The 144,179-nt window shown below is 37.6% G+C and overlaps 1 protein-coding gene across 1 annotated transcript; it reads right to left on the bottom strand.

Moving 5' to 3' along the window:
- Window positions 1-29,658: 29,658 nt before the first annotated feature.
- On the bottom strand, window positions 29,659-101,866 carry LOC143557729 (uncharacterized). Its single transcript, XM_077046734.1, has 7 exons — window positions 101,658-101,866; window positions 61,789-61,975; window positions 61,538-61,680; window positions 60,611-60,929; window positions 31,733-31,873; window positions 29,944-31,220; window positions 29,659-29,853 (listed from the first exon to the last, which is right to left on the bottom strand). Exons 1-7 carry the CDS (start codon window positions 101,864-101,866, stop codon window positions 29,676-29,678), a joined length of 2,454 nt encoding a protein of 817 aa, XP_076902849.1. The 3' UTR covers window positions 29,659-29,675.
- Window positions 101,867-144,179: the final 42,313 nt, after the last annotated feature.

The raw sequence follows: 144,179 nt of genomic DNA, 5'->3' as shown, positions 1-144,179 counted from the left end.
ATGATGATGATGATTATCCAAGAATTTCCAAATATTGCTTCTCTGTTGACACTCATGGATTAATATGTGCTATGAGGGATCTTGGAGAAAAAGTAAGATGGCTTCGGAAAAATGAGAAATCAACATTCTTCAAGGACAAGTCTAAATGGTGTGCATTCCATGAAGACTTTGGACACATGATAGATGATTGTATCGGCCCGAGAAGAGAAATTGGGTATCTTCTGAGCAAGGGTCACTTCAAGGAGCTTATGGGAAGAAAGAAATCTAAGATCCAGGATCCTGAAGAGATTCCACAAAAAGCAGCTCCACCACCACCTGGCGCACAGACCATCAAGTTTATCTCCGGGGGTTCAGACATTTGTGGAACCTCATTTTCCTCAGTGAAGCAGCACGCCAAGGAAACCAAGTTGGAGAATGGTGAAAGACCCATCCGGACAACAACGTTAACTGATCAAAGGGTTATACCTTTGATGAAGAGGATCACTTGCACCTTCAGGATCCTCATCATGAAGGTTTAATCATTACTTTATTTATTGCTAATCACTACGTTCGCAGGATCCTCGTTGATGGTGGGAGTTCAGTGAACATAATTGTAACACCCCGGCTAAAGCGGAAACGCCTGAGTGTGACGTAAAAATTGCTCAAAACACGTGTGAAACTATTAGGTGACAATATTATCATTAATTCATTCAAAGGCATCAAGTACACAAGTTTATCAAATGAACAAACACAAAGAAGAATGAACAAAACAAATGTCTTCTTGTTTATTATTTAAATAACCTAACTTATAGTATATTCGTCATTTTATCTTCTAATGAACGTACCTGTAACATATATATAAAATAAAGTCAGCTAAGTGAATAGTTGGTGAGTTCACAGAGTTGAAAATATTATATAAAAACCATACAATTCCATGAAAACTTGTGAAAATCACATAAGGGTTCTTTACACTAGAAACAATGGTCCATGAGTGTAAAGAATAAATGAAGGTCTTTTCCAGTTGGGATTGTGCACCAACGTACTCAGATCGGAGTCCCTTTTCCACTAGAAACAATGGTCCATGAGTGCAAAGGGGGGCGTATGATCATACTTATCGAAGAAATCCATGCACATAATAATTGAGTAAGTAACAAGTAAACACACAAGTCCATGATGCGAATTTTAGTTTGTAAACAATAAATAAAATAAATTGAATTTTTTATAGGATATATATGCTACCCCAAAATAGTTAAAAAAGGGTAAAAAAGGGTTGTCAGAAACTCACCTTGATGCTGAAGACAAACTTGAAATAAAACTGAAAGTACATAAATGAAATCGAAGCAATTGAACGTCCCGAACTAGAATTAAAAGCATAAAAATTAATATTAACTGATGACTTATAAAAAGTAGATATTCATACAAGCACTATAAGTATTTTCTATGCGATTCCTAGAATCCTTAGTATTCAAACAATCCCACGAATTATTAAAAGTTTGACTTTCCGTTGACTTTGACCAAAAGGTCCAAGTTGTTGACCGTTGACTAAAATATTCATCGTTGACCAAAATATTGATCGTTGACCCTAAATGTTGACTTACGACCCGTTGGTGACTTTTGACCAATTATCTAGACTTAAAATAATCATAAGATATTCATAGTCGCAACCTAATAATCGATCATGTAATTTTGCAGTTAATCATTTTTTTCATGCAACCCTATGACTAAGTCACACTTTTACCGATTTCATTTCTCATAAGTAAGACAAATGACTTAGTCAAATAGTTCTAAGTTGACCCATAAAGTCAAAATTTAATTTACCACAATCAATCTATTACAAATTACAATTATTTTCACTAACCAATATGTTGATCATCCTTAACAAGTTTTCAATCATCAAAACTGATTTTTCCAACCAACCAAAACTTGTGATTAAATTACCAAATAATTCACACATATTCTTTCCAGTATTATGTATAACATATATTTTTCTTATAATTTTCCAATTCACACACATATACAAAATATTCACACTCTACAACAACCTAATTTCAGTCTCTATTTTAACACATCAGTACACAAATATTTGCCAAAAATTCTATATTTGTCCAATTGATGCAAGACCAATTGGATTAGATTCCTACTTCAATGTATAACATTCTATAAGTGGAATAACACCCATATCTATTTTCAATCTCAAGTTATACAATTTACAACACAGCTCAATAAATTTCTCTTTCAATCAGGATTGCAACCCGATTTTGTAAATTAATAAAAACTAGTCAAATAAAGTCTAAAAATTATGATTCTTGACTTTTTGAAAACTAGTTTCAATTTAATTAATCATAGTATCACAAATCAATCAGAAACACCAAAATCTGTCAACAAGAAGATTCAAACCAAAAGTCACAAAAATCATGATTCGTATATCCTTATGATCTTTAATCATCAAAGTGTTGGAATCGGTCTGCCCAAGACACATATTAGAGTTGATGTGGCTAGTACGTTATGATTCAAGTCGGGTCATACCCAATAACAAACTAGACAAACACCATGATATTTATTTAAGATATGATCTAACAAATAAATATCAACACTTACAATATTTGGAAATTGGATTTCTAAATATTTGCACTTGTGTAATAAATAAATTTTATGGATAATTTATGTTATGAGAGATTTTGCATTTTGCATATACGATGTTATTTAAGTGGGTTAAATAACAATATGCAAAACTTACTGCATTTTGCATTTTGCATATACGATGTTATTTAAGTGGGTTAAATAACAATATGCAAAACTTACTGCATTTTGCATTTTGCATATACGATGTTATTTAAATGGGTTGAATAACAATGTGCAAAACCTACCGCTTTCGCACTTTGCATATACGAAGTTATTTAAGTTGGTTAAGTAACAATATGCAATGCATACTGGATTTGCATGTTATGTTATGTTATAACTTAAATAAATAAAATAGATTACTTGAGTTTGAATTTGGTGGGAATCTTTGGCTGCACACTTTCCCCCCTTCTCTCTCCTCACTTAAAAGTTTTTATTTATTTCAAGACATTCAATAATGGTGTTTGGTTGAATTAAATAGTGCATTGGTAACTCACAACAAAAAGGAATCTCTCTCTTACATACACAAGTTGCAAGTAAACCTTTCTTTTTTCTCTCTCTGGATTTTGGCCAAGGAAAGAAATATCAAGGAAGAGTTTTTCAAGTGTAAATCCTAGCAAAATCAAGGTGTTTCTTGGAAGCTTGAAGGGTATACAATCTTGATGTTCTTCTATCTTGGAGACTCGCCCTTCATATCATCATCTCCTTCTTTTTCTTGGACTCTTGAAGGTAGTATACTATGAACACCCTATGGTTGTTTATATTGGTAAGCATGCAAATTCGTATATGGATCCGTGGCTTGGGTTTTGCATATAAAATCGGTTTTATATATTCATCAAATTAACAAGATTTAAAACTTATTTTTCCGCTGCGTTTTTCATATAAATGGGTTTATATGACTTTGGTAATCTTGTTAAAACCCAACAATGGCATCAAGAGCCGCTTATACGGATACATGCTTCAATAGATCTAAAAACTTTTCAGGTTTTATGGTGTGGTTCACCATATGGCCGATAGTTTTGGGGCTTTTGGTTACCCCTTGATTTTTCAAGATTATACTTTACATGCATGTGGTAATCTTGAAGAATTAAGTCATTTGGATGATTGATTATTTTGTTTGGACAAAAACCCAAAGTTTTCGGTTTGCTTAACCTTGGCTGAAAAACTTAAAGGGTTAAAAGGGGAACCATTTTGGATTTACACAGTTTGCATATTCGGATATGCATTTGCATGTTCATAACCTAGCCATGACCTTGTGTTTGTTGTGTGTTTGTGTTGTGATTTATTCAATTATTCAATATGGTTGTAATATTCATTTATTTGGGTTTGTAATCTATTTATTCATTTCATATTGGTTTGTAATAATAAGTAGATTAGTTGTATTTCTTTTACTAGAAGAAAATGTATTAGGATATATTTTTGTAAAAGAAGATGCAACAAACTTACGGTTTTGGTTTTGGGCCTTAATGGACCTCATAGTCCAAGATGGGATTTTAGCCCAATGGCCAAAACCCAAACATGGAGGCCCAAGAAAGCTAGGAGCTGAAGTTGGAGCCCGAAAGGAAGCTCAAATAAAGTGGAAGAGTCACAACACAAGGTGGACACTTGAAGGAATTGGATGTGGGGTAAAGTGAGAGTTCACCGACACATGACTTGTGTCATTCTCGTGCCTTAGGTGAGACCTTTTGGCACACTTGTTTCGGTCAACAAGTGTAGCCAAATTTAGGTGGCTATGGTTATGAACTTGTGGTTGTTTTATTTATGCATGTTTGGTTGTTTTATGTTTTGCATATGGATTGTTAACTTAAAATCAACAACTTGCATAAAATTGGTTCCTTAGAAATCATTAGGTAATAAAATTGGTTTTATTAAAGGTTAATGGTTTCACAATAAAATGGGTTTTATTAAAGGAACTTTGAAAATTGGTTTTTCAAACAAAGTACCATGCATTTGAATGCATGCAAATGCAGGTATGCAAATTGTTTTCCAATCTAGAATTTAGAAAACTATCCCTTTTAAAAACAAGTTGAACACCATCCTTTTATACGACACTTAAGTCACTTGTAGACTTGATGTGGGGTAAGGGTCACCTAACCACATTTAAGAAAACTTGTGATCTTGAGGTGGTTTTACAATACTTGTGGGATGAGGGTCACCTAACCACTTGTATGTGTAAACTCACGCGTGCGTGTAAGTAGGACGACTTGATTTGGAAACCATGGTTATAGGGTCACTGAAACATGGCGTACAAAGGTGTTGATGGGATTAAACATGCCAACTAAACATATGATGTTTAACCGATCCCATAAAACTAGAAGTTGCAAAGGGTTGCAATTGTCAAACGTTGACTACCTTGTTAATTTGAATAGTGGGATAGAGGTCACCTAACTACTATTTGAATGAAACGTTGGATTCTAGGTTTTAATCATTAATTGTCTTTGAGACATTAATGGGTATTAACGATTAAAATTTAATGATATCGAAAATACTTAAATTGAGCTTTGTTAAATTAAGTAGATGGCCGCAATCTACAATCCACCTAACGCAATTATTCCACCCGTGCATAACCTATCACTAAGATCCATACTCGATAAGGATCGTCTTAACTATAACAATTTTATGGATTGGTATCGAAATTTGAGAATTGTTCTCAAACAAGAAAAGAAGCTAAAGGTTAGCTTAGACGACCCGTGCTTTGGTTGTGGTGAGATAGGACATTGGAAAAGGGATTGTCCAACCTATCTCAAAGAGTTAAAAGAAAAGAGGGATGCGGGGCAAACCTCGGGTACAACTTTCATGATCCATATTGATCTTAATGTTATTTCTTCTAACACATGGGTATTGGATACCGGATGTGGAACTCATATTTGCAATTTGTTGCAAGAGTTCAAATGAAATAAACATTTCAAGAAAGGAGATACAAGTCTCTTCATGGGCAACAGAGCAAAGGTTGTTGTCGAAGCCCAAGGAGACTATGTTTTGAAGCTCCCAAATGGTTTGGAAGTTATTTTGAAAAACATTTTGTATGCTCCTAGTTTGACTAGGAACATTATCTCCGTTTCTCTTTTAAGACAATATGGTTATGATTTAAAGTTTGTGGACAATGGTATTTGTGCTTTCATGAATAATGTCTTTTATTTTAAAGCGATGCCGTCTAATGGCATTTATGAATTAGTTCATGATAACACATCCATTGATAACTCGTTATACCAGTCTAGCACCAAAAGACTCAAATTGGATTTGAGTAAGACTTTTCTTTGGCATTGTCGCCTTGGTCACATAAACAAGGATCACATTCATACACTTCAAAAGAATGGTCTTTTGGAATCAAATGATGATTCATTTGATAAGTGTGAATCTTGTTTATTGGGAAAGATGACCAAGGAGCCCTTTAATGGAACTAATGAAAGGGCGAAAGACCTATTAGGTATCATACATTCGGATGTATGTGGTCCTTTTAAGACAATGACAAGGAATGGTGAAAGATACTTCATTACCTTTACCGACGATTATAGTCTCTATGGGTATGTGTTCTTGTTAAGACACAAAGATGAAGCCATTGAAATGTTCAAAGTCTTCCAAAATGAAGTACAAAATCAACTTAACAAAACAATCAAAGTACTACGATCCGATAGAGGAGGTGAGTACCTCAATGATGCATTTCTAGAACATCTTAGGAGTTGTGGGATTGTCTCACAACTTACTCCACCTGGAACACCACAACATAATGGTGTGTCTGAAAGGAGGAATCAAACTTTATTGGTTATGGTTCGATCCATGATGGCTAGAAGCACATTACCTCTATCATTTTGGGGTTTCGCACTGATCTCTGCTACCCGTATTTTAAATATGGCACCAAACAAGAAAGTGGATAGGACACCTTTTGAAATATGGCATGGAAAGGTTCCATCATTATCATATTTAAAGGTATGGGGTTGTGGGGCTTATGTTAAGATCTACACCCTAGAAAAACTTGAAAGCCGTTCCACTAAGTGTATCTTTGTAGGATATCCCGAAGATTCGATGGGATATTACTTCTACAATCCAAATGAGCATAAAGTGTTTATAGCTTGCAAGGCTAAGTTCTTGGAAAGAAGGTTCCTTATGGAAGGAACTGATAGAACTATGGAACTTAAGGAGGATCGAGAACCACAAGCCGATACACGTTTTGTTGACACTAGCAATCAACAAGAGGTTGTTGATGATGATCAAATGGTTGATCAAAACACACAAAACGTTCGCAAGTCTGGTAGAATTAGCACCCCACCTGAAAGATATGGATTTTTTATGGATGGATGCTACGTGGTAGATTCGAATGAACCCACCACATACCGAGACGCAATGTCCCAATCTGATTGTGATAAATGGCTGGAAGCCATGAACGTTGAGATGCAATCCATGCATGATAACCAAGTATGGGACTTGGTTATACCACCTATAAATTCCAAACTGGTTGGAAGTTTGTGGGTTTTCAAGAAGAAAACTGATATGCATGGAAACTTGGATACTTATAAAGCTATATTTATAGCAAAAGGTTTCACTCAAACTCAAGGGGTTGATTATGATGAAACCTTCTCGCCCGTGGCGATGATAAAGTCTATTAGGATATTGTTTGCCATAGCCGCATATTTCGACTATGAGATATGGCAAATGGATGTCAAAACTGCTTTTCTAAATGGACACCTTGAGGAAGATGTCTATATGGTTCAGCCTGAAGGTTTTGTCGATCCACAACATCCTAATAAAGTATGCAAGTTAAAGAAGTCAATCTATGGATTGAAACAAGCATCTAGAAGTTGGAATCACTGTTTTGATGATGAAGTTAAGAAATTTGGATTCATCAAAAATGCCGATGAGGCTTGTGTGTATAAGAAAGCTAGTGGGAGCATCATTAATTTCCTAGTACTATACGTCGATGACATACTATTATTTGGAAATGACATTCCAACCTTGGAAGGTGTAAAATCCTGGCTTGGAAGTTGTTTTTCCATCAAGGATCTTGGTGAGGCCGCCTATATTCTGGGAGTAAGAATCTATAGGGATAGATCAAGGCAGTTGATTGGTTTGAATCAAAGTGCATACATTGACAAAATCTTGAAAAGGTTCAAGATAGACAACTCTAAGAAAGGTTTCGTACCTATTCAAAGAGGAACAATATTGAGTGCTTCTCAATGTCCAAGCTCAAAGGATGAGCAAGACAAAATGAATGGAATCCCATATGCATCTACTATAGGATCCATTATGTATGCCATGATTTGCACCAGACCGGATGTACAAAAGGCCTTGTACACGTAATGGATCTTGCAGTACTATTTCTGCATCTCCCTGACCAAATCCACCCACATTAGGATTATTTGTCAACGGTTGATCCAATTTGATAGATTCGCCTTCTGAAACAAGAAGTTCTGGCCCCGGAGGGATAATATCAACCACTTGACGTCCATCCGATGCATCCCCTCATGCGCTTTGAACATGACAAGTAGATACCAACAAAATCCGGGAACCAGCCATTGGATGGCGGTTAAGAGCATATTGAAATACCTTAGGAGGACTAAGGATATGTTTCTGATATATGACTATGGTGAGGAGGAACTCGTTGTAAAGGGTTACACGGATGCGAGTTTCCAAACTGATCGAGATGATTCTCGATCACAATCGGGATATGTCTTCGTTCTAAATGGTGGTGCTGTCTCTTGGAAGAGCGCAAAGCAAGATGTGGTATCATTTTCCACCACTGAATCTGAATACATCGCCGCCTCATTGGCAGCTCAAGAAGCTGCATGGATCAGAAAGTTCGTGGCTGATCTACGGGTAGTCCGTACCATTCAGGACCCTCTAGAAATCTTTTGTGACAACGAAGGTGCGATTGCTTAAATCAAGGAACCCCATGCACATCAAAAGACTAGGCACATTGAGCGGAGATTCAACTACATAAGGGATGAAGTTGAAAAGGGAAAGATATGTATTCGCAAAGTTCACACTGATCAAAACATTGCGGATCCACTCACGAAGCTCCTTGAAAGGCCGAAGCATGAGGGTCATACTTGCACCTTAGGACTTTGATATTATAGTGATTGGATTTGATCTATTTTGTATTTGGATATCGGAACAATTGTTATTCTAACTCATTCATATGATTATGGTTAATGATTATGCTTTTGAGTTATTTTCCATTTTAGCATGTTTAAATCCGTGAATAAGTTAATTATTCTAAATGTCCATAGTCGATCACATTTGTGGGAACAAATGTGAAGGTAAGACTATTATGAACTTGGATTGGTAGATATTCATAAGGTATGAATATAGCAAGGGTTTGCTGCCAAGGTTCATAGATATTTATGGGATAAATATTGGACTGACCCGCCCTTAATTTTACTGCATGGAATTCTTGTGATTTGTGATCATAAGTAAACTTGAGTAAAGGAGAACATCATAGTATCCTCCGACCTGAGATACATATTGGGTCTTGATATTCATCGACTATTATGCTTTAAATTAGTTCTTCGCTGCTCTGAAACATGTCAGTACATAAGGCTGAGCTCAAGTGTAGTACAAGGTGATTGTGAGAGACGTATGTAATCAATAGGGGATTTGTCCCTCTTATTCGTTTAGAGTGAGATGTCTAAGGCCTGCTAAGTTAAATCAACAAAGAATGATCATTCCGTGTCTTTGGATTTGACATGACATCTGTGGCAAAAGGATAAATGATAGATTCACCTAAATCATTTCAAGTCAGGGACTTGAAGGGGATGATGTTATTGAATGGCACTTCGTCATGCGTATTAGGGATAGTAAACCGTTGTTAGACGGTATTTGCTATTTGCATCAATATTCTATGTATCTTATGCAAGTGGGAGATTGTTGTAATCGGTCTGCCCAAGATACATATTAGAGTTGATGTGGCTAGTACGTTATGATCCAAGTCGGGTCATACCCAATAACAAGCTAGATAATCACCATGATATTTATTTAAGATATGATCTAACAAATAAATATCAACACTTACAATATTTGGAAATTGGATTTCTAAATATTTGCACTTGTGTACTAAATAAATTATATGGATAATTTATGTTATGAGAGATTTTGCATTTTTCATATATGATGTTATTTAAGTGGGTTAAATAACAATATGCAAAACTTACTGCATTTTGCATTTTGCATATACGATGTTATTTAAGTGGGTTAAATAACAATATGCAAAACTTACTGCATTTTGCATTTTGCATATACGATGTTATTTAAATGGGTTGAATAACAATATGCAAAACCTACCGCTTTCGCACTTTGCATATACGAAGTTATTTAAGTGGGTTAAATAACAATATGCAATGCATACTGGATTTGCATGTTATGTTATGTTATAACTTAAATAAATAAAATAAATTACTTGAGTTTGAATTTGGTGGGAATCTTTGGCTGCACACTTTTTCCCCTTCTCTCTCTACACTTAATGTTTTATTTATTTCAAGACATGCAATAGTGGTGGTTGGTTGAATTAAATAGTGCATTGGTAACTCACAACAAAAAGGACTCTCTCTCTTACATACACAAGTTGCAAGTAAACCTTTCTTTTTTCTCTCTCTGGATTTCGGCCAAGGAAAGAAATATCAAGGAAGAGTTTTTCAAGTGTAAATCCTAGCAAAATCAAGGTGTTTGTGGGAAACTTGAAGGGTATACAAGCTTGAGGTTCTTCTATCTTGGAGACTCTCCCTTCATATCATCATCTTATTCTTTTTCTTGGACTCTTGAAGGTAGTATACTATGAACACCCTATGGTTGTTTATATTGGTAAGCATGCAAATTCGTATATGGATCCGTGGCTTGGGTTTTGCATATAAAATCGGTTTTATATAATCATCAAATTAACAAGATTTAAAACTTATTTTTCCGCTGCGTTTTTCATATAAATGAGTTTATATGACTTTGGTAATCTTGTTAAAACCCAACACAAGGAACCATTTTCTATAACCAAATCTCATGTATTTCTTTATTTTACTTATTTATAAAATAATATTTATGTACAAAAAGTTTCCGTATTTTCTTTTATGACAAAACATACAATTTTTTTTAAAACCATCAACTTGATCATCTTTTTATTTGTTATGATTACATGTGTTTGGATACTCAATTCCACAATCCCAAATCAAAGAAACATAAACAAAATGTATATTAACCATGCTTACTTACTTGCTTGATCAATTCTATATCACTATTTGTTCCAAGAATCAGCCAACTTGATTATGATATTTTGAGAGTGTTTTAGAAAAATAAAATATATGTGTGTGTGATGTGATATGGACGGCCAAAAGAAATAAAAATAAAAGTTATAACCTTAATTGTTATTTACTCATCATTAACACAATCATTAAGACATAATTAATTTTATTAAACTTTAGGTTATGTGAGTTTTTATTACATGTGACATGTTACATTCTATTATAAACATTTTCTAGTAACCGTATGTTGTGTACTAGTCTTTTTGTTACTTGTCATGTAATATATCATAGGTTATGTTATTTTAATTATTCACTCCTCCTACAACATATAAGTATACAACAACTATTCAGTAGCATGTAACACAATTTCACCCACCACATATAATACATGTAACATATCATGTGTGTCAAATTTATTATAACCTATCATATATTATAACATGTGTGACAAGTTTATTATTCTAGTTATCAATAACTAGTTACTGTCACTTAGGTCACCAACGACACCACTGACTCAATGTATGCATACATGTCACTATATGCATGGGAGTTCATTAATTTAGTTAACAGAACTAACTGGGTTTACTTACACAGTCAACAAGATTTAACTGAAAATGCCGGGTGTCACATCGGGGATTAGAAATGTTGAATGTATATTTTATTATGGAGTTGGATATTATAATATGTTTTTATATATATATTTATAAATAAAAACCAAAAATTTAAAACGGGTCGGATTTTTGGGATTGAAAAGTAACGAATGTTACAATAATTCAGGCCGATGTACTCAAGAAAATGAACAACCCCGAATCAGAAATCACACCAAGATCATTTTTCCTTGTTGGTTTTAGCCGAGAAACCAAATACACATTAGGGGACATCAAGCTACCTATTTATATTGAGGGAGTAAATTCTTTTCAAAAATTTTGTGTTATAGATAACTTGTCGTGTTGCAATGTGATTTTTGGCAGGCCCCCAATACATGAGATGAAATCAGTAGCTTCCACCTATCATCAATGTATCAAACTCCCAACCCCATGGGGAGTAGTGAAGATAGACAGTGACCAAGAGGAGGCAAGGAACTACTATACATCCTCTGTGAAGCCTGCTACGAAGCAAACCATCGCATAGAAATCAATGCACTATTCAAGAGAGGTTCTGGAGGCCCGGGAAAAATAATTAAAAGAAGTATCCTTGGACCCCGAGGATCCAGATGTAAAGGTATATATATGATCTAATATCCTCAGAAACATTGAAGAGGATTTGGTATCCTTCTTCAAACAAAGGAAGTCCACCTTTGCCTTCAAACACACTGATATGACAGGTATATCTATGAATATTATTACACATAATTTAGGGATAGGTACTTCTATCAGGCCTATCCGCCAGAAACGGAGGAAATTTGCGCCTGAAAGAAATATCAGTATCCAGAAAGAAGTTGAAAAACTTCTCAAAGCAAGTATGATACGAGAGATAAAGTATCCATGATGGTTTGCCAATGTAGTGGTAGTTTCTAATAAAAACAAAAAGTGGAGGGTATGTGTCGATTTCACCGATTTAAACAAGGCATGTTCCAAGGATCCTTTCCCCTTACCACATATCGACTCTATGGTGGATGCCACAGCAGGACATGAAATGCTCACTTTTATGGATGCTTCCTCTGGATACCAACAAATTCAGATGAAACCATCTGATCAAGAGGATACAAAATTCATGACTCCTCTCGGCATATATTGTTATATTGCTATGCCATTCGGACTAAGAAATGCAGGGGCAACATACCAAAGATTAGTCAACATGATATTCAAGGATCAACTAGGAAAGACCATGGAAGTTTACATAGATGACATGGTAGTGAAGTCAAAGAAAGCTGAGGATCATCTCAAAGATCTCGAGGAAGCATTCAACATCCTGGATCAGTACAATATGAAGCTGAACACGTCAAAATACCATTTTGGTGTCTAGGCTGGAAAGTTCCTAGGATATATGGTGACTAAGAGGGGAATAGAAGCAATCCCATAACAGATTGAATCCATCATCAATTTGAGGTCTCCTGTTAATGCTAAAGATGTCCAAAGACTGACAGGAAGGATACCTGACCTCAACAGATTCATTTCCAGATCCTTAGAGAAGAGAAAAGACTTCTATGATATCTTAAGGAAGAATAAAAGGTTTGAATGGACTCAAAGGCATGAGGATGCACTGAAGGCTCCTAAGGATTATATATCCTCAGTGCCTGCCTTGATGAAGCCAATAGATGGTGATCCATTGTCCCTATTGTTAGTGCACATAAATTTGACACTGTGGATACGTTATCCTGACATATGTCTGGATCAATTATCCTTAGCATGTATTCCAGATCGTATCAGGATCAAGGATCCTCAGTACTTATTACTAATTAACGGTTGTTCTCATGTGCAGTCTTATATTTAGCAGGTATAACGGTTAAAAGACTCAGTCTATCCACTAACTTGCAGTCAAGAACATATTGACGTGTCTGGATCAATTATCCTTCTGAAGAGTTTCAGAGTTATGTCAGGATCATGGATCCTCGGTATTTGGTGCTATTAACGGTTGTTTCTTATATGAAGACTGATGTTTGAATATCAACAATGGTTCCTAGACCTAGTCTACCACTTAATTCGTTACTAAACGGCTATTAGCACGTGGTCAAAGTACACGATGATGAAGAGTGGAAGACTAACGGATTTATAGGATATAGTTGTTAGTTAGTTACTTAATATTTTCTTTATATAACTGAGTTATGATAACCATTAGGCATACACACGCTCACATTTACACTCGTATTATAGCTGCTAGCTCATCAGAAAACACACACATAGCTTTCATTGTATCTGTTGATCAATAACTCCAACCCTTGTAATCACCTTTTACTATTAATAAACTTGACGGTGATAGTTTTCACCGTCCGGGGGTTTTTTGTGCCGGAGATTACTATAATCACGTCCATCCGACCAAAGATTACCTTGTTAATCCTTGAACGAAGAAATTCGACCAAAGATTACCTCGTTAGTTTTTGACCGAAGTAAAGATTATCGTAATTAAGGGTTTTTTCCCTCGTGATCAAATCCTTGTGTTCATCAAGACCTCATTTATACAATCATTATTGTCGTGTTAGCACTATACCTCACTTGACAGATTTGGATACATTATCCTTAGTCGATTTTTTTCCAAAACATTTTGGCACCCACCGTGGGGCAATTGGTGCTATAATCCATATTACTCCTATCAAATTTCGATTTTTTCATACCCATATCACTTCCAATGGCCTCTCAATCTGCCTCTGCTTCATCAACTACGTCGGCTACGGTCCTTTCTCACCAAGGACCTTACCACCACTTCCTCCGCCAATTACGGGAACACAACGGCCTGCTGCTGCTGGAAGCAAGACGCAACTACCAGTCTTCCAGAGCTCAAAGACCGCTGCAGCTGCGCCGGTGGTTAATACTAACAGTGATGTTTCATTAATGTTTGCGCAAGTTAAAGCATATATGGAGCAACAGAACAAGACCAACCAGAGGATCCTTCATGAGATAGAAGATCTCAAGAAGACTAAGAGGCCAACGGAGGATCACACCCCCCTGATACCCAGGATGCTGGATTTCACCAGTCCAGGATCCATGGCTCAGTTTACTCTATGATCATCTATCCTTCAATAAGGATCCATGGGTCAACAGACTCAAGGATCCTCACTGTTTCAGCCAGGATCATCTATCCTTCAACAAGGGTCCATGGGTCAGCACACTCAAGGATCCTCATACTTCTAGCAAGGATCATCTATCCATCAACCGGGATCCATGGGTCAACTAGCTCAAGGATCCTCAACTTTCCCACAAGGATCATCCATCCTTCAACCAGGATCCTTTGGACTGTATCACCAAGAATCCTATAATTCCCAACCTCAAGGATCCTTCTTTCAGAATCAAGGATCCTCAGGAGTCCAACATCAACGATCTTCAGAAGTCCATGAAGGAGATATAATCCCCATGCAGACCATCGCCTCTGGAGGACCAACTCCTATCGTAGATTCTTCTCATCCCAGCTACTCATCCGGGATCCCTACCTTCACCTAACAAAGAGGTAACTCGTATGATCTTATATCCTTTAACGCTAACCATGGTCCCGTGTAGGATGCAGGTATCAACCAAGCTATGGTCAAGGAGCTGCAGAAGCTCAAGGATATGATATCTAGTGTTCCCGGGGTGATACGGCCTATTCCCGAGATACCCGAGGGAAGTCACAAGTTATCCAGATTTGCTCCACCTATCTGTGATGCTGAAATCCCGAAGCGATTCCAAATCCCCAACATGAAGACTTACGACGGAACCACTGATCCTGAAGAACATGTGGCACAATACAGAGAGAAGATGGAAATCAACCCTATCCCGGAGAGACTCAAGGAAGCCTGCTTGTGCAAAGGCTTCGGATCCACACTCACAGGATCAACATTAAAATGGCTGCTAAGTCTTCCCATTTTCAGTTACTTCTTTTTCACATTTAGTTAACTTGTTCAACAACCAATTTTCCTGTAGTAGGAAATTCGAGAAGTTAACTAGTGATTTATACCGAGTTATCCAACCTAGTGATGAATCCTTTAGGGATTTTGTTACGAGGTTCGGCAGGGAAGCTTTAGAAATCCCTAATCTTGACATGGCTACTGCTGTTGAGGCCTTCAAGATGGGAGTTCAGAGGGGCTCCCCCTTTTATGATGATCTTGTGATGACTCCTTGCAGGTCTTTAGATGAAGTAAGGAACAAGGCGCTCAGGTTTATACGGTTGGAAGATGACAAGAGGATCCAGGATCTTCTGGGGAATCAAACAAAACATGAATCCCCTGATAAGAACAAAGGATCCTCATACAGGAACAACCACTCAAAGCCATATAACAAGTTCAACAACCAGAACGTACGAGCAGTAGAAGAAGGAGAGGATGATGAAGATTATCCATGCATCTCCGAGTACTGTTTCTCTATAGATACCCATGGTTTAATTTGTGCCATGAAGGATCTAGGAGAGAAAGCAAGGTGGCCACGAAAGAACGAGAAGTCAACCACCTTCAAAGACAAGTCTAAGTGGTGCGCTTTCCACGAAGATTTTGGCCACACAACGGATGAGTGCATTGGCTTAAGGAGGGAGATCGGATACCTCCTGAGGAAGGTCCATTTCAAAGAGATTTTGGGAAGAAAGAAATCCAAGATCCAGGATCCTGAAGATCTTCCACAAAAATCAACGCCACCACCACTAGACGCTCATGTGATCAACTTTGTCTCCAGAGACTACGAAATGTTTCAAGATTCGTGTGCCATTGAAGAAAAGCCCACAAAAGAATTCGAGTTGGACGATGAAAGAAGACCTCTTATCCCCATTACTCGAGTGACTGATCGGAGTCTTCTTCGACTCAAAGATCCAGAATCCTCAGAAGGATGAGCTGGATGTCCGAATGGTGAATTTCATCTCAGGAGGTTCAAACATTTGTGGAACTTCCTTCTCTGCAGCAAAAAGACTTGCCAAAGAAGTCAAGATGGATAACGGAGACCAACCGATAGTATCCACTACCTTAACAATAGACAAAAGGATCTTCTTCGACGAGGAAGACAAACTAAACATCCAGGATCCTCATCATGACGGTTTGATCATTACTTTATTTATCGTCAACCATTATGTACGCAGGATCCTAGTAGACTGAGGGAGCTCAGTCAACATTATCCAGCATGATGTCCTCAAAAAGATGAACATACCGGACTCAGAGATCACTCCTAGAACATCAGTGCTAGTCGGTTTCAGTGGTGAAACCAAGAAGACATTGTGGGACATCAACCTCCCAATTTATATCGAAGGGTTAAATTCATACCAGAAATTTTGTGTTATTGATAACCTTTCTTGTTGCAGTGTTATTTTAGGTAGGCCCTGGCTGCATGGAATGAAGGCAGTAGCCTTAACGCATCACCAATGCATCAAACTGCCTACCCCTTGGGGAGTTGTGAAGATAGTTGGTGACCATGCGGAGGCCAAGAACTATTATTCTTCATCAATGAAGCCAACAGCCAAACAAACTATAGCATAGCAACTACAACAACATCCTAGGGACATGCTGGAAGCTCAGGAGAAAGACCTTAAAGAAGTATCATTGGACCCTGAGGATCCAGAGATAAAGGTGTTCCTAGGATCCAGTATCCACAACAAAATTGAGGAGGATTTAGTATCCTTCTTGGGATAAAGAAATCCTACCTTCGCCTTCAAGCACTCAGACATGACAGGTATTTCAAAAGAGGTAACCAATCACAAACTAGGCCTTGATTTATCTGTTAAACCCGTCCATCAGAAGCGAAGAAAATTCGCTCCTGAGAGGAACACGATCATACAAGAAGAAGTTGACAAACTTATTAAGGCCGGTATGATCAGAGAGGTTCAGTATCCTCGATGGCTAGCTAATGTGGTCGTTGTTTCAAAGAAGAATGGAAAGTGGAGGGTGTGTGTCGATTTTACCGATTTAAACAAGGCATGCCCCAAGGATCCTTTCCCATTACCACATATAGATTCCATGGTGGATGCAACGGCAGGACATGAAATGCTTACCTTTATGGATACTTCCTCTGGATTCTAACAAATTCAGATGGAACCTTCTGATCAAGAGGATACAACATTCATGACTCCTACCGGCATATACTGTTATACTGCTATGCCGTTTGGACTAAAAAAATGCAGGGGCAACATACCAAAGACTAGTCAACATGATGTTCAAGAATCAGTTAGGTAAGACTAGGGAGGTCTACATAGATGATATGGTGGTGAATTCAAAGAGAGATGAGGATCACCTCAGAGATCTTGAAGAAGCATTCAATATCCATGACCAGTATAACATGAAATTGAATCCGGCAAAATGCCACTTTGGTGTTAAGGCTGGAAAATTTCTGGGATATATGGTGACTAAAAGAGGAATTGAAGCAAGCCCCGAGCAGATTGAAGCCATCCTCAATTTAAAGTCTCCTGCAAACGCAAAAGATGTCCAAAGGCTCACAGGAAGAATAGCCGCTCTCAACAGGTTCATATCAAAATCCTCCGAAAAGTGCAAGGACTTCTATGATATCCTTAGGAAGAATAAGAAGTTTGAGTGGACGGAAAAGCATGAGGCTGCGCTTAAGGCCTTGAAGGATTACTTATCATCGGCTCCAGCTTTAATGAAGCCTGTGGATGGAGAATCCTTGTATCTGTATTTAGCTGTCTCGGGAAATGCAGTGAGTGCCGTCTTAGTAAAGGATCATGAAGGTGAACAACATCTCGTTTACTATGTAAGTTAAAGTCTTCTAGATGCAGAAGCCAGGTATTCTCATTTAGAAAAGTTAATTCTTGCACTAATTATGGCTTCTACTAAATTGAGACATTATTTTGAAACTCACCCCATTATTTTGAGAACTAATTATCCTGTAAAGAATGTTCTTAGAAAACCAGAGTTATCAGGTAGAATGGCCAAGTGGGCTGTGAAATTAAGTGCATATGATATCTAATACGAGCCTAGAACAACAATCAAGTCTCAAGCACTGGCGGACTTTGTGGCTGATTTCACTAGTGACCTACAGAAAGAAGCTGACTTGGAGGTCCAACAACTAGAGAAGACCAAGGATCCTTGGATACTCTTCACTGACGGCGCTTCTAATGTAAGAGGAACAGGATTGGGGATCCTACTGAAATCGCCACAGGGGGACACATTACCCCAGTCTATAGCCTGTGAGTTTCAAGCAACAAACAATGAAGCAGAATACGAGGCTTTGATAGCAGGTTTGCAATTAGCTAAATGCATGAGAATCAGGTATCTTCAAGTATATATAGATTCATTGTTGATTTGTAACCACTTTAATGGCTCATATGCTGTTAAAGGAGAAAAACTAATCAAATATCTAGACGTTGTGAAGGAACTAGCAAAATCCTTCGAACTTTTTAGTATTGTGCAGGTACCAAGAGAAGAAAATGCCGGGGCAGATGCTTTGGCAAATCTAGCCTCATCTCTGAAAATTCGAGAAAATACGAAGATTCCAGTCATTCATGTTCTCTCACCAGCAATAGGAGAACAAGAAGTTGGAGAGATAACGAATGACAAAGAAATTGTACTCTGGGATCCATTATCCTCAAATAACCGAGAATCATGGATCCTTCCGCTCAAGAAGTACATTCAAAGAGGAGAGATTCCAACTACAGAGAATCCTAAATCCTTCAAACTCAAGGTATCACAATACATTTTATTAGATGATATGCTATACAGAAAATCTCTTGCAGGTCCATACTTGAGGTGCATCGAGGATTCTGAAATCCAAGAAGTACTTAAAGACTTTCACGAAGGAGATTGCGACAACCACACAGGAGGAAGGGCATTATTCTCCAGGATACTTAGAACTGGGTATTCTGGCCAACAATGAAGAAGGATGCAGTTGAGTACTCGAAGAAGTGTGATGCCTGCCAAAGGCATGCAAATATCCTTCATCAACCAGCAGAACCAATGTATCCTATATCCTCTTCATGGCCTTTCATGAAATGGGGAATGGATATTGTTGGGAAGCTACCAAAGGCACCAGGTGGAAAGGTTTTTATGCTTGCCATGACGGACTACTTCTCTAAATGGATTGAAGCAGAAGCACAAGTCCTAGAAAGGGAAGTTATATCTTTTATTAAAAGGAATATTATAACTAGATTTGGCATTCCTTCTAAGATTATATGTGATAATGGTTCCCAATTTATTGGGAAAAGAACAACTAACTTTTGTGACAGCTGGGGCATAAAGATGATTACTTCAACACCATTGCATCCTCAAGCTAATGGTCAAGCGGACTCTAGCAACAAAATCATCATCAACAATCTAAAGAAGAAGCTTGGATCCAAGAAGGGAAAGTGGGCTGAGGAGCTACCTTATGTTCTTTGGGCCGACAGGACAACACCCAAAAATGAAACAGGCCAAACACCCTTCTCATTGGTATTTGGACCAGAAGCCGTTATCCCAACATAAATGGTGGTTCCTATAGCAAGAACGAGCATCCGTGATCCTGAAGCCAATGAAGAAATTCTTCTTGAAGACTTGGATACTGTTGAAGAACTCAGAGACCTGGCCAAGATCAGAATGGCAGCTTATCAACAACGGGTAGCTGGGTCATACAACGAAAGTATAAGGATCAGGAGATTTCAAGAAGGAGATTTAGTTTTGAGGAAAGCCTTCCAAAATACGACCAATCCGGCTGATGGGAAGTTAGCACCCAAATGGGAAGGTCCTTATCTAATCGAGTCGGAAGCAGGAAAGGGGGCATATCATTTGCTCACTATGGAAGGAAACAGGTTACCAAGAGCATGGAATGCTATCCACCTCAAGAAGTACTTTTTCTGATCAGGATCAAGTATCTTGTGAGGATCTATTATCCTTAGAGGATCAAGGATCCCCAAAACTAGTAATACCTATCTGATTACTTATTCTTTTCAATTTCCTATTATTAATTTCAGGATAATATATTCTTAACAATTTGTTTCTTCCAAGTTTTAAGTATCAATGCAGGATATTAATAAGATGTGTAATAACCAAGAGGTTGGCCACCTCTCCTTTACATTCAAGGTACTTTACTATTTCCCTTGGCCTAGCCCACGATTGGATATGATCCCCGATGGTCATATCCCCTAAGGTTTAAAGGTTTTCACCTTTCTTATGAATTAGAGTTTCTACACTCTTGCCTGTAGCGCACGCTATCCAACGTGTAGTCCGGGGCAGCGGGACGAGTACACGTTTAGTGGCTGATAATTTCGTTGTCTTCGGCTATATGGAGGATCCTACGATTTATGGTAGACGTACCATACCACCGGTTTATAACTTTTTCACGTTATCTCAAGACAAATGTTTCTAACATTTTCATGTAAGCTAAGGTTTTGGCGTTTTCACGTCACTCACGTTTGGGCTAAATCCCGGTTTGGGCGAGTCCCCAGTTGACATCCGTATCCTTGGGCCAGTCCCCAGTTTGGGCTTGTCCCCAGTTAAACACCAGTTTGGGCTTGTCCCCATTTCACGGGCTTGTCCCCAGTTGCACGGGCTTGTCCCCAGTTTATTATTTGGGCTTGTCCCCAGCTTAACGGGTTTAACCCCAATTAATCTTATAAGCTCTTTGCAACAGATGTTCTAAGTTCAATAACAATATTCAAGACTTAAGGATTCAAAATCCTTAGCTTGTTTCTACAAGGATCACCGAAGGTTCTGTACTTATGGTAACTTAGGTCTACTTAAACCTTATGGTATGATTTCTATTTGCCCATTTACATTTGTTTAACTAAGATCCTTATAAATTTTTATGTTTTAAGATTTAACATCTTTGAATTATTTTTATAAGGATATTATATCGTAAAAGTTTTATAATTGCTTTTTCTTAAGGATATTCTATCCTAAGATTTTTACTCAAGATTATTTCTTAAAACAATCAATAAAGCGAAGACTATATCAAACAAATCTTCAAAATAATAAATAACAAGCAAATAGTCAAAAGTTTTAGATTATTATTAAACATAAGTCACAAGGACTTATCCAAAATTCTTAACCCGGATTTCACCATTCAAAAGATGAACCATTCACCCGAGTTAAACAGGTGTTATTAGCTGTTCATGATTTGCAGGGAGACTAAGAGGAGTTGGATATACAGCCGGAAGTGAAGTTCCCGAGGAAACTCCATTGAAATATGACAATTATATCCAACTTGTTAAATCTCATATGTTTTTGCAGGAAGTTTGAATTCAAAGGCAAAATGACAGCTGTGATCTTATCACAACCGCCATTTTGGGGGCAATTGTTAGTGCACAGAAATTTGACACTATGGATACGTTATCCTGACATATGTCTGGATCAGTTATCCTTAGCATGTATTCCAGATCGTATCAGGATCAAGGATCCTTAGTACTTATTACTAATTAACGGTTGTTCTCATGTGTAGTTTTATATTTAGCAGGTATAACAGTTAGAAGACTCAGTCTATCCACTAACTTGCAGTCAAGAAGATATTGATGTGTCTGGATAAATTATCCTTCTGAAGAGTTTCAGAGTTATGTCAGGATCATGGATCTTCGGTATTTGGTGCTATTAACGGTTGTTTCTAATATGAAGACTGATGTTTGAATATCAACAATGGTTCCTAGACCTAGTCCACCACTTAATTCGTTACTAAACGGCTATTAGCACGTGGTCAAAGCACACGATGATGAAGAGTGGAAGACTAGCGGATTTATAGGATATAGTTGTTAGTTAGTTACTTAATATTTTCTTTATATAACTGAGTTATGATCAACATTAGGCATACACACGCTCACATTTACACTCGTATTATAGCCGCTAGCTCATCAGAAAACACACACATAGCTTTCATTGTATCTGTTGATCAATAACTCCTACCCTTGTAATCACCTTTTACTATTAAAAAACTTGACGGTGATAGTTTTCACCATTCGAGGGTTTTTTGTGCCGGAGATTACTATAATCACGTACCATCCGACCAAAGATTACCTTGTTAATCCTTGACTAAAGCAATTCGACCAAAGATTACCTCATTAGTTTTTGACCGAAGTAAAGATTATCGTAATTAAGGGTTTTTTCCCTCGTGATCAAATCATTGTGTTCATCAAGACCTCATTTATACAATCATTATTGTCGTGTTAGCACTATACCGCACTTGACAGATTTGGATACATTATCCTTAGTCGATTTTTATCCAAAACACCTATACTTAGCCGTTTCAGGTAATGCAGTCAGTGCTATTCTAGCCAAGGATCATGAAGGTCAATAGCACCTGGTATATTATGTAAGTAAAAGCCTCTTAGACGTAGAGTTAAGGTATTCTCACCTTGAAAAATAAATTCTTGCTTTGGTTATGGCCTCAACCAAGATGAGACACTATTTTCAAACACATACTATTATTTAATGACTTAACTATCCTGTTAAGAATGTGCTTAGAAAGCTAGAGTTGTCAGGAAGGATGGCCAAGTGGGCTATGAAGTTGAATGCATATTATATTTAGTACGCCTACAATAGTCGTTAAGTCACCAGCGCTTGCAGACTTTGTGGCTGATTTCAGTAGTGACATGCAAAAGGAAGCTGATCTAGAAGTCCAACAATTAGAAGAAACCAAGGATCCTTGGATGCTCTTCACAGATGGAGCATCCAATGTAAGAGGAACAAGATCAGACATATTACTGAAATCGCTACAAAGGGACATGATACCCCAGTCCATTGCATGTGCATTTCAAGCCACCAACAATGAGGCAGAATAGGAAGCCCTTATCGCAGGTTTACTTTTAGCCAAACAAATGAGGATCATGTATATTCAAGTTTGTATAGATTGTTTACTTATAACTAACCACTTTAACAGTTCTTATACTGTGAAAAGTGATAATATGATCAAGTATTTAGAAATTGTGAAGGAATTAGCGAAATCCTTTGAGTTGTTTAGTATCATGCAGGCACCGAGAGAAGAAAATGCTGGGGCAGATGCCTTTGAAAACTTAGCATCATCCTTGAAGATCCCGGATGATGTAAAGATACCCATCATTCACATATTGTCTCCGGCAATTGGAGAACAGGAAGCTATGGAGGTGAAAAAGGATAGCGTAGAAGAGCTTAAGGGTCATCCATCCTCTATGAAAGTAGGATCTTGGATCATTCCAATCAAGAAATTCCTTCAAGACAGAGAAATCCCTACAGGGGAAAATCCTAAAGCTTTCAGAATAAAGGTATCACAATTCAATATTTTACAAAATACTTTATATAGAAAGTCTCTTGCAGGTCCCTACTTGAGATGCATCGAGGATCTTGAAATACAAGAGGTGCTACAAGACTTCCATGAAGGTGATTTGAGCAATCATACAGGGGGAAGAGCATTATTCTCCAGGATACTTAGGACTGGGTACTTCTGGCCACAATGAAGAAGGATGCAATGGAATACTCAAAGAAGTGTGATGCTTGCCAAAGGCATGGAAACATTCTTCACCAGCCAGCAGAACCTATGTATCCTATATCCTCTTCATGGCCTTTCATAAAATGGGGAATAGATATTGTAGGCATGCTACCAAAGGCACCAGGTGGAAAGGTATTTATGCTTGCCATGACAGACTACTTCTCTAAATGGATTGAGGCAGAAGCATTCGTGCAAGTCCGAGAAAGGGAAGTTATATCCTTCATTAATAGAAACATTATAACTAGATTTGGTATCCCATCTGAAATTATTTGTGATAATGGATCCTAGTTTATTGGGAAAAGAACTACTAGCTTTTGTGATAGTTGGGGCATCAAAATGATCACTTCTACATCAGTTGATCCTCAAGCCAATGGTCAAGCAGAGTGAAGCAACAAGATTATCATTAACAACTTGAAGAAAAAGTTATGATCCAAGAAAGGCAAGTGGGCTGAGGAACTCCCTTATGTTCTTTAGGCTGATAGAACAACACCCAAGAATGAAACATGTCAAACACCCTTCTTATTGGTGTTCGGAGCAGAAGCTATGATTCCTATAGAGATGGTGGTTCCTACTGCTAGAATAAGCATCTGTGATCCTCAGGCCAACAATGAAAGTCTTATCCAGGATCTAGATATTGTCGATGAGCTCAGAGAACTAGCGAAGATCAGAATGTCAGCATACCAACAAAGGATAGTTGGGGCATACAATAAGAATATCAGGATTCGAAGATTTCAAGAAGGAGATTTGATCCTGAGGAAGGCTTTCCAAAATACAACTAATCCCACGGATGGAAAGCTTGCACCTAAGTAGGAAGGGCCCTACCTGATTGAATCAGAAGAAGGAAATGGGGCATATCATCTACTTACCATGGAAGGTGATAGACTACTAAGAGTATGGAATTCTATCCATCTTAAGAAATACTTCTTTTAGTCAGGATCAAGGATCCTAGTCAGGATCAAGGATCCTAAAGTCGGTAAAACGTTATTTTATCATTTATTCATTCCCGATTTATATTACTAACTAAAGGATAATATATTCTTAACATTTATCTTCCAAGCTTTAAGTGACAATGCAGATTTCAATAAGAGATTCAATGGTTAAGAAGTTGGCCACCTCTCCTCCATGTTTAAGGTACATCAATATCTTCTTGGTCTAATACCACGATTAAGGTGTAATACTCGATGATCACACCTTTTAAGGTTTAAAGGTTTCCACCTTTCTCACGAATTAGAGTTTCTACACTCTCGCATGTAGCGCACGCTATCCAAAGTATAGTTCGGGGCAATGGGACCAGTACATGCTTAGGGGATGACAATGTCATTGCTTTAGGCTATATGGAGGATCCTACGAATTAATGGTAGACGTACCATACACAAGGTTTTGGCATTTTCACGTCATTCACGTTTGGGCTAAATCCCGGTTTGGGTGAGTCCCCAGTTTAACATCCGTATATATGGGTTTGTTCCTAGTTTGGGCTTGTCCCCAGTTTATTTGGACTTGTCCCCAGTTTGTTGGGCTTGTCCCCAGTTTGTTGGGTTTAATCCCAGTTATTATGATAAGCTATTTGCAGTAGGTATCCTAAGTCTAACTACAAGGATCATGGAAGCATTCACATTTGTTGTAACTTAGGTCTAATCAGACCTTATGGTATGATCTTTACTTATCAATTCACATTTATTCGGATTAAATCTTTATAAATTCATATATGTAAGGATCCAGGATCCTTAATTTGTTTTTACAAGGATAAGTTACCCTTGAAACTTTTCTTAAAACATCCTTAAAACTTTTCTTAAAACTTAATATGAATCTAAACTGTCACAACTATCCTTTCATAACAATAAAACAGTAAGAAAATAGTCAAAAGATTTAAGTTATTATTATTAAAAGACCACCCGGGCTTACCAAAATTCTTAACCCGGATTTCACCATACAAAAGATGGACCATCCACCCGGGTGTTACTAACAGTTTCAAAGTGTAGGAAAGATAAAGGAAAGGGGCATCAAAGGCTTCATCCCTAAAAAAAAGGATCCATCCACCTTTTCTACCCCTCATATTTATCTTAAGTATCACAAATCCTTTACCGTAGTTAACCATTGTCTTAATACAAACAATCAAATATCCATCAAAACACAAACAAATAATAAAAGTGGGCTTGGGTCTTGTCTTCTTAATCCTTCATTGCCCACTTTAGCTGCCTCCTTCTCAGTCGCTGCATCCTTCCCCGCTTCAGCCATCTCAGCCTTTTGACCACCAGCCGCAGTATTCGTGCTTTCACCGGCTTCATCTTTGCCATCACATAACACTGCCAGAGCCTGCTTCCATTTTGCCAAATCCCACGCCGACTTGTCAAAGGAAGGATCATTAGCCTTGATCACAATCTTGATCCTGTCTTGAAGAATAGACTTGGCGGCCTAGATTTTTGATTAGTTGGTAGCCCATGTCACCTCCTCTTGCAGCTGAGCTTCAATTGAGGATGCGTGTTCCTCAGCTTGCTTCTTCTCCATGGTCAGCTTGGAGATAGTCTTGTCCTTAGCAGCAGCCATAGACCTCATTCCAAACAAAGTCTCTTCATACTCCTTGACCATCTTATCATAGTTTCTCTTTGCAGAATCCATGGCCTGTACATTATAGCTAAATAAGTTCAAAAGGATTTTAGATCCACTACAACAAATAAAGAGGATAAAGGATCCTTACAGTGGTTATAAGATACTTTCTAGCCTCAAACGGGTCTTCTGGCCCGGCGGTCTTCTTTCTCTTAGAGGCACCAGACTTGGCGCGAGTTGTTACCGATCGCGGCTCATGGACTGGTGTGGTCTTTGGGGTCTCTTTCTTCACAATAAAACAGTCAATGTCTTCTAGAGAGAACTGAGAAGCGGATTTACCATATTTTTGAGCACGTACAAAGCACAACATAAAGATAAGTCTTCTCTTATTTTCAATTAATATCAAATAATGCTATTTAAATTCTTACTTGACATGTTGCTGATTGATTCTGAAATCAATTCTTGAAAGGCTTCAGTGAACTTGGCTTGAAAGATCCTAACCTCAGGATCCAGCGAAAGGACTTCTTTACTCTCTCTTTTACTCTAGGAAGCTCAGCCAGCAAAGCAAAGTTATCAACTGGAAAACAAAAATAAGATAGTTAGATATAGAATATGTTATTCTTTCCGCGTTAACTAAGGATCCGGGATCCTACCCTTTTCGATCCATCTTTTGGGCAGATCAGACCCACCGGGGATAGAATCCTTTTTTACGAAGAAGAACTGATTTTTCCAAAAAGCACCATTTTAGGTGGCTTTGGAAATGGGAGTTGGTTGATGTGGCTTTGATTTCAAGACAAATTGAATAGAGCCATGGGTGACCAAGGTATAGAGATATGACAGCTCCGATAACCCAAATTCGATACCCCCTTCTTCAACTATTCTCTCAATGGTATGTAGAACTCTCCAAAGAATCGGCATTGCTTGATTGAAGCTAATGCCGGTTAAGGTAAAAATGCTTTGGGTAAAAGATGGAAAGGGATAAGAATAGCCGATTAAATAGGGTTATGCCGAAAAACAAACCCAAGTTTTGGAAACACGATCGCTTCGGACACTGGAGTCAAACGGTCGAAAACTTGTGTCGGCCAGGAATAATGAGCGAAGGTTATTGATCTAAGGGTCAGTAAATTTACAAATTTCCGATGAGGGGTTGGAAAGAAAACCTTGGGGCCGAAGGTCACTAGAGACCGATTGTTCGGAGGAAGACGAGACGTAAATCACAGACATAATAAAAAGAAAATGAAAAGAAATGAGAGGAAAGGATACGTGTTTGTCTCTGAAAATGTGATTATAAATGAATAATGGTGATCGCATATATAGGCGGGAGGCATTAAATCAGGATGGATGATAATTACATCTTACTTATCACATCTAATCTTATTATTTTGCAGGAAATTTGAATATCAAAATGACAGCTGTTATCCACTTACAATCGCCATTTTGGGGGCAATTGTTAGGGCACATATTTTTGTGTTGAGGATATGTTATCCTTATATGGCTTATGGATAATTTATCCTTAAGATATGATCTAGGTCGCTCAGGTTAATGGTATTGTATTTAACAGGTATAACGGCTAAGAGACCAAGTCAGCCCACTAATTCGCTGTCCTAGGTATCTAGCACATGGTAAAAATGGATGCAACGTTCTAGTGGAAGAGTGGCGGATTTTTAGGACGTTTTGTTAGCTTCAATTCTATATATATTAAGCTATATCGGTTTAGGCCAAACACACCACTTGCACTCTCTAGTTCGCGGAGATTATTCTAGCTACACTACTTACACTTAGCAATTATCGTATTCACCGATCTTTAGCTCCACCATTGTAACACTTGTTTTCTATTAATAAAGAGGTGATAGACGATTTGTCATCACCTGGGGTTTTTCCGCCGGCGATCCTTTCATGATCAAGGGCTTTTCCTCGTAACAAATCTCTATGTTCTTGTCCATTTTTGCTACATATTCATCGTTGTTATACAAGCACTATACGTCACTTAAAAAATTTGGTTACATTATCCTTAGTCCGATTTTTGACCAAAACAGATATATATTAGTTTTGGAGGGTAAAAATTGTGAGGATTAACCACAAACCGATACGTGTCTACAGTTATTTTACTTTATAAGAATATGTAGTATGTGTTTGATTTGGATTTGAAGTCTTACTTTGTTCCTATTTAATGTTTGGATGTTTTCATTATGAATAAGAAAGAATTATTATTTTGGGTCATTTTTTCTCTTCTTTTCTTGGATTTTTGGGAGATTAACGGTTTTCTTGAATAAACCGTATCAATTGATACTTTCATTGACAAAGATTTAAAAATGGGAAAAGATAAACAATAAGGTAACCTAATTACAATACAATAAGAAAAGTAAATAAAAGATAAACTTAACTAATATATTAAAGTTAAATAATATTTGATCATATCACTTGATATTTGATCACACTCGCATATGATTTAAGAATCACACTGATTTTCTGTTTCAAAATGTCACATTGATTTTTTCTTGAAATATTCGTTTCAGGGTATGCTGATACTCTCTTAAAGAAAATTTTTATGTAAATAAGTATTGATTTTTATCAAACTTGATTATTAATAAGTGAGACATGTATGATGATGTATCAACTACATATATAATTTTATGTTTATAAATGTTACTTGTTGATTACCAACTAGTAATTGTATCAATATATATATATATATATATATATATATATATATATATATATATATATATATATATATATAATAACAGTTTTGAAAGAAAAAAACATGGGAATGCTTCACAAAATGCACTATAGTGTGAAAATGTCTTTTACATTCCATAATTAAAGATTCACTCAACACTAATTCAAATTACTCAAGTGTGTCTCTTTATGTTTCAGTTTTGACATGTTATTTTAAAATCTTTTCAACGTAAGTTTAAAAGATTTTCGCCTTTAAACTATACTCGCAAAGATCCACGTGAAAGTAAACTCATACGTAGATAGCAGAGAAATCAATTTGAGATCTCGATACATATTATTATTAGGATAGTGTTTGGTATGCAGGAATGCGAGAGAGAATGGAATGAGTTTTTTTGGTCAAAAATTACACAAGGATAATCAAGTAACCAAACTCTCTCGCATAATCACCAACACACGTTTTGCCGTCCAAAACCAACATGTGATATCAATAATCACCAACACACATTCTGCCGTCCAAAACCAACATGTACAACTGACCCTAAGCCGAAGTATATATAACCTTTGACAACTTCGCCTAACATACTAGGCGAAGTTGTCTAACTTCGCTATCCCCCAAGTTTGCTTATTACAACCAGCGAACTTATACATATCACTATTAAAAAAAAAACAAACAATCTAAAACGATTACAGACACATGCAAAACACAAGATATTGAACTACTGACATCATGCACCAATAGACTCCCCCTTGGCAGTAGCTTCATATCTCTATCTTCTTTCTCGTGCCTAGTAATCCCAAAAATCTCGTGCCACTCGTCTTCAAGCATGAACTCCCTGCCTTATACAGACAGAGACCACCTTTTGGTACTTCTTTGCTTCATCCTTCCACACAGGAATATAGAATATATTCTTATCGTTCAGTACCTGCAAGTCAGCTTGAGAAAATTAACCAAGTGCATGGGATCATACACTCTCAGAATCTCCTGCTCGTCCTCATCTTCCATAACGGCTTCAGCAGTCTGGCAGTCGACATACCACCACTTGAGATTCTTTAACACATTTTTAGGCATCATTTTCATTGGCACCTCTTTCAAACACCGAATTGGTTTATACTTCATCACCAACCAAGGCTTGCCATCAGCTCGCGTTCCCCTTTCCTTATCTTCAACTAACTTCCCTTTCTGAGGCTTTAGCAACTCAAACTTCTTCTCTTTTACACTCTCTTTCCACACGATCTTCCCAATTATTCTTGCCATATTGTCACCACTCCTATTAATCAATCCCAATTTAGCTAAGTCTTTCACCTCACACTCAGGCAAGGTGTTCAGTGATCTCAAAGCCTTTTTAAAGTACTGAATCCCATCATAACGCTTAATCACAAACAACTTTAACTGCTTATCATACAGCCAGCAAATAATACCTTTCTTCGACTCAGCATACCCCTTGATGTTGTAACTCTTTTTGAACATTGTCGGCACTGCGGGCTTCTTTGTCTTGAAGAACCACTGAGCACAGCCTTCCTTCCATCTCGGCTGTTCTTCCCATTCAGACTCATCTGACACATCCACATCTTGACTCACATTCACCCTGTCAACATCTGGAATATCATGTTCTACACTATCATCCACAATCTCACCTTCTTCTATCTCACTATCAATCACAATCTGTTCTCCTATCTTTTCAATCTCATCAATAGTTAACACATCATCTGTTAAATCATCATCATCACCCAACACTTCCTCATCATCAACAACAACGACATTCTCACCACCTGATCCACCTGATGTACCAGTTGACTCCCCCTGAGATGTGGAAGTCCCAAGAGTTTGTTCAGTTCTTGGCAACTCACCACCTGCACCTTTCGATGCATTGGGATCATCGTCTCTATCTTGTCTCTTCTTGGTTCTCAACTCGTCGCCCTTGCAGCTCGGCTCCCCCTGAGATGCTAAGAACTCTTTAAGGGCATCAAATAATTTACCGTGTTCAACAAGAAGGGACGACTGTAACTGATTCTCTGCCACAAGTCTCTGGATGGCATGAGTTTGGATGAGATTAATTCTTGACTGTTCAGCAACCACCCGTTCAAGAGCAGCTATCCTCTCAGAATCGGACAAAGAAGCATCAAAATCAAAACGCATGTGTGAGATGTCTTGAGCATAAGGTGGAGGAATTCCCAAACTAACTGGAATATCAGAAGTAGTCTGAAAAGTAACCGCGGGTGGTATTGAAATAGGCAACCCCGCAGTAGCAACCAACGTTGACTCAACAAATCTTGCAATAACCTCCGATGGAGTGACAGTAGGAGGTGGCAAGGAGACTATCTCCGGTGCTATAAATTGAAACATGGTCGGAGGAACACCAAAGGATGACGATGTGGTCACCACGGGAACACTTGAGGTAATCGGTACTGTTACAGTCATAGAAGCAGGAACCATAGTCATACCGGAAACGAGGGTGGAGAAAAACGAACAACCCTCGAACTTTCACCAACTCTTGAACTTTCACCAGCCCGTGCCTTCTTTGACCTTCGTACCAAACGATACAAATCCTCCTCATAATCGGATTCGCTGTCATCCGAATCTTTCTTTCTCTTGCCATGTATTCTTTCTTTTCTGGCAAGAATCTGTTGTGCTTCTACGATATCGTCAGTGGAGGAGTCAGAATCGGTTCTCTCAGAATCCGCCACCGATGTAGCGACCATGGACACATTTACCCCAGACACCTCAGCTACAGAGGCTTGAATTTCAGCAGCTGGATCAACCCGGTCCATGTCAAAGAAACCTTGCCTTCCAAAGGAAACTTCAAGATCAACTTGTTGCTCCGGATCGACAACAGGATCAGTAGGCGGTGCTTGCTGTACCACAGGTGGTGTTTGAACCACAGGAGGTGGTTGAGAAACATTAGCCTGTTGCGGTGCCGGGTCACGAAATTCATCTCCTGGAGGAGCAACATAAGAAGGATTCACCAAATAACCAAACAATGCAGTGTGCCGCGGACGAAGTTATGGTTTGCTACGAGCACTTGATGACTTACATTGCGCAAAATTCTCTTACTCATACTTTCAACATAACGGATAGGACGTCGTTGAGGCAGAGTAGGAGCTACGTGATTCAGAATCATTTGTAGGAATCTCGGTTACATCAAAAATCTTTCCCTAGCGACCGCGAGTCTCTGACGATCAATCTCATAAAACACCATCTGACTAAAGCTATAGGGCTTGTTGTAAGTTAGGGCAGTCATTGCAGATTGCATCGTTGCCCCCATACAGTCTGTACCAGCTTTACGACCAGACATGCACACTATCATCACATGCATCAGAAACCGCCATTGATCTAATAAAAATCCCTTTCTCCGTTGAGTGTCACCTAACGGACCCGAATAACCCCTACGCAGAAACGCACAATCTCTGAATGTAGCCGGAAAGTCTGTTGGATCATTTGTAGTTTCAACCCCGAACTGTAAAGCGACCTTTATCTGATCAGCTGAGAACTGTACCACCTGATTGTTCACTGTAGCGCGCATAACCGGAGGATCAACTCTACAGTCATATTCAACCGTTCGCCAAAAGTCTTCGATATTTGGTAGCGAAATGGGAAGAGTAGTCGTGATGGCGTGAAAAATACGTGTGCGAATGAGAAATGAAATGATCTCATGATAGTCGTCTATACCACTAGCATCCAGATCCAAAGTGATATACATGTTGTGACCCGGAAAGAACTGTCGGTTGTTGTAACCACCTTCGTCATCACTAGCACCACCAGCACCTGCCACAGCAGCCATATCTGCACAACAAACGGTCTAAGTTAGAACATTGACGTAGCAGATCATAACTTCGCCTATTACCATGAGCGAAGTTATTATATCTTTTATGTTTAACTTCGTAGAAACCCAACTTCGCCTGAGTAAACAGATCAGAACACTTAGGTAATATTTTCATGTGTAGGCGAAGTTAGTCATATGGCGAAGTTGAGTACAACTTCGCCTAAACCCTAACTTCGCCTCGTAATCGGCGTATCATGGTGACCCATTTGTGGTTTAGTTTTGCCGATTTGAGGATGAAAACATGAAAGAGTTTATTCGATTGATATCCACAGGACCACATTTGTTACTAAGCACTGTAAAAACAAATTGTTAAACGAGGGTTTAGTGGGTTGCAGCAAGCGAGACCACAAAACGAATCATCGTGACACCGATTATCACCATATAGAACGAATTACGGGTCTCTTGGATCCTGCGAACCTTAATCACGGACAAGAAACAGATTTGAATGAGGGTTGATTAGAATTTATGTCGATTGTATAAGTTCGCCGAGGGTTATGGGTTGAAAATAGTTTGACAAGTTTGACCACCGAATCCCCTCTTATAGTTAGAAGCAACCCCATAGGCGAAGTTGTGTTAACTTCGCCCAAAATTAACTTCGCCTTTTTCAACCAATTAGTCAACTTCGCCTATTAGCTCACCAATTAACTTTGCCTATATTAATTTACAAACAGAACCTTATAAAATTGATCAAAATGCAACACACTTTTAAAATTCTCCGTTAAAGATTTAAACTTTACGATCAAAGAACCAAGTAACCATGTTATATAAATGTAAAACATAAAACGAAATACATGACAGAAAAATTAGTAATAGAATAAACGGGATCAAATTTAGTCTTAACGAGCCAACATGTTTTAGAAAAGATCCGAACAGGAATCATACTGATTAAGTGGCTGTCACTCAGATCCATGTTCAGCGGTATTATGACATAAAGAAGCAGGTTGTAAGCAGGTATAAAACTTAGTATGGTTTTCATCGCTTATGTGATACGGATTAGGTTCAATTAAGCTCAAACTTTAGATGGATATCACATGAGAGATTGTGATGCCTTCTATCTATTCTCAAAGCGTATTTGGCTTTCCCCAAGTCACCCCGAGTTGACTTCGACCCGTAGTGTCTGATTAGTCAATGTGCACACACCTATCTTTAGAGTCTTCTTCCCATTCATTCTCATGCTTGAAATATTCTTTCTTGCCTCTTTCTTGATATTTGAAACAACATAAGCTTCAGAAGGCTTAACAATATACACGTTTTTTTTAAATAAAGACATTAATAGAACTTCAAATTGTAGACAACTGCAAGTCCCAAATCTGGATCACTGCAGGTACTTGACACTCTCTTCGCGGGAATCAGAACACTCACGGGCTCGTGTATGACTGGGTAATGACTTTTCTGTCTATCATTCGGAAAGATGTTATGGAGACATGCACAACTCAGAATGATTCTCCACATTAAATCGAGGAGATTTAGTTTGTATCACTTCTACTTTTACGCACCATAGAAAGCTACAACAACATACAATGATTGTTCTAGAGTCTTTTAGGCCTAATAATTTCACCAGTTAAGCACACAGAATCAGTTTTTCTATCACTTTCCAAGGTTGGATCAATTTTCTTTTAAACATCGTATTGAAACTTCTTACGAAGTTATAGACTTGAAAAATTATATCATCTCCCTAAAAAAATTTAAATCCTATCGCCCCGATCAAGTCAAAGTCTTCAGGTAAACGGCTATCCTGAAGATCCAATGGATCCACTGGACCGACCACATACGAGTATGTGTCCGTATAACTAGGTATGAACGACTATTTTTCAGCGAAAGAATAAAAACCCATCATAAACCGCCCCGGTCACTTGCAGTTATCTGGTTAATGGTTATCCTCATAATCTACAAGTAGAAGTAAGGACCAAACATATCCGAAGATATGTCCTTCAAACTTAAGCAACAGACATAATTTTAAGCGATAGTGATGGTTTTTTTTATAGAAAACAAGGTTACTCGGGATTGATCATCCCATTAAGCTCAATAAGATTTTGAAAACGGGATCGGTCAAACGCTTTAGTAAAAAGATCGGAAAAATTATCCAAGGAATCAACCTTTTCAAGCACAATTAATTTCTTCTCAGCACAATCCCGTATAAAATGATGATGAATGTCAATATGTTTAGTTTTGCTGTGTTTAACGGGATTGTTAGTTACTGAGATTGCAGCAGTGTTATCAATGTAAATAGGAGTTTGAGTGAAATTCAGACCATAGTCGCGCAATTGCTGTTGTATCCATAAAACCTGGGAGCAGCAGTTTGATGCTGCCATGTACTCTGCTTCGCAAGTGGAAATGGCTACTGAGGTTTGCTTCTTGCACTGCCACAACACCAATCTTCCTCCGAGAAACTGACATCCACCGGTTGTTAACTTCCTGTTCTGATTGCAACCTCCATAGTCAGAATCTGTGTAAGCTACCAAATCCAGTTCTCCCCCTTTCGTGTACCACAATCCCAACTTAGGTTTGCCTTTGAGATACCGCACGATTCTCTTCACTCCCTTCATGTGAGATTCCTTCAGGCTTGCCTGAAAACGAGCACAAAGACAAACTGCAAACATAATGTCAGGTCTAGATGCGGTTAGATACATTAAGGAACCTATCATTGCTCAATATTGAGTGGGATCCACATCTTCATCACTGTCAGAATCGGCACCCAGTTTGTGGTTGACGCAGATTGGAGTGTCAAATGGGGTACTATCATCCATCTTGAAGCGTTTGAGCACATCATGGACAAATTTCGTTTGATGAATAAACATGCCATCCTTCTTTTGATCTACCTGCAATCCCAAAAAGAAAGTTAATTCGCCCATGGCGCTCATCTCAAACCTCTTCTTCATGACCACTTCAAATTCCTGACACATAGCGACTTTTGATGCAGCAAAAATGATGTCGTCCACATAAACCTGAATGAGAAGAAACTCTCTCCCTTTTCTCCTGACAAACAGCGTACTATCAATCTTTCCTCTTTCAAACCCATTTTCTAGCAAGTAGTCTGATAGTGTTGCGTATCAGGCACGAGGAGCCTGATGTAACCCATATAAAGCTTTACTCAGTTTGTACACATGATCAGGAAAATCTGGGTCAGGGAAACCCGGAGGTTGTTCAACATACACCACCTCATCGACTTTACCATTAAGAAAGGCACTTTTCGCATCTAACTGGAACACTTTCATCTCTTTGTCTGCAGCAAATGCCAGAAATAATCGAATTGCCTCCAATCTTGCCACAGGAGCAAACACTTCGTTGTAATCGACTCCTTCCTGCTGATTAAACCCTTTCACAACCAATCTTGCCTTGTTGCGTATGATTATCCATTTCTCATCTCTCTTACATTTATAAACCCACTTAGTACCTATAGCATTCACGTCCTGTGGTTTTTCAACTAATTTCCATACTTCCATCTTCTCAAACTATGCTAGATCTTCCTGCATGGCTTCGACCCACGAGCTATCCTTTAGAGCCATTTGATAATTCTTTGGTTCACTCTGGCTGATGAAGCAGGTGTACAAGCATTCATTTATAATACCCGTGTCTTTAATACTTGCGTAAACACATGTGTGTTCATTCAAACTTCTTGTTCGAACACCGTCAGAGGATTACCTATCACGTTCTCCAAAAGGGTGATTTTTGTGAATTCCAGTAGTCTGAACCGGACCGACTTCCAGATTGTTTTCTAAATTTGAAGAGAGTTCATCAGTGTGTGATTGACGTTGAGTGTGAAATGGATTGTAGAATTCTTCTTCAGTAGAGACATCAGGAGTATCAACAGCACTTGACGAGGTTGGTTGACTTTCATCGTATTGCGGACGTTGCACAATATTTTCCTCCTCGTCATACAGAATCTGTGAAGCAATTTTCTCATCAACTTCTGCAAAATCCAAGTAAGGCACATTAAAAGATTTGAATAGTTTATCATAGTCGAAAGCATCAGCAGGTCCCATGCTAGGCCTTGGTGATTTGCAACTCGTAATGTCAGTGTTACAGACCACCTCAACCTTTCTGTTCGATAAATTAAAGACTCTTTTGTTGGGGGTCTCAACAACATATCCGACTAAAATACCTTCGTCGGCTTTCTCACCAAATTTAGAGTTAGTCTTTAATATCGAACATGGGGACCCGAAAGGTTCGAGACCATTCAAGTTTGGCTTTCTACCATGCATAAGTTCATAACAAGTTTTATTTAATCTTTTAACAGTTAAAACACGATTAAGGATATAACAGGCTGTGGCAACAACCTCAGCCCATAACACCACGGGAAGTTTAGCATCTGCCGGCATGGTTCTGGCTCCTTCGATTAGCTTCTATTCTTCCTCTCAGCTACTCCATTTTGTTGCGGAGTATACGGGGCGCTGTACTGATGTTCTATCTCTTTCTGTAAGCAGAACATCTCCATCTGATAGTTCTTGAACTTTGTACCATTATCACTCCTGATGTACTTAACCTTTCTCCCAACAATATTTTCAACCTTGGTCATCAAGTTAATTACCAACTGAACTGTCTCATCTTTTGCCTTCAGAAAATATACCCAAGAGTATCGAGAGTAATCATCGGTTACAACCAAGCAGTATGACGTTCCACCTAGACTCTTTACATTCACAGGACCAAAGAGATCCATGTGAAGTAGGTCTAGGGTGCTGACAATTGAGTTAACCTTCTTGGAGTGATGAGGCTTTTTGTGTTGCTTTCCTTTCTTGCACGACAAGCATTGATCTTCAAAGTCAAAATTCTTCAAGGGAACCCCAAGTACCAGCCCATTCTTGACAATGTAATTCATTTTGCGAAGATGTATATGTCCCATTCTTCGATGCCACAACTCTGACTCAAACTCAGTTGCCTTTGACAGAAGACATGACTCTTCTGTTGTCATCTCAGTTGACCTCATATCCATTACATACGTGTTCTTTTCTCTTGAAGCTCTCATCACAACCCAGGCCTCTGGTATCTTGAAACCAGGATAAAGAACGATTGCCTCATTTTTAGTAAAATGCACCGTGTATTCTTTGTCACAAATCTGAGATACACTCAACAAGTTATGCTTCAACTCTTCCACAAAATTCACCTTCTCTAAGTTTATTCTTCCCTTCGTCACAGTTCCAATACCACTGATTCTTCCTCCACTCTCTCCAGCGAAACTAACCCTTCCTCCTTGAACAGATTTCCAGTCACGTAACAATTTCTTGTTACCAGTCATGTGCCGGGAACAACCACTGTCAACAACCCACATATTGTTTACAGCCCTGTTTGACTGTTCCTGCACAATTAATGAAATAGATTAAAATCTGGGGACCCAAGACCTACTGGTCTTGGGTCGATTAAATCTGTTGTCCGGCATCCAGTACTTTGGTTGCCCAAAGTCAGTTTAAGGATGGTTTCTGTAAGTTCTGAACGGAAACCTTCTAGAGGATTGGCTTTTAGGCCATCCAAACCTTCGTGAATTAACTGAATTATAATTGTTGGTTTGGTAGTTTACTGGGAAAAAACAAGACTGATTTCTTTGAAATCTTGGATTAGTCCAATGACTGAAATTTGGTGTGTTCACATTCTTACCAGCATCATAATTAGTATTCGTTTTACTCTCAGTTTTCGGAGGCCTCATACCTCTAAATTTTCTCTGTTTTAGAGGACAATCAGCAACAAGGTGTCCTACTTTATTGCATCTGAAATAACTTCTGTTTTGAACTTTCGTCTCAACAGTTGTTGCAGATTTCGAGGTTGCGTTACTACCTGTTTGTCTAACATACGGTGGGATGAACGGATTTAGGGAAGATTTCTTTTCATCAGGCTTATATTCCTCCCCACGTTTTAGTAACACAACCTCTTCTTTTATCTCACCCAATTCGGATGACTTGTCCGAATTTGATGAGACAGAGCTAGGGACAGAAATCGCAACATTAGAACTTGACTTACTCATTTTGCTCTTATTAACTTCAGTTTCTTTAGTAGAAACTTTGATTGGAACTGTATGACTAATCTCAACATTCGCAGATTGCTGATCATTAGGATCATAAGTATAGTTATTGTTGTATGGTGGTGGAACTTCAGAGAATCCAATTCCCCCTTTGTTAACCGGGGGGGAACGTTGAACACTGATTATGTGATCTAACATATTAGAAGAATTTCTAAATTGTTCAATTTTTCTATTCAGTTCCACCACTTTTACCTGGTAATCAGTTATCTGTTTATCTCTTTCAACAATTAGTTTGGTCTTTTCTTCTAAAACTTCATAACTGAGATCAATTACATGTATTTTTTCAGCTAGAGTGGCTTTAAGACTTCTGATATCCTTTTCACTTGTTTTTATTTTTACCGAGTAACTGTTTTCTCTAGTTTTAGTATAGTGATGATCTTCTTTTAAGGTTTTAAATTGTGTGTCCAAACTAACAAACTGATCAGTTACTGTTTTCAATTGTTCAGGTTTTCACATTGTTCACAATGAAGTTCGAAACTTACCTCAGAGAGCTGATCGTTCACTTCTGCCATGTATGCTTGATCTTCTCCCGTCTCCCTCTCACTTCCTCCAGTTTCAATGTTTACCAGATTTGCCTGTTCGAACATCTCCTCAACTTTTATATTCCAGTTGTATCGACCGTTCTGTTGAGATACCATAGCCTTATTTTCACTACCACCCCCATTCTGTTGTGCAGGCCTGGTCTGACTTCGTTCGACTCTCTCATTTTGTACATTCCTTAGCAAAGTGACCATTTTGTTGACAGTTGTAACATCGAACTTTTAATTTATCAAACCCTGGTCTTTCTCCAACGAACTTTTCTACCCGTTTTCTTCATGAATCTCTTTACCCTTTTTATTATCATAGCCATCTGCCACTGCAGGTCCATCTCAATCATCAGCATCGATCTGATCATAGTCTTCATCCAAAGTTGCAGGGTCGACTATTTTACCTTTGATGTAGTTCTCATAAGATGCAATAAAGGATGCATAGAGAGCAAACTGCTGTTCAGCTGATTTAACACTCATGGGCATCTGTGAGTAGTTGTGGCTTGAGGTTTTGAAGGATTACTACCTCCAGCTACGAGACATACCTCACCATCCATATTGAGAATCACGTGACCATCTTGAGTTGAGTTTGATCCTCCCTTTGAGTAGTAGCAGTGGATTCTGATTTTGAACTTGTGCTTGGAGTGACTTTCGCACCATACATTCCCGGATCCTGAACCTGATCAGTTGGTGTCTCCTTCCGAACCATGTTAAGTTCAAAATTTCGTAACTTATTGACCACTGTTTCCAAATCAATCTTGGCAAAGTCTTTATCTTCTCTCATCAGAACAGTGTATATTTCCCATTTCGGTGGGAGAGCATCAAGAAGTTTCTCTACTACCTCTTCTTCTTTGTATTCAATGGAGTAATTATTTAGTTCGGTCTTCAATGATAATATCGTGTGATAATATCATCAAGTGATTCGTTTTTCAGATACTTGAATATGGAGAATTGAGTCTTTAGCAGCTTTGTCTTGGAGGTACGTATCCCAACATTACCTTCATATCTATTTTCTAGCGCTTCCCATAGTTCTCTAGTAGTTTTGTATTTTTTGAAAGTATGGAGAATATCTTGTGGAAGTGCCATTGTTATAGCTGCATGTGCTTTACTCTCTGCCACATACATTTTCTTTTCATCCTCTTCCATCTTACTGTACTTTTTAATCTGTTCATGACCTTCAAACAAGGACGTTGGTGGAATGTAATCGTCTTGAATGCAAACCCACATCTTAGAGTCTTGATACTTCACATACTGTTCAAAACGATCTTTCCATGAAACGAACTCAGTACCCTTAAGCAGTTTTGGAGCTTTAGTTACTAAACCTGCTTCAACCTCCATCTTTACCAGTTCTGTGATGTTTATTGAAGTCATAGTTGAAAGAAACAAGACTCAAAATTACAAAATAAAAATATACTTTTTGTGAACAGTGAGCAGATAGCGAAGTTGTTACAACTTCGCTTGAAGCTTAACTTCGCTGAACACTCAACCTCGCTGCTTCCTATCTTCACCTCTTATTAACTTCGCTTCACGGTAACTTCGCTTAAACCCTATAAGTTCGCTTAAACCCTACGTAAGTTGACGGCAACTTCTCTTGATGAACACGAGGTTCTGCAGGTTTTAGTTGGGTGTATTGCGAGGTATGCGAAGGTGTTTTGGGGTATACTTGATGGTGGAAGATGGGCAAGACACAAAAACTAGGTATTTCAACGTAAACTCGTTCCGCGAATAGTCGAACGGAACGATCTTAACACCCGTGTGATAATCCCAAACCACACAATCACGAGCAAATGCTCTTATACCAATTGTAGGTTCCCTGCCGGATCTACACAGGAGTATCTCGTAACACGAGGGTGCGGAATCCCCACGTAATACGATACGAGTGTAAGATAAGCAATACGTTGAATCGGTAAAGTATGACACACGGAACAATACTAATAAACTCGATTATATTGCAAAGCTTCAACACGTGATATCAATAATCACCAACACACGTTCTACCGTCCAAAACCAACATGTACAACTGACCCTAAGCCGAAGTATATATAACCTTTGACAACTTCGCCTAACATACTAGGCGAAGTTGTCTAACTTCGCTATCCCCCAAGTTCGCTTAATACAACAAGCAAACTTATACATATCACTATTCAAAACAAAACAAACAATCTAAAACGATTACAGACACATGCAAAACACAAGATATTGAACCACTGACATCATGCACCAACAGAATCAGTGGTGGACAATGCTACCACATCTTGTTTTGAGCTCTTCCAAGAGACTGCCCCACCATTCAGAACTAAAACATATCCCGATTGTGATCGAGAATCATCTCGATCAGTTTGTAAACTCACATCCGTGTAACCCTTTACGAGTTCCTCCTTACCAGAGCCATATATTAGAAACATCTCCTTAGTACTTCTAAGGTATTTCAATATACTTTTAACCACCATCCAATGGCTACTTCCCGGATTTTATTGATTTCTATTTGTCATGCTCAAAGCGCATAACACATCCGGTCTAGGACATATCATAGCATACATGATGAATCCTATAGCCGAAGCATATGGGATTCCTTTTATTTTCTCTTGCTCATCCTTTGAGCTAGGACATTGAGATGCGCTCAATATCGTTCCTCTTTGAATAGGTGCTAAACCTTTCTTAGAGTTCTCCATCTTAGACCTTTTCAAGATTTTATCGATGTATGCACTTTGGTTTAAACCTATCAACCGCCTTCATCTATCCCTATAGATCTTTATTTCAAAAATATAGGCGGCTTCGCCAAGATCTTTGATGGAAAAACAACTCCCAAACCAGGCTTTTACACATTCTATGGTTGGAATGTCATTTCCAAACAATAGTATGTCATCAACATACAATACTAAGAAACTAATGATGCTCCCACTAGCTTTCTTATACACACAAGCCTCATCAGCATTTTTGATGAATCCAAATCTCTTGACCTCTTCATCAAAACGGTGATTCCAACTCCTAGATGCTTGTTTAAATCCATAGATTGATTTCTTTAACTTGCATACTTTATTAGGATGTTGTGGATCAACAAAACCTTCGAGCTGAACCATATAGACATCTTCTTCAAGATGCCCATTTAGGAAGGCAATTTTGACATCCATTTGACAAATCTCATAGTCATAATACGTGGCTATGGAAAATAATATCCTAATTGACTTTAGCATTACCACATGCGAAAAGGTCTCATCATAATGAACCCCTTGAGTTTAAGTAAAACCTTTTGCTACAAGTCTTGCTTTATAAGTATCCAAGTTTCCATGCATGTCAATTTTCTTCTTGACAACCCACTTACTTCCAACTGGTTTGGAGTTAAGAAGTGGTACAACCAAATCCCAAACTTGGTTGTCATGCATGGATTGTATCTCAACGTTCATAGCTTCAAGCCATTTTTCACAATCGGTTTGTGATATTGCATCATGGTATGTGGTGGGTTCATTCGAATCTACCACATAACATTCATCCATGAAAAATCCATATCTTTCGGGTGGATTACTAATTCTACCAGATTTTCAAATGTTTTATGTGTCTTGATCAACCATTTGATCATTCTCAACAACTTATTGTTGAGTGCTAGTATCAACCAAACGTGTATCGGTTTGTGGTTCTCGATCCACCTTGAGTTCCACCATTCTACTAGTTCCTTCCATAAGGAACTTAGTTTCCAAGAACTCGGCCTTTCGAGCAATTAACACCTTTTACTCGGTTGGGTTGTAGAAATAATATCCCATAGAGTCTTTGGGATATCCTACAAAGATACACTTAGTGGTTCGGCTTTCAAGTTTGTTTTGGGTGTTGTGTTTGACATAAGCCTCACAACCCCAAACCTTTAAATATGATAATAATGGAACCCTTCCATGCCTTATTTCAAAAGGTGTCTTATCCACTTTCTTGGTTGGTGCCATATTTAGGATACAGGCCGCGAAGAGCAATGTGAAACCCCAAAATGATAGAGGCAATGTGCTTCTAGCCATCATAGATCGAATCATATCCAATAGAGTTTGATTCCTCCTTTCGAACACACCATTATGTTGTGGTAATCTGGGTGGAGTGAGTTGTGAGATGATTCCATAACTCCTAAGATTATCTTGAAAAGCATAACTAGGTATTCACCTCATCTATTCGAACGAAATACTTTGATGGTTTTATTGAGTTGATTTTCTACTTCATTTTGGAAGACTTTGAACATTTCAAAAGCTTCATCTTTGTGTATTAACAAGTACACATACCCATAACGACTATAATCATCGATAAAGGTAACGAAGTATCTTTCACCATTCATTGTCATTGCCTTAAAAGGACCACATACATCCGAATGTATGATACCTAATAAGTCTTTTTCCCTTTCGTTAGTTCCACTAAAGGGTTCCTTGGTCATCTTTCCTTGTAAATAGAATTCACACTAATCAAATGAATCATCGTTTGATACCAAAAGACCATTCTTTTGAAGTGTATGTATGCGATCCTTGTTTATGTCACTAAGGCGGCAATGCCAAAGATAAGTCTTACTCAAATCCACTTTGAGTTTCTTGGTGCTTAATTGGTACAACGTGTTATCATGAACTAATTCATAAATGCCATTAAACGACACTGCTTTAAAATAAAAGACATCACTCATGAAAACACAAATACCGTTGTCTACAAACTTCAAATCATAACAATATTGTCTTAAACGAGAAGCGGAGATAATGTTCCTAGTCAAACTAGGAGCATACAAAATGATTTTCAAAACAACTTTAAAACCATTTGAAAGCTTCAAAATGTAGTCTCCTTGGGCTTCGACATCAACTTTTTCTCCATTGACCATGAAGAGACTTGTATCTCCTTTCTTGAAATGTATATTTCCTTTGAACTCTTGCAACAAATTGCAAATATGAGTTCCACATCCGGTATCCAATACCCATGTGTTAGAATAAATAACATTAAGATCAATATGGATCATGAAAGTTGTACCCGAGGTTTGCCCTGCATCCCTCTTGTCTTTCAACTCTTTGAGATAGGTTGGACAATCCCTTTTCCAGTGTCCTATCTCAGTACCACAATCAAAGCACGGGTCGTCTAAGCTAGCCTTTAGCTTCTTTTCCTTTGGTTTGGTGGTTTCGCTTTAGCCTTCCCTTTTAACCTACCCTTGATGTTTCCCTTACCTTTGGCAACCTTTGCCCTAGGTTCCGGGTGATGCCTCTTCATTGATTGCATTTCTTTCATATGACATGCATGAAGAGCCTGAACCCTTTCGGAGCCTTCCACCCTAGCTTGAGTAAGTAATATATCCTTTAGTTGGGTTATCATGTCATATGCCCCATGATTTTCAAAATCCTTTTGAATTTCGGGAATCATAGTTCTAGAGAAAATAAGGTCTTTAGGGAAAGGTTAGGAATAGTTAGCATATCAGAGAAAATAAAAGAAGGGAGATTGAGATGGTTTGGGCATGTGAAGAGGAGACCAACAACAACGCCAGTTAGAGTAGTGGAAACCTTCATTGTGGAAGGAAAGAGGAGTAGAGTCAGGCCTAAATTGACTTGGGATGAGAGAATTAGACATAACTTGACAGAGTTGCACCTCTCTGAGGACATGGTCCAGGGTAGAGATTCGTGGAGACGTAGGATTAAGGTTAGCGACTTTCTAGGGGAAGGTACCTAGTTAGCTTAGCTTTGAATTTAGGGTCTAGTTTGGCTAGATTGACTCCTTGTTGTTTATGTATATTTTTTTGTTTGATGCTGTCTTTTGATTATTATGCCCAAATCTTATTGGTTACAGATTCCTTGCTATTTTGGTAGTTTGCTATTCTATGTATTGCTAAGTGTCTTTGCTTGTAGGATGTATGTTTACTCTGTTTACCTGTATGTAGATTTATGAGCCGGGGGTCTCTCTGGAAGCAGCCTCTCTATTCTCACGGATAGAGGAAAGACTTGCCCACATCCCACCCTCCCCTGACCCTACCGATAGCGTGCTATGCGGTGGGATATACAGGGGTTGATTGATTGATTGATATAGTTCCCAACATGAGGCAAGAAACTTGCACCGAATCCTTGGTGTATTTCAACCAATCATTATAGGCATTCAAGTCGTCAACGTTTGGTTCATAGGGAATAGGATCGTCCAATATGTAGGATTTCTTTTATTGTTTGAGAACAATTCTCAAATTTCGATACCAATCCATAAAATTGTTATAGTTAAGACGATCCTTATCAAGTTTAGCTCTTAGTGATAGGTTATGCTCGAGTGGGATAATTACGTTAGGTGGATTATTGATTGCGGCCATCTACATAATTTAACAAAGCTCAATTTTAGTATTTTCGATATCATTTAATAATTTTAATCATTAATACCCTTTATGTCTCCAAGACAATTAATGATTGAAATCTAGTTACCAACATTACATTCACATAGTAGTTAGGTGACCTTTATCCTACTATTGATTTAACAAGGTAGTTAACGTTTGATGATTGCAACCCTTTGCAACTTCTAGTTTTATGGGATCGGTTAAACATCATATGTTTAGTTGACATGTTTAATCCCATCAAAACCTTTGTACGCCATGCTTCGGTGACCCTATTCACATGGTTTCCAAATCAAGTCGTCCTACTTACACATGTGTGAATTTTCACATACAAGTGGTTAGGTGACCTTTATCTCACAAATATGGCAAACCCACCTCAAACTCACAAGTTTCCTCCAATGTGGTTAGGTGAACTTTATCCCACATCGAGTTCCCAAGTGATTCGAGTGTTGTATAAAAGGATGGTGTTAAACTTGTTTTAAAAGGGATTTAAGTTTTCTAAATTCTAGATTGGAAAACTATTTATGTACCTTCCATTTGCATCCATTCAAATGTATGGTACTTTGTTTGAAAACCAATTTTCAAAATTCCTTTTAATAAAACCCATTTTATTGTGAAATCATTAACCTTTAAAAAAACCAATTTTATTACCTAATGAATTCTAAGGAACCAATTTTATGCAAGTTGTTGATATTAAGTTTGTTAATTATCCTTATCCAAATAAGATACAACTAAATATAAATCAACCATGCAAGCATAAATAAACAACCACAAGTTCATAACCATAGCCACGTAATCTTGGCCACACTTGTTGACCGAAACAAGTGTGCCAAAAGTCTCTCCTAAGGGACAAAGTGAACAAAGACATGTGTCGGTGAACTCCCACTTGATCCCGCATCCAAATGCCTCGAGTGACCACTTTGTGTTGTGACCTCTCCACTTTATTTGGGCTTCCTTTTGGGCCCAACTTCAGCTCCTTACTTCCATGGGCCTCCAAGTTTGGGCTTTGGTCATTGGGCTAGAATCCCATCTTGGACTATGAGGTCCATTAAGGCCCAAAACCAAAACCCTAACTTTGTATGCATCTTCTTTTACAAAAAATATATCTTAATACATTTTTCTTTAGCAAAAGAAATACAACTAATCTACTTATTATTAAAAACCAATATGAATAAATAAATAGATTACTAACCCAAATAAATGAGTATTACAACCATATAGAATAATCAAATGAATAATAACACAAACATTCATCCAAACACAAGGCCATGGTAATGAACATCCAATACACATCCAAATATACAAGTATTCCAAGTCTAAACGGGTCCCCTTTTTAACCTCAAACTTTCGGCAAAGGATAAGAAAACCAAAAGTTTCGGGTTTTGTCCAACCAAAACAACCAATCATCCAAATGACTTACTTCTTCAAGATTATCACATGCATGTAAAGTATAATCTTGAAAACCCAAGGGGTAACCAAAAACCTAAAAAATTTCGGCCATATGGTGAACCACACCATAAAACCCGAAAAAGTTTTAGACCTATTGAAGCATGTAACCGTATAAGCGGCTCTTGATTCCATTGTTGGGTTTTAACAAGATTATCAAAGTCATATAAACCCATTTATATGAAAAACGCAGCGGATTAATTAGTTTTAAATCTTCTTATTTAGATTAATATAAAACCGATTTTTTATATATAAACCCAAGCCCCGGATCCATATACGAAATTACATGCTTACCAATATAAGCAACCATATGGTGTTTACGTAATATACCTTCAAGACTCCAAAAAATGAAGGATATGATGATTTGAATGGCTAGTCTTTAAGGAGAGAAGAGCCTCAAGATTGTGTACCCCCAAGCATCCAACAAACACCCTCTCTTGCTAGGATTTGATAACACTTGCACAAGAAAACTCTTCCTTGTGTTCTTCTTCTTCTTTGGCCGAAATCCAAGAGAGAGAGAGAGAGAGGAGAGTTTTTAATATTGCATGTAATCTTAGTGGTTATGTTTTTGTTGTGTTCCAAGAAAATATAAAGAGGGATAATTTCAAAACAAATGGGTGGGAAGTTTCCCCCATAAATGGCTGGCCCTACCAGCCCATTTATTATATTTTCTAGTAATACACTAATACTCCATGTACTAGTCACATGACTAATATTCCATGTACTAGTCGCTGGTCTATTATAACTTTGTGACATATAACACTTTTAACATGTCATAAGTTTCATGCAATATATCATAACCGTTATCATATACATACTCCCCCGTCCCATTATAAGTGTCCATGTTTGAAAAACACAAAGTTTAAGGTGGATTGAATGATTACTTTTTTTCTTACCAAATGACAATAATTCCCTTGAAAAGTGGGTCCAAAAATATTGTTTATTAACGTTAGTTGTGTGTGTTTAAGAGTAAACTTGGAAATTGGATAATAAATTTTGAAAGTGGACACTTGTAATGGGTCAAATAAAAAAGGAAATGTGGACACTTATAGTGGGACGGAGGGAGTATTATTTAACCAACTTAAATAATATCATAAGATAATCTCTCTAAATAAATTATCCATGTAATTCATTGATTCCTCAAGTGCAAATATTTAGAAACCCATTTTCTAAATATCATAAGTGTTAGTATTTATTTGTTAGATCATATCTAAGATAAATATCATGGTGTTTGTCTAGCTTGTTATTGGGTATGACCCAACTTGGATCATAACGCACTAGCCACATCAATTATAATATGTATCTTGGGCAGACCGAGTCCAACAATATGATCCTGGGCAGGATCCACGATACCTATCTGTTAGTACTTGGTTTTCCATGTCGGTCTCTGTTTAACGTATTTTGGCATTAGAATAATGTATATGGGTATTTTGGTAAATATTGTAAAGTTATATTCGCTAATGTAAGCCCATTCGTTAGAATGGCTAATAATGAATGAGCTCAGCGTGTTAACCGTCCTCATTCGTTAGGGGATGTTAACGAATGAGGGTAACGGATGTGGTCAATCGTTATGTTAATGAATGATGCTTAATGTATTGATAGCAAATGAGGCTCATTTGTTAGGGAGTGTCTAACGAATGAGCTCATCGTCTATATATACCCTGTAAGTTTTATTCTAATTAAGAATGCTGATTATTATCCAATTCCATCTTGTTACTCTGCAAACATATCTGAAAGAGTAACGTTCTAATGACGTGTAGGATCGATATGGTGATGTAAACAATATCTACTCTTCTAAGTTAAGTGCGGAATCCATAACGAAGTGAAATTACACAAGTATCCTTTTAATCTTCTTATATTAATATCACAGTCTGAGTACAAACAACTTTGACAAAATCTTAGTACAAGTACTATTGATCACTAACTACTATAGTAATAAGCACATAAGTCTAACTATTTATAGACTTTGAAAACATATGCAGTAGATATGACTTATCCGACGCATAACATATACGCCGTATAAGCACATATGTGTTGCATATTAATTAAGCGGTATAAAACATTACAAAATACATTCCGACTGTTTCTAATACATACAAGACCCTAGCGATAGACATTTATGCTCTAACAAAGTCCCCCTTGGATATTCCTAGGTCTTGATTCTTCAAAAACTTCAAATTTTATCTACTCTTTGAATATTATCTAAATGACTTCGATATCTTTCTAAGCCTTTGTTGCCCTTAGCCACCTAAATATCCAGTCTGTTGACTTTGATCAGGCTTTGGAGAACCATCACCAATTTCCGATGTAGTCTTGACATTACCCCAGCCACCTGAAGATTCAGTCTGTTGATGACCTTGTTCAGATTTTATATAAATATGGTGATTAAAAATATTCAAAGGATCACCATCATTGTATCCTATTGGATTCATGATTCTTTTGACAAATTGCATTATAGGCTCAATCATACAATCATCAGGAGATTAATCAAGACATGGTCTTGATTGTATACTTTTCATCCTTTCCTTTTAAATCCTTGAATTGTCATAAGCTTTGCTAACATCCTCGTCTTTTTTCTAAATCATCCTCATCCACCTCACAAATATTCATCATCTACGCACAAACTAATATTTACACAATAAGCATCTGTTGACTAAACCACGCACTCATATACAAACATATTTTATTAATCTGCTCATTTTTTACTTTTATTTAACTAAGTCAAACCTAATAATATTCAAATCTCAATTTGAGTCACTGTTTTACATGAAATAATTATAGATTAATAATTTTAATCCACTTATTAGGACTTTTGAAAAATCAATATGAATAAGATTAGACACAGTTTGATTAACCTAAAAACCACAACACACTCTACTGTTATACAACCTCAGATGAAGTATCAACACAAACTAATATGTAGATTAATCAGCAACATACCTTTTAATCGATTTTAAGATGCAACAATCAACCTTTAATCTTGATTTAGTAACATATTCTAACAAGTTGATAGCACCGAGAACAAGAAAATATGTAAATTGATTATACTAAAAAGATAAGACTCATATTTAAAGTCCACCTGCTCATTACTACTGTTAGTTTATCGAGGCATGTGTAACAATAATCACATTGATATATGTGATAACTTCCAGTTCTTCGTATAAGTTTCCAACGTATAAGACATATATACAACATATAAGTCAATTATGACTTATTCGGCGCATTCCACATGAACCATTTAAAAAAATCAATTTGGATTAAAAACGAGTTTTAATCATGATCAAAATCCAACATTATGTACTACAAATGCCGATTAAACTATTTTGTTTCCCATTTGACTTTTAAACCGATTTGACCAACAACGACATGTTAGGGTCTTCTGAAATAAGGAAATCAAACTGAGTTCAACGATTCACAAAATTAACCCTAGTATAACAACTTATTAGACTCATCAATATCATAAAAAAGTGTAAACATTAAAAACCCCTTGATTTGACAGAGAATTCAGTTAAATGGATATCTGTCAATTCCATCAAGTCATTGTTCGTTATTCAAATCAAAAAATCAGTACAAAATTATACCTTGAATAGTTAACTCAGTGAGTAAATCACCAGGCAAACTCAATTTTGACCTAATAATGCCTCATATTATGAAAATCAAACGAGAGAAGTTTGCACCTTCTAAGACACAAATTGAACGGATATGACTTATCCGACGTATAAGACGAGTCTTTATTGAATCAGATATCCGCTGCATAAATAATCATATAGTATAGTGTATAAGCTTTATGCATATGCGTTGTATATGTAAAAACATATCCGACGTATATTTTAAAACATATATGGTGCTAAAAAAACAAACATTCACATCCATGTGTCTAACTAAGTCCAAATTAATGACCATAGTTAAACATGAATAACTTAAATTAAGCCTACTTTTATGAAAATAACTATTGTTTAACAAGTCCAATTTAATGACCTTGTATAAACAACTATCATTTTAGCCTTTTGAAACATATAAATTTGAGAAACAAAAGCTCAGTTCACCATTTAAAGTCTTTTAAACCAACAGATAGTGTCCCAAACATCAAGAGTCGAAATAACTCAGAAATGTAAAATTTTTTTGGTTTAAAGAAAAAAAGTAAATTATAATAAAATATTTACATCAAAAAACTTCATGCTATTTACAAACTTTCAAGCTAAAAACAAACTTGTACAAAAACACATATTTTTGTGAGTTTGAGCAGGGAATCATATTGACCAAATTTCCCTTCCATCATAGTTTTATATTTTGGCTATATTATGACTGGTGTTAAGTTAGTAATTGGTATTGTGTCCACTTAAACCTTACAACAAAGTTTCCAGAAATTTTTGTGATATGATTAAATGTTCAATTAAGCACAAAATCTGAGGAAACTATTTTCCTCTAATCTTGATTCAGACTTAGTTTGACTTGAATTAGACCTTAGAAATCCCCACTACAAGACATATCCCCGTTATCAAACAATACCCCAAGTTTCCTTTACCGCGAATGAGTATGCACAATTTCATCTGTATGGCTTTGCAGACATTATGTCTCTTGTGGTCCGTTTCTTAATGGTAATAAGACGCGAGCAAGAGTACAATTAATGACTAACAACATGATTTGACAAGTCATTAGTGAATTAGTACAATAAAGTATTTAGGTGATCAAGTTTAATCACTTATATGGCAGTAAAACTGCGGGTTCTCCTTTTGAGAAAATTAATATTCACATTTGTGAATACCCATGATAAACCCCATAAAGACCCAATGAAGTCAAGAAACCCGAAGCATCACATCAATACAGGATTTAAGGTCATAAGACCATACATCATTGAAGTGTTAACCATTAAGAAGCTTTAAAAACATTTATTTTGTTTTTGGTGATAAAACTGACTCACGGCTTAAGTATGTCATGTTATTACATTTCCGCCTTCATTACCAAGACTCTTACTATACACTAACACCCCTTTCAATTTGGAAATTTAGGTTTATATCACATACTTTTTCTTTTCCGTTTAAGGCCTACCAATGCACTAATACAATTAAGCACACAACGTTTTAAGATTACTTTTTACTGGACTTGGGACCAAATGATCAATGTACTATCATCTTCCCCATATGCTTCTAAAACTAATTTTTTAGAATCATTTTTCAATGTTTTTGGCTTTTTTTAAAATTTATGTTGTTTTTGGATTTTCTAACTCAAACTTTCTCACCCTAAAATCAAAAACATATATTTGGATTTTGTGTGAAATAAATTATGTACAAAGACAAATTTGACTCTGATGATGGTTTACACGAGATCCGAATCCATAATCTCGGGATCACTCTCATTCCCACCACCCATTTTGTTAATACCATTAAGCTTTAGTAAATATTAAAACTGATTTTTTATCAAAAGCTTTAGTAAAAAGATAAGCTTTTGTTCATCAGTGTGAATCTTGTAAACGGTTATCAACTTCTTCTCATAACAGTCACGGATGAAGTGATACCGTATTTCAGTATGTTTAGTTTTAGAGTGATTTATCGGATTTTTAGTTATGGAAGTAGCAACATTATTGTATACAAATATAGGTGTAGTAAAAAAATTCAAACCATAAATGTGCATCTGATGTTGGATCCAAAGAACCCGTGAACAACAACTCGAAGCAGCTACATACTCAACTACACAGGTTGACAGCGACATAATGGTTAGTTTCTTACATTGCCACTTGACTAACCTCCTGCTGAAAATTTGTCATCCAACAGTTGTAGATTTGGCGTTCGGCTTATAACTTTCAAAGTCTGAATCCAAATAAGCCCTCAGTATAAATTCATCATATTTATGATACCAAAGACCGTCCCCTGGACATCCCTTTATATACCTAAGTATCCACTTAACAATCATCATGTGAGAGACTTTTGGATTGGATTGATATCTGGCACATATGCAAGTAGTATACATGATGTCAGGCCTTAGCGGTAAGTTACATGAGTGAACCAATCCTGGATCGGTAGAACGTTTGATCAACCTTCTCCCCGGTGGGATCAGGACCAATCCCATGGTTCAATGGAAACAGATTAATGATTTTCGGTGAATCAACCATGTTAAACTTTGCTAGGATGTCACTGACATACTTTGTTTGGTGATTAAAGATACCATCTGGTGACTGATCCACCTAAAGCCCTAGAAAGATTTCATCTCCCCCATTGCACTCATCTCGAATTTCTTTTTCGTGAAAACTTCAAACTCTTTGCACAGACCATCATTAGTTGACCCAAATATTATATCATCCAAATATACTTGAACAATCAACAAATGTCTAGCCACTTCTTTGGTGAAAAGTGTACAATCGATAGTTCCTCTAATAAACCCATTATCCAACATATGTTGGGATAAAGTTTCATATTAAGCTCATGGGGCTTGATGTAATCTGTTTAAGGCTTTATCAAGAAGATACATGATGTGCTAGAAGTAGACATATAATTATTAACTAGATTAGGCTAATATAGACACTAAGTAATAATTCTAGACTCTTAAAACTCGACTAAACTACTGCCCGTCAAGTGAATCGATCGACTCTAGTATAGCCAGGTAATTCCGAATATTGGACCCACGAGACTCTTTAATTGCGTAAATGAACTAATTAGACTTACCTGACCGGCACGAATATTTATTTTTTATTTATTAAAGGGGGTTTTAAATTAATTAAATATTGAACTAATAAATTAACTAATTAAAAAAACAAGTAATAAAACACAAGACAAATAACTTGACTGATTCAGATTATAAAGAAAACCACTTAGGCTTGAATCCCCTAAGTTTTACCAGTTAATTGGAAAATACTTGTTATGAAACTGGGATCGTAAAATAGACACTCAAAAGAAAACCCGAACAAGACCCCGACCCTTCTCAAGAAGACACCTATGGTGTCTAATAAGTTTTAAGACACACCAGTCTATATATTAAACTTTCTTACGGTTATTTAATTAATTATGAACGAGTACCTTTATAACGAAAGAACCTTACAACGCGGAATTGGAGGTAATTAATAAATTCAATTGACTAGCTAGACAACGTTAATTGATCAAACCTAGACGGACTCCTACGAAGAACAAAATTTGGAAATCTTAATCAACAAAAATCTAACAATAACCTATCAACAAAAATCTAACATTTGTTAATTTTTTTATTTAGTATTCGTATTTGTATTTGTATTCGTTAAACCGACCCGTTGTGTTGTTTCAATAAATTATTATTTTTCGTTTATCATTTAATATTATTTTCAACAATTATAGTTAATTCTCATTCATTGTTTATCTGTTTAGTTCAAATAACGAATCTCCGAGCTATAAAAGTCTATAAAATAATCAAAGTTTAAATCTATCGGGTATAAAATTTAAACTATCTAAAGATATTAAAAATAGAACAAGTTTTAATCAACTATGTATAATTATAAAGTTAAAGGGTTAAAGATTAATAAATTTTAAAAACAATATATAAACTGATTCAAAGATGAGGGGCTTAAAGTGTAACTTTGAAAATTAAAATATAATATAATATTAATTAAAAAACCCTACAGCCCCCCCCCCCCCTTCTCTCCCCGTCATTTTTCCGGTACACCAGCCGACGACGGTGGGTAAAACTCTTGCGACATTAAAAAGTCTCCAAAACGCAAGTTTTAATCCAATTTTAATGTTATAAACCTGTTGCACCATAACCTTAATGCTTAATCAAGACCCATTATGCATAGTAACTGTAACATCCCGTTTTCTGGTTTTGGTTAATAAACGAAAGTATGAGTTATTATGAGTCGGGCTAGTGTTGGGTTAAATGGAATTGGGTTATGGACTTGGGTTATGAAGTAAAGAGGAAAAGACCATGGGCTTAAGCCCATGATCTAAAATTATATAAGTCATTAATACCCATTTAATTTCATTTCACACATACTCCATACACCTCCAAAACACACACTTAAGCTCTCTCTCTAATCTCTCTCTAGCCGAAATCACCAAGGAAAACCGATCCCGATCCAAGGTAATGATATTATGATATTGTATGAACTTAAACCCGTTAGATATAGTCACGAAACGATGAGCCGACACCGTTAAACCGTTTAAGTCACGAGATCTGGGTGGAATCGGGTATAAACCGAACCTAAGATGAGCCTAGGGGTCACCCTGGCTCAGATCTGGATCAAACGGGACGAAAACCGTGAAAACCGGCGAATCCGCGGTTTTCCGACGGCGGCGCTGGAAAAAGGGAATACGAGGTAAGAATGTCATGGAATGTTCTGACATTCCCTGACCTAACCCTAGTTCTCTAAGGGGTAACTAACGAATTAGAAGTAATTCGCTAGCTGATTCGTCTAAGGGAATAACGAACTAGCTTCAGTTCGTTAAGGGAAAGGATAGCGAATTACCCTTGATTCGCTACAGTTAAAAGATAACGAATTGAAAGGTCCAATTTGTTACATAGACTGGTTCGCTATGGACTGATTCGTTAAGGGTCCAGTTCGTTAGAGGGTTCAATTCGTTACAAGAACCAGTTCGTCATGACAAGTCAATTCGTTAAGGATAAGTAACGAACTAGAAGTTTAACAGAATTGCAGAATAGTCCCTGGACTTAAAGAAGAATGATTTAATTACAAAGAAGCCCTTGAACTTTTAAGTAGCAAGTTAATTAACGATTCAAAATGTTAATGGAAAATGTGATAAGGCAGTTAATATAAATAAAAATTTTCCAAGCTGACCTGGCAGCTCGACCCCACCCAGGGGCTCTGCCCCTTGGACCTGCTAGGGGCTGCCGCCCCTAGACCCCGCTGCCAGGGGCACTGCCCCGGACCCCCGTTCGTTGAGGGTTATAGTTAGACTAGAAACGCGAGATGAGTAGTGATAGTTAATTGATGCATGTAATTATTATACAGTTAGCCGTGCCCAACTGAAGAAAGGAATAACTATTAACGGTGAACGTAACCGACTTCAGGTGAGTTTCTAGCCCCACTTCCTTGTTATTTTTCGGGGCTGTGTGCATACTCGATGTGATAGTTAATACACTTAGCTTAAGTGGTAAGTGTATGCCTTGGATAATTTATGATTGATGATTGCTTGACGGTGCGTGAACGATCTTCGGATATTGCATGTACCGTTAGGTGGTAGTTAATGATATGACTGATATGTATGATGTATGAATGGTACGTGAACGTTCTTCGGAGATTGCACGTATTGTCAAGGGAAGTAAGTAAGAACAGGTATGGTACAGTTGCACGAAATAAAGGGACCAGACCCTAATAATATATGTGAGGATAGGACCAGACCCTAATAATGTCTGTGATGGTAGGGACCAGACCCTAATAATATATGTGATGTCGGGGACCAGACCCTTTATAATATCTGTGATGTTGGGGACCAGACCCTTTATAATATCTATGAGGTTATAGGGCGAAAGGCTCTTTAAATAGGATGGATAGTTATGTATGAAAAGTAAGTATGAATAATGTACACCCCTTCGGGCATGTGTGCAAGTATGTGAACAGACTATATGTTGCATGATTAACTAGAACTCACTCAGCGTAGCTGACTTTTAGTATGCACGCAGGTGAGTAGAATGAGGCAACTTGCTAGAGGGGAAGCACATGGCATGGAATTTAAGACACTGGCATCTCAATGAAGTGTTATATCATGATAATTAAAAGACAATGTTTCATGTTTAAATAATTTGAATGCTCATTAAGACAAGGATTAATGATTATGTAATGCTATGGTTTGAATGTTTTAATATTCCGCGAATGTTTTTATTAACTCTGATATTATGAACTGTGTTTATGAGTAAATCCAACACCAAATGTAGGGCACCGGTAACGGGGCCTTACAATAACACACTACAACGTTCGGATTCATCCCTAAACCGCCGGATAATAATTGAAATATCTATAACACGAATTAAACACCCAACGGATCAATTGAGACTATAAATAGCTCCCTAATCTTCTTCTAAACATGCTACAGACATAAAATCACACAAACAAACTCGTTATTATCACCAATATGTTCTTATAAACTCCGTTCCGGCCAACTCGTCATTCACCCACTTTCTGGCATCATTAGAGGTAATTGATAGATGGATTCTCATTGTTTTGACCCGTCTAATAAAACCCCTAACCTAAATCAATCAAACATGTAATGGTTTTGGAGAATTGAAACCCTAGGATTAGAGTGAAAAAGATGAAGATTGGGTTTCTGTTTATAATTAATTGTTTTGCTTCTTTAATACTAAAAGCTATTTGGTCCAGTGGTTGGGTATGCTTTGGGTGGTCATGGAGACCCGGGTTCGAACCCGGGTCACATCAGACCCATTTTGTATATTTTTAAAAGCATTTTTATTAATTATAATAAATCATATATATTTATATATTTATAAATCATTTCAAAATCAATAAAATTATTTTTATGGTTAAATAAAAGTTGTTTTAAATTCCGTTAGCAATTTTGTTCAAGGGCCAACTTTTACAAACCCGGCAACACTCGTTAAAACCCGTAGAATAATTATATAAATAATATATATAATAACGATGTAATTTAATAAATCCTAAAATAAACCAAAAAACGCTTATACTAAAAATAACACATACCGACAATGATAAATTCCGTAAACATGATTCAAATATAATATTAATTTTATAAGTAATATTATAATAATAATTCATGAAAACCCGTTAACCTAAATATTAATACACTTAAAAATGTGTAACAAAATACTTATAAATAAAAACGTACGAACTATAAAACCGACATTTTATTTCATCAAATTAGTTAGTAATTCTCTTGTTCTTATTATTTTTTTAGCTCGTGAGATTCGTGGTTTGGTTTCATATAACGCGCTTTCCGTTTCATTTTCAAGTTTGTCATCCCAATTCAAAGGTGAGTTTCTCACACCCCCTTTTTAACGCTTTTACACATTTTGGGGGTAGCATATATATCCTATCAACAATTCAATTTCTTTTATTTATTATTTACAAACTACAATTTGTTACATGGACTTGTGTGTTTACTTGTTACTTGCTACAATATTACTTGCATGGACTTCTTCGATAAGTGTGATCATACGCCCCCCTTTGCACTCAGTACCATTGTTTCTAGTGGAAAAGGGACTCCAAGCTGCTGGATCCCGTAGGTGTATCAATCCAGTAACAATAACAATAACAGATCTCAGATCTGTGCGTAGTCGATTAATACTTTAACTATAGATCTAGCTCATAATTACGTATGATTAAGTGTTGTATATATTTATATATTATTAGTATATGTATATCAGTAATTGTATTGTATAATATTAAGGATGAAGATCGAGAGAGGATTTGGACAGGGATTCGTTAATTAATTTCTCAAAACTTAAATTAAGCGTGAACAGTGTTCACTATAAATAGAAGATAGGTCTAGTTCGCTAACATCCCCTAGCGAACCAAACGTTACTTCGTTACATACATTAATAAGACGAAACACCCTCTGATTCGTTAACATCCCCTAACGAATCAGAGGAGACTTAACTTAAGGTCTAGTTCGCTAAACATCCTTAGCGAACTAGCCTAATACCTTAACGAACTATAATACATAATAATTGTTTATTACATTAAACAAACGAAAAATACGTTAACGACAATTACAAAGACTCAAGACGCAAAACCGTGCACTAACAACACCCCCTCGTCTTGAGCTCTTTGTCTTTAAGTTACTTGAAGCGCTTGGACAGCCAGTCTCTGCAACTATGAATTCCATTTTCATATCAAACGCGTACAACACGTTGGAATTGCATAGCCAGGTCGTAGTCTTCATTGCGCTCGATCAGAATCTGTTTCCTGCGTAGCACGTCATTGTCTGTTTCAGATAAATTAACCAACCACATCGGGTCGATTATCTTGATAAGCTCAGTCTTTTGTCCTTTACCAAGTACAATGACGGCCTCGCCCATACGATTGTCATAGTACCAGCAATTGAATGAGAGATGCACTTGTTGGGGCATCGTCTTCACTGGCACTCGTTTCATCGTGTTCGGCGGCTTTACTTTAAAAACAAGTTTCTTCCAGCCAGTCTTTGGATCAACCTCGTCAATGCGTTTACGTTTCGGGACCTGGGGCTTGAAGAACTTGAACCCATGATTAACTTCGAACAACAAGTGTTGATGAAACCACTCAGCTGTCCGGATGCCACCACGATTGATAAATGGATGCCTCACGAGGGTACGAACATCCCAACGCGGTAGTGTAAGAACATCCATTATCTTCTCGTAGTACTGAACTCCTTTTTCCCATTTAACTATACATACCTTAAGCTCGGAATCGTATAGCCATGAGACGATATCACCATGAACCTTGGATACAGTCTTGCAGGTAGTTACTTGATTTTCTTTAACCCATGCAGCTGCTATATCTTTCCATTCTTGATCAACAAATCTATACGCCTTGATAATCTTACCCGTAGCTTTAAATCTGAACCATTTAGCAATATCCTCATCAGTTGGGTTCACAATTGAGTCAAAACGAGTATCCACAACTTTCTTTCCCTTAGTCATCTTCTCCAAATTATCCTCAGCTGCTTTAAAATTCTGCTCATTAAATACCGGAGCACCTTGATCAACGTTCGGGTGTTGATACAAGTCAGGGTACTCCTCAGCAGTAACATCTTCCATCTCAACATCCTCGTCTTCATAGATAAAATCCGCATTCATTTGAATAGACGGATCATCCTCTATACCTTCCACATTCACCACTTTGACATCAGGCTCAGTTTCTAACACAATCAGCTGTTCGTCATTCAATCCAATCAGTATAGAAATCTGCTCTTGTGTCAGAGACCTGTCAACAAATTCACCCACCTCTATCTCATACTTGTTCACCATACTTCTAATCACCCTTTTTCCATCCATAAATATTACCGTGTCAGCTTCAATCATCTTAATTGGTTTAGCAGCCGAATAATCATGATAAACAACAATCTGTTTTTCAGAATCGTCAACAGAACTCGTACCCGCACCTGAAGCAGGGTCTTGAGCTTGTTTAGGCTCACCACTAGCACCAGACTCATCATCATCAGGATCTTCCTCATTATTCTCGATCTTCTTTAAAGCATCATCTTTGCAAGTCAATTGCAGAATCAGATCCTCTTGTTCTTTAAGCTTCACCCCCTGAGACTCAACAATCTCACGTAGGGCCTTGGTTTCTTTTTGACAGAAAGAAACATAGCTGAGTAGTTTCTTCTGATTCTCCATTAAGCGTTCTTGATTTAACCGATCAGCAGATATCTGGTTCTCATACAAATGCAGAAGATTTAAAAGCATTTTTGTCTGACGATTTGGTGGCAAAGCATACAAGGATGGATGAATTGGTTGGATTGGACATTGAGGCCTTGTAATTCTCATAAATGAGAGATCACTAGGAGGAGGAGGAGGCCTCATACATATTGTTGGAGGAGCTGTAGCCACAGTATCAGTCGGCAAAGGTATTTCAGTTAACGCTGACTGAGGAATCATACCTAACTGCTCATGTGGAACCATCGTCGTTGTTAAAGTCATCGCCGGAGTGCTAGTTGTAACCGGCACTATCGGTCTTTGAGTCGTTGTTTGACGAGGTGATGGCACACCAATGATTACACCAGCCCCAGCAGATACACATTTCTTCTTAAATGGCTCACAAGTTGCCACACCTTTCCCTTTTCTCTTTCTTTCTAGTTGAGCAGCAACGGCGGTAGCTAATGCAGCATCAACTGCGGCCGGTTGCTCTCTAAGAGCTGCATCACCAGTACTATCATTTCCACCTTCATTACCCCATCACCATCGTTCCCATCATTACCATCGTTCCCATCATCGCAATCGTTCCCACCTTCGCCTTCCTCACGCTCGGAATCTGAATCATCATGAATCCAGCGATCCTCGGAAGGACATACATAATTAGGATTAACGATATGACCAATCATTCGTTTATCCACTGGCCTTGCCTTTCGATAAATCGCCATTCTACGTACTGTGTCAGCTGTCATGTGTTCCATAGGAAGCTTGTCATTCACCAAGGTCTGATCAATAGCTAAATTAGGTATCAAATCTTGAATAATCAACCGCAAAAACCGAGGATACATTAAAAATTTCTTCTTCTGGTCCGTCTGCTGAACTTGTTCTGTCAAATGATCAAATACAAGCTCGGAGTAGTTGAATGGCTTGTTGAGGATTAAAGCCACAAAGGCTGATTGCAAACTGAGTCGACATTCGTCAAAGCCACCACGACGACCACTCATGCAATGAATAAGAACATGGAGAAGATACTTGTATGGTGGGCATAATCCATTCTTGTTCAACATAGATTTATTAATGTCTCCACCATAACGCACACGTGTAAACAAACCCTTGACCAGTTGCCTGTCAAATTCACTCGGGTTGTCATCAGTATCATCAAATCGAAGCACACGCCGAATTACTTCAACATCTATTGTAATAGGAGTTTGATTAATCGTGGCTCGAATATGCTTCTCCACCTCTACATACTCAGCTGTATCCCAAAACTGCCTGATAATACTTAGATACACCTTAGGTCGAGCAGTGATTGCGTAAAGTATCACTGATCGTCTTAGAAAAGTCAACATATCTCCAAATGTAGCAACATCAGCAACATCTTGATCAACATTGGCACAGATGTTATGTTTCTTATCAAACGACAATAAAATAACATCTTCATTCTGTTCTTGAGGAGGTTGCTCTTGTGGTGGTTGTTCTTGCTGCCCTTGATCAATAGCAGGGTGTTCTAGCTGCTCTTGATTAGCAATCGGTGGATCTTGATTCACTTGATCAGCCGTTTTACTGAATGAATTTAAATTAAGATAAGTAATATGAAAAGGTAATATATATATATATATATATATATATATATATATATATATATATATATATATATATATATTTATGTCTCAATGGTGTAGTTAATTTCACATGATTTATGTAATTAATTTATTTACGCGTTTAGACGGTTGGAGTAAATTATTTACTTTAAAATGTAATCTTAAAATTTAATTAAATAATTAAAAAGAAATGTCATTCGTGAGATCTTCACTCTGATTCGTTAATATTCAATAACGAATCAAATGATTCACTATCAAGTAAATACATTAACGAAGTACTAATCACAAGGACGAACTAGGATCTAGTTCGTTATAAATTGACGAATCCTCATCTGATTCGTTAACTAATTTATTCGTTGATCTAGTTCGTGTATTTCCTTAACGAATTGGACACGAAACAGTCCCAAATCGCTAAGGATCACGAATGGCCAATAATTAGACTCAATTTTGACTTTCATAGTCAAAGTCAAAATAGCATAAGAACACCTACGGTCAATATGACAAATCCAGGTTCAATTATCCCAAACAGAGCATCGAGTAACCAAAACCACAGATTTATCCAACTCGGAATCAAAATACGAAGCTCATGGTGTTAAGATTGAGGCTTAACACCTTGAAATAAATACGAATAATCAAAGAGTTAAACAGAGCCTAAAACCCCTAATACTTTCACATTCAATCAACCCAGCAAACAAAAATCAAACATCGATTAATGTCTACCAAGGGTTTCGAAATCACATTCCGAACACAATGAACCCAAAATAATTAACATTAACACAGTATATCATAAATAAATTAGGGTTTAGAACACGAAAAACCCTTTGAACACAAAAGTCCATATTAAGTGTATTAAAACACCATCATTTTTGACAAAAATCACATCGTGGTGATCGTTTATACCTTAGTGTCACAATGATATCCTTGAAATGTCAAAATTTGAAGATCGAAAATCAGAGGAAAAATTTTGAAAAGGTTGACTTTAGGTTGAAGAAAGATGGTGAATAGTGAATGGACGATTCGTGTTTCTGTCCTATATAGCCTAACACACCCCCAAGGCGATTCGTTTGAATTTTAAATAACGAATTAGGTATGTATTGTAGTTTGATTTGTTAACTATGTATAACGAAGTAGAGGTGATTCGTTACAGAGTGCGGAAGCGAATTGGGTGAGCGAACTAGAAAGTAGTTCGCTAAGAATCACCTAGTTCATTATTCATACTTAACGAATTAACTTTTAACGAATTAAAAATTTTTATTTAATTTTAACTTAAATAAATAAATGAATTAAATAATGAATAGATTTAACTTAAAAGAATTACCGAGAACATTTTATCCCGATAATTGAATACTTTAAATTTTTTTCTTTTATTTTATTTATTTTTTTTTTTTATGATTTAACAAAAGCAATACATATTTTTGTGTTTTTGTTGAGTTTGAGCAGAGAATCATATTGACTAAATTGCCCTTCCATCACAGTTTTATATTTCAGCGATATTATGACTGGCGTTAAGTCGGTCATTGGTATTGTTGTCCACTTAAATCTAATAACAAACTTTCAAGTGTTTTTGTGATATGATTAATTGGTTCAATTATAGCACAGAATATCAGAAACTATCAGCCTCTAATCTCGATTCAAGCTTAATTTGATTTTTGCCATATCACCCCAACTTTACTTAAACCATTATATTGTTGATCAAAATTAATTTTAAAGAAATTTATGAGCAATGCATTGATTTTCTGTTACTATGAGTGAATATGCACGAGTCCATCTGTCGGCTTACATACATTGTATCCCCTGGGGTCCGTTTCTTAATGGAATTAAGACGCGCGCAAGGGAGGAACAATGTATGACTAACAGCGGATTTTGATCAAGTCAGTAATTTGGATTTTTACGAAGTACAACAGTGATCAAGTTTAATGACTTTGGGTTTGCTCTAAAAGCGAAAGAAATATTCATGCATATGAATACCCAGATGACTAAGCCGCATAAAGACTCACAGTGTCCAGAACCTCAAAGCTTGTTATTTGCTTTATTTTGTTTTTTGATGATCAAACAAGTATAAGGCTTGAGTATGACAGGTTATTACATTTCTACCATCCTCACCGAGACTTTTTCTAGAGACTAACACCCCTTTCAATTTGGTGTTTCTTTATGTTTATATCACATACTTTACTCTACTTGGTTGTTTTAAGACCTGCCAATGCACCAATGCAATTAAGCACACAGTCTTTTAAGCTTACTTCTTGCTGGACTTGGGGTCAAGATAATCAATGTACTATCATTTTCTCTTTTGGCTTCAAAAAACTCAAAATCTTGAGGAGCATAAGAAACAAAATAAAGATAAATTTAATCACCCCAGTTAACTTAAGTCTATAAATAAATGGCTGTTCTATCAATTCAACAAGTGAATTATAGGACCAAGACATGCAAGCATGCTTCACCAACTTAAATAACCGACATAATTTTCAGCAAGAAAATAATCTAAAAACGCATAACGAACGCCCTAATTATTTTCCATTATCAGGTAAATGGCTAACCTAAACATTTACAAGTAAATTTCAGGACCAAACATATACACGTACATGCCCTTCAAATGTAGATAATTGACATAATTTTCAGCAAACGCATGCAAAAATCGTTTTGGTTTTTCTCTATACATACTTTGAAAACACAATATTTTTGTCTTTTTCAATTTTTTGATAAACAAAATAAACTTCACAGTCTTTTTGGATTTTTGGATTTTTCTGTACAAACTGAAAAATACACTCTTTTTGGATTTTCAAATTTTAAAATGTTTTTGGTTTTTTCAAAATATTTTAAAGGAAAACATTAAAGAAAATAAAACAATCTTTTTGAATTTTTTTTTAATGTTTTTGGATTTTATCTATACAAACGAAAATCACAGTCTTTTTGTATTTTCTAGATTTTCACCCCCTAAAACCAAAATAAATTTTAAAAGAACAATCAACAGAAAATAAAGATAGTCATCCTTGTTTAAGGATATCAGTGAGGGTCTTCAATACATTTAAACCAAGCAAAAAATGAAAACGCGTTTTGTCAAAAGCTTTGGTAAACAGATCGGCTTTCTGAAAGTCAGTATGTCATTTCTCAAGGTCAATCAACTTCTTCTCAAAGCAATCCCGTATAAAATGATATCGAATTTCGATATGTTTTGTTTTCGAATGTTGTACGGGATTCTTTGTGATAGAAATTCCAGCAGAGTTATCAATCAGAATAGGAGTAGTAAGAAACTTCAAACCGTAGTCGCGGAGATGTTGTTGTATCCACAAAACCTAGGAACAGCAACTCGAGGCTGCAACATACTCAGCTTCGGCGGTTGAAGTGGAGACCGTTGTCTGCTTCTTACACTGCCAGGAAACAAGCCGGTTTCCTAAAAATTGACATCCTGCAGTCGTTGATTTGAAGTTGATCTTGCAACCTCCATAATCCGAGTCTGAATAAATAGTAAGATCAAAAGTATCATCCTTGGGGTACCACAACCCGATGTCTGGATTTCCCCTCAAATACTGAAGAATTCTCTTGACCGCAGCTAGGTGAGTCACTCGTGGACTTGCTTGATACCTAGCACAAAGACAAACAGCAAACATAATATCAGGGCGAGAAGCCGTTAGATACATTAAATAACCGATCATGGCACGATAGAGGGTAGGATCAATGGTATCCTCCAATTCATCCGGTGATAAAATGTGACCCTTTGGAAGAGGAGTAGAAGAGATTTTTCCGGCAGAGATCTTGAATCGGCTCAAGACGTCATTCACATATTTAGTCTGCTGAATAAAGATTCCGTTAGTAGATTGGTGAACCTACAACCGTAAAAAGAAATTCATCTCTCCCATCGAACTCATCTCGAACTTTGTTTGCATGGACTTCTCGAACTCCTTACACAATGTTTCGTTTGTTGACCCGAAGATAATGTCGTCGACATAGATCTGAACTAGGAGAAGATCATCACCAACAGTTTTATGAAATAAAGTGCAGTCGACAGTCCCTCGTTTGAAGCCATTATCAGTCAGATGGTCGGCAAGCGTTCCATACCAAGCTCTTTGGGGTTGATGTAGACCATACAGGGCCTTGTTTAATCGGTAAACTCGGTCCGGATAATCAGGATCTTCAAAACCAGGAGGCTGTAAAACAAACACTTCCTCGTGCAGTTCACCATTGAGAAAAGCACTTTTAACATCCATTTGATAGACCTTGATATTCTTGTAAGCCGCATATGCCAGGAAGATTTGAATCGACTCTAATCTTGCAACTGGAGCATATACTTCTGTGTAATCAATACCCTCTTGCTGATGAAAACCTTGCACCACTAGACGTGCCTTGTTTCTGACAATCACCCCTCGATCGTCCTTCTTACACTTAAATACCCACTTAGTCGGAATCGCTTTCTTGACTCTAGTAGGCTTGTCTATTAAATCCCAAACACCCAAACATGCAAATTGTTGTAATTCTTCTTGCATAGCTTCTACCCAAGAAGGATCTTCAAGTTCCTTACGAGCTGTCGTTGGCTCAACTTGAGATCGAAAGCAAGTGAATTTAGCAAGATTTACAACTCCCGAAGAATGTAAATCAGTGTAAGCACACAATATGTTATTATCACTCGACGAAGAAACTTGATGACGTGTACGAACGCCCACATCAAGTTCTCCAATGATGTTTTCCTATGGATGATATCCATGAATCCGAAGAGTGGGATTCTCAGGAACAACAACACTATCAAATAAATTAGTGTAATGTTCACCAAGTTCAGGAGATGAAACATTATCACTGTCAAGTTCAATAACTTGATCTTCAGCTTGATCATCATCAGAAGAAGTGGAAACATTATCGATAGCAACTCGAGAAGAAACTTGAGGTTCCTTAGTTGGAGCATCAGGTTGAGCCTCAACATCATTAGAACTTGAAAATCTTGGAATTGCCAAATGATCTTCAAAGTATGCTCTAACCAGGTCTTCGTCTATGTGTTCAGTTGATGGAGTAAATGAGTTAAATAAACTATCATAGTCAAACATCCAATCGGGACCTTTCCCTTGAGGAGGAGTTGTGTACTTTTGACAATCCACATGACAATCCAAGAAATACCCTTTGATAGCTTTTTCTTCAAATTTACTCGCATCCTTTTTCAACATAGTACACGGACACCCAAAAGGTTCCAGGTACTTTAAGTTAAGTTTTCGATTATTCAATAACTCATAACTTGTCTTTTTGAGTCTTTTAACGGTTAGAACCCGATTAAGAGTATAACAAGCTGTATTCACTGCCTCATTCCAGAATTGGACGGGAAGCTTAGAATCAGCGAGCATTGTACGTGCAGCTTCAATCAAGGTTCGATTCTTTCATTCAGCAACACCATTTTGTTGAGGTACATAAGGTGCACTGTATTCTCGATGAATTCCTTTTTGAACACAAAAGAAATCCAATACAGTGTTTTTGAATTCAGTACCATTATCACTTCAGATTCTCCTCACTTTTTGTTTGTAAAGTGATTCGATCTTGGTGATAAAATTTTGTACCAAAACCGGTGTTTGATCATTCGAACTCATAAATAACACCCATGAATATCTTGAATAATCATCAGTCACCATAAGACAATACCAATCCCCAGAAATACTTGCACGATTAACAGGACCAAATAAATCCATATGAAGTCGTTCAAAAGGAATATTAATGGAATTCAATAATTTAGAAGGATGTGTCTTCTTCTTCTGCTTGCCCTTTTTGAATGCAACGCAGTGATCGGATAAATTAAAATTCTTCAACGAGACACCTTTCACTAAATCATTAGCCATCAAATAATTCATCTTTCTAACATGTATGTGACCCATTCTACGATGCCATAGAATCGAGTCTTTCTCAGTTGCTTTCGAGACAGAACATGTTTCGATCGATGTGGATATCTTAGAGCTCATGTTTAAGACATAAATATCATTCGATCGCGATGATCTCATGACAACCATGTCCTCGGGAATAACATAACCCGGTTTCAAGATAAGACATTCTTTGTCAGTAAATATCGTTGTGTACTTTTTATCACAAATCTGTGATACACTTAATAAGTTATGATCCACTTTATCACAATAATTTCCTTTCTCAAATTTGATGTGACCATTTGAAACTTCACCCTCTTGTGTGATCATGCCCCCATAATTCCCAGCAAATGCCACATAACCCCCTTGAATATTTCTCACGTTGGTTAATAAGTTGAGATTTCCAGTGATATGACGAGAACATCCACTATCCATTATCCAGTTCTCACCAGACACAGTCTTGGATGTACCCTACACACAAAATAAAGATGATTAGTTCAAAAAGGAAGCCTAGGTCTCAGTCTTGGGCAACTTTTGGTTTTCTCTTTGATCATTAACTTTAACAGAATTCAACTATTGTTCAGCCACTTGTGAATACGTTATCGGCTTCCTAGACTTTCGTCTTAAGTAGGCTGCTTGAAAAATGTTTGAATTTGTGTTCCTACAAATTGGCTCATGCGGGACAAACTTTGGTCTAACCTGACCATGTGTCTCATTAACATGAATAACCTTTCGAGGATTCACATTAGAGAACATAATATGAGTGTCATCAGCATACGACGCAGGTCGTTTCAGAATCTCTTTTACCAATGGAATTGGCTTAGAGTTGTCCTTGATAAAAGGATGAAGATTCTGATAGCTCTTCTGACTACAATTCTTCACAACATGACCATGTTGACCGCAAAGAAAACAACTTCGCATGTCTACACGATGATGTTGAGAGGTAGTTGGAATGAATGACGCAGAAGTTTGATGATAACTCACATTTTTGGTCATGCTCTTAGCAAACTCATCAGATAATTCAGACTTCTTTTTCAAGTAGAAATCCAAATTAGAACAGTTCGAGAAACTTTTCAACGTATCTGTCCCAGTTGACTTCACGAATTGAATTGTATTCGCCTGTTTTAAAACTTGTTTTGCTTTAGTCAATGGATCAGATGGAACTGATATTTTTTCTTGAGCATATTTACGTTCAAGATCTTGAATCTGTGACGTTTCATTGATAAAGACACTCTCAATAAGTTCCGGTTTAATGATACTTATTGAAATATCTTTTTTTGTGAACATCGTGTCCATCCCTTTTAACTTAAAAACTCTAACAGATGAAGGCTTAGAACTAGGAGGATTAACAAACCGCATTAAGTCCTCATCAGAAATCTTTGGTTTATCTGACTTCTTTGCCTTTACAGGTTTAGTTTTCACCGGTTCTTCCTTTTTCATGTGAGACTTGAATGAACTATACACAACTTCCTCAAATTATTGAGGTTCACAAAGAATATGATTAGAACTTGGGATGTTCTTATTCTTGTGTATTATCTCAGGTTCAAACACGTCCTCGATAATCACTTTGTCAAGATTTTCAACAAAGACCTTTTTACTTTGAACATGAGGTATTTGAGGAGCAACTTGGGTCTTAACAGTTTCTGTTTTAACTAGTTTAGGTTTTTCAGAAATAACAGTTTCTTTCTCAATCAAATCCTCTTCTTTTCTAGAAAAAGGATTAATTTTGTAATCATTGTGAAAAGGTGGTGGAATTTCAACAAAACCAATTCCTTTCTTTGAATCCTTTTGTTTACCAGATACTTCAATAATTTCATTCAACAGAAAAGAAGAATTTCTAAACTTTCCCAGTTTGTTCTTCAACTCAAGCACCTCATTCTCAAGTTCAGTTATCTTTGAACGATGTTTCAGAATTTCTTGAAACTTTTGGTCATTAATCATCATTTTTACAGATAACTCAGCTTTGAGATCGTGGTTACTTGTCGACAATGCTTCAATCTTTTCTCGAGATCTCATTTGAGATACAAGAGATTGTCGATAAGTATCCTTCAGAGAAGCAATTTCTCTTATAAGATTATCATTTTGATTTTTCAAAGTATCTAACTTAGGTTTGTTAGATTCATAATCAACACATGATACTTTAACTGATGAAGTAGCAGAGATAGAATGACTAACCTCATTGATCTTGGCCATGCAAGCAAACACTGTTGGAGGCTTGTCGCAAGAGTCGTCAGAATCAGATACAGAATCATTATCAGAAGACATCTCACTCCCACTTGCATCTTGACAATCTTTGTGTAATCCAAACATAGCCAAATTTGCTTGAGCATCATTACATAGTAACCGTTATGACCCGTCATTTCCATCTGCTAACATTGCTTGTGTTGTAGAAGAAGATGGTTTCTTTTCAGCATCACTACCTCGTGGTGTAGAAGAATTTTGATGTTAACCACGAGAACCAGTGTATTATTTATTTGGCTTGTCGTATTCCTTTGCAAAATGCCCAAATTATTGACAATTATAGCATTTTACTTTCAACTTGTCAAAACCCAATTTCTTGTTTAAAGCCGGAATATCTTTTCCAGTTCTTTGCATGAATCTTTTAACTTTACGGACAATCATGGCCATGTTCCACTTTAAATCCATGATTTCCAAATCATCAGGATCTATCTGATCATAATCCTCATCAGTTAAATCACTTGTAGCAATCTTACTACTTACTAAGTTTTCATATGAAGACATGAAAGCTGTCAGAAAAGCAAAATTTTGCTCAGCTTCCTTCATATTAACATTAGATGGTGAAGCAAATGGATTAGTAGTAGTTGAGCTTCTAGAACCACTAGACAAACCCGAATTACCAGCAGAGTAAAAACAAACTTTTGGATCATTAAACATAGTTGATTCTTTTTCACTTGCAACCTGAGTAAGAAAAGCATTTATTGGAGAGATCGTTGAACTAAGAGGCATACTTCCACCATAGAAAGCTGGATCTTGATTTTCCTTGGAAGATTTTTGACACTTAAGATCATATTCTCTAGCTTCGATCTTTTGTAAAAATTCAAGTGCAGTCAAGTCTTCATTCAAGAAATAGTCATTCTCTTTCAAAACCATTAGAAATGTCGAGTAAGAACTTGGAAGCACACTCTTAATAGTGTCAATTTTATCCGTTTCAGAAATTACCAATTTCATCTTGTCCATTTCAGCAATTAAGTGAATAAACCGTGTACTCATCTCTTCAACTGTTTCTCCCGTCAATAAATTAAAGTTTCGAAACTGAAATTTGAGCATCACTTTCTTACTCTCAGCTGTGTTTCCCATACTTCTCATACGAAGATGTTGGAATAGAGAAGCACATCTCTTTATGTTACCCACTTGATGAAAGATATTTTCAGGTCACGCCATAGTAAGAGTGGAATAAGCTTTTGTTTCGATTTCTAAAGCTTTCTTCTCTTCTTGTGAATATTAAGAAACGGATTTGGGAACAAAACCAATAGTATCATCACCAATCAATGGTTCCTTATAAACTTCATCAAGACAATATGAGCAGTCAGGGTGAACAGACCCCAAATGAGCACGAAACCGAGGTTCCCATTTGGCAAAGTCACTAAACTTCATCAATCTTGGACATTTCAAATGTGAACCTATCTTGGTATCAAGTTGCAACGTTTGTTGCATCAACATGTTTTGAGAAGCCAATGCATACATACCAGCCATCTTTGACAAGTATTAAAAACTTCAAGGGTATAACGAATAAGATTAACGAACTGTAAACAGTTTTAGCGAACTGTGAAAAGTATATGGACGAATCAAATCTTAACGAAGTTAAGATTGATCAGATAACGAATCAAAAGTAAATTTAACGAATCAATCCAACGAATTAGAAAGTCAACAACTCAGATGTAACAATAAGTCAAACCAACGAATTAACCTAACGAATTGAAATAGTGAATTGATAAGATAAATCTTAACGAATTGAAAGGTTTTTAATAACGAATCACTAAGAAAAATTTAGCGAAATAGATAACGAACCAGCTATAGTTGATTTAGCGAATCAACTATAACGAATCAGGTTATTACAACCGTTTGTAACAAACTTTGATACCTTATGCCACGTGGCAAAGGTTGTTATGACACAAATTCCAAAGTGGACAAGTGTCTCACGAATCAGTTAACCCAATCAACTAATTAGATAACACGAATCAGCTATTATAGCGAATTGGCTAACGAATCACGTGAAATGAATAACGAATTGACAGATTTAATGAACGAATCAAAGTGAACTTGATAGCGAATCAACGTAGCGAATCATATTCATCTTTGAATCTTCAAATCTTCAACAAAAATTTCCAGAAATCTGGATATGAAGAACACCAAACCCATAACACCAGAAGTTTCAGATCCGTAATACACACTCAATACTTAGCCAAAATCCACAAATTACCAATCAAAACACTCGTAGCACAATCGCGAATTCAATACACCAAAACTCGTAACCGATTATCATCGATAACTAACACAATTATCCCAAAACATCAACTCTGTTTTGGCCATAATTCAAATCAATACCGAAACACCTCAAAACCAAATCAAACCTCAATTGCAATACACAAAACCTTTCCAATACTTTAACCAATTCAAATCCAATCCAAACCTACCATAATCAATCCGTTAACCTCTGAATCAAATCAAATTCACTAAAACAGAAAACTAACAAATTGATATTCCAAATTAACACCAAATCAAGTGTAATTGAGCCCCGAAGGCTCTGATACCACTTGTTGGATCCCGTAGGTGTATCAATCCAGTAACAATAACAATAACAGATCTCAGATCTGTGCGTAGTCGATTAATACTTTAACTATAGATCTAATAATTACGTATGATTAAGTGTTGTATATATTTATATATTATTAGTATATGTATATTAGTAATTGTATTGTATAATATTAAGGATGAAGATCGAGAGAGGATTTGGACAGGGATTCGTTAATAAATCTCTCAAAACTTAAATTAAGCGTGAACAGTGTTCACTATAAATAGAAGATAGGTCTGGTTCGCTAACATCCCCTAGCGAACCAGACGTTACTTCGTTACATACATTAATAAGACGAAACACCCTCTGATTCGTTAACATCCCCTAACGAATAAGAGGAGACTTAACTTAAGGTCTAGTTCGCTAAATATCCTTAGAGAACTAGCCTAATACCTTAACAAACTATAATACGTAATAATTGTTTATTAAATTAAACAAACGACAAATACGTTAACGACAATTATAAAGACTCAAGACGCAAAACCGTGCACTAACACAAGCTGAGTACGTTGGTGCACAATCCCAACGGGAAAAGACCTTCAATTCTTCTTTACACTCGGGACCTGTTGTTTATAGTGTAAAGAACCCTTATGTGCTTTTCACAAGTTTTCATGGAATTGTATGGTTTTTATGTAGTATTTAAACTGTGTGAACTCACCAAATATTAAGTTAGTTGACATTATTTTATATATATGTTACAGGTACCTTTATTAGAGGATGAAATGGATGAAGTCACTAGAAGTTAGGTTATTTAAATAATAAACTAGAAGACATTTGTTTTGTTTCCTTCTTTTGTATTTGTTTTATTGAACAACTTGTGTACTTGATATTTGAATGAATTGATGATATTATTGTCACGTAATAGTGTCACATGTGTTTTGAGCAATCTGTACGTCACACCCGGGCGTATTCCGCTTTAGCCGGGGTGTTACACCCCCGGGCCGCCTCCATCTATAGCTCCTCATCTACCAACTCAGCTTCCCCATCTTTCTCAACCTCTCTACTAACTCTATATGACAAAAACCCTACCACTACGAGTGGAGATGGCTTTTATTTGAGCAGCCAGATTAGTTTGAGGAGTACCTGAAAATTGACCTGGAGGCCTCTATTTTAAATGACGAGCAAACGTCATACATGTAGGGGTGAGCTCTCCTAGGCCTAGCATTTCATATAAAGAAAACGACATGAGGTTTTTTCTAGTTTCTAGATCTTCCAATGCTTGAAACGTCGTGTCCCTTCCGAAAAGGCATGGAATGCTGAAGATGCCGGGGTCGGGTAACTTTTCCGGTAACCTATTAAGAACTACTGCGGAACACTCTTCGTTCAGTGAAATAGTCGAAAGTTCCTCCAACCTATTCTTTCGTTTAAGAAGATCGTTCAAAAACTTGGCATACTTAGGCATATGCTGGAGGGCTTCAATAAACATGAGATTAATTTTTATATGGCTGAACATATCAAGAAACTGGCCATACTTCCTCATATACTTTTGATGCTTTAGGCGAGCAGGAAACGGGACATGATCATGAACAATAAGCGGTGATGGTCTAACCTCTCTCAGTTTCTTCTCTGAACTTCCTTCCACTATAGGCTCACTGGTTGGTTTGGGTTGCACTCCCCCCGGGTGCCTCCATTTATAGAACCTAATCTACCAACTCATCTTCCCCATCTTTCTCAACCTCTCTACTAACTCTCTCCGGATCAAAAACCCTACCACTACGAGTGGAGATGGATTTCAATTGAGCAGCCAGATTAGTTTGAGGAGTACTGAAAATTGACCTGGAGGCCTCTCTTCTAAACGACAAGCAATATCACCATCAGACCTCTGAATATTAAGAATTACAGACTGTTTATTCCTCACAGGTAAATCATGATCGGTTAACATTTTTTGCATGGCCTGATCTCTAACAAGTAACTGTTTCATTATTTTCTCATGTCTTCCCATTCCACCACTCAGATCCTGCTCATTACTCGAACTCTAAACATTATGAACCACAATATACTAATCTTTCCCCCCCCAGTTTTAAGTAGCTTGGAAACCATGTGGTGCACTGGATGGACGCCAATTTGAATTACTTTGATTCTAGTTCTTGTCGTTGTTCCAATTCGAATTGTTTTTACTGTTATAATAATTTGTAAACATGTTCTGAATAGCAACAAAATCCACCTCTTGATTCATCAACGGACACTCCAAAGTACCATGACCACCCCTGCACAACTCACATTTATCAACCTTGGCCTTGAGCTCCTTCACCTCTCTAGTTAGATTTTCCAAAGCAGCAGCCACACTAGTGTCCAGATTAACCTAGTGCACACCTCGAGATGAGGGTGTACCAATGAGGGGAATGGAATTCCTATGACGTGTCCTTTTTGCATATTCTGTTTTGGCAAAAGTTTCAAACATTTCATTTCCCTCGACATTCTTTTTATCCATCAGATTACCCCCAGCAGCAGTGTCAAACCGAGTTTGTGGTTCATAATTCAGCCCACTGTAAAACTTCTCAACAAGATCCCATGGTGTGAGACCATTCTATGAACAACGAGACACCAGATTCTAAAAAATGGTCCCATGCTTGACAATAAAGTTCACCCGGCTCCATGTGAAAGGGGTGTATTGGATCAAGGAGATAAGATGCTTTCGTAGGCGGGAAATACTTCTTGATAAATGCTGAACGAAGCGCCTCCCAGGTAGTGAATGTTCATGTTGGTTGGGAATCTAGCCAAGTGGCTGCCTATCCTCCAAGAGAAAATGGAAACAAATGTAAAAAAATAGCATCTTTAGTAACACCTTGTAAATTAAAAGTCTTAAGAACGCGGCTGAGCCGGTTAATATGTGCTGATGCATCTTCATCCTCACGCCCATGAATTGGGTGAGAGCATTCATTAGGTAAGATGGAATTTGCCATGAGTTTGGGTTATAGATCTCGGTAATGATGAGGGACGAATGATTTCCGGTGAAACCATTGAAAACTTTCTCGAAAATAGTTTGGTTATTGCTAGCCATTTGAATTGTCTAGTAAATTTCTTGGAATTGACGGTGGTGAAATTTGTGGTGATGATGTCGGTGTAGAACCAGACTCTGACGGTTGTTTTGTTGATGATGAATTAGCCTAAGACTTCAACGGAGAAGGTCCAAGATTATCAAGTGGTGGTCCTAGCGAACGAAGATGTGGCATATACCTGAAAAATGCCAAATACCAAATAAGTAGACTCGAAAACTTAAGTTTAAACAAAAAAAAATAAAACTTAAATTAGACTCCTTCGACTCAAATAAAATAAATTAAGCAAATAGCATGTATGTAGCAAGTAAGTCTAATCAAAGCTAATAACGCAATCACCAAGAGTCCCGAGCAACGGCGCCAAAAACCTGATGTGCTGGAAGTAGTCAAATAATTATTAACTAAATTACGCTAATCCAGACACTAATTAATAATTCTAAACTCTTAAAACTCGACTAAACTACTAACTGACAAGTGAACCGATCGACTGTAGTATAGCTAAGTATGTCCGGATATCGAACCCATGAGACTCTTTAATTACATAAATTAACTAATTATACTTGTCTGACCGAAACAATTACGTAGTTTATATTTATTAAAGGGGGGTGTTTAATTAATTATGTAATAAACTAATAAATTAACTAATAAATAAAAGACAAGTAATAAAACACAAGACAACTTAAATTGACTGATTCATATGATAAAGAAAACCACCGTGGCTTGAATCTCCTAAGTTATCACTTAATTGGAAAATACTTGTTATGAAACTGGGATCATAAAATAGACACTCAAAAGAAAACCCGAACAATACCCCTGACCTTTCTCAAGAAGACACATATGGGTTTCTAATAAGTTTTACGATGAAACTGGGATTATAAAATAGATACTCAAAAGAAAACCCGAACAATACCCTTGACCCTTCTCAAGAAGACACATATGGGTTTCTAATAAGTTTTACGACACACCAGTTTGTACATTAAATTTCCTTACGGTTATTTAATTAATTATGAATGAGTACCTTTATAATGAAATCCTACCTTACAACGCGGAAATCAGAGGTAATTTAATAAATTCAATTGACTCGCTAGACAACGTTAATTAATCAAACCTAGACCGACTCCTTGCGAAGAACTAAATATGGCAATCTTAATCAACAAAGATCTAACAATAACCTATCACCTTATAGCTTTTTAGGTTAACATCACACTTTTATTTGTTTGACTAATAAGATTAAACCTATGGTTTTATTGAAAATTGACCACAAACTAGTCAAGAACACATATTAAATGACCTAACAACATCCTATTATATGACAGAAAATCACCAACAATAATGTGGAATAATAAAACTCATCAGTCAAAACCAAGCACACATATGCATCAATTAAATAAAAATCAAACAGTTTACTACATAAAACCATATCGTAAAGCAAATCCCAAATAAAATCCAACATTAAGAAAGGTCATCATAAGCTTAGGCAGTCTATAATGTTTAGTGTAGAATCTTAAAATCAAACAAAATGATAATAAAAGAAATCATGGTGAAAATAATAGAAACAAAATATTAAAGGCGATAAAAACCCGTAGTCTTCGATCTTGAACGTAAAGCTCTTCACCGGTGATTCCTTGCTTTCAAAACCGGCAAATAACTCCAATATAAGCTCCAAGAAACTCTAAATTCATCAGGCGGCTGAAGCGTATATCTCAGGTTAAGGTTGAGGGTTTTTTTATAATGAATTGGCCCAAAACCTGACTATAAAACGAAACTTTATGGAATCTGAAGCTGGCCGCGCCGCGCGACCATGTCTGCCCCTTGGTCACGCGGCGCAACTTTCACCAAAGAGGGGGCTGGTATGACCGGCCGGTCCGACCGGTTCTCCTTCTGATTCCTATCCTGATGCGTTCCGACTTCCCATTTAGGTTTATTTTGACTCCTTTTTTGCCTTTTTCAACGACGATCAACTTTCGTAACCTACAAAACACAAATATTTTAGTAGTATACAAATCTTAACTATAAACTGTTGAGTCAAGAAACTGACCTAAGGGAGATTGTTAAGTCAAAGACTTGTTCTATGTGACATATGGAAGATTGGAATCTTCTCAACCTCCTTAGAATTCGCTAAGTATGGATCCGGGTACATCTTGGACTTCCGAGCAAGCTTTTACTAAGCCGGGTACGAGATTTTGTCTATCAGGAAAGGTTATCTTCATAAAGTCTTCTTTAGTGAATATCCGAGCAGGGTTTGCAAATTAGTGTATTACCGGGCATGGTTCACTAGTTTATACTTATCCGGGCAAGGATCACTTTATCAAGCAGGTCTGTTCTTCATAGCCAAGTAATGTTCACTTTCGAGTAAGCTTTTGGCTAACCAAGCTCATGAAGCCAAATAATTGGAAGACCGGGTAAGGTATTGATTAATAAGTTGGTCCAAGTATGCTTGATGATTTTAATGATATATCTCTAAGTATCATCGGGCAAGGTTCAACTCAAGCAAGGAACAGTGCTACCGAGCACACCTTGCTAATAAGTTGTTTTCTAACAAAGAGTTGAAGGGATCATTGAAGAACAAGGTTGCTCGTAAGGGTTTGTCGGGCAAAGTCTGGCAAAGTCAAGAAGCTTGAAGTCTACACGGTGAGTATTTTACTTGGAAAATACTCTTCAAGTAAAGTCTACACGAAAAATGATTCCAAGCACACCTCTATGCTACCAAGTTATAAAGGATGGCAGAGCATGCTCGGAAAGACAAAACTGATGCAAAGCCTACCCGGAAGACTTGTTTTACACTTCGGATTATTTCTGAATATGTAATTTGAGTATGTCTTATCCTTTAGGGTTTTTAGAAGGATTGACAGCAGTTAAGGAGGTGTCAGGCCTATAGAATAAATTAGGGCACGCCTCCTAAGGACAGACACATTAATTCAGAGAGAATATTTTTTGTGTGACGGCTGTCTTAGTATAATACGGATAAATCTTTCCTTCAAGAAACCCTAAATCGATTACCCTTTGTATGATGAACATTATATAAATGAAAATCTTTTTAGTGAATCTTGTTTGTGTTAGTTACCTTTGATTATTGATTGCAACTACCCTGTTTATTATTGATTCCAATTTAATAAACAGTAATCTTTCTAAATATAGCAACCCGTCATCAACTCCCTTGTCGACACATCTGTTTGTGTGAGTTATGGCATGATTTGAGTAAGATCCAGCTGAAATCGGGGACCTAACAAGTGGTATCAGAGCTTGTTACTGCTATTTTGGAAAGATTCTTGTTGCTGATTGAAGATTTGAAGAAAGATGACGTAAGCAAGCCACTGTTCCATTGATTTGTGACGTCAGCAGCTCTGTTTTTCATTTTTCTTCCAGATCTACAATCTACCGGTGTTTTCTCTTCCTTATTTCAATTAAAGCTTTAATCTTTATATATAAATCTTGCTCTAATCATATCAGACACATCAGATCTGGACAACCTATTTTCAGATCTGATTATTTTAAAACTTTGCTTTCTACACAGAAACTGACTTTGAATCTTTGAAAATGTCTGGATATGAAGAATAAGAATTGTCTACTAACAAGATACCAAGATTGTATGGAAAGGAAAACATTACCAAGTGGAAAGTGCTTTTTGAAGCAGCCGTATGCTACAATGATGTTGATATGTGGAACTCCATCAAGAATGGTCCACAAGCTACGGTTGAGGAATGTGCAAATACAGCTGCAACTACTGCTGTGAGAGAAAGAATGAGAAAGGTGGATGACAAGGCCTTAGCTATGATTAAGATAGGTTTGTCTTGGGATATTTTAACCAAGTTGGCACATCACACAACTGCCAAACAAATGTATGATGCCATCCTTGAAATGTTTGAAGGGAATACTGAGCTGAAGAATATAAAGAAGCAAAGATTGAAGCAACATTTGGAAATGTTCTAGTATAAGGAGGGAGAAAGGTTAAAATCAATTCTAGAACGTTTTCTAGCTATTATGAATGAGTTGAGGACAACTGATTATGTAATGAAAGACCTTGATTTAAATACAAAGTTACTCAATTCAATGCCAAAGGAATGGTATACTGCTTGCAAGTTCATCCTTCAGAAGCACAATTTCAATGAATTGAAATTGGATGATGTAGTGTGCTTCCTTCAGGTTGCAGAACTTGAAATGATAGAGAATTAAATGATTAAGGAAGAAAGACCCTGCTTCAATGTTTCAAATGCATTGATTTTACCCATGGGAAATCTAACTACCAAGAATCAACAACAAATTCCCATTATTGAAGAACCAATTGAACATAATGCTGATACTCCAAAATCTTTCATTGGTGGTAGTACAAGTAATCAAGGAAATCAGCAGAGGTTCAATGTGCAACTGATTGATGACACTGATTCTGCCTCTATGGCAAGTGGGAAATTACCTTATTCTAGTGGTGGAAATGGTCAAGGAAATGAAACACAGGCCTTGCTGTCTATGTTCACTGAGTCATATAATGCCTTTGTTGCAAAGAATTTAATTCACATGAGTGTGGTACAAAATGATTTGGAGCAAATTGATGCAGATGATTTGGAAGACATGGATTTGAAATGGAAAGCTGCCATGTTAGCTTTGAGAAGTAAAATGTTGTATAACAGAACTGGTAGGTCTCTGGTCTCTGGTCTCTGGTCCTAATGACAGGATTGGTTTTGACAAGTCAAAAGCATTTTGCTACAATTGTCAGCAACTTGGTCAATTTGCAAGAGAATGCAATTAACCCAGAAACTTTCAGATGAATCAATTCCAGAATCAACAGCCAAGAGGTCAGCAGCAAGATCAACAAAATCAGTCAAGATTCAACAACAACAACTTCAATCCCAACAACAATTACAACCCCAACTTCAACAACTTTAATCCTCAAATGAACAATCAACAACAAAGTATGCAACAGAATCAAGGTTTTCAAATGAACAACAATCAAAACCTTTAAACAGTTCAAAATGTTCCAAACAACTGTTCCAGCCAACCAAAATCAGATCAGAAATCAAGGAAATGTGACAGTGACTACAAAACATGAAGGAAATTTTGATTGGAGCAATCCTGAAGAGGATATTGCAGATGATATCAAGAAAGCAAATGTGGCATTCATGGCCATAATTGAGAAAGAATCTGGATCATCATCTCAGGTACACTTTGCTCCTACTGTGGATTTAAATGAAATTATCAATGAATTGAAAACAAAAGTAGGCAAGCTGGAAAGTGAGTGTTTTAGAAAATAGAGTATCATCAATGGGTATGAGGCTAGTGAGATGATCAGTGAAGAAAATAGAGTATCAGTTAAAATTGTCTTTGTTAAAAGCAAAGTTGAAAGACAAGACATCAAAATTGAGGAGTTTGTTCCTTTCTCTATTGATTTTGATAGTCTGAAGACTCAGAAGACTCTTGGAGTCAAGTCACCTAAACCAAGTGAAAGGTTCAAGAAACCAAAAGAGCATGAAATATTCAAAGGAAAGGTTTGGTGCAAAAAGTGTGATGAATATGGTCATCACACAGATTCAAATTCAAACCCTTTCATGTCCCAGATGAAACAAAGTATGGCCAAGACTTTGTTCAGTACAACCAAAAGTATGAAGCATACACGGGAAAAGGAAAAGTACGTGAAAATGACACCACAAAGAAAGATGAGTTGAAATCAGCTGGAGAGACAAGAAGTGAGAAGAAAACTGAAGTCAAATCAAAAAAACAAGTGACTAAATCAGTAAGAAGAAGTATGTCTCCTAAGAAACATGAAAATTTAACCAAAAAGAACTTTCAGCCTTTAAGAATCAAACAAGATAATCAATCAGTCAAATCTGATGAATCTCAAGGTTCACCTAGAAATGAAAAGATAAGAAACAAAGGTGTCTTTTCAAGAAAGAAATCAACAGAACTTACAGGTGATGAGGAGTTCTTGTTAAAATATGGTTATGAACCACAAGGTTTCCTTTGGAAACCTAAGACAGAAACTAAGGTTGAGACAGTTGCTGATGTGAGAGACTACTCTGAAAAGAAGGACTATGTGATAAAAGAGTATGCCAATGACTCTGCTGAATACCAGAACTCAACCTCATTTGTTAAAACCCCAAGAGAGTATGGTTATGAAACAGACAATTCAGACAACTTAGAGGTCACTCATGAAGATCCTGAACCAACAACACTCACTTCCCAAGCTGTCTCAGAAACTAAAAATGATGATTTGCAATCTGTAATGGCCTGCACTTCATCACTCAACTAATCAAATTGTTTTTGTGCAGGAACAGCCCACTCCTTTGAATGACATATGGTACATGGATAGTGGTTGTTCTAGCCACATGACTTGTGACAAAAGATCACTTGTCAATTATGAAGAAAAGTATGAAGGTCCTGTAGCATTTGGGAGTGATGAAAATGGTGGAAAGATTGTGGGGAAAGGAATCTTGACAAATGGAAAGGTTTCATTTGACAATGTGTTTCATGTTGAAGGTCTTCAGTATAATCTACTGAGAAAATCACAAATGTGTGATAAGGGTTACAAAGTCAGTTTTGATGATTCTCACTGTTTCATCTTAAAACCTGAGTTTGTGATTCCACCTGAAATGATTATGATGATGGCACCAAGAAATGGTAATTTGTATGAACTGAATATGAAAGAAGCTATTTCAAGGGGAGGTGCTTGTTTTGTTTCCAAAGCCACTAAAAATGAGTCAAAATTGTGGCATAGGAAACTGTGTCATGTGAACTTGAAAAACATGAACAGACTTGTGAAAGGTGAGCATGTGATTGGATTACCTACAAGAGAATTCAAATTGGAAGATCATTGTAATTCATGTCAGAAAGGAAAACAACACAAATCTTCTCATAAGTCAAAGCTCATCAATTCAATTGATCAAATACTTGAATTACTTCACATGGATCTGTTTGGTCCTGTGAGTGTGCCAAGTATAGGAATGAAAAGATACTATCTTGTGATCATTGATGACTATTCAAGATATACTTGGGTTTATTTCCTAAGTACCAAAGATGAGACTGCAGAGTTGATTAAGGGTTGTGTAACAATGATTGAGAACAAATTGAATAAGAAGGTTAAAATGATGAGAAGTGACAATGCGACTGAATTCAAGAATGGAGTTATGCAAGAATTTTGTGTAGAAAAGGGAATACTTCAACAATTCTCAGCTCCAAGAACTCCTGAACAAAATGGTGTTGCAGAAAGAAAAAATAAAACTTTAATTGAAGCTACAAGAACCACGTTAGCAGACGCTAACTTGCCTGTTACTTTTTGGGCTAAAGCCATAAATACAGACTGCTATGTTCAGAACAGGGTGCTTTTCAACAAAAGGCATAACAAGACTCCAAATGAAATATTCCACAACAGAAAGCCTTATATCAAGTTTTTCAAGCCCTTTGGATGCAAATGTTTTCGTCTGAACACTAGGGACTATTTGAACAAGTTTCAAACAAAATCTCTAGATTGTTTCTTTGTTGGATATTCTACACACTCAAAAGCATACAGAGTATATGTGAAAGACCATTTGAGTGTTATAGAATCATCTGACATCATCTTTAATGAGAATCAATTCAATACAGTTGTGGTGCAACATGGCTGTTTGATCATGAAAAGTTGATAAGGTCTTTCAAGATTTACCCTGAAGACTTTGATGACTCATTCTACAAGACCAGTGTAATTGAAGAGAAAAAGAAGAAACCACTGGACTTAGAAGAATTATGGAAAAAGGTTGCTAGAAAAGAAAAGGAATATACTTTTGTGAAGAACTCCTCAAGTGATATTATTGATCAAGATCAAGATAATGATCAAGAAAACAATCACAGGTCTGAGAATGATCACACTGAGATTAGTTAAGACAATCAAGATGTACAGGATGATCAACATCAGAATGAGGGAAACACAAACAACCAAACAAGTGAAGAAGAAGCTGTATCTACTATAAGATTTCAAGATCTGTTTCAAAGATTGAATTTAGAAAACAATGGTGCATCTACTTCAGAACAACATAATGATGAAGCACCATAATTTCATGATGCAGAGACTGATTTGATCATTGAAGAACTAGAATTCAATGAGTCAAATCTTGACACAACTGTGTCTACATATATGATTGTTCAAACTCCTTATGTGGAAAAGAATCATCCTTCTGAAAACATCATTGGATATTTGCATGAAAGAGTCACAAGAAGTCATTCAGAAATTGCAAACATCTGTCTTTACTCCTGCTTTCTATCCCAAATAGAGCCTAAGAACATTGCTCAAGCACTAAAATACAATAGTTGGATAGAAGCAATGCAGGAAGAACTGGCACAGTTCAGAGATCTACATGTGTGGGATCTTGTTGATAGACCAATTGACAAATATGCAATAGGAACCAAATGGGTTTTCAGAAACAAAATGGATGAGAGGGGTTTGGTGATTAAGAATAAAGCTAGGCTTGTGGCACTGGGATGCCTTCAAGAGGAAGGAATAGACTTTGAGGAAGTCTTTGCTCCTGTGGCAAGACTTGAAGCTATCAGGATTTTTCTTGCATATGCTGCCTCAAAGAACATTAGAGTATTCCAGCTTGATGTAATGTCTGCATTTCTAAATGGAAAGATTGATGAAGAGGTGTATGTTGCTCAACCTCCAGGTTTTGAGGATCCAATGTATCCAAACAGGGTGTATAAGCTAAACAAATCCCTTTATGGATTGCATCAGGCTCCTAGAGCATGGTATGATGAGCTGTCAAATCATTTCATTGAAAATGGTTTTCTAAGGGGAGAAATTAACAAGACACTCTTCTACAAAAGAAAGGGAACAGACTTACTGCTGTTACAAGTCTATGTTGATGATATCATCTTTGGTTCAACCAATGAACAAATGTGTTTGGAGTTTGAAGGGGTGATGAAATCCAAATATAGCATGAGCTCTATAGGAGAAATGAACTTCTTTCTTGGACTGCAAGTTCAGCAAAAGGCTGAGGGGATATTCATTCACCAAACTAAATATGTGCAGGACATCTTGAACAAGTTCAACTGTCATGAGTACAAAACCGCTTCAACTCCAATGGACACCAAGGAAAAGATGATTGCAGATGAAAAGGGGGAGCATGTGGATGAACATGAATACAGAGCCAAAATTGGATCTCTGATGTACTTGACTGCTACAAGACCTGACATTATGTTTGCTGTGTGTGTCTGTGCAAGATTCCAATCAAGTCCAAAAGTCTCCCACATGAATGTTGTTAAAAGAATATTCAGATATTTGAAGGGAAGACCAGACTTGGGGATTTGGTATCCAAAGAACCAATCTTTTGACCTTATTGCCTACACAGACAGTGACTATGATGGTTGCAACATGAGCAGAAAGTCAACCTCAGGAGGATGTCAATTTTTGGGAGAAAGGCTAGTATCATGGCAATGCAAGAAGCAAACAATTGTCTCAATCTCAATTGCAGAAGCTAAATATGTTGTTGCATCTGCCTGCTGTGCCCAATATCTATGGATTCAGAACCAGATGTTGGATTATGGTTTGAATTTTCTGAATACCCCTATTCTCATTGATAATACTGCTGCATACTTTACTGTAAAGAATCCAGTTCAACACTCAAAGACTAAGCATATTGAAATCAGACAACACTTCATTAGAGATTGTAATGAAAAAGGTTTGATTGAAATGCAGAGAGTTGACACAAGTGACAACTTGGCTGACCTATTCACCAAGCCACTTGACAGAACCAGATTCAACTTTCTTCTGAAAGCTCTGGGTATGATCAACTCAGATGAGGTCTGATTGAGGATGTGTGCTTAGTGTGTGTCTCAATGTGCTAATTGACTATTCTTACTTGAGATCACATACTTTGAATGTTGAATGAGTATGTTAAATGAATATGTTAAATGAATATGTTATGAATATGACTTGTTTACTGTTAACTGATAAGTGCTTAATTGATTATCTGTGCTATTTATATGTCATTGATACTAATGTTTGATTATCAGTTAACTGATTTTATTTTATGATAAGTAGTTTGATCTGTCTATGTGAATTAAATGCTTATCTGATATCATGAGTAATCACTTGATTATGATTGCTTGAATATGTGTGATATCTGATCATCTAGATGTTATTAGAATAGGATATACTGTGAATGTTGGGAATGTCTACTTGTTTTGATGATGTTAAGAATGATTAAGATTTGAATATGTTACAACTGTTTATGTCAAAAAATGTCTTTATGTCAAATTTAAAGGTTTCAAATGAATTATCAAATGAATTTTTGCATAATCACAATATTTTGATCAAAACATGAGCAAGTTGTTAATGGTGTAGAGACATGATAATACTATTCAGTTCAAGCTTTAAAGAAGCTTAAAAGAAGGATTTTTTAATGAAAAGTCTCAGGTAGTTATCTTTGCTGAAAATTATGTCATTTGCCCAGTTGGAAGGACATACACTTGTGTATGTTTGGTCCTGCAATCTGCAAAGATTTAAAGGATAGCCATTAACCAGAAAACTGAAAGCATTTGGGGCAATTATAACGTGTTTTCTATTCCTTCATTTAAAACTATGTCAATAGCTCTGACTTTGAAAGAACATATATTCACAATGTATGTTTGGTCCTGTTGACTACTTGTGGTCAAACAGAATAACCATTTACCTGCCAATTAAGAGACATTGGGGTGATTGAATATTAAACTGAATATATTGGGAAATGATAGTACATTGACTACTTAGCCAATCATATGGATTTATTAGGCTAAAAGGACTGTTAGTACAGTCATCAACATGTATGGTTGCTTTCTCATGATATGTAAAATCTAAGGTGATATAAACATAAAGAAAATGCATGTTCCTAGATAAATCTTTTCAAATGATAGGCAGAAAAGTGATTATCCAGTCATACACAAGCCTGTTGGTCTTTGGTTACCCAGAATGAAACATTTTTAAAGAATGACAAAGAACAGCTGTGAACTACTTTAATTTCAAATATTTTGTCAACCGAAAGTTGATACATGTTCACAAATTTTTATTGAGAAAATACAAACATGAGGGTTAATTACAGAACTACAAGGGTGGAGGCAATAATTTAAGTCCTTTAAACATCCTGAATGAAAGGCATGTAAGTCCGATTTGCATTGCATGTAAGTTCAACGTTCAACCTCACATATGTTTGTAGATTTGAAAAGTAATATCTTATAAATTTTTCAAAAGGATATGTTCTGTCATTAAAGTTTTTAACCAAAACCAGGGGGTCAAAGTCAAATTAGGGTGATATGGAGAAAGCCAAATAAGCCTTGAGGATAGATAAGGAGCATCAGAACACAACATGTGTTATCCATTAAATTTTCTGCAACTTAATTGAAACTTAATCATAACACCAAAGAAATGAAAATCATGTGAAGTCTAGACCTGCTGTGGACCTGTCTTTGTAGTCATAATAATGCTGAGAATGAAGTATTGAGAAAGCTACTTAGTGAATATGATCCCATTCCTGAGATCTTTTCAGTTTATAAAAGAAATTGTTTTGAAAAGAAACATAACTGAAATTTGATCTCTAAATGCACCATTTGCTCTTAAACTATGATCTGAAATGATACATAACTTAGAAATGTCTTTGACAAGTGGTTTAAGTCAAACAGCGTTGCATTTTGCCTTTAATAGGTTGAATATGTATTTTCGGGTAAGGTTTAGTGCTTTATAACCTTTCCGAGTACACTTAGATGTTTTTATCTAAGTCTACTATTTTCGGGCATGCTTTGATATATTTGATACTTTTCGGGTAGAGTTACTATTTTAGTCACTTTCCGGGCAAGCCTGATTGTTTATGATTGAATATGTTTTTCGGGTAAGGTTTTATGCTTTTTAACCTTTCCGGGCACACTTAGTTGGTTTTATCTAAGTTTGTCTTTTTCGGGTATGATTTGATGATTTAAATTGTCTCGGGTAGACTAAACTGTTTGATTTAGTTCTCGGGCATACCTGATGTTTGAATATGATTGTCCTAGCAAACTTTGAAATTTTAGACTATTGCACATTTAGGTGTTTTATGTTTAATCTAATTCCAGGCTTGCTATGTATTATTTGTGGATATGATTGCTTTTACAAGTGTTTTCGGGCAGACTTTGTCTTCCGGGCATACTTTATATTCCGGGTACACTATTGTTCCCTCAATATACTTGGTAATTTCAAAATTTGACTTTCCGAGTACACTATCTGCTAGATATTATTTCGGGCACACTTTATACTCTAGGAAGGTTATTCGGGTATACTTTGCTTATGAAGGTTGTTCGGGCACACCATACATTAGGAAGGTTGCTCGGGCACACTGTTTATCAAAGAATGTTTGATTGAATGTGTTTCTGATCTTGATAGGGTTTTTGCTAGATTGAGTTACTTGATTTATATTTGAGAAATTTATTTGGGTATCTTTATTGATTCCTAGCAAGGATGCTTATTTGATATTTTATACTTGATTGTTTGTCTTGAGATTAAGTTCTCAGTAAATCTGGCATTTCGAGTAAGCTTTCTTCATCTTTACTTGACTTTAAGTCAGTTAACTTAACCAAGCAAGGTTTGTAAGTGGAAGATGCCAGGTAAACTTTGTCAATTAATAATGAAACATTTTCCGGGCAAAGTTTAACTTTTTAATTTTGTCGGGTAAGGTTTTAAAGTGGATAAGATTATTATGTTTGACAGCTAATAATTCACTACACGACAAAATGCATTTAAAACCCAATTTCAAAAGGTATAAAAGGGGGAGTTAGGGATATTTTCAATATTATTTTCCCTCTCTCTGTCTCTCTACTTTCACTGCAACTGCTTACCCTCAAAGAAACCTAACCGACTTATCATATTCATCACTAATACAAACCCTAATTTTAATCAGCCCTCTAATTCCGACTCGGTAAGCAATAATAATGTGTTTTCCGACCACAATTAGAATACAATGGGCTTTGATTATGTACTTGATTACTAACACTCTGTTTTTGTGTTTAGGTTATTAATTTGTCGAAGAACAGGTTCTTAATAAAATTTCTCTCTTTCTTCTACAAATTTATAACTTGAAATTGTGTAAAGTAATAAACTTTTATACTAATTTCACTTTGAATATGTTTGATTGTGTTGTTCAGATATGGAAGAAGAACAAGAAGTTCAACCTAAGTATGCCTTTGAACCAAATCACAATATGTGCGCACTGTTGGCGGTCACTCCCAACAATGAGCCAGTGGAGAGGATTATTTCTTGGATAGCTAGATCCAATGTACGATTTGCTTTAACAGAATCCCCAATCATCTACAGAAATCATTCCCTAGATTGCTGGCGTTCAGCAAGACTTGTGGACGATATTCATGGTAAAAGAATTGAAGCAACAGTTGCGAGCCATGAGATTCATGTTACAGAAGGAATGATACGAAGATATTTGCAGTTACGTGATGATGATCATAATCATATAAACTTCAATACTGAGCATTTGTTGAAGATCTTTGAGCAAACGATGGGGTATCAGGGAACAGTTCATGATAGACAGTTTCAAAAGGGGATGTTTCCAATGTTGTATAGATTTCTCATTCATCATGTGATACAGGGATTTGCTCCAAGAAAAGGATCATGGACTCTGATGAGTCGTGATTTAGCAAATGCCACTGTTGGTATTATATATGATCTGCCTTTCAACTTCTCTAAGATGATATTTGATGGCATGATTGGTAATTTGAAGAAGGCAGAAGTTGATAGATTCCTGCAATACCCTAGATTCCTACAGATCATCTTTAACAGGGAATTACAGGGTCTACCCACAATTGGAATAACACATCAGCTGCAGGATCCAGATACTTATAGAAGAATTGCCAATCCAAGAAAGGCAAACCGATACGATCCTAACATTCCATATGAAGTATTACCATGGCTGTTGAACCATGATTTGGAAATAATACCTATACCTGAGTTAAGCTCAGAGGAGGAAGTAGGGGAGGATGATGATGAGAGTTATGATGACAGTTCTGATGATGGAAATGATAATGCTGATGATGGAGATGAAGGAGAGGATGGAGGAGCCATGATTGTTGGTGCACATGATCAGGGGGAGCAGCCTGAGGAACAAGAATAACTCATTCCAACACCACCACAATCACCATTACCCATTGACCAACCTAATATACCATCACCATCACATACTCCACCACATCAAATCACTCAATCCCCACCCAAAACCCTAACCATAAGCCAACCTGAAACATCAACCCACATATCTTCAACATTACAAACATCACCAATATCTAGCCCAATTCATTCTGATCCATTCATGCCAAGCCAACCTTATAAACAATCACCACCTAGTAATCTACTTACTAGTTCAGACCTCTTTCAAAGAAATTTGGATTTAATGCTGGAAAATGCTTAGTTGAAAAAGTGGAATGAGGAGGCCACTATGGAGAATGTCATGTTATTAGATCAGTTGGTAAGGGCAAAAGTGAGAATTCAAACCCTGGAGCAGGAGGTTGAGAAGACCTCAGCTGCCTCAAAACAGGGGGAGAATGAAAATGTGACAACTGTGACAATCGTCAATTTCAGGTTAACTCCGTTAACTCCGTTAACTTAACTCCGTCAATTCAAACTTAAAGATCACTGAATCTATAACGCACACTGTTGGAATATCGTATGCCCGAGACACATAATTAAGTTAATGTGGCTAGTTATGTTTGATCCAAGTCGGGTCATACCCAATAACGAGTTAGACACACACCAATTATGTATTTGTTAAGATAAGATCTTTAAGACAAATACAGAACACGACACTTTCAGAAAATCGGGTTTCTGAATGATTACTTGAAAGTATTAAATAATTAATTGGTTAATTTATTTATTCAAATAATTATTATTGGAATGATTATTTAACTATGTATTCTTTTATAAAATGGTTTATAAAAGATGGGGTGTTTATATATTTTATAAAGTATAAAATATATATATAACATAAACAAAAAAAAAAAAAAAATAATAATAAAATATGTTGGGGCCGGTTTTGGGTGGGCCCCACACCCCACCAACTTGGTCAAATTGTCAACATGCAAAAGGAGATGGAGTGTGGACTTGGATATAACTCTACCCTATGTATGCATGTGATGGATGATAATTTGGATAACACTTTCAAGTAATAAAAAAAACACCCAAAAAAAACTTCTTTTCTTTTTCTCTCTACCTCACGGCCAAGAAGGGAAGAAAAAAAGGGGCTCGGGTTTTTCGTGTTCAAGCTCCCTAGCATAGCTCGGTGCGTGTTGGAGGCTCGGGGTATATTCGGTTTGAGAGTTTTCCTTTGAAAGTCTTGCATTCATCATCATCTTCTTCAACCACCTACTAAACTCTTAAAGGGTTAAGATTGTAAGTGTTTATATGCTTTGATAGTTTAGTTGTTCCCGTATCATGTGATCCTTGCTTCGGGTTTCTAGTAAATAGATTATTGGTAATCTTGAAATGAATAAACTAGGTTGTTCATATGTTTAGTTTGTCTATCACGTTTCCGCATTAATTATAACTAGTTAAACGGTTAACTAAGTTTGTAAATTCCATAGAAACCCAACAAATGGCATCAAGAGCCGGGATACGGGATACTAAGCTTCGGGTTCTCGGTTTTTATTTTCCCCTTGAAAGATTTTATACAAAAATTAACATGCATGATATTTTTGTATTTAATCTTGCTATCGTTTTTGGCTAAGTTCAAAAAAAAAAAAAAAAAAAAAAAAAATATAAAAACCGGGCTAATGGGCCGAAGCCCATTTCGGGTGAAATTTGGGCCGAAGCCCATTTTTGTTATTGGGCCGGGCCCATAAGTTTTATTTGGGCCGAGCCCATGTAAGTCATTTGGGCCGAGCCCATGTAATTTTGTTTGGGCCGAGCCCAAGCAGTTTTTTAATTGGGCCGAGGCCCATAATCTTGTTATTGGGTCGAGCCCAAATGGGTTGGGCTAGGCCCGATAAAGGCAAGGGGTTTTGGAACGGGTTCCTATGACATATCGGGTTATGTTTGTTAGTACTAGACCGAGCCGTAGACCAAATGGATGTTTTGTTTGTGATTGATGGTTGTGATTGTAATTTATTATTCAAAGTATCGGTTTGTAATAATTAATTAGGGGCTATTTTGTAATTATTTATTCATATGGGCATGTAATAAATAGGTAATTTGTAATATCTTTATTTTATAGAAAAAATGTATTAGGACATTTAATTTTGTAAAATTAAAGAAGATTGCAAAGTTGGAAGTTTGGGCCTAATTGGGCCGGGTATGGTCATAATGGGTTTCACAAGCCCATTAAGGGATTCAAGCCCAAAAGGACCTAAGCCCACCAATTGAGCCCAAGTGGAAGCTTATGGAAGCTAAGGCCCAAGTTCAAGCCCAATGGATCACAACAAGGTTGAAGAAGATGCTCGAAGCATTTGGATGCGGGATCGAGTGGGAGCTACAACATCCATGTGTCATGTGTCCCTTAGGATTGGACCTAAGACACACACTTGTTTCGGCTAACAAGTGTGGTCTAACTTAGTGGCTCGTGTCTAGTATATATTGTGTGTATGCTTGTTGATTGATTGTTTGATTGTGTGGTTGTTAGATATTAGGATATCAACTCCGTCACATAGAATTAATTAACAAAGCATAAAACGGGTTCTAATAATTATCGGTAATTACGTGACACGTAGTTTAATAAAATGGAATTATTAACTAGCCGTCTCACGCCCATAATAAAAATGGTTTTATTATAAATTAGTTTTGAAAATGGTTTCAAAATCATGTTTCTAAATGCATGTTAGAACATGATTTAAAGTTTTATATCTAGAATTATTAAAACTAAAAATCCCTTTAAAATTAAGGATAATAAGTTAAACACCATCCTTTTGTATAACACTTAACATATTAATAAGCTCTTAGTGGGAAAAAGGTCACCTAACCGCATAGAGTAAATTAACATGTTGAGGTAATATTGGCATAAAATGGGAAAAAGGTCACCTAACAGTTTGTATGTTAATATTACAAGTTGATACAAGTAGGACGACTTAAATTAGAACCATGTGAAGAGGGTCACCCAAGCATGGGGTCTAATAGGTGTTGATGGGATAAACATGCCAACACGAAATATGATTTCGAACCGGTCCCATAAATTCTAGAAATTGCAAAAGGGTTTGCAATTGTTATGAATAACTACCTTGATAAACCGACAATGGGAAAAAGGTCACCTAACCGGAGTCGGGTTTATCGTTGGATTCTAGATTTTAATTATTAATTATATTTGTATATATAAAAAGGGTATTAATAATTAAAAGGTAAAACACTAAAATGAACTTAATTAAAATTCTGCAGATGGCCGCACACGTCGACGACAACATAATCCCTAACGTCCAAAACGTATCTCTCCGATCTATTCTCGCTAAAGACCGTCTTAACCACAATAACTTTTCGGATTGGTTCCGAAATTTAAGGATTGTTCTAAAACAAGAAAAATTATATCATGTTTTGGAAACACCTATCCCCGAAGAACCGGAAGAGGGAACTGAGGTCGAATACATGAATTGGGTCAAACTCACGGAAGATTCCATTCAAGTATCATGCCTCATGTTGGCGACTATGGTTCCCGAAATCCAAAAGGATTTCGAAAACCATAATGCGTACGACATGATTACTCAACTTAAGGAAATGTTCCTTAAGCAATCGAGAGTGGAAAGGTTCGAAACGGTTCGAGCCTTACATGCATGTAGAATGGATGATAGTCAACCAGTTTCATCTTATGTACTTAAGATGAAAAGTTATATTGATCGGCTCACTAAGCTCAATTGTCCCATCTCAAATGAGTTAGCAACGGATTTGATCCTTAACTCTTTGTCGAAAAGGTTCGACACTTTCGTGTTAAATTATAACATGAACGGGTGGGACAAAACTATTGGAGAACTTCACTCAATGCTTAAAACAGCCGAGGCGAGCATGGGCAAAAGGGTTTTACCCGTGTTTGCAATCAATGAAGGTAGATCCAAGAATCGATCTCAACCCAATCTTAAGGCTAAGGTAGCTAAAAGGAAGGGTCCCCCTATGCATCTTAAGGGTAAGGGCAAATCACCGGTTATGGCAAAGAAACAAAAGGTTGTGGAACCAAGGGGTCATAAGGATGATCCTTGTTTTGGTTGTGGGGAGACCGGACACTGGAAACGCAATTGCCCGGTCTACCTAAAAGAGCTAAAAGACAAGAGGAATGCGGCGCATACCTCGGGTAATGTCTTTATGATTAATGTTGAGCTAAATCTTATTTCTTCTAACACATGGGTATTGGATACCGGATGTGGAACTCATATTTGCAATTGGTTGCAGGGGTTCAAAAGGAATGAAGACTTGAAGAAGGGCGAAGTGAATCTTTTCATGGGCAACGGTGCAAGAGTACACGTGGTCGCTAGAGGAGACTTCACTTTATCACTTCCAAGTGGTTTGGAAGTTGTTTTAAAAAATGTTTTGTATGCTCCTAGTTTGACTAGGAACATTATTTCTGTGCACCTTCTTAGACAATGTAACTTTGACTTTAAATTTGTAGGATCGGAAATGCATGTGTCATCTAATGGTATCTTTTATTTTAAAGCTGTACCAAACAACGGTATTTATGAATTGGTTCATGATAATACCTCAAATAGCTCATTATATCAAACTTCTACTAAAAGACTCAAAAAGGGTTTGAGTGATTCCTACATTTGGCATTGTCGCCTTGGACACATAAACAAGAATCGTATAAACACTCTCCAAAAGAATGGTCTTTTGAAAACAAACGAGTTAGGTTCGTTTGATGAGTGTGAATCTTGTATTCAAGGCAAGATGACCAAAGAGCCTTTCAAAGGTACAAATGAAAGGGCTAAGGATTTGTTAGGTATCATACATACGGATGTATGCGGACCTTTCAAGCCAACTAGTAGGAATAGTGAAAGGTACTTCATTACCTTTACCGACGATTTTAGTCGATATGGGTATGTTTATCTAATGAAACACAAACATGAAGCCTTTGAAATGTTCAAATAATTTCAAAATGAAGTGCAAAATCAGCTCAACCGAACAATCAAGGTACTCCGCTCCGATAGAGGAGGCGAATACCTAAGTGATACCTTTCAAAGTCATCTTAGAGATTGTGGAATTATTTCACAGCTCACTCCTCCTGGAACTCCTCAACATAACGGAGTATCCGAGAGGAGGAATCGAACACTGTTGGACATGGTTCGATCAATGATGGCACGAAGCTCACTACCGCCATCATTTTGGGGATATGCGCTACTCACAGCGGCTCGTATTTTGAATATGGCCCCGACCAAAAAGGTGGATTGAATACCCTATGAAGTGTGGCATGGAAAGGTTCCATCCTTTTCATATTTAAGGATATGGGGATGCATAGTTTATGTTAAACGTGACACCCCAAATAAGCTTGAGGCTCGATCCATCAGGTGTGTCTTCATAGGATACCCAAAGGATGATATAGGATATATATTCTATGATCCTAGTGAACAAAGAGTGTTTGTTTCACGCAAAGGATACTTCTTAGAAACTAGGTTCCTTATGGAAGGACCTAGTGAAAAGAGAGTGGAACTTGAAGAGGTTCAAGAATCACTGGATGATACACAGTTGGTCGATACTAGCTTTCAACACGAGGATGTTGAAGATGATCAAATGGTTGATCATACGCACGTTGCTCGCAGATCTAGTAGGGTTAGTCAACCTCCCAAGAGATATGGATTTCTTGTGGATGATTGCTACTTGATTGATTCGGATGAACCGATCTCCTACAAAGATGCTATGTCACAACCTGATTGTGACAAATGGCTTGAAGCCATGAGCGCCGAGATGCAATCCATGCACGATAACCAAGTTTGGGAATTGGTTGATCGTCCACTTAACTCCAAACTGGTTGGATGTAAGTGGGTCTTCAAAAAGAAGACCGATATGCATGGAAATTTAGATACTTACAAAGCTCGACTTGTCGCAAAAGGTTTCACGCAAACTCAAGGGATTGATTATGATGAAACCTTCTCGCCAGTCGCGATGCTTAAGTCGATCAGGATATTGTTTGCCATTGCAGCTCATTTTGATTATGAGATATGGCAAATGGATGTCAAGACCGCTTTTCTAAATGGATATCTTGAGGAAGATGTCCATATGGTTCAGCCTGAAGGTTTTGTCGATCCATCTAATCCTGATAAAGTTTGTAAGTTAAGGAAATCAATCTACGGATTGAAACAAGCATCACGGATGTGGAATCATCGTTTTAATGAAGAAATCAAAGCGTTTGGTTTCGTCCAAAACGGTGATGAGGCATGTGTGTATAAATGGGCTAGTGGGAGTATAATCATTTTCCTTATTTTGTATGTCGATGATATACTTTTATTTGGAAATGATATACCAAGTATGGAAAACGTTAAAACGTGGTTAAGTAGTCGTTTCTCAATTAAGGATCTTGGAGAAGCGACATATATCTTGGGAATAAAAGTCTATAGGGATAGACAAAGGAAATTGATCGGACTCAATCAAAGTGCGTACATTGATAAAATCCTAAAGAGGTTCAGGATGGAAAACTCTAAGAAAGGTTTGGTACCTATTCCTAGAGGAACCGTGTTGAGCTCATCCCAAAGTCCTAGCTCTAAGGAAGAGCAGGATAGGATGAAGCATGTTCCTTATGCTTCGGCAATAGGATCTATTATGTATGCAATGATGTGCACCAGACCGGACGTCTCGTATGCTTTAAGCATAACGAGTAGATACCAGCACAACCCAGGTGACAGTCATTGGATGGCTGTCAAGAATATATTAAAATATCTTAGAAGGACTAAGGATATGTTTTTAATATATGGGTCTGGTGAGGAGGAACTCGTCGTAAAGGGTTACGTGGATGCGAGTTTCCAAACTGACCGAGATGATTCTCGGTCACAGTCGGGATATGTCTTCATTTTGAATGGAGGCGCTGTCTCTTGGAAGAGTTCGAAGCAGGATGTTGTCGCGTTATCCACTACAGAATCTGAGTACATCGCCGCTTCAATGGCAGCCCAAGAGGCTGCATGGATGAAAAAGTTCATCATGGATCTAGGGATTATCTCTTCCATTCAGGAGCCCCTAGAGATATTCTGTGACAATGAGGATGCTATTGCACAGATCAAGGAGCCTCGTGCTCATCAGAAAACGAGGCACATTGAGCGCAGATTCAACTACATAAGGGATGAAGTTGAAAAGAGAAAAATATGTATTCATAAAGTTCATACCGATCAAAATATTGCGGACCCACTCACGAAGCTCCTCGATAGGCCAAAGCATGAGGGTCATGTTTGTGCATTAGGACTTCGGTATTCTAGTGAGTGGATTTAATCCGTGTTTAGTGTTTGTTTAAGAACGAATGTAATGGGTATCTCATGAAATTAATTAAGTTTTAATTATTAAATGAGTTATGTTCTATTTTTGCATGTTTAATCCATGAATGACTTATGTTGTTCTAAACGTCCGTAGTCGATCATGCTTGTGGGAACAAGTATGAAGGTAAGACTATTATGAACCCGGATTGGTTGATATTCATGTGATGAATATAAGGCATAGGTTTGCCACCAAGGTTCATAGATATTTGTGGGATACAAATATTGGACATGATCCGCTCTCGAGGATCACTGCATGGAGTTAGTGCAACTGATCATAAGTAATCCTTGAGTAAAGGCGAGTATCATTGTGTCCTTTGACCTGAGATGCATATTGGATCTGACCTTTCATCAAGTCTGATAACTTGACTCTCTTCTTTGTTTTTCGGTAACACGATGACATAAAAGAAAGAGCCCAGATATCATACGAGATGTCAACAAGGATGTATGCAGTCAAGATGGGATTTGTTCCTCTTATGTGTTGAGAGTTTAGATGTTTAAGGCCTGTTAAGTTAAATCAATGAGAGAATGATCAATCTATGTCTCTTCGATTTGACAGGACATCTAGTAACAAAGGGAAATAATGATAAGACTTACCTATATCATATCAAGTATGGACTTGAAGGGGATGATGTTATTGAATGGCACTTAGTCAAACATACTAGGGGTGGTGACCTGTTGTTAGGCGGTATTCACCATTAGCATTAACTTCCTATGAGTCTCGTGCAAGTGGGAGATTGTTGGAATATCGTATGCCCGAGACACATAATTAAGTTAATGTGGCTAGTTATGTTTGATCCAAGTCGGGTCATACCCAATAACGAGTTAGACACACACCAATTATGTATTTGTTAAGATAAGATCTTTAAGACAAATACAGAACACGACACTTTCAGAAAATCGGGTTTCTGAATGATTACTTGAAAGTATTAAATAATTAATTGGTTAATTTATTTATTCAAATAATTATTATTGGAATGATTATTTAACTATGTATTCTTTTATAAAATGGTTTATAAAAGATGGGGTGTTTATATATTTTATAAAGTATAAAATATATATATAACATAAACAAAAAAAAAAAAAAAAAATAATAAAATATGTTGGGGCCGGTTTTGGGTGGGCCCCACACCCCACCAACTTGGTCAAATTGTCAACATGCAAAAGGAGATGGAGTGTGGACTTGGATATAACTCTACCCTATGTATGCATGTGATGGATGATAATTTGGATAACACTTTCAAGTAATAAAAAAAACACCCAAAAAAAACTTCTTTTCTTTTTCTCTCTACCTCACGGCCAAGAAGGGAAGAAAAAAAGGGGCTCGGGTTTTTCGTGTTCAAGCTCCCTAGCATAGCTCGGTGCGTGTTGGAGGCTCGGGGTATATTCGGTTTGAGAGTTTTCCTTTGAAAGTCTTGCATTCATCATCATCTTCTTCAACCACCTACTAAACTCTTAAAGGGTTAAGATTGTAAGTGTTTATATGCTTTGATAGTTTAGTTGTTCCCGTATCATGTGATCCTTGCTTCGGGTTTCTAGTAAATAGATTATTGGTAATCTTGAAATGAATAAACTAGGTTGTTCATATGTTTAGTTTGTCTATCACGTTTCCGCATTAATTATAACTAGTTAAACGGTTAACTAAGTTTGTAAATTCCATAGAAACCCAACACACACCTCATTACATTTAAACTAGGGTTTAAATGACGCTTAACACTTACTACATGTGTAGTCTTTCGGGAATTGCACCGAAACGCAAACGAGTTGACGCAAACGATTGGTGAATAAACGAAAAACGTCAAAACAATAATTATGTGCTAATTATGTGTTAGACTTATGTGTTATGTGATAACATTGTTATAAACGTTAACTCAATGTGCTAGAACTAGTTAATTAAGCTAGAAAAGTAACATTTGGAAGTTGAGGGACTAAAGTGTAACATGTTATTATTATTAATAACAATAAACCCTAACTCTCTCTTCTCCCTTTCACTCTACCCGACGGCAGCCCTCCCCCTCCCCTCTCTCGCGATCGGCAGCCTCACACACACACATATACACAAGATCTTTCAAGTTTGATCGAAGATTAAGGTGCTAGGAAGGTTTAAACAACTATCCTATGCATTCTTCTTGCTTAATTTCGATTTTTAATGGGTTAATTGTGAACCCTAGGTTCCGAAAATTTTCATATATGGTGCTCATATGATTTGTTTGATTAGATGATGTATTGATTGTGATTTGATAACTAGAATTGATGTTATCACATGTTAATTGTTTGTGTCTTTGATTTGAGTTCAAGCAAAAACCCTAATCATGTATGTAATGTGTAATTGATGTGCATGGATAGTGATTATGGAGTCTAGAGTGTTATATGAACGGATTATAGTCTATAGATGGTTAATATGTTGAGTTTGTTGCAAACAGTTTCTGGACAGATTGTGTTGTTGATGTTCAATTGACTGTAACGGGGTGTAAATGTGAAAATTGGTTGGGATTATTGATACTACAGTAAACTAGGTTGAGTCTAGTTTCTAAAGAATATAAATTTGCAATTTTTGAACCTGTAAAAGTTAACTTTTATGATTTTACAAAAACGTTGTGCAAAGCTGAGTTGTTTGACCTGCTGTTAGGTTGTTTTGTAAATATTATATCTCATGAACTACAAGGCCCAAATGGGTTGGTTCCACTTCTGGAAGTTAACTTGTTGAGTTAAGAACCAAACCCAATTGGTCTTGCATTTGTTGGATTTTTCATTTAACGGGAATTTCAAATAACATTCTGTTGCGCATGAATTTGACTGTTATGAGCTTGCTGTAATGTTTTGATCATTATGAGAAATCTATGTGGAATAAAAATAAAATAAAATATGTTCTGGAAACCTAACAAATGCATGCTTTTGTGATGATTTTTGGTAAATTAATTGAGATGCTATGATCGGTGGAATAGTACAATCTTTCAAGTAGAATTTCTGTCTCGGTGAAACTAGCTGCTGAATTTTGTGAAAATGCATGAAACATGATAATTGCTAGTTAATTGTTATGATTTGACCAAATTTCCCCTGTGGGGAATACTTTCTATATAATTGTTATGTTTTGACCAAATTGCCCCTGCGGGGAATAGTTGCTAAATAGTTGTCGTGTTTTGACCAAATTTCCCTTGCGGGGAATAATTGCTAGCTAATTGTTATGTGTGACCAAATTTCCCTTACGGGGAGTAATTGCTAGTGATGTACATTATTAATACATGACACGTAAATAATTGCTCACACATGTAATGTATCACGAATGTACTTGTTAAAGTCACACACGATTCACAAACGAAACACGAAACACATTGTGTGCATAGGTATTATGTGCCGAGTCTAGAGACTCGATAATAGTTCCGACACTTAGAAAAATCTCTTTGTTATAGAACGCTAGAGAGAGTTTTTCTGTGACGCGCATCCTTTGATGATTTATTTTGGGAATTCTTCGCAAACAGTGAGTTCACTTACCCCTTTTTAAACTGTTTTCAAACGCTTTTCACTTGGGGAAGATAACATACTCCGAAAACGCATTTAAGATTTTGTTAATATAGATTATATATCATTTGTAAAGACTAAGTGGCAAACGCAATAACTAAAGTCCTTCATCCACATCGAACCGTTTAATATTTGATAATAGCGAGTCATTGTTGAGTAGTACTACTGGGTTTGACAAACCCCACCCAACGCTAAACTCGACTGGAGGTCGAGTGGGTGTAATCTTGGCTAAACACATACCATGGTCGGGATAGACCTGGTGGCAAGGCAAATGATAAACAGTCATCTTCGGTGTCGAACACTTAGTAATACTTATTTTATAGGCTAGCTACCTATAGATATATAATTGATTTAACACTATCTGGTAACGCAAAACGCTGAACGCAAAACGCTAAACGCAAAACGCTGAACGCAAAACGCTAAACGCAAAACGCTGAACGCAAAACGCTAAACGCTTTATTTTATACAAACTTGTGAACTCACCAACCCCGTGTTGACACTTTTAGTATGTTATTCTCAGGTAGCCGAGGCGGGCGCGCGGTTTAGGATCATGCATTGCTTGAAACACTTTTAATTATGCAAACTTATTTTAAACTGTTATCATTGGGTTTTTAAGTCGTCCTGCGTGACGCAACATTGGTTTCTATGGTTTTACGCTTCCGCACTTATTTTCATTTAAACGTTTTTTATGGTTTGATTATAATTAATGATTCCGATCCTGTTAGTTCACACTCTCTGACGGTAAAACTCCGTTAGTGGATTTTGAGGGTGTGACACCAACTGACTCTGATGTAAATGTTGTAATTGAAACTGTAAAAGTTGTAGAGACTGCAGACAGTTTGAAATTGATTATGAATTCTTATGATGATGGAGAGGAGAGTAGTGAAGAAAGGAGAATTGAGGATGATGAGTATGAAGGTGATTGATCAGATGTTGGAGAACAGGACTATGTTTATAATGATGAAATAGTGAATGTGGAAAGGGATGAAGAGCATGTTGAGACATAGGATGAAATTGAAAAGACAAATGTTGAAGAAAATGTAGCTACCACTGATGTGGCTACTGATATAATGACTGATGCAGCAACTGATGTCTTAACTGACTTACAGACTTATGAAGAAACTGAAGTAATGAATGAGGGAGATACTGCTACTGAGGAGTTGATAGTCATTGAACCAGAAACTGAACAAACAGAAATCTCCAGATATTGATGAAATTGAGCCTGAAACAGAAGAAGAGATCCAGAGAAGGTTGAGTAAAGGAAAGGCAAAAGTAACTGAAAAGGAGCCTGATAAAGCATTTCCAGAGAAAGACATCTTGTTTAGAGATGATGCTGAAGTTGCTACTGCTGCCAGAAGAGAACAAGAAAATATATTGAGAGAGACAAGGGAAAGGGAAATTTTGGCCCAAATCCTGACTCCAGAGGAGCTGGCAGAGCAGGAAATCTTGATCAACCAAGCCAATTTAGCAAAGTAATTAATGAAGAAATGGATGATCAAGATGTGATTGAGGCCTTGATAGATCTTAAGAGAAATGAGGAAGTTGACAATTCCTTAGCCATAGTGGTTAGCATGTTTCAATCTCAAAGTCAACCAGAAAGTAAGTCAACAGAAACTGCTGAACCTACAAATCTGAATACTGAAATGATGAATGAAGAGGAGATTGGTGAGTCCATTGCCTCAATGGCTGCAAAGAAATGGGCTCAACAGATTAAAGATGACATTAGACAAAATCCTGATGAATGGGAGTATGTGGATGATCCCAAGTATGGAAAGAAATACTTAAGAAAAAGGGATAGATCAGAAACATTTATGCCAGTTGAAGGTACTGAGTCTGCAAAGAAAGGAAGATGGGATGATCAAAATAAATACTTTGTAGAGACTCCTGATGATGAGGCAAGCCCAATCTGGGCAATTCCACTACAAACCTTTCAACCAGGTGAAAGAGTTCAAGGTGTTCCTGATGTGCCTATTAGAACTGAACCAAATCCAGATCATCCACCCTCTGATGAACCTAAGATTGATGCTGTAAATGATTCAACTTAAAAGGAGGGTGAGTCTGATGAATCTGATGATAAGGAGAAAATGTTAAAGCTACAAATGTTGAGTCTCCACAAGTAGTAATGACTGATGAGCAGAGAGCAAACATTGAGCTGGGTATGTTAGAAGCTAAAAGAAAGAATCCTTTGATTATGAAGCTGAGGGCACTTGGTGTGAAATTTGAAAGTGTTGCTCATATGAATGATGGTGAGTTGATCAGAGGCTTGATGAAGAAAATGAAAAGATCAAGAGAGCCATGCAACAAAAGAATAAAGATGCTCAGAAACACAAAGAATATCTTAGAAGGCATGAATATTCTGAAAAAGATTTGAGCCATTTCAATCATGATAAACTCCAAGACCGTTACAACAGTGAAAGGGAAAAGGTGATTGAGAAATGTGTAAAGGAGAATGAGAAGATTGAAAAGCTGGAAACTTTGAAAGAGAAGTTTGGAGGTATGTGTGGATACTTGCTGGAGAAAGGATTGAAACCTGAAATAGTTGAGAACCTATCTAGAGAATCAGTGTTGGACCAATACAATAAACTGAAAAGAAAAGAAAAACTGAAGAGGGTCCAAACTGAGAGCTCTACTAAACAATCTGAAACATCTGTTGAGCCTCCAATAAAGAAAAGAAAGATAATGACTCTGAGGGAGAAACAGAAGATTCAGGGTGTAAAGGAAATGTCAAAGGAAGTACCTGTTGTTGAAACCCCTACTTCACAAGAAGTAAAACCTGAACCTGAAGATGAACTAATTATTCCTTGGGAGAATGAAGAAATGATAAATAATCTAAGGGGGGTAATGATAAATCAAAGGGGAATGGATGAAGCCTCTTTTGATGCATTAGAAAAGGAAGATTTGAAAAATCTTTTCTACGTTCAAAAGGTTGATTGGGAGAAAGCTCTAAGGGAAGGAGAAAACCCTAGAAGCTTTGTGGATGGAAAATTTGTACCTGCTGGTCTATCAAACAGACCTGGTATGGCAAAAATGTTGCTCACTCTTAAAGAACAAGCTGGACAAGATATAGTTGAACTAGCTAACCTTCCACCTGAGATGGTAGAGGCAATCTACATCAAAACTTTCAATCTGGGGCCGAGAAAACCCATGAAATCTATTCCAATCAGACCTCCAATCTCAAGAAGACATCCACAAGGTGGAAGAGGTGAAGGTGGAAGAGGTGAGTCAAGTAGATCCGTACCACAAAGAACAACAAGACCACAATCAGATGTGGATCTTCCAAGAGAAATATACTATGATTTTGTGTGTGAATGCTTAAGAGTGATTATGGAAAGCAGACAACTGAGGGAGATAGTCGTGAGGAGTGATTTCTTTGAATATACTCAAGAACAACTGGAAAGAATGACAACACTCCCTCTGTATGACTATCGGAACAGAAACGGAATGGCTGGAAGACAGATGAATGAACTCTCTAAGTTCTTAAGAGATGAAGCTGACAAAGGATTCAGATTCCTAAAAGAAAGAAGAAACTGGAAAACTGTCCAATTTCACAGATCAAAAAGAACTGCCAAATTGAAAAGAATGGACATTGCTGAAAGGAATTTCAAGATAAATGTCAGAGATAGGAATCCTTTGTCAAACATGAACACATGCATAAGTCTTGAAAAAAGAATGACACACCCCAACTATACAGTTCAAAGAAATGGCATCATAACTGAAGTGGAATACAAAGAAGATGTTGACCATTACTTGCTGAGAAACGCTTATGGAAAAATACTACGGATTATCAAGAAGGATGAAGACTTGAATTGCTTGCATGATGAAGATCTAATGGATATAAGGGACTTGGTCATACCGGAAGGTCATACTCATTACCAAGCCCTTGATATCTTTAAAATGAGAGATGCATCAGTGATAGCCAACAGAAGGCAAGCCGCACACAATGCAAGGAAGAGACAAGATTCCTAGATTAGGCTTTGATATGTAATGTCTTCGGACAGATTTTGATTATGTAATTGACTATTACATGAATATGTAATTTGATTTTGATTTAATGTGTATTTTGACTGAGTGTAAGTAACCATAGATATGTTTTAGGTCAGCTGAGGTGTTCCAATCTAGGGGGAGATTGTTGAGTCAAGAAACTGACCTAAGGGAGATTGTTAAGTCAAAGACTTGTTCTATGTGACATATGGATGATTGGAATTGTAACAATTCCGGCAAATTCAGGTATACCCTAGCCGGAATATACTATTTACGTGTTATTTAATACTGAATATATGAATTATAATGTGTTTATACGAGTATATAAGGTTCACAGTACGAATTATACTCGAATATACAGCTAGTCGTATTGAAATTACGATTAATCAATGAACGGTTATTGAAACCCGAACGAATCGGGGATTACATTATAGACGAAATATATAGTGTTTAGTGATGTTTACGAAGTATTAAAGCTTCGGGATAAGTGAATTATAGCACATAAAAAGGAATTCGATTTATTAGTACGTCGGTACGATAAACGAAACCTTTAACATCAAACCAAGCAAGAGACGATCGATCAAGCCGAAAAAGATGCACAATTACCGACAATATGATGTGTTAAGTCAATAAATGTCATGGTTTAAGTTTTTAAAGTTTTTAAATCGGTTTTATATAAATTTAAATTTTAAGCCGAAAAACGACCGTTTTGGCCTCGTTTTGGGCGGAATTAAACGTTTAACCGAAAAACGAACTGAACCAGATTATCCACAACATTATCCAGATTGCGTAATCTGAATGTGTGGCCAAGCATGGAGGTGTGGGCCCCACCCCCACACCATATGGAGACCGATCGGATGAGGGTTTCCCTTCATCACTCTCATTTTCTTTTTTCTTCAAACATTCAAGCACTCAAACCTCTTCCAATCTTCAATTCTCATCCAAATCTTTGAGTTTTAACAAGGTAAAACCATAAAGTAATGGTCAATTCATAGTTGTAATTCCATAATCTTGAGTTTTTTGCAAGAGAATGAAGTTTCAAATGAAAAATGGGTGAAAACCCGAGATGAAACCGATTCTTGGAGGATCAAGTGATGTATACAAGTTATACAAAGGATCTTGGTCCAAGAAAGTAGTTAAAAGAGTCAAAAACGAATTTTTACGGTCAAAATCTTTGTTTTGATGTTTTAATCGAAACCATGAAAGAAATGGCTTGATTGTGGGTATAACTTGCTTGGTGTGGTGTTGTTGTGCTTATAGGTGTTGTATCTAGTGGCTAGCAAAGGCTAGAAACCAAGATCTTTGCGATCTAACGCTAGAAAACACAAGGTAGTTCGGTTTTCGTATGATTTAGATAATTTGGACAGATTGTGATAGACCTAGAGTTGGGTCACAAAATTTCACAGAGATGATCTACACATGAATATATGAGATATGTGAATTTTTGGTAATTTTTGGATAAAGGATGAATATTTGGTGAATTTAATGCTCGGTTTGGCCAAAAATGGTGAAAAATAGCTAAACATCATGAAAACTTCTGTAAAATTTAAGATAAGCTTTTTATAACATATAAAAGTTACACACAAAATTTCAGGTTCATTGGAGAAGTCTAAGTAGGCTTTTCGGTAAAACGAGTTCTAGGGATTTCTAGCTCGGTTTTGGTAAAAATGGCATAAAAAATGAGTTGTTAGTTCTGGAAAAATTACAGGGAACTATGTGGGTGACAGGGGTCATACCAGAAAAATTTGGGATTTTTCGAAGGTCTTTTGGTATTTTCGACATATTTGGTGTTTAAATGACGTTTAAAAATGGTTAAATATATTTTAGATATGAAAATTAATTCTGGAAAAATTTTATAAAATTCCTTACTGTCAAAATATGGTTTGTACAAAATTTCAAGGTCCGAGACTAAACGGATATTTATTTGTGCTAAATGGAACTTAAAAACAAACTTTTAAAGTTTAAAACGAGTAAACCGGCGAAGTTCGCCTAAGCGAGCTGACTGGTGTTTGAAAACCTTAAAAATGGATGATTTTTATGAAACTAAGTTAATCAAGTAAAAATAAATCATCCGAAAATAATTCGGATGATTTGGGTAATTTTACCCGACTTAACCGTTTCCGGTGTATTAAAGGCGGAAACGGGCCCCGCGGCCAAACGGGGGGTCTAACCGAGCTCTAATTTCACCACTTTAATGAAAATATCAATAACAACTATTTTCAGGTCGTGTGTGGTCAAACTCATTTTTTGAAAACATAAAGACGGATAACCGTGCTAGGCACGCAAAACGAGAAAACAAACTAACGGTAGTTTTGACTAAAGAACTCTAGGTGATATCACAATCTAAGTTCTGAAAAGTATTTCGGGGTTAACATTGTCCCCGGATCGTGTGCGGTACTGGGTTAACAGTGTCCCCAGACGTACCGGTTAACACGAATTTAAGTTATATTGATAGAAATTGTGTAGTAACGATTTGGGGGATCGTATTACAGATCTGTACCAGTAGCCGTGCACCGTAGTACATCTTGCTCACAAGAAGGTGAGTTTTCACGAGCCCCTTTTTATTGAACTGTTTTAAATATTTTCCCGGGGCGGAAAGCATGTTTTTATCAAAGTGCTTAAGTACATGCCGATCGCATGGAAATCAATGTATTTATATAATGTTTATTGTACGGGAATCGTACGGTAATGTATTAAGATGGTAATTGTCTGAGTTGCTAATATTGTAAGGCCCGAAACAGTGTTCTGGGTTAACAGTGTCCCCAGAGGTTATTAAATGTATTTCTGGGTTAACAGTGTCCCCAGAGGCTATTAAATGTATTTCTGGGTTAACAGTGTCCCCAGAGGTTATTAAATGTATTTCTGGGTTAACAGTGTCCCCAGAGGTTATTAAATGTGTTTCTGGGTTAACAGAGTTTTCACTTGTAGGCTCAGCATAATTACATCATTAATTTATGATTATTAAAATGATTTGTCATGGTTTACTTAAATTAGTGAAACTCACCAACTATTCGTAGTTGACCCGTTTTCTTTACATGCTTTCTAGGTACACCAAAATTGGAATGAATGATACGTGCTTGCTGATGTGTGCTATTTTGTGGAAGTTTAAGAGTCTATATTTTGTTTTAAATATGTTAATGTACTATCGGTAAAACTTATGTGATAACACCTAGATGGTAACGAAACTCGGAACAATGTAATTCGTTTAAATTAATGTAGTGGTGTTTTCTTTATAAGCAATGTTGTTGATATCAGATGTGTCTGTTGCATCCCGTGTACGTTTCAACTGCGGTTACGGGGTGTTACAAAACTTGGTATCAGAGCCATTGGTTATAAAGAATTAGGATGTCTTTAAAAGATACCTAAAATATAACTAGTAGCTCAAGTATTATAGGATCTGAATATCAACTAATAATTTATTGTGACGAGATCGGGATGAACTTGGATGGACAAGTGGGTTATTATGGTCCGGAACATAATAACAGACTTGTCTACACGAGGGAATTCAGGGAAAGTCACGGGGGACTTTAATAGGTAAAATTGGCAACATAAGTGCAAATATGTGATAATATTGTTATGTGGTCAAGTTGTATAAGTAAGTGTATATTAATTTGATTATGATTTACACTATGGAAAGAACTATATGTTTGTTAACTTGTGTGCAGGTAAAATGTCAAGAACTCCTAGTTTGTCGATTGAGGAGGACCCGGAGGAGGTCAGCTCCGGGGACTCTGGGAGCCCACTCGTAGCATCTAGCACAGAGCCTAGCGAGGCTAGCCTTAGGAGTTCCGGCCAGTCCTCCCCAGCTAGGATTGCCAGATCCCCTACCCCATCCGTACCACAGGCCGTCCCTGCACCCCCCGGATTCGGACCCCGCCTCACGGCGCGGATCAGTATCCCACATGTCCGACCTACCTCGCCCCCACCCAGACCTGCTACCCGCAGGGGCGAGTCCTCCCGCTCTCAGCCTGAGCCTGCGACTCCACCTGTGTGGGGTCTTCCTAGACAGGAACGGGACGCGGCGGCCTGGCTCCGAGTGCTCACCGAACAGGTGAATGAGCACTCCGCCACCCTGACGGTGGGAGTCCAGAGGAGGATGTACTTGGGGGATTGCATACTGGACCATCAGTATGCGATTGCCCAGCTGAAGAGGGAGTGCTCATACTCCCAATGGATGCTCGGCCGGATGGAGATGCGGGTCCGGGTTATGATGGCTGTGTTGGTGGTGTTGGTGGCGATATTGGTGGGGTTGGTTTACCACCGTGTTTAGTTGTGTTGGGATAGACAGGGACCGCTTTTTGATACTCTGTGTAAGCAGTTAGTGGTGATGCTAACATGGAGTGAATCTTGTTTAGTTATAATACAACCACTGGCCCTTAGGGGTGGTCTCTTTTGGGGCATATCAGTATAGATACTTTTGGGTATCATTCAAGCACTGACCCGTTGCGGGTTATGTCGAGATGATGCCGACATAGGCCCTACGTATGAAAACTTAACTAATGTAATAGTGACAGGAAAGTAATATGAACGGATGTTTGTGTAACATGTACTAACGTTTATTAATGAATGGAATGTTTGTTGTGTTTTATGATTGGAACTTGTATTGATTATATATATTTTCTTGATGTTGTGTAGAATGGCACCAAAACGTTCAGCCCAATTGTCGGAAGTGGACGTGAGCCGTCTGATTGCTCGCCAGTTGGAGGCGGCGATACCGGATATAGTATCGCGCATCGCCGCCAGTATTAACAATTCGACCAATCCAACCCCTCCGAGCAATCAAACGACCACCAATAATAACGGAGAACAAAATGCTAATCCTCCACAAAACGATAACACGATTCCGAGTAATGACGCACCGCCTACGGTGGTCGCTACAGACAGTAATGGCCCTATACCTACTGTAGAGACGAACCGTACTGAAACGATTCCTGCATCCAGGGGATGTTCGATCAAAGACTTTATGTTGTGCAAGCCTCTAGAGTTTAGCGGGTCTGAAGGACCAAATGGGTTAGTTAAATGGATCGAGAAAATAGAATCCGTTGTGAACATCAGCAACTGCCCCGAGGATTGTGTCGTTAAGTACGCCACCTGCACACTCACGGACCATGCCTTGACATGGTGGAACACCATAGTGCAGACTCGCGGTCAGGCGACGACAAACCGCATGACCTGGACAGAGCTCAAGGCTCTTGTATTGGAACATTTCTGCCCGAGAAACGAATTGCAGAAATTAGAAAATGAATTGTGGAATCTGGAGATGCAGGGGGCGGACCACTTGGGTTATACGAACCGGTTTAATGAGTTGGCGCGATTGGTACCATGGATGGTCACCCCAGATTCGAAGAGGGTGGAGCGTTATATTTGGGGACTAACTCCAGTAGTAAGGAGTATAGTCAATTCTGGGGGACACCAGACGTATGAGGGTGCGGTGACACAAGCTGGTATCGTCACGTATGATTTCGTAAGAAGCGGGTCACTGAAGGTGACGGGAGAATCCGCTGGGGGAAAGCGGAGTACGCATGACCATAGGAGCCGGGAAAAACAGCAAAGTAAACGTGCTAGGCCCACTGCCCAGAACTACGCCATGACTAGTTCGGGCGGAAGGCAGGAACCGCAGACAAGGATGTTTTCCAGGTGTGGGAAATGCGGTTACCAACATGGTGGCGAGTGCAGGGTGGTAGTGTGCCATCGGTGTGGCAGGGAAGGGCACTACGCACCGAGATGTAGGACAAACCTGAACACTCTGAACCGGCAACCGCAACATATCCGTGCGCAGCCAATTAGGAACCAACCAACCCAACAGCAAAACCCGCAAGGAAGTCAAATGGTGACCACTAGCCGTGCTTGCTTTGAGTGCGGCGGCACAGATCACTTCAAGAAAAACTGTCCGAAGCTGAACCAGGGAGGGAATGGGAGGCAAACTGTGGGCCAGGCATCGTCGTCCAATCCGGCGCGAGGCCGAGCATTCGTGATGGGGGCGAACGAAGCACGCCCGGACCCCAGCGTAGTGACAGGTACATTCCTCGTCTCTGATCATTACGCTTCTGTATTATTTGATACGGGTGCCGACAGAAGTTTTGTCTCCGTTAAATTCCTGTCGATAGCAAACCGGCCGATTAGTGAAACTATAGAACCTTACACCATAGAAGTCGCTAACGGTAAAACCATGATAGTTAATCGGATAGTTCGGAATTGCCCTTTTATTCTGAACGAACAATCCTTTCTGATTGACTTGTTACCGGTAGAATTGGGTAGTTTTGATGTGATAGTGGGAATGGATTGGTTAGCACGTAACAAAGTAGAAATAAACTGTGAAAAGAAAATCGTCAAGATCCGGGTGTCGGATGACGAGGAGGTATTAGTGCAAGGAGAAAAATCCGGCACCATGATACCATTTATATCCCACCTCAAGGTGTTAAAATATATACGTCAGGGATGTGTGGCGTATCTAGCGAGCCTGACGGCCACTGATTCTGAGGAAAAACGGGTGGACGATATTCCCGTGGTACGCGAATTTCCACAAGTTTTCCCAGAGGAACTTCCTGGATTACCGCCAACCCGACAGGTCGAATTCAGAATCGACTTATTACCTCAAGCTGGCCCTGTTGCTAAAGCGCCCTACCGACTTGCACCATCCGAGATGCAAGAACTGTCCAATCAGTTGCAAGAATTGTTGGATAAAGGATTTATACGTCCTAGTTATTCCCCGTGGGGTGCACCTGTACTATTCGTGAAAAAGAAGGTCGGGAGCCTTAGAATGTGCATTGATTACAGGGAATTGAACAAGTTGACAATCAAAAATAGGTATCCTCTCCCCCGAATCGATGATCTGTTCGACCAACTACAAGGTGCGAGCTACTTCTCAAAAATAGATCTTAGATCGGGATACCATCAGGTTATAATTCAGGAGGAGGATATCCCAAAAACCGCATTCCGGACTCGCTACGGCCATTACGAGTTCTTAATTATGCCGTTTGGGCTAACAAATGCACCAGCAGTATTCATGGATCTCATGAATCGAGTCTGTAAACCCTACCTCGATAAATTCGTCATCGTGTTTATTGATGATATTTTGATATACTCGAAGAGTAAAGAAGACCACGAGCAACACTTAAGATTAATTTTAGAGCTTCTAAATCAGGAGAAGTTGTATGCAAAATTCTCCAAGTGTAACTTCTGGTTACAAGAAGTGCAATTCCTTGGTCACATTATAAATCACCAAGGAATACACGTTGATCCAAGTAAGGTTGAAGCAGTTAAGAATTGGCAAGCGCCTAAATCGCCAAAGGAAATCCGCCAATTCTTGGGCTTAGCTGGATACTATCGTCGATTTATAGAGAACTTTTCCAGCATCGCCCAACCTTTAACCCTTTTGACCCAAAAGGATCGAAAGTATGAATGGGGTGAAGAGCAGGTAACGGCGTTTCAAACGCTAAAACAAAGATTGTGCCAAGCGCCAATCTTAAGCCTCCCCGATGGAGACGATGGTTTTGTCGTGTATTGTGACGCATCCCGGAGAGGGTTAGGATGCGTGTTGATGCAAGATAATAAGGTTATAGCCTATACTTCTCGACAGTTAAAAATACACGAGAAAAATTACACTACTCATGACTTAGAACTGGGAGCAGTTATCTTTGCACTTAAAATCTGGAGACATTATCTCTACGGTACAAAGTGCACCATCTTCACCGATCATAAAAGTTTGCAACACATATTCGATCAGAAAGAACTGAATATGAGGCAACGAAGATGGGTCGAGTTGTTAAGCGACTATGACTGTGACATCCGTTATCACCCCGGCAAGGCTAACGTCGTAGCCGATGCCTTGAGTAGGAAGGATCGGGTTAAGCCATTGCGAGTGCGAGCGCTGGGGATGATAGTCCAGTCGAACCTTTCGGATTTGATTCGAGTCACTCAACGCGAGGCGTTGAAAGAGGAACAATTGGAAAAAGAGGGACTTTACGGTAACGAGAAGAATTTCGAACAGCGCGTGGACGAAATTCTCTATTTCAAAAATCGGATTTGGATCCCGACCCTCCATGACCTTCGTGAATTAATCATGGACGAAGCGCATAAATCGAAATATTCCATACATCTGGGATCGGATAAGATGTACAAGGATGTGAAGGAGTTCTACTGGTGGCCGGGTATGAAAAAGGATATAGACACATACGTCGGCAAGTGTACGACGTGCGCGAGGGTTAAGGCGGAGCACCAGAAACCTTCGGGAATGTTACAACAACCGGAAATTCCTGAATGGAAGTGGGAGCAGATCACGATGGATTTTGTGACACATCTCCCCAAGACGTCCCGAGGACATGATGCAATTTGGGTAGTCGTGGATCGATTAACCAAATCGGCACATTTTATTCCGATTAGAAATAATTATAACACCGAGAGACTTGCGCAGATTTATATAAATGAAATTGTGTCTCGTCATGGTATACCCATTTCGATCATCTCCGATCGGGATAGCCATTTCACCTCCAAACTTTGGCAAGCTATGCAAGAAGCGCTGGGAACGCGTATTGATCTAAGCACGCTTACCACCCTCAGACCGAAGGTCAGTCTGAGAGGACCATCCAAACCCTGGAGGATTTGCTTCGTGCATGCGTACTGGATTTTAAGAGAAATTGGGATCAACATCTCCCACTCGTTGAATTTTCCTATAATAATAGTTACCATAGCAGTATAAAGGCAGCGCCTTACGAAGCATTGTATGGACGGAAATGCCGATCGCCACTCTGCTGGACTGAAGTGGGCGACACACAGTTTATTAGATCAGATCTGGTCCAGGAAACGACCAGCAAAATCCTTGAAATTAAGAACAATCTGAAGGCCGCGCGGGATCGGCAGAAGAGTTATGCCGATACCCGTAGGAAACCGTTGTCATTCGAGAAAGGTGATAAAGTGTATTTGAAAGTATCACCGTGGAAGGGTGTTGTTAGATTTGGAAAGGCGGGGAAGTTAGCCCCTAGATACATTGGACCATTCGACATTATTGCAAAAATCGGTCCTGTAGCATACCGATTAGAACTGCCTGATGAACTGAGTGCAGTTCATAACGTGTTCCACGTGTTGAACTTCAAAAGGTGTCTGACGGATGAGACATCGGTGTTACCTTTAGAGGGTGTTCAAATAAATGATAAGCTCAACATTGTAGAGGAGCCGATAGAAATAGTAGACGGGAAAATCAAGCAACTTAGACACAATAAGATCTCGTTGGTCAAAGTTATATGGAACTCGCAACGAGGCCCAGAATATACATGGGAACGAAAGGACGAATTTCGGAAGAAATACCCCCACCTATTTCCGCAAAAGGAAATAGTTGATGCGTAAAATTTCGAGGACGAAATTTTTGTAACTGGGGGAGAATGTAACAATTCCGGCAAATTCAGGTATACCCTAGCCGGAATATACTATTTACGTGTTATTTAATACTGAATATATGAATTATAATGTGTTTATACGAGTATATAAGGTTCACAGTACGAATTATACTCGAATATACAGCTAGTCGTATTGAAATTACGATTAATCAATGAACGGTTATTGAAACCCGAACGAATCGGGGATTACATTATAGACGAAATATATAGTGTTTAGTGATGTTTACGAAGAATTAAAGCTTTGGGATAAGTGAATTATAGCACAGAAAAAGGAATTCGATTTATTAGTACGTCGGTACGATAAACGAAACCTTTAACATCAAACCAATCAAGAGACGATCGATCAAGCCGAAAAAGATGCACAAATACCGACAATATGATGTGTTAAGTCAATAAATGTCATGGTTTAAGTTTTTAAAGTTTTTAAATCGGTTTGATATAAATTTAAATTTTAAGCCGAAAAACGACCGTTTTGGCCTCGTTTTGGGCGGAATTAAACGTTTAACCGAAAAACGAACTGAACCAGATTATCCACAACATTATCCAGATTGCGTAATCTGAATGTGTGGCCAAGAATGGAGGTGTGGGCCCCACCCCCACACCATATGGAGACCGATCGGATGAGGGTTTCCCCTCATCCCTCTCATTTTCTTTTTTCTTCAAACATTCAAGCACTCAAACCTCTTCCAATCTTCAATTCTCATCCAAATCTTTGAGTTTTAACAAGGTAAAACCATAAAGTAATGGTTAATTCATAGTTGTAATTCCATAATCTTGAGTTATTTGCAAGAGAATGAAGTTTCAAATGAAAAATGGGTGAAAACCCGAGATGAAACCGATTCTTGGAGGATCAAGTGATGTATACAAGTTATACAAAGGATCTTGGTCCAAGAAAGTAGTTAAAAGAGTCAAAAACGAATTTTCACGGTCAAAATCTTTGTTTTGATGTTTTAATCGAAACCATGAAAGAAATGGCTTGATTGTGGGTATAACTTGCTTGGTGTGGTGTTGTTGTGCTTGTAGGTGTTGTATCTAGTGGCTAGCAAAGGCTAGAAACCAAGATCTTTGCGATCTAACGCTAGAAAACACAAGGTAGTTCGGTTTTCGTATGATTTAGATAATTTGGACAGATTGTGATAGACCTAGAGTTGGGTCACGAAATTTCACAGATATGATCTACACATGAAAATATGAGATCTGTGAATTTTTGGTAATTTTTGGATAAAGGATGAATATTTGGTGAATTTAATGCTCGGTTTTGGCCAAAAATGGTGAAAAATAGCTAAACATCATGAAAAATTCTGGAAAAGTTAAGATAAGCTTTTTATAACATATAAAAGTCACACACAAAATTTCACATTCATTGGAGAAGTCTAAGTAGGCTTTTCGGTAAAACGAGTTCTAGGGATTTCTAGCTCGGTTTTGGTAAAAATGGCATGAAAAATGAGTTTTTAGTTCTGGAAAAATTACAGGGAACTATGTGTGTGACAGGGGTCGTCCCAGAAAAATTTGGGATTTTTCGAAGGTCGTTTGGTATTTTCGACATATTTGGTGTTTAAATGACGTTTAAAAATGGTTAAATAAATTTTAGATATGAAAATTAATTCTGGAAAAATTTTATAAAATTCCTTACTGTCAAAATATGGTTTGTACAAAATTTCAAGGTCCGAGACTAAACGGATATTTATTTGTGCTAAATGGAACTTAAAAACAAACTTTTAAAGCTTAAAACGAGTAAACCGGCGAAGTTCGCCTAAGCGAGCTGACTGGTGTTTGAAAACCTTAAAAATGGATGATTTTTATGAAACTAAGTTAATCAAGTAAAAATAAATCATCCGAAAATAATTCGGATGATTTGGGTAATTTTACCCGACTTAACCGTTTCCGGTGTATTAAAGGCGGAAACGGGCCCCGCGGCCAAACGGGGTGTCTAACCGAGCTCTAATTTCACCACTTTAATGAAAATATCAATAACAACTATTTTCAGGTCGTGTGTGGTCAAACTCATTTTTTGAAAACATAAAGACGGATAACCGTGCTAGGCACGCAAAACGAGAAAACAAACTAACGATAGTTTTGACTAAAGAACTCTAGGTGATATCACAATCTAAGTCCTGAAAAGTATTTCGGGGTTAACATTGTCCCCGGATCGTGTACGGTACTGGGTTAACAGTGTCCCCAGACGTACCGGTTAACACGAATTTAAGTTATATTGATAGAAATTGTGTAGTAACGATTTGGGGGATCGTATTACAGATCTGTACCAGTAGCCGTGCACCGTAGTACATCTTGCTCACAAGAAGGTGAGTTTTCACGAGCCCCTTTTTATTGAACTGTTTTAAATATTTTCCCGGGGCGGAAAGCATGTTTTTATCAAAGTGCTTAAGTACATGCCGATCGCATGGAAATCAATGTATTTATATAATGTTTATTGTACGGGAATCGTACGGTAATGTATTAAGATGGTAATTGTCTGAGTTGCTAATATTGTAAGGCCCGAAACAGTGTTCTGGGTTAACAGTGTCCCCAGAGGTTATTAAATGTATTTCTGGGTTAACAGTGTCCCCAGAGGCTATTAAATGTATTTCTGGGTTAACAGTGTCCCCAGAGGTTATTAAATGTATTTCTGGGTTAACAGTGTCCCCAGAGGTTATTAAATGTGTTTCTGGGTTAACAGAGTTTTCACTTGTAGGCTCAGCATAATTACATCATTAATTTATGATTATTAAAATGATTTGTCATGGTTTACTTAAATTAGTGAAACTCACCAACTATTCGTAGTTGACCCGTTTTCTTTACATGCTTTCTAGGTACACCAAAATTGGAATGAATGATACGTGCTTGCTGATGTGTGCTATTTTGTGGAAGCTTAAGAGTCTATATTTTGTTTTAAATATGTTAATGTACTATCGGTAAAACTTATGTGATAACACCTAGATGGTAACGAAACTCGGAACAATGTAATTCGTTTAAATTAATGTAGTGGTGTTTTCTTTATAAGCAATGCTGTTGATATCAGATGTGTCTGTTGCATCCCGTGTACGTTTCCGCTGCGGTTACGGGGTGTTACAGGAATCTTCTCAACCTCCTCAGAATTCGCTAAGTATAGATCCGGGCACATCTTGGACTTCCGAGCAAGCTTTTACTATGACGGGTACGAGATTTTGTCTATCAGGCAAGGTTATCTTCATAAAGTCTTCTTTAGTGAATATCCGAGCAGTGTTTGCAAATTAGTGTATTACTGTCACACCCTCAAATTCCACTAACGGAGTTTTACCTTCAGAGGGTGTGAACTAACAGGATCGGAATCATTAGTTATAATTAAACCATAAAAACGTTTAAATGAAATTAAGTGCGGAAGCGTAAAAACCAAAAGACAAAAGTTGCGTCACGCAGGACGACTTAAAAACCCAAGTAATAATAGTTAAAACATGTTTGCATATCAGAATGTTCAAAAACCATGCATGATCCTATACCGCGCGCCTGCTTCGGCTACCTGAGAATAACATACTAAAAGTGTCAACACAAGGTTGGTGAGTTCACAAGTTTATATAAAGTAAAGCGTTTAGCGTTTGCGTTCAGCGTTTTGCGTTTAGCGTTTTGCGTTCAGCGTTTTGCGTTACCAGATAGTGTTAAATCAATTATATATCTATAGGTAGCTAGCCTATACAACAAGTATTACTAAGTGTTCGACACCGAAGCTGACTGTTTATCAAGTGCCTTGTCACCAGGTCATCCAGACCATGGTACGTGTTAGCCAAAACTACACCCGCTCGACCTCTAGTCGAGTTTAGCGTTGGGTGGGGTTTGTCAAACCCAGTAGTACTACTCAAAAGTGACTCGCTATTCCAAATATTAACCGGTTCGATGTGTAGGACTTCAAATGTTTCGTTTGCCACTTAGCCTTTACAAGTGATATATAATTTACTAACAAAATCTTAAATGCGTTTATCGGAGTATGTTATCTCCCCCAAGTGAAAAGCGTTTGAAAACAGTTTAAAGGGGTAAGTGAAACTCACTGTTTGCGAAGAATTCCCAAAAATAAATCACCAAGTGATGCGCGTCACAGAAAACTCTCTCTAGCGTTCTAAAACAACAAAGAGATTTTCTAAGTGTCGGAACTATTAACGAGTCTCTAGACCCGGCACGTAGTACCTATGCAAATATCACGTTTCGTGTTTGTTTGTGAATCGTGTGTGACTTAACAAGCACATTTGTGATACGCTACGTGTGTGAACAATCGTTTACGTGTCATGTATTAATAATGTACATCACTAGCAACTATTCCCCGCAGGGGCAATTTGGTCAAAACATAGCAATTATCATGTTTCATGCATTTTCACAAAATTCAGCAGCTAGTTTCACCGAGACAGAAATTCTACTTGAAAGATTGTACTATTCCACTGATCATAGCATCTCAATTAATTTACAAAAAATCACCACAAAAGCATGTATGTCTTAGGTTTCCAGAACATATTTTATTATATTTTTATTCCACCTAGGTTTCTCACAATAATCAAATCATTACAGCAAACTCATAACAGTCAAATTCATGCGCAACAGAATTTTATTTGAAATTCCCGTTAAATGAAAAATCCAATAAATGCAAGACCACTTGGGTTAGGTTCCTAACTCAACAAGTCAACTTCCAGAAGTGGAACCAACCCAATTGGTCTCGTAGTTCATGAGATATAACATTTACAACACAACCTAACAGAAGGTCTAACATCTCAGCTTTGCACAACGTTTTTGTAAAATCATAAAGGTTAACTTTTACACGTCAAAAAATTGCAAATTTATATTTTTTAGAAACTAGACTCAACCTAGTTTACTGTAGTATCAATAATCTCAACCAATTTTCAAATTTACACCCGATACAGTCAATTGAACATCAGCAACACAATCTGTCCAGAAACTGTTTGCAACAAAACTCAACATATTAGCCATTTATAAACCATAATTCCTTCATATAACATCCTAGACACCATAATCACTATCCATGCACATCAATTATACATTACATCCATGGTTAGGGTTTTATTTGAATTCAAAATCAAGAACACAACGATTAACATGTAATAATACCAATTCTAGTTATCATATCACAATCAATCCATCATCAAATCAAGATAAAACATATGAACACATTACATATGAAAATCGGACCTAGGGTTTGTAATTATACCTTCAAAAACACCAATACAAGCAAGAGGAAGGTAGAAGATGGCTAGAAACGGATGTAGGATGCTTCAATTGTGAAATACAAGATCAAAATCAAGAGATATGTGTGTGTGTGAGTCGATTGTGAGGAGAGGGGGAGGGGTAGGCTGCCGTCGGTTTTGGGGAGAGGGAGAGGGAGAAGAGGTTAGGGTTTATATTTATTAATAATAATAATATGTTACACTTTAGTCCCTCAACTTCTAGTTTGTACTTTTCTAGCTTAATTAACTAGTTCTAGCACATTGAGTTAACGTTTATAACAATGTTATCACATAACACATAAGTCTAACACATAATTATCACATAATTATTGTTTTGACATTTTTCGTTTATTCACCAATTGTTTGCGTCAACTCGTTTGCGTTTCGGTGCAATTCCCGAAAGACTACACATGTAGTAAGTGTCAAGCGTCTTTAAACCCTAGTTTAAATGTAATGAAGTGTGCGTTATAGATTCAATGATCTTTAAGTTTGAATTGACGGAGTTGAGTTAACGGAGTTAACGGAGTTAACCTGAAATTGACGATTGTCACAATTACCGGGCATGGTTCACTAGTTTATACTTATCCGGGAAAGGATCACTTTATCAAGCAGGTCTGTTCTTCATAGCCAAGTAATGTTCACTTCCGAGTAAGCTTTTGGCTAACCAAGCTCATGAAGCCAAGTAATTGGAAGACCGGGCATGGTATTGATTAATAAGTTGGTCCAAGTATGCTTGATGTTTTTAATGATATATCTCTAAGTATCATCGGGCAAGGTTTAACTCAAGCAAGAAACAGTGCTACCGAGCACACCTTGCGAATAAGTTATTTTCTAACAAAGAGTTGTAGGGACCATTGAAGAACAAGGTTGCTCGTAAGGGTTTGTCGGGCAAAGTCTGGCAAAGTCAAGAAGATTGAAGTCTACTCGGTGAGTATTTTACTTGGTAAAATACTCTTCAAGTAAAGTCTACCCGGAAAATGATTCCAAGCACACCTCTATGTTACCAAGTTATGAAGGATGGCAGAGCATGCTCAAAAAGACAAAATTGATGCAAAGCCTACCCGGAAGACTTGTTTTACACTTCGGATTATTTCTGAATATGTAATTTGAGTATGTCATATCATTTAGGGTTTCTAGAAGGATTGACAGCTGTTAAGGAGGTGTCAAGCCTATAAAAGGAATAAATTAGGGCACGCCTCCTAAGGACAGACACATTAATTCAGAGATAATAGTTTTTGTGTGACGGCTGTCTTAGTATAATACGGATAAAACTTTCCTTCAAGAAACCCTAAATCGATTACCCTTTGTATGATGAACATTTTATAAATGGAAATCTTTTGAGTGAATCTTGTTTGTGTTAGTTACCTTTGATTATTGATTGCAACTACCCTGTTTTGATTCCGCCTTTAACAAACAGTAATCTTTCTAAATATAGCAACCCGTCATTAACTCCCTTGTCGACACATCTGTTTGTGTGAGTTATGGCATGATTTGAGTAAGATCCAGCTGAAATCAGGACCTGACAAAAAATAACAAAAGCTAATAAAATATTATATATATATATATGGTGAGGTTAGAATAAGAAGTGAGTTATTTGTAAGAAGTGTGAGAAGTAATATCGGCCGTTGGATTTGATCATCTGATGGTGGATATTGTTAGTATGTTTTTTGTTCGGTGTGTTTATTTTTTTAAGGGTAAAAACCACTTGTTACACTTCTTAGGATAGTTTTACTTCTTATTTTAACCTTGCTCTCTCTCTCTCTCTCTCTCTCTATATATATATATATATATATATATATATATATATATATATCAGTATATCAATACACTTTGTCTTTGTGGATCAGATCGACATACCCCGGTGGTTGTCCCACATAGACTTCTTCACCAAGTCACCCGTTGAGAAAAGCTTACTTGACATCCAACCGATACACTTTAAAGCCCTTCAAAGAAGCAAATGCAAAAAAGATTCAGATCGTTTCGAGTCTAGCAACCGGTGTGTAGACCTCATTATAATCTAAAACGACTAACCGAACTTTGCTTCAGACGATTATCCCATTCTCATCTCGTTTGCATTTGAACACCCATTTAGTATTGATACGCTTTTTGTCTTCGGGTAGATCAACAATCCTACAAAACACAAATATGATTGTAGTATACAAATCTTAACTAAAAATTAACAAAAACTAATAAAATATTAAATAAAATATACAAGGGAAATATATATATTTATCAGTATCAAAATATCCCACACTTACTCTTTCTTCGTCCCTGAAAAAGTCTAATGCAATGGAATCAAAATCAGAAAATATAGCCTTAGAAACATATAGATTATTTTAAAGCTTAGAAACATGCAAAAACAGCGGTCACCGATATTGTTGTCCAGTTAAACCCATGCCTTGATCTTTACTAGAACAAGTAAGATCCAACAATTTCATTTTTTTATGTAACTCATTGGTTTACATAGTTAAGACCCATTTATTTTGAGTTTTTATATCTTCTTAATGTTCACTGATTCTTACAATGCATTTGTGGCCAAGAATTTATATCACACAAGTGTAGTATAAGAAGATCTTGAACAAATTGATTTTGATGATTTGGAAGACATGGATCTTAAGTGGCAAGCTGCAATGTTAGCTGTGAGGAGTAAAAGGCTATATAATAGAACTGTTAGGGTCTGTTTGGTATGGGGTAATGGAATGGACGACGGAATGGATTGTACGTGGTAATGGAATGGACAAAGGAATGGAATGGGTTATTACCATTCCAATAAAATGTTTGGTTACCACATGGGAATGAAATTAATCATTACTTTATATTGTTGGTAGGTAAGAAAAAAATAAAAAATAAATAAAATTAAAATGGTAGTGAGTTGTGGTGGTGGTGGGAGCGGTGGCGGTAACGGTGGAGGTGGTGGTGGCGGCTACAGTGGAGGTGGTGGTGGGCAGTGATGACGGTGGGCGGCGTGTGTGATGGTGGGGCGATGATTGATGGATGCGGCGGGTGGCTGGAGGTGGTGGGTGGCTGGCTGGAATTGATGGCGATGGTTTGTGGAGGTGGGTGGTGGTGGCAGAGGACGCCGATGGTGGTGATTGGTGGAAGTGGCGGCGGTGGTGGGCAGCGGTGATGGTGGGCGGCATGTGTGATGGTGGGGTGATGGTTGATATATGCGGCGGGCGGCTGGCGGTGCTGAGTGGCTGCCACTAATGGCGATGGTTGGTGGCGGCAGTGGACAGCGATGGTTGTGGCAGTGGCGGCGGTGGTTGGTGGCGGTGGTGGGTGTTGATGTTGGGTGGTGGTGTTGTTGGGAGGGTGGTGGAAGTTATGTAGGTTGAAGGAGGGAATGGAATGAAAAAAAACATGGGGTATGGATGGAATGAAATTGGGGTATTTTAGAGGGAATGGAATGGACTAGGTAATGGGTCATTCCATTCCTTTGGTCAACCAAACACACTATTTCCCATTCCCTCACAATGGGTCATTCCATTCCGTCCTCCATTCCTGCATACCAAACGCTACCTTAGGTCTTTGGTTTCTGGACCAAATGACATAATTCGTTTGACATGTCCGAAGCAATTTGCTATAATTGTCAACTACAAGGACATTTTGCAAGAGAATGCAACCAGCTAAGACATTTCCAAAAAAATAAATAACAAAGAAACCAGTTCCAATTCCGAAATCAGAATCAAGGCCAACAAAGGCAGTTTAACAACAACAACAACTTTCAACAACAGAATCATCAACAAATCATCCCACAACAACAATTTCAGAGAAACCAACAAATCCCTCCACAAGATCCTACTAATCAGAATAGGAACAATGCCAATCAGCCAAGAAATCAAGGAAATGTTGTGTTGGCTCAACCACGACAAGATGGTGTGTTTGACTGGATTAACCATGCTGAGGATATAGAGAAGGCTAATGTGGCACTCATGGCAAAGATTGGAAATGAAGTAGAGTCCTCTTCATCTCAGGTACATTCAAATCCTACAAATCTTGAATTACTTCAAATGAATGATTCTTTGAGAAAGACAGGTGGTAAATTGCAAAGTGAGTTCTTTAAGAAACAAAGCATAATAAATATGTATGTATGAAATGGGTAATTTGTCATATGAGAACCAAATTAAAAGTATGGAACAGGATTGTGTGGATAGTTACAACATTCAGTCAAGGTATATCACTGAAATTGAAGAGTTGAAGAAAATGTATCTTGATGAGAAGTTGAAGAATACTCAACTTCAAGTTGAGATTGATTTTTTAAAGAATTTGGTATCCGCTGGAAATATCCGTCGAATGTTGAAGAAGATCAATGTCACACCCTCAATTTTCGACTAACGGGCTTTTACCGTGAGTCGCGTGACATACCAGGATCTAGTCATGTGTCATAACGAACAACCAATTTATGATGGAAAATATTTAAATATTATTTCTCATCATAAATGTGGTAAGTACATTTACAATAAATTTTTTACATTTGCGGAAGCGTATAATTATGAAAACACTAAAAAACCTAGAGTGTGAGTCAAGACGCCCAGACCTAACATTTCATTACAGACTCCCAGCATAATTCGATTCTTAGTGGGATCCATGCATCCTAGACTCATTTAAACTTCACACATGCATCTTAAACACCTGAAAAATACATGCTAAATGGGTCAACATTGGCGAGTTCACAGGTTTGAGTTTAAAATAAGTTTGTCAAACAAACCAGTAGGTAAATAAATAAAAACATTGTAGAGAATATAAGTACGGATAATGTATGCCTATGTAATACCACTATTTAATTAGGCTAGTAATCATGTTACATTAGTGTAAGTTTCATTGTGACCGAGGCTGACTTGTTAGTTTGTTGCCATCCACGGAGTCTAATACGACTAGTGCATATTGCATTTCTAGTAAATGAAGACATCCGGCGACTTCCTCTCCCGAGAGCCCTGAGGGGGTTCTTCAAACCCAATAGTACTACTTTTCATTACCCAGCCAATGTACAATTGTTAACGGTCCAATATGTATTGGGGACTTCAGTTTAAGTTCACTATGTACACATGAGGTATTAACAAAGTCTACAATATCCAAAAAGTTTTGTATGCATGATTTCTCCCCCAAAAGGAGTAGGTAAAAAGAGGGGCATTGAAACTCACCTCGAATGCGGCTTAAAAAAAAGTCACTACTTTACGTCACAAAATGTTCTAGTACCTAAATCATATAAGAACTATTTGTATTTGCTAACCGATTCCCTGAAACCCTAGTATCCAAACAATCCCACGGATTATTAAAAGTTTGACCAAAGTTTTACTTTCCATTGACTTTGACCAAAGTTTGACTATTCATTGACTCTAACCAAAGTTTGACTTTTCGTTGACTAAAAATGTTGAACGTTGACCAAAATTTTGACCTTTGACCCTAAATGTTGACCGACGGCCCGTTGGTGACTTTGACCAATTAGCTAGACTTAAATTGTCATAAGATGTTCATAGTCGCAACCTAACACTTGATCATGTAATTTGCACTTAACCTTTTTTCATGCAACCCTATGACTATTTACCAAATTTTATTTCTCACAAGTAAGACCAAACATTTAGTCAAATAAATTTCAAGTTGACCAATAAAGTCAAATTCCAATTTACCACAACAATCCTAGTACAAACTACAACTATCTTTACAAAAAGCATGCTAGTCAAATCTGGACAGGTTTTAAGTCACCAAAACGGTTTTTCTAACCAACCAAAATATGCAATTAAATTGCCAAATAATTCCCACAGATACTTTTAAGTACTAGGTACAACATAAAACTTTCTTGTAATTTTTCAACACTCACAAAGATCGTGAAAGTTCATACACTACAGCAACCTATTTTCAGCTACTTTATCAGCACAACAGAATGTAAATATTTTCCAAACATTCCATATATGTTCAATTGATGCAAGACCAATTGGATTGGATTCCTAATTCAATTTATAACATTCTAGAAGTGGAATAACACAATTATCCATTTTCAATTACAGTTTACACAATTTACAAAACATATTAGAAAATTACTTTTTCAATCAGAATTGCAACCCGATTTTTTTAATACATTAAAACTAATCACACAGAGTCCAAATATTATGAGTTTTTAACTTTTGAAAACTAGACCCAAAGTACTTGACCGTAGCATCAAGAATTAACCAAAAACACTAACATATCAACAATTTAAACAATTAACAACCTAGGTTACAGAATATGCCAGCAAGCAGATCTAAACCTATGTGCACAACAATCATGATTTTCATATATATATGATCCTAAATCACCAATAAATCATATTATAAAATCAAAAATGTTTTTCCAATATTAATTTAAATCCATAAAGAACAAATATATATATGTATATATATATATATATATATATATATATATATAAGATTCAAACTTTTATACCAAGACACAACAAACACTTTTAACCAAGTCAAACTTTGATCATTCTTTATTTATCTCTACAATCCAAATCATTTGGATACAAAAATCATGTTTCTACGAAAAAAAAAGAAGAAAGGAAATATATGTTAAACAAGATTACCTAAATGCTTAATCCAAAGCTTCACACCCTAGCTTCCAAGAATCACTAAATCACTTTGAGTTTGTGAATGGATATGAGAGAGAGTTTTAGAAAAAATGATGGAGTGTGTGTGTGTGAGGGGGGGGGGGGGGGGGAGATTTCGACAAAGAGAGTGGGGAAAGGGAAAAGAGAATTTTTTTGAAGGCCAAGGGGTTTGTAACTTGTTTGTAATAATAACCTTTAATATAAATTTATTAAATCAACCCCTTAGGTTAACTTTTATTCACTACATGTGACATGTTACAAGACCTAAAAGTAATTCCTATGTGATATCTAATCTAAAGTTTAGTGGTCTAACTAAGTAACTTAACATGTAACATATCATATAATGTAACAAGTTTAATCATATAACTTTCTTATAAATCACATAAGCATAAAACAACTAGTCATGTAACATATAAAGCATATAACACATTATACCTATCATATACGGTACATGTAATAAATCATGTTCATTATAACATGTGTAACAAGTTACTTTTGTTAAGGTCACCAATGACACGACTATCTCAAAAGTATGCCTGCATGACACTACATGCATGAGAGTTCATTAACGTAGTTAATATTGAACTATCTGGTTTACTGACACAGTCAACAGGATTGAACTGGGTTTAGTTAACGGAGTTAACCTGAAAATGTCGGGTGTCACATCATCCCCTTGTTGAAAGAATTTTCGTCCCGAAAATTGATATGCTACTAAGTACACCAGTCGATTTTCGTGTATATGTTTGGTCTTAGTAAATTCAGTAGACTTCATATCTATATGTTTGTTCATTGTACATTCAGTACGTTAGTAGACTTTTAGTCTATATGCGTGTGCCACTAATATTTGGGCAGTGTTACTCGTATTTAAGCAAAATTTTCCATTTGTCACATCATCCCCTTGTTGAAAGAAATTTCGTACTCGAAATTTTGATTATGATATACGGAAACTATAACCATAGTTTCTTGATAGTGAAAGCGTCTAAACGCTTGACAGTACAAGGAAGATGAGAATGCTTAGTGTTTACGATTATAAGGTTGTTGGGAACCTAACGAGGTTCAAGTATTCACTTGATTAGAGATATTAAGATAGAATAAACCGAGAGGTTTGTCATATGAATATCCGATCAATGTTTGCAAAAGTTGATGCATTCAACTACGACTTTATAAGAGTTTAGGGAAACCATTTTAATATAAACATCCATTGATGTAAAGAAATGGAAAAATTTCAAAAGTAGTAAAGGAGTTGAGTCTCAATAGTTCAATCTTATTTCTAGATAAGCTTAGTAATAGGTACGGCTACCATTGCGGAAGTGATACAAATTTTAAGGATTTAGCGAATAATGCTTCTATAGCTCAAGGAGATGGTGGTTCATAAAGATGAATTTGAATATAAGAGTTTCATTTACCGATCAAGTCAGGCTATCAAGCGAAGAATACTAATATGTCTCGTTTCCTATTTTGGTCCATATGGTAATTTGAGTTCATTGAACTCAACAATGAGGAAGCTTGTAATATGTTACAACATCCCAAAGATGTTTTTCATAAGATTCGGATTACTATTATGCTGATTAGCCAACGTTGAGTTTCCTCTATTCCGCACGAGGAACTATTAGAAAAATATACTATGTTCCGAATTGAACAATGACTATGCAAGCTAGCGCTCTTTTAATCAGGGAGGTATGGTTTATCGGATTAGATTGTTACTCAACATAGTTAAGGTTGTAAAGTTTCATGAAACGATTGTGTTCAACATAATTTTGAGGTTGATGGTGTGGACACGAAGGACAGGTGTCCTGAAACAAAGTATTGATGAAACTGCTCGTACCAAAATTCCCATCAAAGTAATTTGGTTAAAATCAAAATTTCTCCACTTCTAAGATCACGTGATTTGGAGATAACAAAGGAGTTACTTTAATTGATCGAAGTGAAAAAATCCAAGGTGAGTGTAAAATACATTCGTTGATAATTGATGCTTTATCAGGGTTCAGAAAAGGGACGAGCTCTTCCATTCCTAAACAGTGGCGTTAACCTTCCAGAAGGGATCAAATGTCATTTGAACCAAACAAGTTGGTGTTGTAATCATTTTAACTGAATGATGTCCAAAATTAGGTATCATTTTGAATATTCGGGAAATATAAAAGACTTGCTATATTAGAAATTGAATGGAATGGTTAAAGGTTCGTTTCTTTCCTCTTTATTGTCAATACCCATGATTACAGAGGATTGTGTGTTTCTAATCAAACGAATTACGATTACCCCAAATGGTGGTGCAAGTTCAGGATAAATTAGTTATGCAGATCATGGAAATTAGCTCCCATCTTCAATGAGGTTTTCTGATTGTTTGAAACAAGTCAAACGTCTTCTGATGTTTGTATTTTTCTGGCCTTAAGGGACATGATATGGCTTTATCCTAAGAGTTTGTCGCTATCACTGAGAATGAGAGATGTGGTTGAACGTTAACGACGTTTAACCAAATTCAGAATGCATATCCAATGGGTTATTCAATTGAGACTAACCTTAACTAGTTCCAGGTATCGAAAGAAAATACTTCATCAACTAGCTCGGTCAACAGGTGTAGTAATTAGGTCAGATGGGCATCTAATGTATCTTATGTAGAAATACTGATCATCAGTCACAATGAAACGATTTCCCCCGTCCTCTGCTCTAGCGGGCATTGTGGATCAAGTCCAACATCGAACAAGGCATATTTAGAAAATATCTCTCCTAACACGAGAAGATCGTTTCTAGGTCGTAAGGTAGCTCTTGTCTCCACCACTTTGGTGCGAATACCGATTCTGGTTAAAGTGAATATAACTATGCTCAAGGTAGGAAAGTCGGTTAGTGATGTCCCCAACATCAACATACCATTAGCGTTTATATATAGGGTGTAGCGCAGCTAAGTCACCACACTAATAGCACATTTCTGGTAGTTATCATTACCAATCCTAACCAATCGGTATTTTCCCCTTGTCAAATGTAACTGGTAAATTCTTCTTCCCCACTTTAGGCCAAAAAGATGAGTATAGGTTTTCAATCTAAGATAGACCAATATGAATCCATATGAATAATTGGATGGTTGGTTACTCGTCGTTCCTTGTGAGTTACGGATCTAACAATTTCGATTAATAGGATAGAAGAGAGTTTTGATGATGAACAATCTTTCACCAACTGACATGACTTATTCACGTTAACTATTTGGTCCTCAGTCGTGTGGTATAGGGTACCCCGGAAATAGAATTATGTTGTTGCTTAAACTTTGTTCCTAGGGGAAAATAGAAGGCATAGTGAGGAAAGGGTTATTCGGGTTTCGTTCAAATTAAGGCTTGTCACGGTCGAAGTTATCGGAGGTTGTTCGGCTATTGGAAAGTAAGTCCATCACCTTGCCCCTTATTTACTAGAAGAAAAGTTCATCCATATGTCTCGTTAGGGTCACACTCGTTGATGTACTGAAGTTTAGGCTTGAGATTTACCACTTCATTATTTGCGTGCAAGCTGTTGACGATAATGAGTTCAAGCGTGAACTAATGGCAAATTGGAAAATCAAATTAGGTTCCTTCATGAGGGAATTCAGTCATACTTAGGCTATTCGAGGCTTGACTCAAACTAGGGTGAGTTAGTGTTGGAGTTTTGTAAGGCAACTGATTCGTTGTTACTATAGGAACATGAGATGAGTTACACTATCAGCTTTCATAATCGATCAAGGCGTTACTTAAGATGATTAAGAATTGTTGTTCCGAGGCCAAAAATTTTTAGATAAGGGATCATAGGGAATTACACTAGGGAGATACCATTAGAGATATGAGTTAAGAGAATGATTGCTTTATGACATGTTCCATAACTAAATTACCAATTTCCATGAGGGTTGAGGCAGGACCATGCTAGTAGCTAATTCACGGGCCAATATGAGGCCGGTGATAAAAATTGCCGTTTAAAATTTTTGGCCAATGAGGGTCTTAGGGAAGATATTTCTCAAAGACTTTTGTTATGGGGGTTATGGTACCATCTGTGCATAAGGTTAAATTCTTATTCAAAGTCATTGCATTCTAGTGAAGGTTCAATGATTTAATTTTCGTTTTCCAATGTCCTCAAGAAAATGGAATTATCTTATGGAAAGGTCTTATTACAGAGTTTGTCATGGTTGGGGAAAAAGTTTCAAGCTAAAACGGGAGTTAACAATTGGTCAGGGTAAGTATATCAACATGAACTTTTAGCTGGGGCGCACAAACATGGTGTCGGTTTGCAAGGGGTTCATAAAACATTGCATATACACTAAGGTTAGAGGTCTTGCAACGAAAGCCTAGAGAGGTCTTCAATTCAGATGATTTTCCTAACAAAGTTTGCAAAGGATGTCCTAAGCTTGCCAATATAACTTGCATATTGGTAACTAAACATCAAATTTTATCAGGATCCATCTTCAATTGGATAATCGCTCCCCTCAGCTACATAACATGCTCAACGATGCCAACTAGTGTTGGACGAGTTATGGGAGCTTCCATCAACGGTGGAAACTTAGGTTTGGGATTCACGGACTATAACCGCACTATAAGATTCATCAGGATTCACAAGCACTATAAATTATTATTAACTGTGCACCCAAAATAATAATTCAGTTTACATGATCAGCCCAATTTCTCCCACCATGCGTCAAGTTGTCCCTTAGTTTGGATTGCCGAGTACAATGTGATACTAATCATGAAAAGATCAGCAAAAAGACTTTTTATTGATCATACATAGATCAGTTCAGAGTCTCACTCAAAACATTGGTTGGAAATTAGATTATCCGAGTATTCAATCAAGTCGAACACACTAAGAGTTCAACTTTACAGATGGCAGATGAATACATGTTCGTGAAACAAACATGCAATGGAAGTATGACTTCGATATAAGCCAGAAATAAAGTGAAGTAAGCATTTTTCCCTCTAAGTCAGAATAGACTTTGAGTGTAGAATAAGCAAGATATTTTCAGTTGCGCAGTCAATCTACTCTTCCAGCTGTATCGACTAATGAAATGAGTGGGCGGCTCAAGAATAAAAATTATGGCATCTCAATGCCAATGAATTTCTATAAAAATGCCTTCAAGAGTATGCCTCAAAGAGGTGTGTCTCACCCGAGTCTCAAGTTTGGAGTTTGGAGTAGAGTATGGATAGCAAGTTTAGGATACTCAGGATGGTAGATAGAGAAGAGACTCACTTCCGACAAACACAACTCTTGAAGAGGTTATACTCGTTTGGTGTTGCCCGTGCAAGGGCCTGAGATGACTCATCATTCCAGACGATGTCGTTGCTATATCCAAGCGGTATTTCCTCGGCTCCAATGATGTGAGAAGGGGTGAAGGTTCCGATGTGACAACAAGAGTGGCGTGCTCCGTATCCGAGGATAATGTTGTGGATGATGTCGACATACCCGTACGGCATTATAGTGTTAAGTGGTTATGTACAAATGTACAACGTACCCTAGGTGCAAAATAAATGCGTAGGAATACCCCCGTTAGCCGGCTTTTGTAGCAAATTCTATTTGTTCTTCGCCGCTTTGGGTTGTGGGGCTTACTTCCTAGCCCAAGTGGGAGTAGTGACTAGAGTTATAGGTCATTGGGCGGCCGGAAGGTTGCCACGAGTAAGTCAGTTTGGGGGACCGAAGGCAGTTCTCCGTGTACCGGACACGTAGCTTACCGAATCAGTTGCGACACGGATGGGAATGCATGCTACGAAAGATAGGGTCGAGTCTGATACATCAACCGTCTACTCAATATCCTTGTACGGGTCCACAATCACTACACGAGATGAACCTTGGTTTGGTGAATTGAAGTTGGCCTTAGGTATAATAGGACTCCCAGTTACTGTACGCGATCGTATACTGCGATCGTATACTGAGGTGCTCCCAGTCGGTTGTTGGAACGACGTGAGTCGGGCCGGGACTCGATTCAGAAAGATGAAGGGCCCAAAAGTCTAAATAGGGAGTTATAAATTCCCCATCTCATTGGGGGCGGAAAACGAATCGGAATCTCGATGTGATACAGCCTTTTCTATTTTAGTTGGGAAATAACGGCGAAGTGTGTATGTAAATACATGATTAATATGCTTGTCATTAATGAATGTAGACAATAAGTGCAGAACCAATGAAGTGTGAATACGGTGTGCAAACTATGTAGTGCCTGCATGAATGAAATGTATGTCTGGGTTTGGTAGTATTAAAATTGACACAAAGCTTTGAAAACAGTTATAGACTGGTTTTTGAAAACAAACCTAGTTAACTATAATCAATGGCTCTTATACCAATCTGTCACACCCTCAATTTTCGAATAATGAAATTTTATTGTGAGGCGCGTGACATACCAGGATCTATCCATGTGTCATAACGAACAACCAATTTATAATGGAAAATATTTAAATATTATTGCTCATCATAAATGAGGTAAGTACATTTACAATAAAGTTTATACATTTGCGGAAGCGTATAATTTATGAAAACACTTAAAAACCCAGAGTGCGAGACAAGATGCCCAGACTTAACATTTCATTAAAGACTCCCAGCATAATTCGATGCTTAGTGGGATCCATGCATCCTAGACTCATTTCAACTTCACACGTGCACCTTAAACACCTGCTAAAAAAGACATGCTAAACGGGTCAACACAACGGTTGGTGAGTTCACATGTTTAAGTTTAAAACAAGTTTGCCAAACAAACCAGTAGGTAAATAAGTAAAAACATTGTAGAAAATATAAGTACAGATAATGTATGCCTCTGTAATACCACTAGTTAATTAGGCTAGTAATCATGTTACATTAGTGTACGTTCCATTGTGACCGAGGTTGACTTCTTAGTTTGTTGCCACCAACGGAGTCTAATACGACTAACGCATATTGTGTTTCGAGTAAATGAAGACACCCGGAGACTTCCTCTCCCGAGAGCCCCGAGGGGGTTCGTCAAACCCAGTAGTACTACCTTTCATTACCCAGCCAATGTATAATTGTTAACGGTCCAATAAGTATGGGGGACTTCGGTTTAAGTTGACTATGTGCACATGAGGTATTAATAAAGTCTACACTATCCAAAAAGTTTTGTATGCATGATTTCTCCCCCAAACCCAAAAAGAGTAAGTAAAAAGAAGGGCATTGAAACTCACCTCGAATGCGGCTTAAAATAGAATTCACTGTTTTACGTCACAAAATGTTCTAGTGCCTAAATCATATAAGCACTATAAATAATTGCTAAGCGATTCCATGAATCCTTAGTATCCAAAAAATCCCGCGGATTATTGAAAGTTTGACCAAAGTTTGACTTTCCGTTGACTATGACCAAAGTTTGACTTTTCGTTCACTTTGACCAAAGTTTGACTTTCGTTGACTAAAAATGTTGACCGTTGACCAAAATTTTGACCGTTGACCCTATATGTTGACCGTTGACCCCAAATGTTGACCGACGACCCCCTTGGTGACTTTGACCAATTAGCTAGACTTAAAATATACATAAGATGTTCATAGTCGCAACCTAACAATTGATCATGTAATTTGCACTTAACCATTTTTCATGCAACCCTATGACTAAATCACACATTTACCAAATTTCATTTCTCATAAGTAAGACCACACATTTAGACAAATAAATTTCAAGTTGACCAATAAAGTCAAATTCCAATTTACCACAACAATCCTAGTACAAACTACAACTATCTTTACCAAACAGCATGCTGGTCAAATTTGGACAGGTTTTAAGTCACCAAAACCTATTTTTCTAATCAACCAAAACATAAAAATAAATTACCAAATAATTCCCATAGATACTTTTAAGTACTAGGTACAACATAAAACTTTCTTGTAATTTTTCAACACACACAAACATCATGAAATTTCATACACTACAGCAACCTATTTTCAGCTAATTTATCAGCACAACAGAATGTAAATATTTGCCAAAACTTCCATATATGTCCAATTGATGCAAGACCAATTGGATTGGATTCCTAATTCAATTTATAACATTCCTGACGTGGAATTACATAATTATCCATTTTCAATTACATTTTACACAATTTACAAAATAGATCAGAAAATTACTTTTTCAATCAGACTTGCAACCTGATTTTGTAAATTCATAAAAACTAATCAAACAGAGTCTAAATATTATGATTTTTGACCTTTTGAGAACTAGACACAATGTTCTTGACCTTAGCATCAAGAGTCAACCAAAATCACTAACATATCAACAATTTATACAATTAACAACCTAGATTACAGAATCTATCAGCAAGCAGATCTAAACCTATGTGCACAACAGTCATGATTTTCATATCTATATGATCCTATATCACCAATAAATCATTTTATAAAATCAAAACTCATGTGTTTCCATTATATAAAAGATTCAAACTTTTATACCAAGACACATCAAACACTTTTAACCAAATCAAACTTTGATCATTCTTTATTTATCTCTATAATCCAAATCATTTGGATAGAAATATCATGTTTCTAAGATATAAACATAAAGGAAATATATGTTAAACAGTATTACCTAAATTCTTAATCCAAAGCTTCACACCCTAGCTTCCAAGAATCCCCAAATCACTTTGAGTTTGTAAATGGATTTGAGAGAGAGAGTCTTAGCAAAAATGATGGAGTGTGTGTGGAGGAGGGGGAGAAGATTTCGGCAAAGAGAGTGGGGAAAGGGAAATTAGAAGTTTTTGAAAACCAAGGGGTTTGTAACTTGTTTGTAATAATAACCTTTAATATAAATTTATTAAATCAACACCTTAGGTTAAATTTTATTCACTACATGTGACGTGTTACAAGACCTAAAAGTAATTCCTATGTGATATATTATCTAATGTTTAGTGGTCTAGCTAGGTAATTTAACATGTAACATATCATATAATGTAACAAGTTTAATCATCTAACTTTCTTATAAATCACATAAGCATAAAGCAACTAGTCATATAAAATATAAAGTATAACACATGATAACTATAATATAAGGTACATGTAATATATCATGTTCATTATAACATGTGTAACAAGTTACTTTTGTTAAGGTCACCAACGACATGACTATCTCAAAAGTATGCATACACGACACTACACGCATGAGAGTTCATTAACGTAGTTGACAAAACTAACTGGGTTTACAGACACAGTCAACAAGATTTAACTGGGTTTAGTTAACGGAGTTAACCTAAAAATGGCATGTGTCACAATCAAGGAGGAGAAGTACAAGGTTGTTCCTCCACCTTTTAATGATAATTACTCATTGAAGGTGGATAAGGAAAATAGAAGTTCTTATCTTGATCAATTTAGAGAAGTTTTTAAAGATAGAAAGGAGTTTGTTGAAAAATATAAGTTGGTTGAGTTTGATGATAAGGGTGATGAAGGTCGTTAAAGCAAAAGAAAGACCTGTTGAAAAGTCTGTTGGTGTACAAGTCTCTTTGGAAGAACAAATTAGTGATTTGAATAAGGATGATTTGAGTGATTCAAGTGACAAATGTTCAAGCCTTGGAAGCTTAAAAGAAGAGAAAATGGATAAAAGAAGTCAAAGGACAAGATCCCTATTTTATCTATGATTACACCCAAAATGAATAAACATCATGAATGAATGAGAAGAAGACATAAATCATTTGATCTATGTGGTGGATCTAAGGGATAGAAGAATATTGAAATATCTTCAAGCAAGGAATCTCTAAAATGGTCAAATGCTAAGAATAATGAAGAAACCATAAAATACAATGATCTATTTCTTCCTGTTTATCCAATTTTCTCTAATCAAGAACTGTTTGATGTTGGATAGGTAGAAAGCATGGATGATTAGATTAGAAGATGGCCAAGACAAGGAAGTGATAAGCAAGATAATACAATCAAGATGGAGAAAATAAAGTTTGTGAAAAGTACTGTGACAAGGGAAAAAACAAGGATTGAACAAAATCTGCCATTTGCAATCGACTTTAATGGTCTCATCACTCATCATAAGACTATTGGTGTTGATCCACCTCGACCCAATGAAAGATACAAGATGGGTAACTCAGGAGAAAAGTTCAAAGACAAGTTTGGTGCAAAGTCTGTGATGTCTATGGTCATCACACTAACTCATGCCAGGAAAGGTTCATTCATGAACCATTTCATGTCCCTGGCCACAAAAATTTTGGACAGGACTTTGCAATTTACAAAAGAAGATACAGTGAATACTTGAGCAGGGGTGACAGGATGGTAGAAGATGAAGTCAAGAGTGAAAAATAAATTGTGAAGAAAAGTGAAGTGGTTGACAAGAAAAAGGCTCCAATACTGAAGAAACTAAACATATCTCAATATGTTAAGTCAGAAACTTATGAAAAGTCTACTGACTCTGATAAGTCAATAGTTGTTGAAAAGAATAGCAAGCTTGAGAAGAAATTCTTAATAAAAAGAAATCAAATGCACTTACTAGAAATGAGAAATTTTTGTTGAAAAACGGTTTTGAACCACATGAATTTTTGTGGAAACCAAAGTTTAAAGCATAAGTGACAGTCAAGAAAAGGGAATTCGTCATTGAAGAATGCACAAGCATAGGTTCCTATGTTGGAAGCTCATGTGAAACTGGCTATGAATCTGATGATTCTTGTGAGCTTGTTTATAAGGACCCCAAACCAGATTCAACAGTTGGTCATGTTGCTGATGATTTGCAAGCTGAATCGGCTTTTATTTCATCACTTAGATGATTCTTTTTCTCTGATTTGTGTAGGAACAATCCACTCCGATGAATGATGTATGGTACTTAGACAGTGGGTCTTCCAGGCACATGACCTGTGACATTAGGTCATTGGTCAACTATGAAGAATAATTTGAAGGACCAGTTGCATTTGGGAGTGATGAAAATAGAGGGAAGATTGGGGGGAAAGGTATTCTTACCAATGGCAAAGTGTCATTTGATAATATGTTTTATGTTGAAGGATTACAATATAATCTTTTGAGCATATCTCAAATGTGTGATAAAGGTTATAAGGTTGGATTTGATGATTCTAACTATTTCATCCTCAAACATGAATTTGTAATTCCTTCTGATATGATAATGTAACATCCTAAAATTTTTATATTGATAAATAAAAGAAAGTTATGTTTAGTAATTTCACGTTTTAGTTATTTAATGTCGAGTAAGGAACGGGTCTTGGGCTTAGTTATTTTATGAACTCGGCCTGTCTCGACCCGTAGGAAGCCAACCCGAGCCTAACCAAACCCGTAGTATATAAACGAAAGTTCTTGACACTTCCACCATTTTTCACCATCTTCCTTCACTTACACCCACCCAAACACTCTCATTTCTAGAGAGAGAAGCTAGAGAGAGAAAGTTCTCAAATCACAAATCCGAGTCCACAATCTTGTTCCTAATCGTTTTTGGTAAGTCCCTCTCGAAAATCATCCGTTTTCATAACCATTTCGGCCTCAAATCGAGCAAAAACGTAACTTGAGTTTTCGGGTCAAAAACCGCCTTGTTTTGGTGTCAAAATGCAAGCTTTTGTGTTTAAAAGTACTAGGAATCGATAGCCCTTTCAATCCCGAGCATTTCCATGTCAAAAACTTCGATTTTGGGTCAAAAATCTGGAAAATCTGGAAAACCCGTGGGTTTCTCCGTCGCCCAGCTTGAAGGAGTCGAATCAGACTCATTCGATCGAACCAGTCGATCGAATCAGTCCATTCGATCGAATGCGTAGATCGAACAAGTCCAGTCGACCGAATAGGGAAGCAACCGAATGGTCTCCAACTCATTCGATCGAATGAGTTTTGTATTCGATCGAATGAGTGTTGTATTCGATCGAACGTGTTCCTATTCGATCGAACGTGTTCCTGTTTGATCGAACGTGTTCCTATTCGATCGAACGTGTTGTATTCGATCGAACGTGTTCCTATTCGATCGAACGTGTTCCTATTCGATCGAATCAAGCCAGAACCAAGCTGTTTCCAAGTTCGCCTAAGGTTTAACTTCGCCTGAAGCGAAGTTCGTCTATAAAATAAATTAAAAACCTAATGGAAAATGTGTTAAGGCAGTTATCGAAAATAAAATTTTTCCAAGCTGACCTGGCAGCTTAACCCCAGCCAGGGGCTCTGCCCCTTGGACCCCGCTAGGGGCTGCCGCCCCTAGAACCCCGCTGCCCCCGGACCCCCGTTCGTTGTGGGTCATATATAGATAGAAATACAAACGAGTAGCAGTAGTTAATTGATATGTGTAAATATTATACAGTTAGCCGAGCCCAGTTAAAGAAAGGAATTACGATCAACGGCGAGCGTAACAGGATCCAGGTGAGTTTCTAGCCCCATTCCTTGTTATGTTTTCGGGGCTGTGTGCATACTTGATGTGTTGTTAATACATTTATCCAAAGTGATAAGTGTATGCCATAGGTGATATATGTGATATGTATGAATGATTGCTTGATGGTTCGTGAACGATCTTCGGATATTGCACGTACTGTCAGGTTGTAACGTTATAAATATGGCAAGTATGATATGTATGTTTATGTGTATGAACGTAAGAAAGTTAATAAAAGAAGGAAATGACGGTTGTATGGTTATATGGTTACAAAAGGGGTACCGAGCCCTAATAATACTCGAGGTATGATGTATGGTTGTATGGTAACGAAGAGGGAATCGAACCCTACTAATATTCGAAAACATGGGACCAGACCCTAATAATATCTGTGATGTTAGGGACCAGACCCTAATAATATCTGTGATGTTAGGGACCAGACCCTCATAATATCTGTGATGATAGGGACCAGACCCTTATAATATCTGTGATGTTAGGGACCAGACCCTTATAATATCTGTGATGTTAGGGACCAGACCCTTATAATATCTGTGAGGTTATAGGGCGAAAGGCTCTTTAAAACGTATGATTATGAATGTAAAGAAAGTATGTAAGTAAGAAAGAAAGTATGTAAGTAAGAATGAAGGTATGAGTACTTATGTGTGTATGAAAGAAAGTTATGAGGTTAAGTACGTATGTATGTAACAAGGTATTGCATGGTAGTGTATGATTAACTAGAACTCACTCAGCGTAGCTGACTTTTAGTATGCACGCAGGTGAGTAGGTTGAGACAGCTGGCTTGAGTGGAGGACACATGGCAGAAGACTAAAGCCTGGCATCTGAAGATCCGATATGTTTTATAAGTTACGTTTTGATTTTGAAAGACATGAGGAATGTTTAAAGACATGATTATGAATTGATATGTAATGTTTTATGAAAGTTTTATATTCCGCGTAAAGTTTTTAATTAACTCTGATATTTAGAACTGTGTTTATGAGTAAATCCAAAACGAAAGTAGGGTTACCGGTAACGGGGCCTTACAAGTTGGTATCAGAGTAAAGTTCGAGAGATTTAAGCATCCTACATGCTTAGACTCGAACAGAGAATGGGATTTAAGTAAGAAAGGAAAGAAGATGCCAGTTCAAGAATGCCATGTGTCGCTCAAGCAAGATCAGTAAAGGTAAAGTGCATGATTAAATGATGTATGTTAATAAGAAAGAAAGGATATGTGAACGATAGGGATAGGAATAATTGACTGATTAAATTGACAAACTGCTTAAGTAGAACCAGCACAAATAGACTCATAAAGGGAAGTGTATATGACACGGAAAGTAACGTGATCAGCTAATCACAACTGGCCACTGTTATTACCTGTTAGCCTTACTATCCTTGTACTAGATAGTTCCTTGAGTGATGATGTTTGTGTTTTCTCATATAGGATACTGATGGCTGGAGCTGGAGAATTTGTTGAAGCTGGGGGTCGCACTGGACGTCGTGGCAGGCCTCGTCTTGTCCGGCAACCCTCGGTAGAAGAAGCTTCCCACACCGAAGATGAAGGAAGCGCAGCTGGGGGAGACCAGAACAACAACGAGGAAGTTCAACTTAGTCCTGCAGTTCAAGCAGCCATTGTTCAGGCTGTAGTTGCTGCTGTGAAGAACCTGAATCCCGAAGGATCTGCTGGAAGCCGTGAACGAACTGCTGAAGGGGCGGGTGGTGATGGTAGAAAGGATGGGGAAGGTGAAAGAGGGGCCTCGAGTGGGGATAAGTCTGTGAAAGTCGATGATAGGAGAGGAGGACAAGGTGGGTGCAGCTATAAGTCCTTCAAAGGTTGTGACCCGCCTAAGCTGACTGGTTTAGGAGACGCAGTCGCTACTCTCCAGTGGATAACCGCTATGGACAAGGTTATCCGCATTAGCGAATGCCGTCCCGACCAAGCTGTGGGCTATGCTACTCAGTCATTCGTAGATGAGGCTATGTATTGGTGGGAGAGTGTGGAGCAGAGGAAGACCCGTGAAGAGATCAAAGGGATGAATTGGGAAGATTTGAAAGAGTTGGTAATGAAGAAGTTCTGTGCAGATGCCGAGGTTGAAAGAACGGAGATGAAGTTCCAGAATTTAAAAGCCGGTATGATGACGCATCGTGAGTATACCACGGAGTTCAACCGACTATCTAGGTTGGTGCCTGACATGGTTGACACTGAAGTCAAGAGAATCAAGTGTTATGTGAGGGGGTTGCCACAAAAGGTCCGCATGTTAGTCAGGGCGGTTCAACCTGCTACTTTTGATTCGGCTGTTGGACTCGCGGAAATGGTCTATGCTGACGTGGCCGCGGATGATGGGGTGGAAAGGGACGAAGAGAAAGAGAAGAAAGGGGTCACTCCTGCTAAACGACCCGGTACTCAGTTATGGAACTCCAGGGATAAGAAACAGAAAGTGTGGGAGAAGAGATCGTGTAAGACCTGCGGAAAGAGGCATGGTGGTGAGTGCAAGTGGGGTAAAAGTTCTAATGTTTGTCTCAAATGTGGAAAGGCTCATGGTGGAGAATGCAGAATGGGGTCGAATGCCTGTTATAAGTGTGGGAAGGTAGGGCATTATGCCAATGAGTGCAGTGCGAAGCCAGCATGTTACAAATGTGGCAAGACAGGCCATATGTCAAGGGAGTGCACTGAAGGTGTAGCTGGAGGTAGTGGAAAGAAGGATGCCGATCAAGCTAGGCCCAGAACTAGAGCCTACATGCTGACCCAGGAACAAGCCAGGCAGATTCCGGATGTCGTCACAGGTACGTTTCTAGTGAACGATGTTTCCGCTTCTGTATTATTTGATTCTGGTGCGAATAGAAGTTTTGTAGCTACGACGTTTAGTAAACTAGCTAAAATGAAAGGCTGCCGAGTGTCTGAAACTTTTGTAGTAGAAACCGCAAGTGACACTTCGGTGAAAATAACAAAAATGGTGAAGAATTGTAAGATAGAGTTAGAGGGACATGAGTTCCCTGTTACTTTGTATGTTATGGCCTTAGGAGGGTTCGATGTAGTCTTGGGTATGGATTGGTTGTCGGAGTTTGAGGCTCAGATAGTATGTAAAAGTAAGATGATAAGGTTAAAGTCATTGGATGGTAGTGCGGTGACGGTTTATGGTGATAAGGAGAGTTATGGACTTAATGTCATTTCGATGATAAAAGCCGAGGGTTTGTTAAGGCGAGGGTGCGGTGCCTACCTGGCGTATGTTGTCAACGCTACGGCCGAGACGAAAGAAATGAAGGATGTTCCTATTGTGCGCGACTACCCAGAAGTATTCCCTGAGGATCTTCCAGGGCTGCCACCGGAGCGAGAAATAGAATTTCAGATAGATTTAATACCAGGAGCCCAGCCCGTCGCGAAAGCGCCTTACCGTCTAGCACCGTCCGAGATGAAGGAATTAATGTCCCAACTGCAAGAACTCCTCGACAAGGGTTTTATCAGACCGAGTGTTTCTCCATGGGGCGCACCGGTTTTGTTTGTGAAGAAAAAGGATGGAAGTATGAGAATGTGCATAGACTATCGTGAGTTGAATAAGCTTACGGTAAAGAATAGATACCCCTTGCCTAGGATTGACGATCTGTTTGACCAACTGCAAGTTTCGAGTTGGTTCTCACGAATAGATCTCAGATCAGGCTACCATCAGCTGAAGGTGAAAGAGGTAGACATCCCTAAAACAGCGTTCCGAACGCGGTATGGACACTACGAGTTCCTTGTAATGTCATTCGGTCTAACAAATGCTCCTGCAGCATTTATGGACATGATGAATAGGGTGTGTCGACCGATGTTGGATAAGTCGGTTATCGTCTTCATCGATGATATATTGATTTATTCAAAGAGTGAGTCTGACCATGCCGAGCATCTGAGAGATGTATTGGAAGTTCTGAAGAAAGAAAGGTTGTACGCCAAGTTTTCGAAGTGCGCGTTCTGGTTAAGAGAAGTGCAATTTTTAGGTCATGTGGTTAATCCGGAGGGGATTACCGTGGACCCAGCTAAGATTGAAGCGATAACGAATTGGAAGACTCCGCAGAATCCGACTGATATACGAAGCTTCCTAGGGTTAGCTGGCTACTATAGGAGATTCATCGAAGGTTTCTCCAAGATAGCCGCACCGCTGACCGGTATGACCCGAAAGTCGATAGTATTCAGTTGGGGAAAATTTCAAGAAGAAGCCTTTGAAGAATTAAAGAGAAGACTCACGCAAGCTCCAATCCTTACTTTACCCGATGGTGATGAGGATTTTGTTGTTTGTGCTGATGCCTCGCATCAAGGGTTAGGTTGCGTGTTGATGCAACGAGGGAAGGTGATAGCCTACGCGTCTAGACAGTTGAAGGTCCATGAGAGTACTTACCCGACGCATGATTTGGAGTTAGCAGCTGTAGTGCATGCTCTTAAGATATGGAGGCATTATCTGTACGGCACTAAGTGTACTATCTATACCGATCATAAGAGTTTAAAGTACTTCTTCGAGCAGAAAGAACTGAACATGAGGCAGAGAAGATGGTTAGAATTGATAAAGGATTACGACTGTGAGATTAAGTATTACCCCGGTAAAGCTAACGTGGTCGCTGATGCGTTAAGTCGGAAGAATGAGGAAGTCCTTGCAACAGTGAAGTCATACAAGTTGATCATGAACCCGAGTCTTTTTGAAGAAATCATCAAGGTGCAGTCAGAAGTGTTAATAGATGAAGGGTTAGTAAAGAAGGAAAGGATTTATGGCCAGCAAGATGAGTTGATGGAAAACACTCATGGAGTTAAAACTAGATTTGACCGTATGTGGATTCCACGCCATGGTGATCTTAGAAGTCGAATCTTAGATGAAGCTCATAAGTCAAGGTACTCAATCCATCCTGGAGCTACAAAGATGTACCAAGACTTGAAAAGAGATTACTGGTGGCCAGGAATGAAGAGCGATGTAGTGGATTATGTTGGTAAGTGCTTAACTTGCTTACAAGTCAAAGCCGAACACCAAAAGCCTTGTGGGAAGATGCAACCGCTAGAGATACCTGAGTGGAAATGGGAACACATCACCATGGATTTCATAACTAAGCTACCTCGTACAGCTAAGCAACATGATACCATCTGGGTGATTGTGGACCGTTTGACCAAGAGTGCTCACTTTCTGCCCATACGAGAGGCCATCTCGTCAGAAACGTTAGCAAGCTTGTTCATTAAAGAAATTGTAACCAAGCATGGAGTACCGTTATCGATCGTGTCTGATAGGGATACACGGTTTACTTCGAGGTTCTGGAAGAAATTTCATGAAGCTATGGGGACGAGGTTGAACATCAGTACGGCGTATCATCCTCAAACCGATGGACAGTCTGAAAGGACGATCCAAACCCTTGAGGATATGCTACGTGCTTGCGTTTTAGATTTTGGTGGAAGTTGGGATGATCATCTGCATCTGGCAGAGTTCTCCTATAACAACAGTTACCATTCGAGTATTGGTATGCCACCGTTTGAGATGCTGTACGGTAGACGATGTAGAACCCCGGTGTGTTGGGGTGAGATTGGTCAGAAGGAAATGGGAAGTATAGAAGTGGTTCAAGAAACGTCTTCAAAGTTCGATCAGATCAAAGCAAGAATGAAAGCCGCTCAAGACAGACAAAAGTCTTATGCGGATAAGCGGCGACGACCAATTGAGTTTAACGTTGGCGACTATGTGATGCTTAAGGTCTCGCCTTGGAAGGGGATTATCCGTTTTAGGAAAAGAGGAAAGTTGAGTCCGAGGTACATTGGACCGTTCAAGATTGTAAAACGTGTGGGTGAAGTAGCTTACAAACTGGATTTACCCGATGAGTTAGAAGGAATTCATTCAACCTTCCATGTTTCTCATCTGAGGAAGTGTCTAGCTGATGACACGTCTCACGTGCCCTTAATGGACATCGAGGTTGATGAACAATTGAACTACATCGAGCAACCGATAAAGATCGTTGATCGCAAGGAGAAGCAGCTTCGTCACAAGATTATACCCTTGGTCAAAGTGATATGGAAGCACCGCAAGGGATCTGATGCTACTTGGGAAGTCGAGGATGAGATGCGCAAGTTTTACCCTAGTTTGTTTATGTAATAGTTAGGTTTCGGGGACGAAACCTCTTTAAGGGAGGAAGACTTGTAACATCCTAAAATTTTTATATTGATAAATAAAAGAAAGTTATGTTTAGTAATTTCACGTTTTAGTTATTTAATGTCGA

The sequence above is a fragment of the Bidens hawaiensis genome, unplaced genomic scaffold, assembly GCF_021521415.1.
Source record: "Bidens hawaiensis isolate Kalapana, Puna unplaced genomic scaffold, B.hawaiensis_p1.1 tig00019093_1, whole genome shotgun sequence".
In the NCBI taxonomy this organism is placed as follows: Eukaryota; Viridiplantae; Streptophyta; class Magnoliopsida; order Asterales; family Asteraceae; genus Bidens; species Bidens hawaiensis.
Note: the sequence above shows the minus strand (reverse complement) of the source record. Positions and strands in the feature narration are given on the sequence as shown.

Bases quoted from the DNA above. Each gene is read 5' to 3' on its own strand.
- LOC143557729 (XM_077046734.1), bottom strand. From the start codon at position 101,866: ATGTCTTTCTCTGGAAATGCTTTATCAGGCTCCTTTTCAGTTACTTTT. The intron at 61,681-61,788 runs GTTGCTGATGTT...ATTATCAGGCAG, and splicing joins GTGCCAATGTTGATCAAGAT to TTTTGGGATACAGCTGAGTA. The intron at 29,854-29,943 runs GTACTGAACGAT...TGTATAAGGCAG, and splicing joins TTTCTCAAGCTGACTTGCAG to GGAGTTCATGCTTGAAGACG.